We start from the raw sequence: 144,179 nt of genomic DNA, 5'->3' as shown, positions 1-144,179 counted from the left end.
AACACAACCTTAGAACTTTCTCGTCATCGTCCTGGTGTCAATGCGGGCATGAACCCACTATCGAGCATAAGTACTCCCTCTTGGAGTTACAAGCATCTACTTGGCCGGAGCATCTACTAGTAACGGAGAGCATGCAAGATCATAAACAACACATAGATATAACTTTGATAATCAACATAACAAGTATTCTCTATTCATCGGATCCCAACAAACGCAACATATAGAATTACATATAGATGATCTTGATCATGATAGGCAGCTCACAAGATCCGACAATGATAGCACAATGGGGAGAAGACAACCATCTAGCTACTGCTATGGACCCATAGTCCAGGGGTAGACTACTCACACATCACACCGGAGGCGACCATGGCGGCGTAGAGTCCTCCGGGAGATGATTCCCCTCTCCGGCAGGGTGCCGGAGGCGATCTCCTGGATCCCCCGAGATGGGATCGGCGGCGGCTGCGTCTCTGGAAGGTTTTCCGTATCGTGGTTCTCCGTACTGGGGGTTTCGTCACGGAGACTTTTTATAGGCGGAAGGGCAGGTCAAGAGGCGGCACGGGGGCCCCACACCACAGGGCCGCGTGGCCAAGGGGGGGGGGGGGCCGCGCCGCCCTATAGTGTGGCCCCTCCGTGGCCCCTCTTCGTCTCTCCTTCGGACTTCTGGAAGCTTCGTGGAAAAATAGGCCCCTGGGTTTTCGTTTCGTCCAATTCCGAGAATATTTCGTTACTAGGATTTCTGAAACCAAAAACAGCAGAAAACAGCAACTGGCACTTCGGCATCTTGTTAATAGGTTAGTTCCAGAAAATGCACGAATATGACATAAAGTGTGCATAAAACATGTAGATAACATCAATAATGTGGCATGGAACATAAGAAATTATCGATACGTCGGAGACGTATCACTGGACATCATCTCCATCACCATCATCATCATCTTCATCATCATCACCGCCGTCTCCACCGCTGCACCTCGTCACCGCTGTAACAATTTGGGTTTGATCTTGATTGTTTGATAGGGGAAACTCTCCCGGTGTTGATTCCTACTTGTTATTGATGCTATTGAGTGAAACCGTTGAACCAAGGTTTATGTTCAGATTGTTATTCATTATCATATCACCTCTGATCATGTTCCATATGATGTCTCGTGAGTAGTTCGTTTAGTTCTTGAGGACATGGGTGAAGTCTAAATGTTAGTAGTGAAGTATGGTTGAGTAATATTCAATGTTATGATATTTAAGTTGTGGTGTTATTCTTCTAGTGGTGTCTCGTGAACGTCGACTACACGACACTTCACCTTTATGGGCCTAGGGGAATGCATCTTGTACTCGTTTGCCAATTGCGGGGTTGCCGGAGTGACGAAACCCGAGCCCCCGTTGGTATATCGATGCGGGAGGGATAGCAGGATCTCGCAGTTTAAGGCTCGTGGTTAGATTTATCTTAATTACTTTCTTGTAGTTGCGGATTCTTGCAAGGGGTATAATCACAAGTATGTATTAGTCCTAGGAAGGGCGGTACATTAGCATAGGTTCACCCACACAACACTTATCAAAACAATGAAGATTAATTAGCCGTATGTAGCGAAAGCACTAGACTAAAATCCCGTGTGTCCTCGAGAACGTTTGGTCATTATAAGTAAACAAACCGGCTTGTCCTTTGTGCTAAAAAGGATTGGGCCACTCGCTGCAATTGTTACTCTCGCACTTTACTTACTCGTACTTTATTCATCCGTTACATCAAAAACCCCCGAATACTTGTCTCGTGAGCATTTACAGTGAATCCTTCATCGAAACCGCTTGTCAACACCTTCTCGCTCCTCGTTGGGATCGACATTCTTACTTATCGAAGATACTACGATACACCCCCTATACTTGTGGGTCATCAAGACTATTTTCTGGCGCCGTTGCCGGGGAGCTAAGCGCTATTGGTAAGTGGAATTGGTAAGGGAAATTTCTACTGTTTGTGCTGATTTTATTTCTGCCTGCTGCTATAACTCATTATGGAGAGATCTTCTCTTGAGTGTTTATTTGGGAAATCTACTACTACTGCAAAGGTAGTGGATGAGGCGCCAGGTAAGGAAGAAATACCATACAAAATACCTATGAAAATTATTGAACGTGTAGTGGGTAACCGTTATACAGGGAATGGAACTGTCCACCCTGGAGATCATGTACTGTTCTTACATGAATTATGCGGTTTATTCAAGTGTGCAGGTATTGCTATGGATGAAGTGAGGAAGAAACTATTCTCTGTATCGCTGTCTGGTAAAGCGGCGCATTGGTATAAATTACTGGATAATTGGGATTCTCTTGAATGGAATGATATTGTGCCCCGGTTTTATTCTAAGTTCTATCCTCCAAGTGAGATTCACAAAGATCGGAATCGCATATATAATTTTTGGCCTCATGAAGGAGAGAGTATTGCCCAAGCGTGGGGGAGATTGAAGTCTTTAATGATCAAATGCCCCATTCATGAGCTTCCTGGTAATATTATTATTGATAATTTCTATGCAAGACTTTCTTTTCAAGACAAGACCTTGCTGGATACTTCTTGTTCTGGATCCTTTACACGCAACAAGGAAGAGTTTAAAAGGGACCGTCTTAATCGGATCCAAGAAAATACTGAAGGATGGGAGAATGACAAGGATAGAGAATCAGGTATAAATTATGATTATAAATGCATTGAAGCTTTTATGGATACTGATAAATTTCGTAATATGAGTGCTACTTATGGTCTTGATTCTCAAGTTGCTGCAAATCTTTATAAAGCTTTTTCTTCTCATTATGAATTGCCTAAGAAGAACTTTGATAAGTATCATGAACCGTATAAAGATAAAATTGATTCATCTATAAATAAATGTGTTGTAGTTGAAACTGTTGATCATGTTATTCCTGAAGCTTATATTGAAAAAACTCCTTTCCTCGCTAAAATGAAGGGGTACTCGTTATAAATAGTGCGGTTCATAAAAGTGAAAAGAAACCTATAGAACCCGAAGAACAAATAAAAGTTGAACCTCGTTGTTGCAATTGTTAAAGATCTTGTGACTCGAAAATGTAGAAGATGGTCATATTATTTTCTCGTGAAGATGCCTCTAATATTGTTTCACATCCTAATAAGTCTAGGAAAGCTAGTGTTCCTATGCTATCTGTTAGAATTGGTGATCATTGTTATTATGGTTTATGTGATATTGGTGCAAGTATTAGTGCTATTCCTTATGAGCTTTACACGGAGATTATGAACGAAATTTGTTCTTGTGAACTTGAAGATATTGATGTGGTTATTCGGCTAGCTAATAGAGAAACTATCTCTCCAACTGGTATTGTTCGAGATGTGGAAGTTCTATGTGGTAAGATTAAATATCGTGCTGACTTTTTGGTACTTGGTTCTGCTGCTAGTAAATATTGTCCTATCATTTTTGGTAGACCTTTTCTAAATACTTGTGGAGCTATTATAGATTGCAAGAAAGAGAAAATTTTGACTAAATTTGCTGGTGAATCTTATGAGTTTAACTTCTCTAAATTTACCAAAACTCCTTATAAAATTGATTGGCCTAATAGTGATTTTAAAGTTGAACAAGTGTGCATCTATTGCTCTTGCTCCTAGTAATCCTTTGCAGCAACATTTGGAGAATAGTGAGAGTGAAGTTTTTAGGGAAGAAAGAGATGAGCTTGATGAAATTTTCCTTCGTCAACCTATTCTTAAGCATGATTTACCGGTGGAAGATTTGGGTACAACACCACCACCAAAGGAAGATCCTGTCTTTGATTTAAAACCATTCCCTGATAATCTTAAATATGCTCATATTGATGATAAGAAAATATATCCTGTTATTATTAGTTCTAAGCTTTCGAGTTTGAAGAAGAAAGGTTATTGGAAATACTGAAGAAACACCGAGGTGCTATTGGCTACACTCTTGATGACTTGAAGGGGATTTCTCCCTCTATTTGCCAACACGCCATTAATATGGAAGATGATGCGAAGCCTGTTGTTGAACCTCAGTGTCGTCTAATTCCTAAGATGAAGGATGTGGTAAGAAATGAGGTATTAAGACTCCTTGAAGCTGGTATTATATATCCTATTGCCGATAGTAGATGGGTTAGTCCTGTGCATTGTGTTCCTAAGAAAGGAGGAATGACTCGTTGTGCCTAATGATAATGATGAGCTCATCCCTCAAAGAGTAGTTGTAGGGTATAGAATGTGCATTGATTATCGAAAAGTTAATAAGGTTACTAAGAAAGATCATTACCCTTTACCATTTATTGATCAAATGTTAGAAAGGTTATCTAAAAATACTCATTTTTGCTTTCTTGATGGTTATTCGGGTTTTCACAAATTGCTCGTTAAAACTAAAGATCAAGAGAAAACCACTTTCACTTGTCCCTATGGAACTTATGCTTATAGACGTATGCCTTTTGGTTTATGTAATGCTCCTGCTACTTTTCAAAGATGCATGTCTGCTATTTTTCATGGCTTTTGTGAGAGTATTGTAGAGGTATTCATGGATGATTTTTCTGTTTATGGGAATTCTTTTGATAGTTGCATGCGAAACCTTGATAAAGTTTTGCAGAGATGTGAAGAAACTAACCTTGTTCTTAATTGGGAGAAATGCCACTTTATGGTTAATGAGTATTGGGACATAAAATTTCCGAGAGAGGTATTGAAGTTGATAGAGCTAAGGTTGAAGCCATTGAGAAGATGCCCTATGCTAGGGATGTTAAAGGTATTCGTAGTGTTCTTGGTCATGCTGGGTTTTATAGGAGGTTTATTAAAGATTTCTCCAAGATTTCAAAGCCTCTTACTAATCTTCTTCAAAAATATGTACCTTTTGTTTTTGATGATGATTGTAAGGAAGCTTTCGAAACTCTAAAAAGAGCCTTAACAACTGCCCCTATAGTTGAACCTCCTGATTGGAACTTACCATTTGAAATTATGTGTGATGCTAGTGATTTTGCTGTAGGCGCTGTTCTTGGACAGCGAGTAGATAAAAAACTGAATGTTATTCATTATGCTAGTAAAACTCTTGATGCTGCTGACGTGGGCATTACCCTTCGGGTAACCAATGTTGCTCTACCCTACGTGGTCCAACAGGAGGCCCATGAAGGAACCTGACGGCAAGATGGGCCACTAGGACGGCGCACCAGAAGGTTCCTTGACGAGCAAGGCAAGGAAGCGGTCGAACAAGGAAAGATCGGATCTAAAATTACTGTAAACCTAGTCGTACTCGGTGAGACCTCTTGAGACCTGGCCTCCTATATAAAGGCCAGGAGAGGGGCTGCCGAGGGACGAAATCAATCTTAGCAATCTTATCCAGAAGAAGCTTAGAGCTAGGTCACCTTAGCAATAGCCAACTCGACGAGATCTCAGCCGAACTATTCGGCACCCCATTGTAACCTGTTTTCATCATAATCAAAGAACAGACAGGCAGGACGTAAGGGTTTTACCTCATCGAGGGCCCCGAACCTGGGTAAATCGCTCTCCCCGCTTGTCTGTGAACCGATGTCTCGCGTAAGCTTGTAGGATTCCATCAACCCTAAGCCCCTATCGGAGGGCATTGCCGAGGAGCACCCTCGACAATTGGCGCCGTCTGTGGGAACCCTGCCGGCACAAGGCAGAGCATCGGCAGATCCGATCATGACACCGGCGGCTTCGCCGGCAGCTTCATCAGCAGCTTCATCGACACCATCGTCACCAACCCTGGGAAGCCCGATTCGATTCGGCTCCTACGAGTTTACTCCACACAGCGATTCCTCCCGCTCGAACTTTTCAGATCTACAAGGAAACATGGAGATGACCTTCGGCAGCGTCCACTACAACGTCAACGCAGAGGGAATCCTTCGATTGCTGGAATCCCCCACTTCCGGATCGGCGGGTTCAAGCGCGTCATTATCACTCGATCTGTCGGCAGGACTGACGGGATCGACGTGCTCACCTGTGCCCTCGACTCCCCGCTCGGTGTCCTCCATGTCGGTAGGGTCGGATGATTCCTCATCCTCGAAACTAACTTCGTACTACTGCCTGAACTGTGACACCAGGCACGGGCTGGGATCAAGCGAGACGCCGTTCATCTGCAACGCCCAGTATTCATCGGGAGAGGACAGTATCGACAGCAACATCCAGGGAACCACCCGAAGAACGCCACACCATCAGGTTTATGTCGCCAATAACACGGGAAACGCAAGGCGCAGAGGAGACGAGGACCATACCCCTCGTTCCAGTAGAAGGGCAAGTTTTGAAAACAGCACCAGCAACCGCCACAGCGATTACACCATCGCGGATGAGGAGTGGGCGGCAGCAAGGGCAGCAGTACTCAACAACACGCCGCTCCCCGCAGGAACTTCGGTTGGAACCCTCAATGCTTATCGCTCCATACTAGAGAAAAACCGGGAACACCTGTCGAAAGAGCAAGCCACCCTTGAGAGACGCCTATCTGCGGCGGATCGATCCAGCGAACGGCGAAGGGGCTCGCAATGGAGTGCCTCCCGAAACAATCACGGAACAGGCAAGAACCGGTCAAGGCTATCCAGGCTTTCAGAAGATGACGCCAGAGAAATAACGTCGAACCTGACCAAATCCTTTATGACTATGGATACCGCCGGCATGCCACGGCCGAAAACCGTTGCAGGAGCAACGGCCAACCTCGCCGCATACCTCATCAACCAGCGCCCCGAAGGATCCATGGCTCAAGCTCATCGAGGTGCCCTGGAGAGTCTCGCAATATTGGGGAGCAACCTAGCCCCGCCAAAAGAAATGACCATCGTCCAAGGCAGTGGGTCGAAACATCATGCGAGAGATGCTTGAGACGAAATCACCCAGAGCAGGATCGACAAAGCAAGGCGGCGACGCGCCGCTAGGAAGGACGACGACAGCGATTCTTCGGACGAAGACCAGGAGTACGACGGCGAGCTTAGGGGAGCCGACTGTCTAAGTTACAAGATCCGCGAAACGATGCCGCCCAAAAAGTTCAAGCCTACCCCTACTGATGCCGCCAAGTACGATGGGCAGCAAGAACCAAGGTCCTGGATAGACGACTACCTGCAGACCGTGATCCTGCACAAAGGAAACCAGATAGCAGCAATGCAATGCTTACAGCTTTACTTGAAGGATTCAGCACGGGCCTGGCTAAGGGGGCTGCCGAAAGGTTCTGTTAAATCATGGGATGACCTAGTAGATGCCTTCGTCGCCAACTTCCAAGCAACATACAAGAGGCCTGTCGGAATCGAAGAGCTGCGGAATTGCCGTCAGAAGCAGAGGGAGTCGATGCGTTCATACATCGGGAGATTCACAAAACTCCTGAACGCCGCCGAAGACGTATCTGTCGACAGAGCAATCGACGCTTTTAGTGATGGCGTTCAGCGGGAAAGCTACATAGAGGAACTTGGGCGCAAAAAGCGGAAAACCATAACCAAGTTAATGGAAATCGCCAACAGCTGGGCCGATGGCGAAGACAACGTTCGAAAGCCACGACAACGCAGCGACGACGAAGAAGATGACCAGCCGAAACATGACTCGGGTGGTCGAAGGGATCGCAACAAGAGAAGGAAGAACCGCAGTTACAATGACAACAACTTGGTGGCCGCAGGCTACTCTGATCGGCAGGGCGATCGGTATGAGGACAGGCGAGATGATCGACAGGACGGAAATCGGAGCAACTCTGGGAACCGTGGCAACTATAAACCACGACAACAGAGAGCACCCGAACTACCCTACGCTGAGCAGATCAACGCCCCATGCTACCTGCATTCATATACCGATTCCAAGGATGGTAAAATAAAGTCTAGCCACCTGCTCGTGGACCGTCGGCAGCTCATCGATATGCATAAACTTATCCAGCAGGCAGGCCAGCAGCAGCTACCGCCACCACCACCACCCCCACCGCAACATCAGGTCCAACAAGCTCAACCTCATCAACCCAACGAGGCATTTCCACCACCACGTGGGCAGATGAGCATGATCCATAGGACAGGTGTCTCGAAAAGAGAGATGAAGAAGCTCACCCGAGAGATCAACTTGGCAGAAAGCATCATGGCAAACATCCCTGAGTACGTCGAATGGTCCTCTCAGAACATTACGTTCAGTCGAGCAGATCACCCAATGACCATACCAAAACCAAGTCACGCTGCCTTGGTAGTCGAAGCACAAATTGGGGGGTTCAAGATGAGCAAAGTCTTCATGGATGGTGGAAGCGGGCTAAACCTGATATTTGTCGACACAATTAGAAGTATGGGGATCACCATGAACATGTTGGAAGAAACAGACACCTGCTTCCACGGGATCCTTCCAACCGCACCGGGCTACTCTCTTGGCAAAGTCTACCTGAATGTCATCTTCGGCAGGGCCGACAATTTCAGGAAGGAAAAGATCGAGTTTGAAGTGGTGAACTGGGAGTCACAGTATCACGCTATACTCGGGAGACCAGCGTATGCCAAGTTCATGGCTGTGCCGCATTATGCATACCTCAAGCTGAAAATGCCTCGGGAACAACGGGACAAACATCACGAGTCTATGGAAGTTTCTCACGCTCGGATAATTGTGATCGCGACTTTCGCAGGATTGCTGCAAAGTTCGGGTCACAGCAAGAAATCGTCGACCCTCCGCCCAAGCTGTCTATACGAGAAATTAAGGAAGAAAAAGATGGCAGGGACGCCAAGAAGAAGCCAGCCGCTCTCACCCTTAAAGCTTCGACAGCAGAAGCTTCGGCAGCAGAAGCTTCGGCAGCAGAAGCCCCGGCAGCAAAGGGTTCGGCAGCTGATGGCACAGAAGGCTTAGGAGATAGCAAGACGATGGCAATCACCGCCCAAACCCCTGACGAAACCAGCAACGCTGCAGCAATCACTAACGCGGTGAAGAAGCCGAAGAGGAGAAGAACCCCTTCCGTGCCTAAGCAGTCTACTAGCCTTTACTCTCTTTTCTCCTTTACTTTAAACAGGGCTTTCCCTTTTCCACCCTCTAGCATCGTGCTTACCTTATTAATAAGAACTTAAGCCTTATTTCCTTGTTAAGCATTGCAATAACGACAAACTTCTAAGCCCCATCACTATGCAAACATAGTACAAGGCAGAAGATCGCGCTCCAAAAAAGCCTCTACGAGTGCCAAAGGATGTTCACCTTTCCCTCCGCTATAGATGCCTCTATGAGTGCCGTAAATAGCAAGAGTTTGGAAATACATATAAACAACAACCCACATTCGATATTTTACTTATGGAAATTGATGAGGACTAAGTCCTTGGATGTGCCCGATCTTCACGGATTTGGGTGGAACTCGTGGGGGTAGGTGGATGAACGCGATGAACACGAGGAACGCGAGGGGGAATCGTGGGGATACAACACACACACGCACACAAACCGGTTTTCCCTCGTAGGCCCGATACACCTACTCGATAGAGGTTGCGAGAAAAGACCTTCCGGTAGAAGTCCCGCAAAGAGATCGACAAATCGAAGCTCGCAAGATCTAGAAGGGTGAAAAGACCGGAAGGTTGATGGAAGTGCAAGCAAAAGACCAAATAGGTAGAAGTGCAAGCAAAAGATCAAACAAACGGTAGAAGTCACCAAAGAGATCTTGACAAGTCGATAAGGAGCCCGGTGGGTACAAGATCATAGATCTAGGTAGGGTTCCCACAAGGGTGAGCTAAGCTCAGGTTTAATTTCACATCAAGTCTAATCTCAGATCCGAGCCAACTAGGCTATATATAGTAGGTGGGGCGAAGGGATAAGTTACAACTAAAAGTGCTCGTCGTGCTGAAGTTCGATGGGGCGGAAGTTCCGGTCATCATGGGCGGAAGTTCCGGCCGGGGCGGAAGTTCCGGTCCGGACGGGCGGAAGTTCCGGTCGGGGCGGAAGTTCCGGCCAAGTTCCGGTCTTGTTCCGGAAATGCGCCATTGTCCCGCAAGTAACGTCCAGTATGGTTTTCGCCGACTTTCGGAACTTGGGCGGAACTTGGGCGGAAGTTCCGGTGGGCGGAAGTTCCGGTCCTTCGGGGCGGAAGTTCCGGCTGGACCCTGTTTCCTGGGCGCTGGGAAGCATCTTGAGAGCATCTGGGAGGCCTCTGGCCGGAAGTTCCGGTCCTGGAGGGCGGAAGTTCCGGCTGGGGCGCTGTAGCTCCATCTTCTTCGTTTCCAGCTCTCTCTCCATTGGCTTGGTCTTCATGGCTCGCTTCTTGGTCGATGTACCTGATTGAACATAGGGTATTGGCATGAAGTAGCAAGCCATCCAAAGGAGTGTCAAAAGCATACATGGAGAGGAGCGAATTCACCTCTTGGCGTAGGGCTTGGGCTCGAGCTCGTGTCATTGGACCATGAGGAGGGCTTGTCGGTCTTGATGTAGTATCGACCTTGGGTAGGGCTACATCATCTCCCCCCCTTGGGAAAGAGTCGTCCTCGACTCTAACGTCTCTTCATCTTCATAGTATGGCGAGAGGTCGGACACATTGAATGTGTTGCTCACCAAGTACTTGGATGTTGGTATGTCGATGACGTAGGCGTTGTCGTTGATTCGCTTGAGGACCTTGAAGGGACCATCGCCTCGGGGCTTGAGCTTGGAGTTTCTTTCTTGAGGGAAACGGTCCTTGCGAAGATGTAACCACACTAGGTCTCCTTCATTGAAGATCCGTGCCTTTTTGTTCGTGTTGAGGCGTGTTGCTTGACGAAGAACTTGTTGCTCGATTGTTGCCCTTGTATCTTCGTGTAGCTTCTTCATGTATTGTGCTCGCTTGTCGATGTCCATGTTCACTTGCTCATGTAGCGGTAGAGGAAGGAGGTCAATTGCCGTAGGAGGCTCAAAGCCATAGACAACCATGAACGGGCTTCTCCTTGTCGTAGTGTGCTTGGCGCGGTTGTAGGCAAACTCCGCATGCGGGATGCAATCCTCCCATGACTTCAAGTTCTTCTTCACGAGGATGCGTAGGAGAGAGGAGAGGCTTCGATTGACCACTTCCATTTGGCCGTCCGTTTGCGGATGCGAGGATGATGAGAATAAGAGCTTCACTCCAAACTTTGCCATGAGCGACTTCCAAAGATAACTCATGAACTTGACATCTCGATCCGACACAATGCTTCTTGGTACACCGTGGAGTCTCACAATTTCCCTAAAAAACAAGGAAGCAATGTGTGAAGCATCATCCGTTCGGGAGCATGGTATGAAATGTGCCATTTTAGAGAAACGATCAACCACTACAAAAATGGAATCATGACCATATTTGGTTCGAGGCAATCCTAGTACAAAATCCATACTTATGTCGGACCAAGGACCATGAGGAATAGGTAACGGTGTATAAAGGCCATAGGGGTTGGAAGTGGACTTAGCTTGTAAGCATGTTGTACACCGTCGGCAAAGGCGCTCCACATCGCGCTTCATTCTTGGCCAATAATAGTGAGTGGAGAGCATGGCATATGTCTTGTCTCTTCCAAAGTGTCCCATAAGACCACCACCATGCGATTCTTGTAAGAGCAAAAGGCGAAGCGAAGACATAGGAATACAAAGTTTGTTTCCCTTGAACAAGAATCCTTGGTGCAAATAGAAATCATCGATGCCCTTCTCACTAGAACACTTTGCAAAGATTGGGCCAAAGAAAACATCGAAAGCATATAAATCTTTGATTTCATCAAGACCCAAAACACTAATATCCAAGCGAGTGAGTAAGAGGGTGAGTTTGCGGGAAAGAGCATCCGCCACAACATTGTCCTTGCCCTTCTTGTATTTGATTACATATGGAAAGGACTCAATGAACTCAACCCACTTTGCATGTCTTTTGTTCAAATTGTGTTGACTTTTCAAATATTTCAAGGACTCATGGTCGGAGTGGATAATAAACTCTTTTGGCCAAAGATAGTGTTGCCAAACTTCAAGAACACGAACCAAAGCGTAAAGTTCCTTGTCATATATAGGATAGTTGAGGCGTGCGCCATCTAACTTCTCGCTATAGTATGCCACGGGTTTTCCATCTTGCATAAGCACTCCACCAATACCGAGTCCACTTGCATCGCATTCAATCTCAAAAGTTTTGGAAAAGTTTGGAAGAACAAGGAGTGGTGCCTCGGTAAGGCGTTTCTTCAACTCATCAAAAGCATTTTGTTGGGCCTTGCCCCAAACAAACGGAACATTCTTCTTGGTAAGCTCATTCAAAGGGCAAGCAATGGTGCTAAAATCTTTCACAAAGCGGCGGTAGAAACCGGCAAGTCCATGGAAACTTCGGACTTGACCAACATTTGTAGGAGTAGGCCAATTATGGATGGCCTCCACCTTGGAAGAATCAACTTCAATCCCATTAGCGGAAACCACAAAGCCAAGGAAAACCAATTTGTTTTGAGCAAAGGTGCACTTGGGGAGGTTAGCATAAAGCTTTTCATGACGCAAGATGCACAAGACCTCTCTCACATGTTGCACATGGTCCTCGAGGTTTTTGCTATAAATGAGAATATCATCGAAGTAGACAACCACGCTCTTGCCAATGAGAGGTCGCAAGATGTGATTCATGAGTCGCATGAAAGTAGATGGAGCATTTGAAAGACCAAATGGCATGACAAGCCATTCATAGAGACCAAGTTTGGTCTTGAATGCCGTCTTCCATTCATCACCTACCGCCATGCGGATTTGATGGTAGCCACTACGCAAATCAATCTTAGAGAAAATCGTGGCACCACTAAGTTCATCAAGCATGTCATCTAAACGCGGAATGGGATGGCGGTAACGGACGGTAATGGCATTGATGGGGCGGCAATTCATACACATCCGTTGCGTCTCATCCGGTTTAGGCACAAGAATCACGGGAACCGCACAAGGGCTTAGGCTTTCACGAACATACCCTTTTCCAAGGAGGTCTTGTATTTGACGTTGGATCTCCTTTGTGTCTTCGGGGTTGGTGCGGTAGGCGGCGCGGTTTGGTAGAGGAGCGCCGGGTATGAGGTCGATGCGGTGCTCAATCCCTCGAAGCGGTGGTAGTCCATGAGGAAGCTCGTCGGGGAAGACATCTTGGAACTCCTTCAAAAGAGACAACAAAGACGAAGGAAGGGTTGTTAAGTTGTTAGTCTCCGAAGATGGCCCCTTGCAAATGAGCACGTAGTGCAATATGGTGGATGGGTTGTGGTGCAATTCTCTCATCTCACTCTTGGTAGCTATGAGGACACTCTTCATCTCACTCATATATGGCTTGTGGCGCTCACTTTCTTTTTGGTGGGTCACTCTCTCACCACTCATCTCACTAGTGATTGTAGCTTCCTTAGCCCTCACTAGAGCCTTTGCATTGTCCGCAATTACTTGGCTAGGAGTCATCGGGCGTAGGATGAATGTCTTGTCGCCAACCTTGAAGCTATAGGCATTTGTGTAGCCATCATGGCTTGCTCTTTTGTCATATTGCCAAGGGCGACCAAGTAGCATGTGGCACACCGTCATGGGCACTACATCGCAATCAACGGTATCTTCATAGGCGCCAATCTTGAAGGAGACGGAGACGATGTGTTGTATCTTGACATTTCCATTGTCACTTAGCCATTGCACATGGTAAGGGTGGGGGTGTTTCCGGAGTGTGAGGTTGAGCTTGGAGCATAGTTCGGTGCTTGCAAGATTGTGGCAACTCCCTCCATCGATGATAACCTTTATTGACTTGCCATTGATTCCGGCTCTTGTTTGGAAGATGTTGCACCTTTGATCTTCATTGGGGAGTGTATGGGTTGTCAACACTTTGGTCACCACAAGAGATGGGCTTGCATCATGCACACATAGGACTTGCTCTTGGTCTTCCAAGTCATCATCTTCAAGATTGGTTGCGGCTTGTACCAAGGCTTCATATTCACCTTCACTCAAGTACTCCACATCTCCATCATCTCGAGTTATCATAACTCTTGTGTTCTTGCATTCAAAGGATTTATGTCCTTGAGCACCACACTTGAAACAAGTGATGTTACTAGATCCCGTGGAAGCTTTGGAGGACATAGTTGATTGCTCCGGCTTGAAGCTTGTTGTCTTGAAGGCACTCTTCATTTGCTTTGGAGGATCCTTGGAGGCAATAGCACTTGTGTTTTTGATGCTTGAGGAGGTGTTTGTTGCATTTCTCGCGGCGAAGAAGGACTTTGTTTTTGCACTTGCTATGTCTTCTCGCACTTGGCGCTCGGCTCTTGTAGCTTGATGAAGCAACTCAACCATGTTGGTGTAAGGCAAGAACTCCACTATCCTCTTGACGGGAATGTTCAATCCATTCAAGAATCTTGCCATAGTTTGCTCTTCTCGCTCATCCACATTGGCACTCATCATGGTCATGTGCATCTCCTTGTAGTACTCCTCAACGGACTTGAAGCTTTGCTTGAGTTGAGTAAGCTTGTTGAAGAGATCACGCTTGTGATGGGTGGGCACAAAGCGTTTGTGCATGACTTCTTTCATCTCTTCCCATGTGTCAATGGGCTCTAAGTCTTCCTTGTCACGCTTCTTGTTCACTTCTTCCCACCAAACATTTGCATATCCCTCAAACTCAAGTGATGCCATAGCTACTTTCTTTGCTTCGGAGAAGTTGTGGATGCGGAATATCTTGTCAACCTTGAGGACCCAAGACAAGTATGCGTCGGGGTCTTCCTCTCCTTGGAACTTGGGCATGGTGAACTTGAGCTTCCCAAAGATTTCTTCTTCATTGCGGTCATTGCGTCTAGGCGGTGGTCTTTCTTCACCATGGTCTTGGCGTTGTTGAGGTTGAGGTTGAGGTTGTGGACCTTGAGCATCTCGATTGTTGTTGCTATGTTGTTGACGAGGAGGTGGTCTTCCATGACCTTCATCTTGATCATCATTGTTGTGGCGGTGTCGAGGCATCACACTTTCTTCACTTGATGCTTGGTGATGACTTGATTCTTCATGTCTTGCCCTTGGAGGTGGTCTTCTTGCATGAGGTCGATCATCATGATGGCGGCGATTATCTTGACCTTGAGGGCGTTGTGGTTGAACAACATTGATGATTTGGCGCTCTTGGTGCGCTTGTCTTCTAGCTTGAGCTTCTTGTACTTGTCGTTGCCGCTCTTGTTCTTCAAGTGCTTGTTGTTCATTGCGGAGACGCTCTTGTTCCCTTGCTCGAACTAGCTCTTGATCATGTCGAAGGCGTTCTTGCTCTTGTTGGAATTGAGCATGTAGATTCTCTTGTTGAAGGCGCTCTTCTTCAAGGCGTTGACGTTCTTGTAGAATTCGAAGTCGAGCTTGTTCCGCTTCTTGAGCTTGGTGATGAAGCACTTGAACATCCACATTATGGTGGCGTGGGTCTTCATTGGAATCATGGTGAGACGGTGTAGGAGCTCGTGACCTTGAGCTATGAGAGCGCGAAGACCTTGAGTGGTGTCTTCTATCTTCTTGACGGTTGAGTGTATGGAGGATATTGTCCAACGCCATCTTCATTTCCCTTGTCTCTTGACCTTGTATGGCAAGTGTTGCCTTCAACTCATTGCCTTGAGTTTCAATCTTCTCATTGAGGTCTTGAACTTGATTGTTGAGGTCATTCCTTTGCACTTGAGCTCTTTCTTCATAGCGGACATTGGTATCTTTGAGCATGGCTTCAAATTGATTGAGCTTGGCGTGGACGGCTTGAGTAGCTATCCAATGTTGATGCCGCGTCATCGGTAGTTGGTTCCCTTCTCCACTAGACATGGTTACAACTAAAACAAGAACTATGTGGTGGGTGGTTAGGAAAAACTACCAAAAGTGTCAAAACTTGCAAACCAAAATCGAAAAGGTGTTTCAAGACGGAGGGCAACCGATATGTATGCACACACACAAAACAAAAACTCTATATGGTGTTAGGTATGGATGTGGAAGCCAAATGGAAGAACCAAACGAAAAGTCTATTGTCAAGGGTGGGTAAGATCCAAAAGTCACAAGTCAAAGGCGGTGATCACAAAAGGCATACACAAGGTGGAACACACGCGTGGGACAAAATGGGGTTAGCGCGACTTGGAAAATGAGCACGAACAAAATTGGTCCTAGCGAAGACTACTAGCTCGGTGTCACGCCAACACAAGAGAGACCGTGGCTTGGTTGCAAAATTGAGAAGCAACTAGATTTGTGCAAGACGCCTCTCTTCTCTTTTCTCTCTTTTGCTTATAAGCTTTGGACTCTTTTGTGTATAGGTGTTACCACACTCTTTTTCTTTCTCTTTTTGTATTTTCTTTCTTTTTCTCACTATGCAAGGATGCTACTATCTATGTAAGTATGTCACACTTCTTTTGCTTATCTTTTCACACGAGCTTGCTTCGTAGCTTTGCTCAACACACGCACACCCTCACGGTCGGGACGCTTGCGCAATGCTTCGCAACACTAGAAAGCCACTCTCGATAGGAAAGGTACGCAAAAGAGGCTAAGGCTACAAGTTAGGAGCAAGTTATACCACTTGATGATGGTGGCCGACGACCTTGTACTTGCTATGGTGGAGGTGTCAAAAGAACCGCTTGGATCTTCGGGGTGCCGTCGTCGTTGTCGATGTTGCGGAAGCTTTGTGGTTGCTGAAATGGCACACAAACCGAAGTCCAAACACAAGTGGGTTAGTGCCAAAACGAAAAACGAAGGTTGCTGTCAAAATTTCGGCCAGGCGGAACTTCCGGTCCTGAGGGGCGGAACTTCCGGTCCCGGGCGGAACTTCCGGTCCTGCCGGGCGGAACTTCCGGTCGCAATCAGATCTGCGGGCTGTTCGTCGATTTGGGCGGAAATCCGGGCCGAAATCCTTCGAATTCGAGGAAAATTTGGCACTAGAAGCTGTGGGGAGGTGGGGGAATTGCAGATCAACACCAAAGACAAGTTTCTATTGGACCAAAACCACCAAAAACTCAACAAATCGCGAGTTCGATCCAAGGCCAATTTGGGGCTATTTTTTGGGAAAATTTTTTGAGAAAATTTTTGGGCAAAATTGGTGGAATTGGGGGCTGTGGCAACCTAAGAGCTGCTGATACCATATGATGAGGACTAAGTCCTTGGATGTGCCCGATCTTCACGGATTTGGGTGGAACTCGTGGGGGTAGGTGGATGAACGCGATGAACACGAGGAACGCGAGGGGGGATCGTGGGGATACAACACACACACGCACACAAACCGGTTTTCCCTCGTAGGCCCGATACACCTACTCGATAGAGGTTGCGAGAAAAGACCTTCCGGTAGAAGTCCCGCAAAGAGATCGACAAATCGAAGCTCGCAAGATCTAGAAGGGTGAAAAGACCGGAAGGTTGATGGAAGTGCAAGCAAAAGACCAAATAGGTAGAAGTGCAAGCAAAAGATCAAACAAACGGTAGAAGTCACCAAAGAGATCTTGACAAGTCGATAAGGAGCCCGGGTGGGTACAAGATCATAGATCTAGGTAGGGTTCCCACAAGGGTGAGCTAAGCTCAGGTTTAATTTCACATCAAATCTAATCTCAGATCTGAGCCAACTAGGCTATATATAGTAGGTGGGGCGAAGGGATAAGTTACAACTAAAAGTGCTGTCGTGCTGAAGTTCGATGGGGCGGAAGTTCCGGTCATCATGGGCGGAAGTTCCGGCCAGGGGCGGAAGTTCCGGTCTGGACGGGCGGAAGTTCCGGTCGGGGCGGAAGTTCCGGCCAAGTTCCGGTCTTGTTCCGGAAATGCGCCATTGTCCCGCAGTAACATCCAGTATGGTTTTCGCCGACTTTCGGAACTTGGGCGGAACTTGGGCGGAAGTTCCGGTGGGCGGAAGTTCCGGTCCTTCGGGGCGGAAGTTCCGGCTGGACCCTGTTTCCTGGGCGCTGGGAAGCATCTTGAGAGCATCTGGGAGGCCTCTGGCCGGAAGTTCCGGTCCTGGAGGGCGGAAGTTCCGGCTGGGGCGCTGTAGCTCCATCTTCTTCGTTTCCAGCTCTCTCTCCATTGGCTTGGTCTTCATGGATCGCTTCTTGGTCGATGTACCTGATTGAACATAGGGTATTGGCATGAAGTAGCAAGCCATCCAAAGGAGTGTCAAAAGCATACATGGAGAGGAGCGAATTCACCTCTTGGCGTAGGGCTTGGGCTCGAGCTCGTGTCATTGGACCACGAGGAGGGATTGTCGGTCTTGATGTAGTATCGACCTTGGGTAGGGCTACATCAGAAATATCAAAGGAACAATGGGCTCATCGGCAGAACCACTACACCCGAAATATTCGGGAGTGCCTGTCGAAATTTAAAACGGTTGAAAGCAAAGTTGCGCATACAACAGGTTTAGCAAGACCTGCAACACGAGCTGATCACTCACATGATTTGCTAACCAACCAATATACATACATCTAAACGAGCAACTAAGATTCGCTCAAGACAAAACTTGCTAACGACAATAACATGGTAAAAGTACATATGCATGTATCTACCGAATAAAAAGGCGTCATTACATAAATCCAAACACTTGGATAAAACAGCCAAATTGTCTATTGATACGTCTCCAACGTATCTATAATTTCTGATGTTCCATGCTTGTTTTATGACAATACCTACATGTTTTGTTCATACTTTATATCGTTTTTATGCGTTTTCTGGAACTAACCTATTGACGAGATGCCGAAAGGCCGATTGTCTGTTTTCTGCTGTTTTTGGTTTCAGAAATCCTAGTAAAGAAATATTTTCGGAATCGAGACGAAATCAAGACCGAAGGCCTTATAATTCCCGGAAGCTTCCGGAGCACCGGAGAAAAGTCGAGAGGGGTGCCGGGGGGCCCCACCCCACGGGCGGCGCGGCCCAAGGGGGCGCGCCCCCTATGGTGTCGTCACCCCGTGGCCCCTCCGACTCCGACTCTCGGCCTATATAATCGTCCCTGACCTAAAAACATCGACCAAGAGGACGGAAACAGAGAAAACCATCCAGAGCCGCCGCCATCGCGAAAGTCCAATTCGGGGGACAGAACTCTCTGTTCCGGCACCCTGCCGGGGCGGGGAATTGCCCCCGGAGCCATCTCCACCGCCGTCTCCACCGCCATCTTCACCGCCATCGCTGTCTCCATGATGAGGAGGGAGTAATCCACCCCGAGGTTGAGGGCTCCGCTGTAGCTATGTGGTTAATCTCTCTCCCATGTACTTCAATACAATGATCTCATGAGCTGCTTTACATGATTGAGATCCATATGATGAGCTTTGTATCGCTACTAGTTGTGTGCTACTCATGTGATGTTATTAAAGTAGTCTATTCCTCCTGCATGGTGTAAAGGTGACTAGTGTGTGCACCGTGTGGTTCTTGTCGTAGGCTATGATCATGATCTCTTGTAGATTGTGGAGTTAATTATCATTAGGATAGTATCGATGTGATCTATTCCTCCTTCATAGTGTAATGTGGACAGTGTGTGCACTATGTTAGTTCTTGGTTTATTTTGCAATGATCTATTATGCTCTAAGGTTATTTAAATATGAACATTGAATTGTGGAGCTTGTTAACTCCGGCATTGAGGGTTCGTGTAATCCTACGCAATGTGTTCATCATCCAACAAAAGAGTGTATGTAGCACATATGAGAAAGAGTTATTTATTATGCGATCAATGTTGAGAGTGTCCACTAGTGAAAGTAGGATCCCTGGGCCTTGCTTCCAAGCATCGAATCACCGTTTGTTTACTGTTTTGTTGAATGTTTACTCCCTGCCATATTTCATTCCGATTGCTATTACCACTCGCACTCATCCATATTACTTGTATCTCACTATCTCTTCGCCGAACTAGTGCACCTATACATCTGACAAGTGTATTTGGTGTGTTGGGGACACAAGAGACTTCTTGCTTTGAGGTTGCAGGGTTACTTGAGAGGGATATCTTTGACCTCTTCCTCCCTGAGATCGATAAACCTTGGGTGATCCACTTAAGGGAAACTTGCTGCTGTTCTACAAACCTCTGCTCTTGGAGGCCCAACACTCGTCTACAAGAATAGAAGCACCCGTAGACATCAAGCTATTTTCTGGCGCCGTTGCCGGGGAGGAAAGGTAAAAGGTACTCACACTCCGGATCTCGGCTACTAAGCTATTTTCGCCGTTGTAAATACTCGAAGCTATTTCCTTTAGATCCTGCAATTGCATCTTTTTGTTTCTTGTTTTTATTTTCACTAGTTAGGCATAATGGAAAACAACAAATTTTTTGGTGAGCTTTTTAATCTTTTTCCTAATTTAGAATTGTTTGATGCGAAAATTAAAAAACCTATGGAACCTTATTTGCATGATAGTAGCAATGTTATTAGTATGAATGCAATTACTGCTAATGCTATGGAGAAGTCTAAGCTTGGGGAAGCTAGTTTTTGTGATATTTTTAGCTTCCCATCTTTAGGGGAGAAAATTTGCTCAGATAATACTTTATCTCCCATATGCGATAACTCTAATGATGCTTGTGATATTTTAAATGCACCTACTGAAAGTATTCCATATAAAATACCTATGAAAATTATTGAACGTGTTATGGATAACCGCTATGAAGGGGATGGAACTGTCCATCCTGGAGATCATTTACTGATTTTGCATGAATTATGCGGGTTATTCAAGTGTGCAGGTATCTCTATGGATGAAGTGAAGAAGAAATTATTCTCTATGTCGTTGTCTGGTAAAGCGGCGCATTGGCATAAACTGCTGAAGGACGAGCATTCTCTTGATTGGAAGGATATTGTGCCTCTATTTTATTCTAAATTCTATCCTCCAAGTGAAATTCACAAAGACCGAAACCGAATATATAATTTCTGGCCTCATGATGGAGAGAGTATTGCCCAAGCATGGGAGAGATTGAAGTCTTTAATGCTCAAATGCCCCAATCATGAGCTTCTAGGTAATATCATCATTGATAATTTCTATGCAAGACTTTCTTTTCAAGATAAGACCTTGCTGGATACTACTTGTTCTGGATCATTCACGCGCAACAAAGAAGAGTTTAAAAGGGACCTTCTTGATCGGATTAAGGAGAACGCTGAAGATTGGGAGAACGACAAAGGTAAAGAGTCGGGTATAAATTATGATTATGAATGCATTGAAACTTTTATGGATACCGATAAATTTCGAAATATGAGTGCTACTTATGGTCTTGACTCTCAAGTTGCTGCAAATCTTTATAAAGCCTTTGCTTCTCATTTTGAATTGCCTAACAAGAATATTGATAAGTATCATGAACCTTTTAAAGAGGCTTGCATGAAGAATGAAATTGTTGTTAATTATTGTAATAAGCATGCTCAAACTCCTAAGAATGTTATTTCCTATAAGCATGTTAATTTTTGTGGAATACATAGACCTTGTGGAATTAATCAAATCAAAGATGAATATTGTATCCATCATGCTAATGAAAAAACTAGAAAGTGGTTTAGGGCTCTAGATGATCTTGGTAAAAAAGTTTGTGCCCTCTATCCTTTTATTTGTGAAGTTTGCCACGAAGTGGGTCATTTTAATTTTCAATGCTCCTCCAATGATAATTTGAACCCAATGAGTGCTGCAAATTTGTATTTTGATGATGAAATTACTCCTAATCAGCATGATGAACTTACTTTATTTTTGGGGTGTGAAGAACTGTCGAGAAAAATCTCTTTGTTACATATGAGTGATCTTGATATTGATGATGTCCTGCATGGGTGTTTTTCTTATTGCATTTATAATAGCCATACAAATACTTACATACAAAATATTTTAGAAGATGACACCTTGCCAAAATATGATAGGACCGCTGTGTGTTTTCAACTAATTAATGAAAAGGAGGGATCCTGTCAAGTTTCTTCTATTGTCTCTGAAAGTAAATCAGGTTATTCGGACAAGCCACCCTTCAAGCCTCTTCCTCCTAAAGAAGGGAACGAGGAGAAGGAGGAGAAGAAGAAGAAGAAGAAGAAGAAGGGAACGAAGAAGAAGAAGAAGAAGAAGGAGAATAAAGAGAAAGAGGTAACGGCGTATCCCCGCGTGAATGAGATAACGATAGGTAACCGTAAGTATGTTGCTCCTAATGATTATTGTGATAATGAATCTGAATACGATGATCTTCCTATGCCCTTTACATACATTAGCGATCATGATTTGAATGAGCACACTACTTTTGATATTACAAATCTCTGGGAAACTAATTCTGAAAATGATGATAATAATTGCCATAGTGTCGGTGCTATCCATGCTTCCTCCCATAATGATATAGAAGGCTCTAAGCTTGGGGAAGAGGTGTTTGAAAATCCTTTAGCTACTGGTCATTATGTTCTTGATACATCTCCTTCTAATAACAATGATGGTGTGGACACGGATAAACCGATCTGTGAAAGATAACTATTCTATTTCCTATGATGACACTCGTGCCCCCGATCTCTCGATGATTATTATAAAGAATGCTATGATATAGATTCTAACTATCCTTATGAAACTTGTCATAGTCATGATTGGATTACCAAAAACAATTCCCTTAATATGCAATTTGTTTACCATGTTCAAATTCTTGATAATAATCTTACTCCAATTACTATTAATGAGAATAACTCTTCTTATGCCGAATTTAATGATACTTCTATGCATATGAACCATGATAAGAATGTTTTAAGTGATGGGTATATTGTGGATTTCATCAATGATGCTACTGAAAGTTATTATGATAGAGGGAAATATGGTTATATGCATTTCAATAATATTAAGTTTCCCGTCTTTATGTTGAGAATCTTGAAGTTACTCGTGTTTTATCCTCTTATGCTTGTCACTTTGTTCTTCATGAATTCATTTGTGTATAAGATTCCTCTGCATAGGAAGCATGTTAGGCTTAAATGTGTTTTGAATTTGCCTCTTGAAGCTCTCTTTTGCTTCAAATACTATTTCTTGCGAGTGCATCATCAAAATTGCTGAGCCCATCTTAATGGCTATAAAGAAAGAACTTCTTGGGAGATAACCCATGTGTTATTTTGCTACAGTATTTTGTTTTATATTTGAGTCTTGGAAGTTGTTTAATACTGTAGCAACCTCTCCTTATCTTAGTTTTGTGTTTTGTTGTACCAAGTAAAGTCTTTGATAGTAAAGTAAATACTAGATTTGGATTACTGCGCAGAAACAGATTTCTTTGCTGTCACGAATCTGGGTCTAATTCTCTGTAGGTAACTCAGAAAATTAAGCCAATTTACGTGAGTGATCCTCAGATATGTACGCAACTTTCATTCAATTTGGGCATTTTCATTTGAGCAAGTCTGGTGCCTCAATAAAATCCATCTTTACGGACTGTTCTGTTTTGACAGATTCTGCCTTTTATTTCGCATTGCCTCTTTTGCTATGTTGGATGAATTTCTTTGATCCATTAATGTCCAGTAGCTTTATGCAATGTCCAGAAGTGTTAAGAATGATTGTGTCACCTCTGAACATGTTAATTTTTATTGTCCACTAACCCTCTAATGAGTTGTTTCGAGTTTGGTGTGGATGAAGTTTTCAAAGATCAAGAGAGAAGTATGATACAATGTGATCAAGAAGAGTGAAAAGTCTAAGTTGGGGATGCCCCGGTGGTTCATCCCTGCATATTTCAAGAAGACTCAAGCATCTAAGCTTGGGGATGCCCAAGGCATCCCCTTCTTCATCGACAAATCATCAGGTTCCTTCTCTTGAAACTATATTTTTATTCGGTCACATCTTATGTACTTTACTTGGAGCGTCTGTATGTTTCTTGTTTTTGTTTTTGTTTTTGTTTGAATAAATGCTTGTGTGGGAGAGAGACACGCTCCGCTGGTTCGTATGAACACATGTGTTCTTAGCTTTTAATTTACATGGCGAAGGATGAAACTGCTTCGTTAATTGTTATATGGTTGGAAACGGAAAATGCTACATGTAGTAATTCTAAAAGGTCTTGGATAATTTGATACTTCGCAATTGTTGTGCTCATGTTTAAGCTCTTGCATCATATACTTTGCACCCATTAATGAAGAAACACTTAGAGCTTGCTAATTTGGTTTGCATATTTGGTTTCTCTAGAGTCTAGATAATATCTAGTATTGATTTTTGAACAACAAGGAAGACGGTGTAGAGTCTTATAATGTTTACAATATGTCTTTTATGTGAGTTTTGCTGCACCGTTCATCCTTGTGTTTGTTTCAAATAACCTTGCTAGCCTAAACCTTGTATCGAGAGGGAATACTTCTCATGCATCCAAAATCCTTGAGCCAACCACTATGCCATTTGTGTCCACCATACCTACCTACTACATGGTATTTCTCCGCCATTCCAAAGTAAATTGCTTGAGTGCTACCTTTAAAATTCCATCATTCACCTTTGCAATATATAGCTCATGGGACAAATAGCTTAAAAACTATTGTGGTATTGAATATGTACTTATGCACTTTATCTCTTATTAAGTTGCTTGTTGTGCGATAACCATGTTTCGGGGACGCCATCAACTATTCTTTGTTGAATATCATGTGAGTTGCTATGCATGTCCGTCTTGTCCGAAGTAAGAGAGATCTACCACCTTAATGGTTGGAGCATACATATTGTTAGAGAAGAACATTGGGCCGCTAACTAAAGCCATGATTCATGGTGGAAGTTTCAGTTTTGGACATATATCCTCAATCTCATATGAGAATAATAATTGTTGCCACATGCTTATGCATTAAAGAGGAGTCCATTATCTCGTTGTCCATGTTGTCCCGGTATGGATGTCTAAGTTGAGAATAATCAAAAGCGAGAAATCCAAAATGCGAGCTTTCTCCTTAGACCTTTGTACAGGCGGCATGGAGGTACCCCTTTGTGACACTTGGTTAAAACATGTGTATTGCGATGATCCGGTAGTCCAAGCTAATTAGGAAAAGGTGCGGGCACTATTAGTATACTATGCATGAGGCTTGCAACTTGTAAGATATAATTTACATAACTCATATGCTTTATTACTACCGTTGACAAAATTGTTTCATGTTTTCAAAATAAAAGCTCTAGCACAAATATAGCAATCGATGCTTTCCTCTTTGAAGAACCATTCTTTTACTTTTTATGTTGAGTCAGTTCACCTATCTCTCTCCACCTCAAGAAGCAAACACTTGTGTTAACTGTGCATTGATTCTTACATACTTGCTTATTGCACTTGTTATATTGCTTTGCATTGACAACTATCCATGAGATATACATGTTACAAGTTGAAAGCAACTGCTGAAACTTAATCTTCCATTGTGTTGCTTCAATGTCTTTACTTTGAATTTATTGCTTTATGAGTTAACTCTTATGCAAGTCTTATTGATGCTTGACTTGAAAGTATTATTCATGAAAAGTCTTTGCTATATGATTCAATTGTTTACTCATTGAATTAACATTGTTTTGAATCGCTGCATTCATCTCATATGCTTTACAATAGTATGATTAAGATTATGTTGGTAGCATGTCACCTCAGAAATTATCTTTTATCGTTTACCTACTCGAGGACGAGTAGGAACTAAGCTTGGGGATGCTGATACGTCTCCAACGTATCTATAATTTCTGATGTTCCATGCTTGTTTTATGACAATACCTACATGTTTTGTTCACACTTTATATCGTTTTTATGCGTTTTCTGGAACTAACCTATTGACGAGATGCCGAAAGGCCAGTTGCTGTTTTCTGCTGTTTTTGGTTTCAGAAATCCTAGTAAAGAAATATTTTCGGAATCGGACGAAATCAAGACCGAAGGCCTTATAATTCCCGGAAGCTTCCGGAGCACCGGAGAAAAGTCGGAGGGGTGCCAGGGGGGCCCCACCCCACAGGGCGGCGCGGCCCAAGGGGGGGGCGCGCCCCCCTATGGTGTCTTCACCCCGTGGCCCCTCCGACTCCGACTCTCGGCCTATATAATCGTCCCTGACCTAAAAACATCGACCAAGAGGACGAAAACAGAGAAAACCATCCAGAGCCGCCGCCATCGCGAAAGTCCAATTCGGGGGATAGAACTCTCTGTTCCGGCACCCTGCCGGGGCGGGCAATTGCCCCCGGAGCCATCTCCACCGCCGTCTCCACCGCCATCTTCACCGCCATCGCTGTCTCCATGATGAGGAGGGAGTAATACACCCCCGAGGCTGAGGGCTCCGCTGTAGCTATGTGGTTAATCTCTCTCCCATGTACTTCAATACAATGATCTCATGAGCTGCTTTACATGATTGAGATCCATATGATGAGCTTTGTATCGCTACTAGTTGTGTGCTACTCATGTGATGTTATTAAAGTAGTCTATTCCTCCTGCATGGTGTAAAGGTGACTAGTGTGTGCACCGTGTGGTTCTTGTCGTAGGCTATGATCATGATCTCTTGTAGATTGTGGAGTTAATTATCATTAGGATAGTATCAATGTGATCTATTCCTCCTTCATAGTGTAATGTGGACAGTGTGTGCACTATGTTAGTTCTTGGTTTATTTTGCAATGATCTATTATGCTCTAAGGTTATTTAAATATGAACATTGAATTGTGGAGCTTGTTAACTCCGGCATTGAGGGTTCGTGTGATCCTACGCAATGTGTTCATCATCCAACAAAAGAGTGTATGTAGCACATATGAGAAAGAGTTATTTATTATGCGATCAATGTTGAGAGTGTCCACTAGTGAAAGTAGGATCCCTGGGCCTTGCTTCCAAGCATCGAATCACCGTTTGTTTACTGTTTTGTTGAATGTTTACTCGCTGCCATATTTCATTCCGATTGCTATTACCACTCGCACTCATCCATATTACTTGTATCTCACTATCTCTTCGCCGAACTAGTGCACCTATACATCTGACAAGTGTATTTGGTGTGTTGGGGACACAAGAGACTTCTTGCTTTGAGGTTGCAGGGTTGCTTGAGAGGGATATCTTTGACCTCTTCCTCCCTGAGATCGATAAACCTTGGGTGATCCACTTAAGGGAAACTTGCTGCTGTTCTACAAACCTCTGCTCTTGGAGGCCCAACACTGTCTACAAGAATAGAAGCACCCGTAGACATCATCTATTTACGAGACGGACATTTAAACCCTGAAATCACCCTTGCGGAGTTTCTCCTTCTTCAGGTACCCTGGAGCTCTCCTCGAGTCTATCGACAATTATGTTGGCAGGCAACAATACCTTCGGATACAGCGCCCCCAAATCTCCAGTCGCGTTGGCAATCGACAGCAAACCTGCCGAAGGATAACGGGCAAGCACAAGGGCAAGTGTAAACCTGGCCCCTGCAAAAACCTGCGCACGGACCAAGTCTCGAATCTTCTTGGCATTACCAAATTCAGACATCAAAGTAAGGAGCGTCGGAGGAACTGCATTCAAAGGGAACATTGTCTTCCAAACAACCCTCATAGCCTTATAGCACTTGTCAAAAAAGGTATGGACCTGCTGGACCCGATCCTGAAATTGCGCGACAGCCGAAGCCTTCGAGTGCTCCCGCCAGAAAATTTCTTTGGATGAGGATAGCTGGGTCAATGCATTCACTCGTTCGTGAATTCGTTTGTTCTCCTCTGCACGGTTCAGAGCTATAACTGGCACAGAAGTAAGCAAAGGATCAAATAAGATTCTATCAATCAAAGGGTGCAGAGATCAAAGGACTCACAGTTCAAACTCTCGGTAGCCTTATGTAGCTCAGTAAGAGCATACCGCTCTACGTCGGCGGCAATCTCGCTCTTCTTGTTGACAATTGCAGCCAAGGCGTAAGTGCTGCGCAGGTCCTTCTCCATCTGCGTGATCCGATCCTTCATTCGTTGGACCCGATCACCTTCGGGAAGAACGCCCGAAGAGTCATCAACAAACGAGGGCACCGGGAAAAACTGCAGGCAACAGAGTCAAAAGGATGATGGTTATGGGCAAATCAAGCATCCAATGTAACTCCCATCGGGAGAGGTACAAGAAATTCCTATCAGAAGAAGTACAAACGAAGACATTATGACAAAAGTATGTTGACAACACTGCCAGCTCAGTGTTCATTACAAACTTGGGTTCACGCAACAGAATAATGTTTCATACTAGCCCAAGGGTAAAATTGTTACAACAATCAAGGAGCCTGAGTGTGAGTCGACAGTGCGGGGGCAGCCGATGCCTTTCCCGACGAAACTAAATCAAGGAGCTGGCGAGCACAAGTACGGGCGGATGCTCGTAAAGGCGCTTAAGTTAACAAGTCGCCCATCTTTCTCTTTCGGCAGCTCCTTAGTCATTTCTTCAATGTCAGCCTTAAAGCCGTAACCCATCATAAGTTGGAAGGCAAGGAGGGCACCATAGGTACGTGAGGTGCGCTTGAATACCTCGATGACCTCCTTGGTGTCGACTGCGAAGGCATCAATCAGCTGCCCCAGAGTCTTCTCCTGCTTGGCCTTGGGGAATATCATTGAATGCATCCGCGCCAGAGCACCCTTTCCCTTGTCAAGCAGCTCCCGGGTAAGCTGGTGGGTGGCGAGAACCATTGACACACCATTTGCCGGGGAGTTGCTTGGAACTTTGTCCAAAGAAGTAGTGATACGTCTCCGACGTATCGATAATTTCTTATGTTCTATGCCATATTATTGATGATACCTACATGTTTTATGCACACTTTATGTCATATTCGTGCATTTTCTAGAACTAACCTATTAACAAGATGCCGAAGTGCCAGTTCCTGTTTTCTGCTGTTTTTGGTTTCAGATATCCTAGTAACGAAATATTCTCGGAATTGGACGAAACGAAGACCCAGCGGCCTATTTTTCCACGGAGCTTCCAGAAGACCGAAGAGCATACGAAGTGGGGCCACGAGGTGGCGACACCACAAGGCGGCGCGGCCAAGGAGGGGCCCGCGCCGCCCTATGGTGTGGGCCCCTTGTCAGGCCCCCGACTCTGCCCTTCCGCCTACTTAAAGCCTCCGTCGCGAAACCCCTGAGGCGAAAAACCACGATACGGAAAACCTTGCGAGACGCCGCCGCCGCCGATCCCATCTCGGGGGATTCGGAGATCTCCTCCGGCACCCTGCCGGAGAGGGGATTCATCTCCCGGAGGACTCTACACCGCCATGGTCGCCTCCGGAGTGATGAGTGAGTAGTTCACCCTCGGACTATGGGTCCATAGCAGTAGCTAGATGGTTGTCTTCTCCTCATTGTGCTTCATTGTTGGATCTTGTGAGCTGCCTAACATGATCAAGATCATCTATCCGTAATACTCTATGTTGTGTTTGTCGGGATCCGATGGATAGAGAATACCATGTCATGTTAATTATCAAGTTATTACATATGTGTTGTTTATGATCTTGCATGCTCTCCGTTACTAGTAGAGGCTCTGGCCAAGTTTTTGCTCTTAACTCCAAGAGGGAGTATTTATGCTCGATAGTGGGTTCATGCCTGCATTGACACCTGGGACAGCGACAGAAAGTTCTAAGGTTGTGTTGTGCTGTTGCCACTAGGGATAAAACATTGGCGCTATGTCCGAGGATGTAGTTGTTGATTACATTACGCACCATACTTAATGCAATTGTTTGTTGCTTTGCAACTTAATACTGGAGGGGGTCGGATGATAACTCGAAGGTGGACTTTTTAGGCATAGATGCGGTTAGATGGCGGTCTATGTACTTTGTCGTAATGCCCAATTAAATCTCACTATACTTATCATGTCATGTATGTGCATTGTTATGCCCTCTCTATTTGTCAATTGCCCGATCGTAATTTGTTCACCCAACATGCTTTTATCTTATGGGAGAGACACCTCTAGTGAACTGTGGACCCCGGTCCATTCTTTAATACTGAAATACAAATCTGCTGCAATACTTGTTTTTACTATTTTCTCTGCAAACAATCATCTTCCATACAATACGGTTAATCCTTTGTTACAGCAAGCCGGTGAGATTGACAACCTCACCTGTTTCGTTGGGGCAAAGTACTTTGGTTGTGTTGTGCGGGTTCCACGTTGGCGCCGGAATCTCCGGTGTTGCGCCGCACTACATCCCGCCGCCATCAACCTTCAACGTGCTTCTTGGCTCCTCCTGGTTCGATAAACCTTGGTTTCTTTCTGAGGGAAAACTTGCTGCTGTGCGCATCATACCTTCCTCTTGGGGTTGCCCAACGAACGTGTGAAATACACGCCATCAGTAGCAGGGATGCTGGCTGCTTCTGCAAAGAAGTTAAAGGGAATCGTTGGCGAAGAAACAGATTCATAAAAAGTGGTAATCTACAAAGAGATGTAGGGACTTACCAAGCAGGGCCAAGGCAGACTGACGGAGGAGTTCATCCTTTTCTGCCGACCGAGCTTCCTCCTCCTTCAGCCTCTCCTTCAGCTTGTTCAGTTCTTCTTTCAGGGAGTCGACCTCCTGGCGAGCTATGGCGGCCTTTTTAATGGCGCCATCCAGCTTTGAAGAGGAAGACTTAGCCTCCTCCTGCAGCCGGATTTTGTCCGCCTCCAGAGAGGTGAATTGAGAGGCGAAGGCCTCTAAAGAGGATATCACACCTCGTAGATCCTTGAACAAAGGGAATGTTTTACAAAGATCATTAGGCAAAGACACATTCCAGAAGATTCTTGTTAAAATTGACAAAGACTTACAGAAGGAGGAGCTGCGGCAGCAGCAGGAGCATCTTTCCCTCTGGAAAGGGAGGAGGCAATCGATGCTTGCGCCGCGGGAGCCGCCTTAGGAGCCGAAGCTTCGGAAGCTGCGGCGGCCGGTGAGACAGCATCAGATCTGACCCTTTAGGTGGAGGCTCAATAAGATCATCGTCACTACAAGGAAGGTTTGATCGACTAAGTTATGAGAAAAATATGAAAAGACCAAGAAGCTGAAAATAGTAAGAAGAAGAAAAACACTTACATATCAAGGAGATCATCTTCATCGGCAAAGCCGCCGATTGACCTCTTCGAAGGTGGAGCCCTGGTCTCCTCTGCAGCTGCATTAACAAAGGCATCGTGATCAGCGTCATCATCATGCACTGATCCCTCTGTGTCGCAAGTATCATCGGCTGATGGGGGGAGATTGGTGTGAGCAGTTTCAGAATCTATCAGGTCATCATGATCGCTTGTTGGGTTTTTATGCTCAACAGTACAAGAGTCAACGGGTTCCGAAGAACCTCTTCCTTCGGAAGTATCATTTGGCAAGTTATGAAAATCCCCGGAAGCTACGAGGGTCTGTAGAAGAAAAGACAAATGAGAATAACAGTAATCATGTTGATTAAGTAAATAGCATCATAAGAAGAATCTGAGGAGGGAAATTACCTCTGGTGGTGGATGATCGGCATCAAAAGGAGTATACGGGGACAACAATGGGATTGAGTCTTCTTGACTGAGGGAAGTGAGGCGACGGACTTCATCAAGCAGTTCTTTTTCCGATAGCTCGGCAGCGTTAATTCTGGTCTCATCCTTTGGACCCGAGTACAACCACATTGGACGGATTCTAGCCATAACTGGTTGGACTCGACGTTTCAAGAACACTGCCGCTACCTCAGTACCAACCATGGTTTGGCCATCAACTTCTTTAATCCGAAGAAATCTAGCAAATAGTTCGTCGGCAGCTACTTTTTCGTCGGGAGAGAGAACATTCTTCCAGGAATTCTTAGGCTTGGCTTCAAGGGCATCGACAAAACAGGGAAGCTGAGATTCGGTTGATAAAGAATCCTTGATATAGAACCATCTCAACCTCCACCCTTGCACGGACTCTCTCATTGGGAAATTGAAGTAATTGACATCCGAACGAGCTACAAATCCCACTCCTCCGGTGACAAAAGATCCGTTACTACTGCTGTATCTTTTCACATAGAAGATCTTTTTCCACAACCCAAAATGAGGCTCAACGCCCAGATATGCTTCGCAGAGGGTGATAAACACAGCAACGTGGAGGATTGAGTTGGGAGTGAGTTGCCATAACTGGATTTCGTAAGTTCGCAGGAGATGGAGGAGGAATTCGTGGACGGGAAGCGAAAGACCTCGGTATAAGAACAATAAGAACATCACGGTAAAACCGGCAGGGGGATTAGGTCGAGAAATCGCACCTGGAAAGATCACATTCCCCTCATCGGAGGAGATCAATCCCAGGCTTCGGGATCTTTTTTCGTCACGCTTGGTGACGGTAGAGGCTGTCCAATCTCCGAGCCTGGCTGCTAAACTTGGTGGCGCCATCGGCGCCGGAGCTGGGGGAGGAGCGCCAGGCGCGCCTTCCTTCGAAAGAATCGAGGAAGATTTGGCGGCGGCACCACCGTTCGTGGAACTGGCGGCGGCGCTAGGGTTCTTCTTCTTCACCATTGTGAGATCTAGGAGAAATCGGAAGACAGTGATGGCGGCGCGAGCGGTTGTGAACAGGAGAAGAAGAGGAACAGCGAAGGATTGAATGAAGGAGAATGCTAGGGAGTTCTATCTCTTGGGGAACTTAAGGAAGGCTTCGTATTATTAATGGGCCTTTTCTCCAGTTAATGGTTGCGGAAATCGAGGAGGTGCCTCGTTAACCGTGTAAAGAGAAGCAGGAATTGCTCGAAAACAGGGCTGGCAGGTTGCGTCTTATCAGTTAAAATCAAGGGGACAGAAAAACGACATCAATGACATCATGAGGAATGATTGCATAGGAAGAGATAAGAAAGTATCGGGTGAACAACTTATGCCTACGCACGGATTGCGAGCATCCGCACCTAGGCTCGGGGGATACTCCCATCGGGAGCGCTGGCGCGCACCTGATAGAATAAAGGTTCGAAGGAAAAACTTGACTTGAGTCTGTACCCAGATGTAAGCACCCGTACCCAGACTCGGGGGTTACTCCCATCGGGAGCACTGAACGCGCACCCGATAAAACTTTTTTGCACTCCAGGATCATGCCCGGGGACTTGATTCTGTGTAGGGTAACGTTGTTTTGCCATCGGCAGTTAACCCACAGAAGTTGGGCACGTTACTCGTTATCCCTTGCATAAAGAAAATGTATCGGATGGACTACGAAGACTTGCAGGAGAAAGCTTCGGCAGAAGAAAATGTTCGAGTGGTACAACTTGAGTCTATGCACGGATTGCGAGCATCCGTACCTAGACTCGGGGGCTACTCCCATCGGGAGCGCTGGCGCACACCCGATAGAAAATAGAAGATAAAAGAAGCGCAAGAATGATCGAGGAGAAGGACTTCGGAAGAAGACATGCTCTAGTCTCTACCCGAATTATGTTCGGCTAGACACTCGGGGGCTACTGACGTGGGCATTACCCTTCGGGTAACCAATGTTGCTCTACCCTACGTGGTCCAACAGGAGGCCCATGAAGGAACCCGACGGCAAGATGGGCCACTAGGACGGCGCACCAGAAGGTTCCTTGACGAGCAAGGCAAGGAAGCGATCGAACAAGGAAAGATCGGATCTAAAATTACTGTAAACCTAGTCGTACTCGGTGAGACCTCTTGAGACCTGGCCTCCTATATAAAGGCCAGGAGAGGGGCTGCCGAGGGACGAAATCAATCTTAGCAATCTTAGCCAGAAGAAGCTTAGAGCTAGGTCACCTTAGCAATAGCCAACTCGACGAGATCTCAGCCGAACTATTCGGCACCCCATTGTAACCTGTTTTCATCATAATCAAAGAACAGACAGGCAGGACGTAAGGGTTTTACCTCATCGAGGGCCCCGAACCTGGGTAAATCGCTCTCCCCGCTTGTCTGTGAACCGATGTCTCGCGTCAGCTTGTAGGATTCCATCAACCCTAAGCCCCTATCGGAGGGCATTGCCGAGGAGCACCCTCGACAGCTGCTCAAAGAAATTATGCTACTACTGAAAAAGAATTGTTAGCTGTAGTCTTTGCTTGTGATAAGTTTAGATCTTATATTGTTGATTCAAAAGTTACTATTCATACTGATCATGCTGCAATTAGATACCTTATGACGAAGAAAGATGCTAAGCCAAGGCTTATTAGATGGGTACTTCTTTTGCAAGAATTTGATTTACATATTGTAGATAGGAAAGGTGCTGATAATCCTGTTGCTGATAGTTTGTCTAGATTGGAAAATATTGCTTATGATCCTGTTCCTGTTAATGATAGTTTTCCAAATGAACAATTGGCTGTAATAAAGGTGAGCTCGCGAGACAGTCCTTGGTATGCTGATTATGCTAACTTTATTGTTTCCAAGTACTTGCCTCCAACCTTTTCAGCTCAACAAAGAAGGAAATTCTTTTATGACTTGAGGCATTATTTTTGGGATGACCCACACTTATATAAAGAAGGAGTGGATGGTATTCTGTGAAGATGTGTTCCCGAATATGAACAACAAGAGATATTGAGTAAATGTCATGGTAGTGCTTATGGAGGACATCACGCCGGAGATAGAACCGCGCAAAAGGTTCTACAATCAGGTTTTTACTGGCCAACTCTCTTCAAAGATTCAAGGAAGTTTATTTTATCTTGTGATGAATGTCAAAGGGTTGGTAATATCTCCAGACGAAATGAAATGGCTATGAATTATACTCTTGTTATTGAACCGTTTGATTGTTGGGGATTTGACTTCATGGGACCTTTTCCCTCTTCAGAAGGTAACACTCATATACTTGTTGCTGTTGATTATGTTACTAAATGGGTGGAAGCCATACCTACGAAAAGTGTTGATGGTGAGACCTCTTTAAGAATGCTTTTAGACATTATTTTTCCTAGATTTGGAGTTCCTAGATATATTATGACGGATGGAGGTTCTCATTTTATTCATGGTGGTTTTAGAAAAACTCTTGCTAAATATGGTATTAATCATAGAATTGCTTCCGCTTATCATCCTCAAACTAGTGGGCAAGTAGAACTATCAAATAGAGAAATTAAATCTATCTTGCAAAAGACTGTTAATAAAACTAGAAAGAATTGGGCTAGTAAATTGAAGGAAGCACTATGGGCTTATAGAACTGCTTATAAAAACCCCATGGGAATGTCACCTTATAAAATGGTTTATGGAAAAGCTTGTCATTTACCTTTAGAACTAGAGCACAAGGCTTATTGGGCTGTTAGAGAACTAAATAAAGATCCTAAACTAGCCGGTAATAAGAGGTTGCTGCAATTAAGTTCTCTAGATGAATGGAGAAGTGAAGCTTATGAAAATGCTAAACTCTTTAAAGAGAAAGTTAAGAAATGGCATGATAGAAGGATTATCAAAAGAGAGTTTAATATTGGGGATAAAGTCCTATTGTATCGGTCTCGTCTCAAATTCTTTGTAGGGAAATTACTCTCGAAATGGGAAGGACCATATGTTGTTGAGGAGGTGTATCGTTCAGGATCAATTAAAATTAGTTCTCTCCAAGGCAATGCCACGCAAGTGGTGAATGGACAAAGACTCAAGCATTATATGTCAGGTGATTCTTATAATGTAGATGTTGATGTTATTCGAGTGGAAACACCGGAGGCTTTCATCAAAGGTCAAATTGACAGTCCGCCAGAACTCGACTTTGAATAGGTAACAGTACAGGTAATAGAAAGTTCGTGATTTACTTTCCGGACAATGTTTTTGCTGTTTTTGGAAAACATGAAAAATTACGAGATCGAAACGGAGTGGAGGAGACGCACGAGGGCGTGCCCCCATAGGCCGGCGCGGGCCCTTCCCTGGCCGCGCCGCCCTATGAGCTGGCCGCCTCGTCGCCCCTTTCCGACTCCGGTTCGACCTGGTACTTTCCTTATGACATAAAAATTCCTGCTATATAATCCCCCGGACCCCTGGAGGTCCGTATATCGTTTTCTCGACGTGTTTTGTTTTGAGCTGTTTCTGCCAGGATTTGCTTCGGATCTAGAGGTATCATGTCTTCGTCAGAAACTCCGAAGGACAGCTCCTGCAAGGACGTTGACAACCTGTACATGAACGAGCTGAGGATGCATCCCAAGGAGTTGCTGCTCGTTGATGGGGAGCTGCAGATCAAAGATGTCCAGGGTCCTAAAGGAGAAGGAAGTTTGGAAGACAGGATGGAGAAGTTAGAACAAGAGGTCTTCAACTACAAGAAGATGGCTGAGCGTGAGGTGGATATCTTCCACAAGATTGTGTCTGAACTCATTGCTGAACACGAGAAGGAAACTGCGAAGCTATGGGGCGACATCCTCTCACTTCACGACACCACCAACAAACTCCAAGCTCAACTCTATGACGTTCATAATCAGAATTGTGAGTATGAAAACAGGTTTAAACACATAAGCCATGCTGCTAGTTTCAGGATTCCCGAGACCAAGATGTCGTTTGTTGATGGAGAGCCTCTTCCTTGGAAGTCTGAAGACGGGAATTCATCACCACCATCGCCAAAGGAGTAATTCATCATCGGTATTGGCATCCCCTTGGTTTGTTCCAAGCTTGGGGAGTGCCGCGGTATCACATCATCACTACCCTTTTACTTTTTACTATCAAGTAGTGTCATATCATGAGTAGGGAAGTTATCATATAAGATGGGTTGTGTTGTGGGTTTACTTTATGGGTATATCAACGGCATGGCCTGGATCCGGCAAGCCCGGGTGGCCCACAGTTGGTGATGAGGCATGTGGCCCATCGGGCGGCCCAGTTGCTGTAGATCCTGAAGGATGAAGTCCAGCCCAGGAACAGGAAGCCGGATCTCTACCGACCTACGAAGGAGGCCGGATCCGTGACGGCCCATGAAGTATCCGGATCCAGCACGTACTTGGAGGAAGGCGGATCCTTGACGTACACGGCAAGACATTGTACCGTAGTTAGGCAACTTGTATTCCGGCTAGGACTCTCCATGTAAACCCTAGATCCGTGCGCCTTTATAAGCCGGATCCCGGGAGCCCTAGAGGCACAACCACAACTCATTGTAACAACGCGAAAGAGCCCGGATAATTCCGGACAAGCAGCGAGTAGGCCCCGTCATCGTGCGGGTGTTCCGAAGCTGGGTAAATCGCGTACCACCGTCCCGTGTGCACTCCGCCCTATGGCCCCTACTTCTTCTCCCCCTCGTGAGGATCCCTCCTCCGAGGTACCGTCGATTAGGCAACGACAGTTGGCGCCCACCGTGGGGCCTGCGGCGTCTGGAGGCTGGAACCGGGAGGGTTCCGCCATGGGAAGCTACGACGACACCATCGTTGTGGAGCGTGTCCTTTACGCCGGAAATCTGCCGATCGTCCCTCCGGATGAGTGCTGGATTCCGGCTAAAACCGACCCCGTCAAGCTCTCCATCGTCCTAGTTGGCGGCATACACATCTTCATCGGGGAAACCGTCGATTCCGACGGAAACCCACTGGTAAGTAGCGCTGACGCGACCGCCGGCCGAGCAGGACGCGGTCGCGAAGATCCGATCCGAGACGCAGGAACTTCCTAGCGAAGATTCCGCCTTAGATCCGAAAAAATCAAAACCCACCCAATCCGCCCCTGAGCAGGAAATAAAGGTGGAAGACCAATGCAGATCCGCCTGGGTCTCCCAGGTGTTAGAGAAGCAAAGGTGTCACTTCGTGCACTTCTTGGCCCATACCGCCGGAGCCGCCCCTCAAGAAGTCGGAGCTGGTCCCGAGCAGGTCGAGGCCCCGGAAAACAACGCTGCTCCGGATCAGCAAGAGGCTGTCGGAGAAAGCGGAACTCCGGTTGAAGAGTCAATTTTGGGCAACCTAAGCCCAATTTCCGGAGATACCCAATCCATGGACACTGAAGAGTTCGATCGCAAGGTGAAGGAATATGGATACGGTGATCAGCCTGAAGTTGACTCCGCCCAGCCAAAGCAGGTACTTGCGACTGTAGCGGCGCTAGGAGAACATGGATCAGAAGAGGCAGGCACCCAATCCGACCCCCAGCTATCCCATCAGGGATCTCCAATGTCGCGGGAGCGACCCCGCAGGGATTCTTCCTCGGAGGACCTCCTGTCGCCTGAAGAGATGGTCGCACAAGCAGGCATGGATGCGGTTTATCGCTCGGATATTCTTAACAAACCCATCACTCCCGAAGACGTAGAAGCATTAGAAGCTAAGAGGCTGGAGCTGCTGGCCACAGCCAAAAAGTTTAAGGACACCGCAGCCGCCATGCTGGAGGAAAGGAAGCACGCCGCAGTTTTTGTGGAAGACTTCATCCAGCGCGAGCAGGAGGTGGACGAAGGACTGGAAAAGGTCAAGGAACTCCGAAAGCATTGGGAGGACAAGATCGTTGAAGCTCATCATGAGGTCGAAAGGACCCGGCGTGAGTTGATAGCTCCCCGCAGGATCACCTTCGCAACTCCAACGGAGCAGCAGCCGTTCGCAACCCCAAAGGACAATATGACGAAGGCTGCAGAGATCTTGAAGAAAAAGAACAAGGAGATCGACATCGACTACGTTCGCACGCTCGTCGCTTCAGCAGTGAAGCAGCAGAGCAAGGAAGACACTTCGCGCAAGCTGGAGTCTAACCCAGAGCATTGCGTCTCCACTGCGCAGAAGGACGCCCACGACAATCGCCATCAAGATGACGAATCGCGAACCGGATCTTCGGAACGCAGAAGGAAAGCCAGGGAACACCCAAATCCGATCCCCGTACCATCAAAGACGCCACCGTCAGATCCAAGAAAGGGAAAGGATGCAATGTACTCTGGACGGGACAAGTACCGCAACCCCTCTCCTCCGCCCAATGGTTACCCGCGTCCCTCTCGCCGCCGTAGTCCAGCCGGAAACACCAGGCCCCAGGGGCACGGTGGAATTGTTATCCGCGACAACGTGCTGCCTTCAAGAAACAGAAACAGGGAGCGCACGCCGGAACCTCACCGGAACCAGAACAACGATCGTGAGCCTAGGAGGAGTCGGGATGAGGAGCGCGATCCGGAACCTCGCCGGAGCCGGAACGACCAGGGCAGCCAGCGCCACGGCGAAGGCAGCCGCAGGAGCCGGAGCCAGCACCGGGAAGGCCGGGGAGAATCTGAAGGCGGAAGCAAGAAGTCGGATCGAACCCCTCGCAGGTCTCCCTCACCACCACCTAGCGGTGGCGGCGGAGGTGGAGGCGGAGGCGGCGGCCGGAGGTCTCGCTCTCGTTCACAGTCCCCTCGCCACGGCTCACGCGACGCGCGGGAACGCCTCAACGAATACAGAACCGACTACATCGGTCCGAAGTGCTTTGGCAGGATGATTCGAGAGGAACCAAAGCCACGGATGAACCTCAAGCTACCCGGAAACCTGAAGCATTATGATGGCACCGAAAGGCCGGGTACCTGGATTGAGGATTACTACAATGCAGTAACCTTTGCCGGAGGAACCCCTAATATCGCCTGCCGCATGCTCCAGTTGTACCTTGTAGGTCCAGCCCGGATCTGGCTCAGCGACCTCGAGAAGAACTCCATCTTTTGCTAGTTTGACCTGAAGACCGCTTTCGAGAAACACTTCAGAGGCACCTACAAAAGACCTGCCACGGCAAGCGACTTACAAGCTTGTATCCAGAAGAAGGGAGAATCCTCAAGAAACTTCCTCACACGATGGTTGGCATGCAGGACGAGTGCGAAAATGTCAACCACACCACTGCCATGTACGCCTTCATTGGTGGACTGCAGAGAGGAGGATTGCTGACGCATAAGCTCACTTGTTTGGCTAACGCAAATAAACTGACTTTGGATGAAATGATCTCCATTGCCAGTGATCATACTGCCGCCGATGATGACGCTGGCGGTGATGTCGCAGCTACAGCAATCCCCCTACATCAACAAAAGAAGAACCGTGATAACGGCAACAGCAGCAGCCATAAATGCAAGAACCCTGATGACCAGAAGAGTGGCGGATCCGAGATGGTCGCCATGGCGTTCCAACGCGGAGGTTCAGGAGGCGGAAGAGGACGTGGCCGTGGAGGCGGAGCCGGCAGGGGTCAGCAGCATGGCACTAAGGTCACAGCTGGCGGATCCCGCGCCCCGCAAACCTACGAGGAGTACAGAGACATGCCCTGCCTGGCCCACCTGGATCCGGTTACGGGGAAGTCCACTCACACTAACCGCAACTGCAAGTGGGTCAATGATTTGAAAAACGACCCGGAAGCAGGATACAAGCGAGCCCGGAAGCACCGCCCTCGTGGCAAAGGAGGCAAGGGCAAGAACAAAGACAAGGAGGAGGACAGGTTCCGAGGCGATGGACGAGGATGATAACTCGCCGGATCCCAAAGTCGGATCCGCAGGTAAATCCAACCCCTTCGAGAAAAAGAGCATGGGCGCGTACCACACCTTCCTCGGAACCCCAACAGTCCGCGCTACCAAGTCAGCTACCCGGATCCTGAACGCCACAGTTCCGGCTGTGCCACAGTATGTCAGGTGGTCGGAAGTCCCGTGCACGTTTGACAGGGAGGATCACCCCGCCATTGTGCCAAAAGAATGCTACGCCTTGGTTGTAAGTCCCCGCATAGACGGGTATGATTTATCCAAGTGCCTCATGGATGGCGGAGCCAGCTTGAACATCATGTACCTGGAGACTCTAGAGCGGATGAACCTCACCAAGGAACAGCTCAAACACGGCAACACCGAGTTTCATGGCGTGGTTCCGGGTAAGAAGGCGAATTCCCTCGGCGGCATCACACTTCCCGTGGCCTTCGGCGATGTTCACAATTTCCGCGAAGAGAAGATCACGTTTGAAGTTGTGCCCTTCAAGAGCTCCTACCACGTCATCTTCGGCAGGCCCACCTACCACAAGTTCCACGCAAGAGCGTGCTACATCTACAACAAGCTCAAGATTCCGGGTCCTAAGGGTATGATTACCGTATCCGGAGACTACAAAAAGGCTCATGAGTGCGAGTTAGGCGAAGCCGCCTTCGCAGAGTCTGTACTATTTGCAGAGGAGCTGCAAGGCTATAGAGCCACGGTGGATCCGACTGAAATGCAGACCACCAAGAAGCAGATCTCTGAACAGAAAAACTCCTTCAGGGCCGCGATAGAGACCAAGAAAGTCAACTTCAAGGAAGGAGACGATTCCAAGCAGGTCTCAGTCGGAGCCAACATGGACCCCAAATAGGAAGACGCGCTCGTCGAGTTCCTCCGCGCAAACATGGATATCTTCGCATGGCAGCCTTCTGACATGTCCGGAGTACCAAGGGAACTCGCCGAGCACTACCTCAACATAAATCCGGGGGCTAAACCCGTGAAGCAAGCTATGCGATGCTTTGGAGACAAGAAGCGCCGCGCCATAGGAATGGAATTAGCAAAGTTACTAGAGGCAGGTTTTGTAATAGAAGTAATCCACACTGATTGGGTCGCAAATCCCGTCCTTGTACCCAAAAAGAACACTAAAATACTAAGAATGTGCATCGATTACTCCGGCTTGAACAAGCATTGTCCGAAGGATCCGTTTCCCTTGCCGCGCATTGACCAAGTCATTGATTCGACGGCGGGGGCGGAACTTCTGTGTTTTCTTGATGCGTATTCCGGGTATCACCAGATCCGGATGAAGGAGTCTGAACAAAAGGCAACCTCATTCATCACCCCATTTGGCACTTACTGCTATGTTACTATGCCCTTTGGCCTGAAAAATGCAGGTGCCACCTACCAACGTACGATACAGCGGTGCTTGAAGGACCAGATTGGCCGGAACGTACACGCCTACATCGACGACATTGCGGTCATGACCCGGAAAGGATCCGACTTGATCAGCGACCTTACAGAAACCTTTGAAAATCTCCGACGGTACAAGATGATGTTAAATCCGCTGAAGTGCGTCTTTGGCGTCCCAGCCGGAAAACTCCTTGGCTTCATCGTCTCTAATAGGGGCATTGAAGTTAACCCGGAGAAAATCAAAGCCATCCTGTGCATTAAAAGGCCAACTTGTCTTAAAGATGTGCAGCGACTAACTGGTTGTGTTGCAGCAATCAGCAGGTTTGTCAGCCGTCTAGGCGAGAAGGCATTACCCCTGTACAAGCTATTGAAGAAAACAGACAAATTTGTTTGGGACGAGGCAGCGGATGCGGCGCTTCAAGGGTTGAACGAAATACTCACCTCCCCACCCATCCTAGCAGCACCAGGAGAGTCGAGCCTATGCTCCTTTACCCGGCAGCTACCAACACGATCATCGGCCTCGTCATCGTGGTGGAGCGACGGGAAGAAGGACACGAGTACGGAGTCCAAAGACCAGTCTACTACATCGGCGAAGTGCCGACGGAATCCAAACAAAGATACCCTCACTTTCGGAAGCTAGCCTATGGAGTATTCCCGGGCAGCGGGAAGCTGAGACACTACTTCCAGGAGCATCCAGTAACAGTCGTGAGCAAAGCTCCGCTGTCAACGATTCTCAATAACGCTGACGCAACAGGACGCACAACAAAATGGGGCATTGAATTATCCGCCTTCGACATCAACTACAAAGCCAGGTTCGCGGTCAAATCCCAGGTCTTGGCAGATTTCATCGCAGATTGGACAGAAGCTCCGGATGCAAGTCTGGAGCCGGAACCAGAAACATGGGTCATGCACTTCGATGGATCCAAGCAGCATCAAGGCTCAGGAGCCGGAGTCACCCTGAAGTCCCCTACCGGAGAAGAACTGCAGTATGTTCTGCAGATCCACTTCGAAGCCACAAACAATATGGCGGAATACGAGGCTCTACTACACGGACTGCGCATCGCTAAGGAAATAGGGATCAAGCACATTATCTGCTGCGGAGATTCCGACCTGGTGGCACAGACGAGTAGCCGAAACCCGGAACGCCGAAATTCCGTCATGGCGGCTTACGGAGACGAAGTTGACGAGATCGCCAAGTGCTTTCTAGGATACGAAGTCAAGTACGTCCGGAGAGACGACAACGCAGCGGCGAGATATGCTATCCAAGCTCGGATCCGGCAGGAAGCCAATTCCGCCTGGAATTTTCCTGGAGCATCTCCGGATACCCTCGTTGAAGGGCCCTAACCCGGAAAACCCAGAGGTGGCAGTGTCTCCGGCTAAAGAAGTGATGGCTATCATTCCGGCTTGGACGCAGCCTTTCCTGGACTACCTCATCGATCAGAAGTTGCCAAAGGACGAGGTCCTCGCGCGAAAGATCATCGGACGAGCAAGATCCTACACAATTGTTGATGGACAGCTCTACAAACGAAGCGCAACAGGGGTATTTCTCAAATGCGTCTCTAATCAAGATGGCATTGAAATCCTCAGAGAGATCCATGCAGGGGATTGTGGGCATCATGCCGCTCCCAGGTCACTCGTTGCAAAAGCTTTTCGGCTAGGATTTTACTGGCTCACAGCTAAAGAAGATGCTGACAAGATAGTCAAGACCTGCCGAGGTTGCCAGTACTACGCTACTCAACCAAACGCTCCAGCCCAAGAGCTAAAGACCATACCTATCACCTGGCCATTTGCGGTCTGGGGGCTCGATATGGTTGGTAAGTTAAAAAGATCATCTCCTGGCGGTTTTGAATACCTCTTGGTCGCTGTTGACAAGTTCAGCAAATGGATCGAGGCAAAGCCAGTGAGAAAAGCCGACGGTGCTACGGCACTAAAATTTGTCTGCAGCCTCGTGATGCGATTCGGCATCCCACACAGCATAATCACAGATAATGGCACAAACTTCACACAAGGAGAATTGAAGGATTATTGTGAGACAGTAGGGATTCGACTGGACCTCGCATCTGTGGCTCACCCACAATCCAATGGCCAAGTTGAAAGGGCTAACGGCCTAATATTATCAGGAATTAAGCCACGCCTTGAAGAACCGCTGCGACGCGCAGTTGGAGCTTGGGCAGAGGAGTTAGACTCCATCCTGTGGAGTTTACGAACTACCCCCAACAGGTCAACAGGATTCACTCCGTTCTTGCTGGTATACGGATCCGAAGCCGTGCTCCCCTCCGACATCATCCACGATTCACCGCGAGTTTCCGCCTATGATGAAGAAACTGCTGACGAGGCCAGAAAGCTATCTGTGGACCTGATCGAAGAAGCTCGGAACTTAGCAGATCAACGCTCCACCATTTACCAGCAGAAGCTCCGGCGTTATCATAGCCGTCGAATCCGGAATCGCTCGTTCATGGCCGGAGACTTGGTCCTCCGCCTTCGCCAGGTGAAAGATCATAAGTTGCAATCTCCATGGGAAGGACCCTTCGTCGTTAGCAAAGTGCTTCACAACGGATCGTACTACCTCGTCGATTTCCGAGAGCTAAAAGACAGACCTGCCAATTGGCATCGGAAACGCAAACGGGAGGATCCGGGTGACATCTACGATGAAACAGAACGTCCTTGGAACATTGCACAACTACGTCCTTTCCACACTTAGCATAGAATTACATACATTGTAACAATATTATACATGATCAATGAAATAAAGCTTTTGGTTCACTCTATGAGTCATTTACCTCCTTTACTTGTTCATTTTTAGATCGTGTATGTTTTTCGACTAAAACCGCAGAGCTGGATATTTCCGCCTAGGCGTGTATGAAAGTTGCGATTTTCAAAAATCGTCCCTTAGGACGTAAGCTTAAGTTTTCTGGTCGAAATGTTTTCTGTTGCGAATTCGTGGATTCCTAGTAGCGATTTCCGGCACCTTGGCTGGGGGCTTGTTTCCGCGGTTATTGACGGATTGCCATTGGGCTTCGTCGCCGCTGGCGAGCGTTTCCGGCTAAAGGTCTTCCGGCTCGCGGAAGGTCAAGTGAGTAAGCCGGAAAACATCAAAATCAGCACTTGCTTTCCAACAAAACGAAACATGCAAATACTATTAAAGGATAGCAGGATAAGTTGTTTCCGCCCATGCATAAATGTTTCGTCCCTAGCTACTTAAGAATTTAAAGTTATATTACAAACCCTCGCTGGGGCCAAAATGATGCATTGTTTTTCCGCAGGACTAAGTTTTTACTTCTCCTTAGCCGGAGAAGTTTCCACGTTGGCATCAGCTCCTCCTGCGTCAGTCGGAGCTTCCTTCTCTGCGTCTTTGGCAGGCGAAGAGACATCTTCATCTTCTTCCGCTTCAGCTGCAGTCGGAGAAGCAGCGCCACCTTGGTTCTTTGAGCTTGTCCACGTATACTGGCTTCCGGATTGGGCGGGCCTGGTTTCCGCTTCGCGATCCTTCAAAAGCTCAGCTTCGAGAGGCTCGTCAGCAGGAAGAACCACCTTCTCATAGAATTCGTCATGGCGGATCCTCCGAGCAATGCGTGTATCATAACCGCTAACCGCGTCAAGCAGCGCATTGACATCAGCATCCGGAGGAACGCCAGAAGTCACCCGGTCCAGGTTCAAACTCGGATTATGCGCTAAGCACATAGCCAAGGACATGGCAGCTGCACCCCGTGCTGAAGAAGATTGTAGGTCCACAACCAGCTCCGGAAGCAAATCCATCCTCTTGATGAGCTTGCGCACATCGCAGGTTCGGCTCTTCTTGATGTTGAGGTTGTGACAGATTTTCCTGGAGGCGGAGATGAGATCCTTGCAGTCTTCTCCGGCCAGCTGTAGCAGGTCATCGCGCGGGAACTGGCTCCGACGTTCCTCATCATATCCGAGTGGATCTGGAAGATGCAAGTTTTGTTAAATACAACAAGTTACACATATGCTGTCATATGAGTTTCGAGGACGTACCCATGACGTCGGAGTTGAGCAGGTCCCAGCAGCTCTCCGCTGTCTTCATATACTTGCGAAGACCTCCAAGTTCTTTTTGCTGCTTCTGGATGATGTCGCTGTCAGTCTGTCTTTTCAGCTCAAACTCACCAGTTTTCCGAGCAAGCTCCGAGTTCTTCTCAGAAATTTTCTGTTCTGCCTCTGCGAGTTTTGCCTCAAGATTCTTCTGTGAAGCACGTAGAGTTTCCAACTCGGAGGAAGCTGCAGCGAGAGAAGAGGAGGCACCTGCTCATTGTTACATAAAGCATCAAGTTCGGAAAATGCGGAACATAACCCACAATCGTCAGATAATCGGAAACCAACCTTGAGCTTCTGATAGTTGTTTCTTCAAATCCGCATTCTCCGCCTGGATGCGCTGGATTTTCTCCGCCTGGCTGATGGTCACACGACGCTGCAGCGCAATGTTTTTATGCAACTCGTAATGCAGGGCTTTTTGTTCCTGCAAACACAGTCAGAAATGGAGTGAGTTCCGCCATAATGGTTTAAGTCTTTCTAAAGCATTGTCGCTGGAAATTCTTTCCGCCATCATGCTTGGGGGCTACCACGACATTTAAAATTTCCTTTCAGGTTGAGTTCTCTAAAAGTATTCAGACGCTAACTAATATAGTTTCCGCCTAAATACTTGGGGGCTACTGGGGAGTTACCTTTTGCTTGCAAACAAGCTTGTCGAAGAATTGGCCAATGTTTTTCTTGATGTCCTGGATCTCCGACGTTTCAACGTCCGGTTTGCCCCAGGCATTGTTTAGCATAGCATTGAGCAAATCTTGCTCCATCTCCCACTTCTCTGCCTCCGTTAGTTTGTTAAAAAACTTCGTGGCATAGGCTTTCGGGGTGGAAGTAAGATCAGCCGGATCTCCAAAGTTTTTGGGAAAAACGACCATATCACCTGTGGTGGCCTCAGCTTTGCCGGAGGAATTAACTTCTGCTTCCCCCTGGCTTCGTCCTTCAGTTTCGTCGTTGATGGGACCCTTGCCGCCGGAACCATCTCCGCCCGCTCTGTCGCTGCTAACCGGAATTACTTCCGGTGGAGTGGGTGCGGCAGGAGCTGGAGACTGGTCCGCGGGAGGAGGAGAAGGCTGCAGGGGGGCTTGTGGAGCGCTCGGCGGAGCTGGCGTCAAAGGACCAACGGCGGGAGATTTCTTCTGCATATACTTAGTGATATGCTCCTGAACATTGGTCCGCGCGGTGGTAGGGTTCGGATTCCTGTGAGCAAGTAAAAGAAAAATATACATAACACAGCTTACCAAGATAAACAACGCACAATACTCGGAAACTTACGTTGCACCCGGAATGTTGGGACGTGAGGGCTTTCCTGCTGTCGAAAGCATCTTCAGGCGCTGGCGCTCCGCCTTCCTGGAGTCAAGCGGAGGTGGTTTGATCACCCTGGGTTTCTTGGCGGAAGCCTCGCCGCTGCCTCCGGCGTCGGAGCCGGAGACTTTGGCGCGGGAACGCTTTGAAGGTTGAGGAGCAGCCTTTCGGGGCATTCGTTCCTCTTCCTCCTCAGGGTCCTCCGGATCCTCTTCCACCGAGTCACCGCTAACGGGAACTCGGAGTATGGTGCGCAGGTTTTCCTCCGCCAAAGAGTCAAGCTGCGAAAAGAGTGAGCAGAACAAGTTAAACACTTAGAAAATTGTGAAAGGATAAAGGAATGCGAAGGAATAAGTGCTTACCGGAGGACATTTGTCGTGTGTGCCGATATCCTTAATCAGTTCCGGGACCTGTTGGCCCCTAGCAATTTTCACCAACGTCTTAAACCTCCTCTTGAGGGAGTCGGCCGGAAGATCGTGGCGAGTGACCCGGAGGAGATCGTTCGCCCCAGTGTAAGTGCACATCAGGCGTGCGTTGTAGCGCAAGGGTTGGATCCTCCGGGTAAACCAGCTGAGGGTGAGCTGGGCTCCGGTTAGTCCATCGTGAACTAACCAGGAAATCCTCCGCGCAGCCTTCTCCAGTATGGGCGTTTGGGCAAGCGTGGGGATGAAGCTCCAGCTCGCCCATTCTTCCGGAGGCGTGTTGCTGAAGGGCGGGAGTCCATCGTGGACGCTCGGAACTGGCGCATTCTTCACATAAAACCATCCGGCGTTCCAGTACCGGACGGATTCGTGGGAGTCGTGAGGAGGATACATCCGACCAGAGCGGAGCATGAACGTCATACTTCCGCAGTTTAGCATGGCCTTGTCCTTCGTCTCCTTCTTCACTCGGAAAAAGAATTGCCATAGTTTGACGTCGGGTCGGATTCCGAGATGCCCCTCGCAAAGAGTTGCGAAGTTCGAGAGCAGGAGGTAGGAGTTGGGGCAGATGTTGTGGGGCTGGAGCCCGTACGTGTCGAGGACGGAGAGGAAGAACTCCGAGCAAGGGAGCGATAATCCACGCTCGACCCACGCCTTTGTCATAACGCGTTCATCCGTGTCGGGCTTGGGGACGTCGGAGTCGCGCGTGAAACTCCAATGCTCGGAGATCATGCCTTCGTTTTGAAGCTCCCGGAGCTCCGCGTCAGTAGTCTCGCAGGGCCACCATTGACCCCGCACCCCTTCACGGCTCCGGGCCTTGGAAGCTTTCTTGTTTTCCACCTCTTGTACCTTGGCTGCCATTCTAGCTTGGCCTTGTAGCTCCTCTTCGAGCTCTTGGGCTGTTGGGATCCGGCCTAGTAAAGTACTAGAAGAGGCGGAGAACGGTTGAGCAAGCCTAACATCGGAAACATATGGTGGTAGGTACGCAATGGGATCCGGGCAAATTGGTTCCACGGCACTGGGATCCGGGCTACTCGGAGAACTACCAGTGCAGTGAGGAGAACCATGAGGCATGCTTCCGGCTGCACCCATGCGAGCTAAGTTGAGTAACCGGAAAATCTATACTACAGCTACTTCTTCTTCTACAAGACCGGTGCACGTACCGGCAATGGCGCGACGGTCCGGCGAAGTTCCGGCGAAGTAGAGGTTGACGAACTGGCGGTTTCGAGCCTCCGATGACCACGAATCGGCGGCGGAGTTGATTTCTTGATCAACCGTAGCGATCTTGGTTGGAGGAGAGGTTTGAGGCGGCGGCGCGTGAAGCTCCCGCACGGAAGGTTCGCCGGAGTTGAGATCCGTCGGGCGACGCGGCGTGAGGAAGAAGATGAAGTGGTAAGGTGCGGTGAAAGAATGAAGAATTACCGAGTCGCGGGGTATTTATAGGCCACGCGCGGAGATTCGGGATTCGGATCCAACGGTGGAAACGGAACGGTCGCACCGTTGGATGGATGACACGTGTCTTAGGTCAAGTGCGGTAAAACGACGTGGGGGTAACTTAACCATGCACTCCCGATATTTCAGGCTGAACATTTGCATCTGCGAAAATTTAGCGCGGGAAATAAGGAGGTTGTGCGCGGGAAAAGTGGAATCTCCGTTGCAATACCCAATCTGAAGACGAAGGATTTCCGAGTGAATGAACCCGGAATCAAGTGAAGGTTTTGAAGCTCTTCAAGATTCTCTTCGGATCCGAGCTGAATGAAGTTGGAGGAATGATGAATCTCGAAGAACTTCGGGGGCTACTATTGTGGGTATACTTTATGGGTATATCAACGGCATGGCCTGGATCCGGCAAGCCCGGGTGGCCCACAGTTGGTGATGAGGCATGTGGCCCATCGGGCGGCCCAGTTGCTGTAGATCCTGAAGGATGAAGTCCAGCCCAGGAACAGGAAGCCGGATCTCTACCGACCTACGAAGAAGGCCGGATCCGTGACGGCCCATGAAGTATCCGGATCCAACACGTACTTGGAGGAAGGCGGATCCTTGACGTACACGGCAAGACATTGTACCATAGTTAGGCAACTTGTATTCCGGCTAGGACTCTCCATGTAAACCCTAGATCCGTGCGCCTTTATAAGCCGGATCCCGGGAGCCCTAGAGGCACAACCACAACTCATTGTAACAACGCGAAAGCGCCCAGATAATTCCAGACAAGCAGCAGTAGGCCTGTCATCGTGCAGGTCTTCCGAAGCTGGGTAAATCGCGTACCACCGTCCCGTGTGCACTCCGCCCTATGTCCTCTACTTCTTCTCCCCCTCGTGAGGATCCCTCCTCCGAGGTACCGTCGATTAGGCAACGACAGGTTGCAGTGTGGAAGTATCTCTCCTTTAGTTTGTCTATGTATCCCTTGGTGTGAGTTATCATTATGAAATATTAATGAGAAGTTTTATCATTTACATATTGCACACCTTATTTTAGTTTGCAATTTCTATTATATGATTGATCTTGATTTTAGTATTGGTACCACTTTGGGGGCATTGAGTAAATCTATTTGGTTTTGGCAAACTTAGCATTGGTCAATAGCAACAACACCTTGAGGTTTAAGTAGAAAAGAGAAATATATATAGTTGTTTCATTGTCTTCCTTTCTTATTAGCTCATAGCTTATTATTCTGAAGTTAAAATTATTTGTGCTTACAAGAAAGATGCATGATTGTTTCTATCACATGTATATTCGTTCGTTTCCCTCAACTTTTGTGCTTGCTAATTAACCTTGCTAGCCAAAGACCTGTACTGAGAGGGAATGCTTCTCGTGCATCCAAACCTCAACCCAAACCTATGCCATTTGTGTCCACCATATCTACCTACTACATGGTATTTCCTGCCATTCCAAGTAAATACTTCATGTGCTACCTTTAAACAATTCAAAATTTATTACTTCTTATTTGTGTCAATGTTTTATAGCTCATGAGGAAGTATGTGGTGTTTTATCTTTCAGTCTTGTTAGGCAGCTTCCACTAATGGACTAGTGGCTTCATCCACTTATCCTATAAATTTGCAATAAGAGCTGGCAACGGGGTTCCCAGCCCCAATTAATCAACTTTCATTAATAATTCTCTTCACATGTTTTGCTCTGATTCATCGGTAAGCAACTTAATTTTGCAATAGACACTCCTCCATGGTATGAGATTGTTGGAAGGCACCCGAGGATTCGGTTAGCCATGGCTTGTGTAAGCAAAGGTTGGGGGGAGTGTCATCCTTAAATAAACTAAAGTACATGTGTAAACAAAAGAGAAGAGGGATGATCTACCTTGCTGGTAGAGATAACGTCCTTCATGGGAGCCGCTCTTTGGAGGTCTACTTGGCAAGGGGGACAGAGTACCCGCTACCAGTCGTTGACAACAACAAACACCTCTCAAAATATTACTTTTATTCTCTTTATATGATTTCAAAATTGAAAAAGCTCTAGCACATGATTTAATCCCTGCTTCCCTCTGCGAAGGGCCTGTCTTTTACTTTATGTTGAGTCAGTAAACCTATTTCCCTCCATCTCAAGCAAGCATTTGAGTTGTTGTGATCAAACCATTATATTGTGATTTATTTCATCATGTCTTTTATTCTTTCTTGTTTAGTACAAGTTTTATCTAAATGAATATAGCTTTGAAAGTTATCAATGATCTTTATGATTGAGTATGTAAGATGAGCCATATAAACTTTAACATGAGAGCGCTGCTCAATAGATAAGTATAATCTGTTAACTGTTCTCTGACCAAGAACAAAGTTTGCCATCACCAATTATGATTCCTTATGCACCTTTATTTGTGATTACCTTATACTTGTTTCAAGTTGAGTTATATGAGGAAGTTGTTTACTAGAATGTCTTGTGTGGATGAATATGATGCTTCTTGTCCGTATTTGATTTATCGACTCTTCACTCCATAAACATGTGGTCCTGTTTACTGAGTTCAGTTTCACTTGGGGACAAGCGAAGTCTAAGCTTGGGGGGAGTTGATACGTCCAATTTGCATCACTATTTTATATCATAATTTCTGTTATTCATTGATATATTTCATATTTGGAGATGATACTTATGTTATTTCATCTATTTTGCATGTTTCATGATTATTGGAGGATCGCGCACCGGAGCCATGATTCTGCTGGAAAAAGCACCGCCAGAACGCAATATTTCGGAAGATCAACAATTGACGGGAATTATACCGAAAATCCTATTTTTCCAGATGACCAAGGGAGCCAGAAGGGGGAGCCGAGGAGGGCCTCCATGGGCCCCCCTCATAGGCCGGCGCGGGCCCTGCCCTGGCCGCGCCGCCCTGTGAGGAGGGGGCCCACAGCCCCCTCTCTCCTCCTTTTCTTCGCGTACTCCTTCATCCCGAAAACCCTAAGCTCCAGGGGTACGTCGCGAAGAGCCACAGCCGCCTCTGCGGGGCGGAGAACACCAGAGAGAAAAGAGCTCTCCGGCAGGCTGAGATCTGCCGGGGAAATTCCCTCCCGGAGGGGGAAATCGACGCCATCGTCACCGTCATCGAGCTGGACATCATCTCCATCACCATCATCATCATCTTCATCATCATCACCGCCGTCTCCACCGCTGCACCTCGTCACCACTGTAACAATTTGGGTTTGATCTTGATTGTTTGATAGGGGAAACTCTCCCGGTGTTGATTCCTACTTGTTATTGATGCTATTGAGTGAAACCGTTGAACCAAGGTTTATGTTCAGATTGTTATTCATTATCATATCACCTCTGATCATGTTCCATATGATGTCTCGTGAGTAGTTCGTTTATTTCTTGAGGACATGGGTGAAGTCTAAATGTTAGTAGTGAAGTATGGTTGAGTAATATTCAATGTTATGATATTTAAGTTGTGGTGTTATTCTTCTAGTGGTGTCGTGTGAACGTCGACTACACGACACTTCACCTTTATGGGCCTAGGGGAATGCATCTTGTACTCGTTTGCCAATTGCGGGGTTGCCGGAGTGACGAAACCCGAGCCCCCGTTGGTATATCGATGCGGGAGGGATAGCGGGATCTCGAGTTTAAGGCTGTGGTTAGATTTATCTTAATTACTTTCTTGTAGTTGCGGATGCTTGCAAGGGGTATAATCACAAGTATGTATTAGTCCTAGGAAGGGTGGTACATTAGCATAGGTTCACCCACACAACACTTATCAAAACAATGAAGATTAATTAGCCGTATGTAGCGAAAGCACTAGACTAAAATCCCATGTGTCCTCGAGAACGTTTGGTCATTATAAGTAAACAAACCGGCTTGTCCTTTGTGCTAAAAAGGATTGGGCCACTCGCTGCAATTGTTACTCTCGCACTTTACTTACTCGTACTTTATTCATCTGTTACATCAAAACCCCCGAATACTTGTCCGTGAGCATTTACAGTGAATCCTTCATCGAAACTGTTTGTCAACACCTTCTGCTCCTCGTTGGGATCGACATTCTTACTTATCGAAGATACTACGATACACCCCCTATACTTGTGGGTCATCACTCCCCTCACTCCCACGCACATGATGGTACACCCCATCAACGAAGGAGACGCACGCACTGGCCACACCGTACGCGCCCAGACACGCCCATGTCATGTGATGCGTGTAGTTGACACGTCCGTTGGGAACCCCAAGAGGAAGGTGTGATGCGCACAGCGGCAAGTTTCCCTCAGTAAGAAACCAAGGTTTAATCGAACCAGTAGGAGTCAAGAAGCACGTTGAAGGTTGATGGCGGCGGGATGTAGTGCGGCGCAACACCAGAGATTCCGGCGCCAACGTGGAACCTGCACAACACAACCAAAGTACTTTGCCCCAACGAAACAGTGAGGTTGTCAATCTCACCGTCTTGCTGTAACAAAGGGTTAACCGTATTGTGTGGAAGATGATTGTTTGCAAGAAAACAGTAAAACAAGTATTGCAGCAGATTTGTATTTCAGTATATAAAGAATGGACCGGGGTCCACAGTTCACTAGAGGTGTCTCTCCCATAAGATAAAAGCATGTTGGGTGAACAAATTACAGTCGGGCAATTGACAAATAGAGAGGGCATAACAATGCACATACATGTCATGATAAATATAGTGAGATTTAATTGGGCATTACGACAAAGTACATAGACCGCCATCCAGCATGCATCTATGCCTAAAAAGTCCACCTTCAGGTTATCATCCGAACCCCTTCCAGTATTAAGTTGCAAAGCAACAGACAATTGCATTAAGTATGGTGCGTAATGTAATCAACAACTACATCCTTAGACATAGCATCAATGTTTTATCCCTAGTGGCAACAGCACATCCACAACCTTAGAACTTTATGTCACTCGTCCCGAGATATCAATGGAGGCATGAACCCACTATCGAGCATAAATACTCCCTCTTGGAGTTAAGAGCAAAAACTTGGCCAGAGCCTCTACTAATAACGGAGAGCATGCAAGATCATAAACAACACATGGTAATAACTTGATAATTAACATAACATAGTATTCTCTATCCATCGGATCCCGACAAACACAACATATAGCATTACAGATAGATGATCTTGATCATGTTAGGCAGCTCACAAGATCCAACAATGAAGCACAATGAGGAGAAGACAACCATCTAGCTACTGCTATGGACCCATAGTCCAGGGGTGAACTACTCACTCATCACTCCGGAGGCGACCATGGCGGTGAAGAGTCCTCCGGGAGATGAATCCCCTCTCCGGCAGGGTGCCGGAAAAGATCTCCAGAATCCCCCGAGATGGGATTGGCGGCGGCGGCGTCTCTGGAAGGTTTTCTGTATCGTGGCTCTCGGTACTGGGGGTTTCGCGACGGAGGCTTTAAGTAGGCGGAAGGGCAACGCGGGGGGCCACACGAGGGCCCCACACCATAGGTCGGCGCGGCCGGGGCCTGGGCCGCGCCGCCCTAGTGTGGCGGCGCCTCGTGGCCCCATTTCGACTCCTCTTCGGTCTTCCGGAAGCTTCGTGGCAAAATAGGACCACGGGCGTTGATTTCGTCCAATTCCGAGAATATTTCGTTACTAGGATTTCTGAAACCAAAAACGGCGGAAAACAACAAGCGGCTCTTCGGCATCTTGTTAATAGGTTAGTTCCGGAAAATGCACGAATATGACATAAAGTGTGCATAAAACATGTAGATATCATCAATAATGTGGCATGGAACATAAGAAATTATCGATACGTAGAGACGTATCAGCATCCCCAAGCTTAGTTCTACTCGTCCCGAGCAGGTAAAACGATAACAAAGATAATTTCTGAAGTGACATGCCATCATAACCTTGATCATACTATTTGTAAACATATGTAATGAATGCAGCGATCAAAACAATGGTAATGACATGAGTAAACAAGTGAATCATAAAGCAAAGACTTTTCATGAATAGTACTTCAAGACAAGCATCAATAAGTCTTGCATAAGAGTTAACTCATAAAGCAATAAATCAAAGTAAAGGTATTGAAGCAACACAAAGGAAGATTAAGTTTTAGCGGTTGCTTTCAACTTGTAACATGTATATCTCATGGATAATTGTCAACATAGAGTAATATAACAAGTGCAATATGCAAGTATGTAGGAATCAATGCACAGTTCACACAAGTGTTTGCTTCTTGAGGTGGAGAGAGATAGGTGAACTGACTCAACATAAAAGTAAAAAGAATGGTCCTTCAAAGAGGAAAGCATCGATTGCTATATTTGTGCTAGAGCTTTTATTTTGAAAACATGAAACAATTTTGTCAACGGTAGTAATAAAGCATATGAGTTATGTAAATTATATCTTACAAGTTGCAAGCCTCATGCATAGTATACTAATAGTGCCCACACCTTGTCCTAATTAGCTTGGACTACCGGATCATCGCAATACACATGTTTTAACCAAGTTTCACAATGGGGTACCTCCATGCCGCCTGTACAAAGGTCTAAGGAGAAAGCTCGCATTTTGGATTTCTCGCTTTTGATTATTCTCAACTTAGACATCCATACCGGGACAACATGGACAACAGATAATGGACTCCTCTTTAATGCATAAGCATGTGGCAACAATTATTATTCTCATATGAGATTGAGGATATATGTCCAAAACTGAAACTTCCACCATGATTCATGGCTTTAGTTAGCGGCCCAATGTTCTTCTCTAACAATATGCATGCTCCAACCATTAAGGTGGTAGATCTCTCTTACTTCGGACAAGACGGACATGCATAGCAACTCACATGATATTCAACAAAGGGTAGTTGATGGCGTCCCCGAAACATGGTTATCGCACAACAAGCAACTTAATAAGAGATAAAGTGCATAAGTACATATTCAATACCACAATAGTTTTTAAGCTATTTGTCCCATGAGCTATATATTGCAAAGGTGAATGATGGAATTTTAAAGGTAGCACTCAAGCAATTTACTTTGGAATGGCGGAGAAATACCATGTAGTAGGTAGGTATGGTGGACACAAATGGCATAGTGGTTGGCTCAAGGATTTTGGATGCATGAGAAGTATTCCCTCTCGATACAAGGTTTAGGCTAGCAAGGTTATTTGAAACAAACACAAGGATGAACGGTGCAGCAAAACTCACATAAAATACATATTGTAAACATTATAAGACTCTACACCGTCTTCCTTGTTGTTCAAAACTCAATACTAGATATTATCTAGACTCTAGAGAAACCAAATATGCAAACCAAATTAGCAAGCTCTAAGTGTTTCTTCATTAATGGGTGCAAAGTATATGATGCAAGAGCTTAAACATGAGCACAACAATTGCGAAGTATCAAATTATCCAAGACATTTTACAATTACTACATGTAGCATTTTCCAATTCCAACCATATAACAATTTAACGAAGAAGAAACTTCGCCATGAATACTATGAGTAAAGCCTAAGGACATACTTGTCCATATGCTACAGCGGAGCGTGTCTCTCTCCCATACGGTGAATGCTAGGATCCATTTTATTCAAACAAAACAAAAAACAAAAACAAACCGACGCTCCAAGCAAAGTACATAAGATGTGGCCGAATAAAAATATAGTTTCGGGGGAGGAACCTCGATAATGTTGTCGATGAAGAAGGGGATGCCTTGGGCATCCCCAAGCTTAGACGCTTGAGTCTTCTTAGAATATGCAGGGGTGAACCACCGGGGAATCCCCAAGCTTAGAGCTTTCACTCTCCTTGATCATATTGCATCATACTCCTCTCTTGATCCTTGAAAACTTCCTCCACACCAAACTCGAAACAACTCATTAGAGGGTTAGTGGACAATAAAAATTAACATGTTCAGAGGTGACACAATCATTCTTAACACTTCTGGACATTTCATAAAGCTACTTGGACATTAATGGATCAAAGAAATTCATCCAACATAGCAAAAGAGGCAATGCGAAATAAAAGGCAGAATCTGTCAAAACAGAACAGTCCGTAAAGATGGATTTTATTGGGGCACCAGACTTGCTCAAATGAAAATTCCCAAATTGAATGAAAGTTGCGTACATATCTGAGGATCACTCACGTAAATTGGATTAATTTTCTGAGTTACCTACAGAGAATTAGACCCAGATTCGTGACAGCAAAGAAATCTGTTTCTGCGCAGTAATCCAAATCTAGTATTCACTTTACTATCAAAGACTTTACTTGGCACAACAAAACTCAAAACTAAGATAAGGAGAGGTTGCTACAGTAGTAAACAACTTCCAAGGCTCAAATATAAAACAAAAATACTGTAGTAAAAACATGGTTTGTCTCCCATAAGCGCTTTTCTTTAACGCCTTTCAGCTAGGCGCAGAAAGTGTATATCAAGTATTATCAAAGGGTGGTGCATCTACAGCGGGGTTTGGAGTTTTCTCAACCAAGCATAGTATATTGGATACATAAGTTTCAGCGTCTCCCTTTTCATTAGTCTTGGGCTTGCTACTCTCATCGAACAAATTTCCAGGAACAAGCCAAGCATAGTTATTTTCTAGTGCATCATTCATAGCTAGGAGTTTACATGGTATTGGTGCTTTGATCTCCCCACCATCATTAATATTATTAGTGTACCTTATTCTATCCATGTCCATTTTTTCAAGGAGACCAACAAAATTAGTATGAGAACCAAGCATATTAAATTTAGCAAAGACCTTTCTAGCCTCTCTTGCTAGACCACCAAATTCTCTAAGAAGGGTTTCTAAAACAAAATCTTTCTTTTCCCCCTCTTCCATATCACCGAGTGTAAGAAACATGTGTTGGATTATAGGATTGAGATTAACAAATTATGTTTCCAACATGCGAACTAGAGCAGTAGCAGCAATTTCATAAGTAGGAGCAAGTTCTGCCAAGTGTCTATCTTCAAAATCTTCAACGGTACTAACATGATTGAAAAATTCTTCTATATTGTTTCTCCCAACTATAGACCCACGTCCTACCGGTATGTCTTTTGTGGTAAAATTAAAAGGAAACATGATGCAAGTAACTAATTTTTTTGTGTTTTTGATATAGAGTGCAAGACAGTAAATAAAGTAAAGCTAGCAACTAATTTTTTTGTGTTTTGATATAATGCAGCAAACAAAGTAGTAATTAAAATAAAGCAAGACAAAAACAAAGTAAAGAGATTGGGAAGTGGAGACTCCCCTGCAGCGTGTCTTGATCTCCCCGGCAACGGCGCCAGAAATTTGCTTGATGCGTGTAGTTGACACGTCCGTTGGGAACCCCAAGAGGAAGGTATGATGCGCACAGCGGCAAGTTTCCCTCAGTAAGAAACTAAGGTTTAATCGAACCAGTAGGAGTCAAGAAGCACGTTGAAGGTTGATGGTCCGTTGGGAACCCCAAGAGGAAGGTATGATGCGCACAGCGGCAAGTTTCCCTCAGTAAGAAACTAAGGTTTAATCGAACCAGTAGGAGTCAAGAAGCACGTTGAAGGTTGATGGCGGCGGGATGTAGTGCGGCGCAACACCAGAGATTCCGGCGCCAACGTGGAACCTGCACAACACAACCAAAGTACTTTGCCCCAACGAAACAGTGAGGTTGTCAATCTCACCGGCTTGTTGTAACAAAGGGTTAACCGTATTGTGTGGAAGATGATTGTTTGCAAGAAAACAGTAAAACAAGTATTGCAGCAGATTTGTATTTCAGTATATAAAGAATGGACCGGGGTCCATAGTTCACTAGAGGTGTCTCTCCCATAAGATAAAAGCATGTTGGGTGAACAAATTACAGTCGGGCAATTGACAAATAGAGAGGGCATAACAATGCACATACATGTCATGATAAATATAGTGAGATTTAATTGGGCATTACGACAAAGTACATAGACCGCCATCCAGCATGCATCTATGCCTAAAAAGTCCACCTTCAGGTTATCATCCGAACCCCTTCCGGTATTAAGTTGCAAAGCAACGGACAATTGCATTAAGTATGGTGCGTAATGTAATCAACAACTACATCCTTAGACATAGCATCAATGTTTTATCCCTAGTGGCAACAGACACATCCACAACCTTAGAACTTTCCGTCACTCGTCCCGAGATATCAATGGAGGCATGAACCCACTATCGAGCATAAATACTCCCTCTTGGAGTTAAGAGCAAAAACTTGGCCGAGCCTCTACTAATAACGGAGAGCATGCAAGATCATAAACAACACATAGGTAATAACTTGATAATTAACATAACATAGTATTCTCTATCCATCGGATCCCGACAAACACAACATATAGCATTACAGATAGATGATCTTGATCATGTTAGGCAGCTCACAAGATCCAACAATGAAGCACAATGAGGAGAAGACAGCCATCTAGCTACTGCTATGGACCCATAGTCCAGGGGTGAACTACTCACTCATCACTCCGGAGGCGACCATGGCGGTGAAGAGTCCTCCGGGAGATGAATCCCCTCTCCGGCAGGGTGCCGGAGGAGATCTCCAGAATCCCCCGAGATGGGATTGGCGGCGGCGGCGTCTCCGGAAGGTTTTCCGTATCGTGGCTCTCGGTACTGGGGGTTTCGCGACGGAGGCTTTAAGTAGGCGGAAGGGCAACGCGGGGGGCCACACGAGGGCCCCACACCATAGGTCGGCGCGGCCAGGGCCTGGGCCGCGCCGCCCTAGTGTGGTGGCGCCTCGTGGCCCCATTTCGACTCCTCTTCGGTCTTCTGGAAGCTTCGTGGCAAAATAGGACCCTGGGCGTTGATTTCGTCCAATTCCGAGAATATTTCGTTACTAGGATTTCGAAACCAAAAACAGCGAAAACAACGAATCGGCTCTTCGGCATCTTGTTAATAGGTTAGTTCCAGAAAATGCACGAATATGACATAAAGTGTGCATAAAACATGTAGATATCATCAATAATGTGGCATGGAACATAAGAAATTATCGATACGTCGGAGACGTATCATCATGCCAGGACGCGCCCAGACGCGACACTGGACGCGCCAGAGCGCACACTCGCCTCGCCGCGTCAGCGCCCGCCTCGACCTCTCCTCTCTCCTACGCCATCACCAGGTCACCAGCTACCTCCAGGACATCCTCACTGGCTCGCTCGAGCGCTGTAGCCAACGCCACCATCGCCGTCCTTCGCCACGGGTACGCCAGACATGACGATCGCCTGCATTCCTCCGTCCCTCCCCTGCTACGCCCTGACGCTCGTCGTGACCGCCTCGACACCGCCTACACGACGCGCCCACTCCCATGGCCCCGCATGACCTCCATTGCCATCGTCATCGCTCACCTGCCCGCACCCCCACGGCCTCGCCTCGCCGCTATAAAAAGGGAGCACCCCCGCCTCCAATCTCCACACCGCCAGCTTCCCCTACTCTCACTCGACCTCCTCGACCACACTCCGCTCCACATTAGCCACCGTCGCCTCCCAATTTCATCATCGGAGCCCGTAGCACCGCCGCAGAAGCCGCCGGAGATTGACGCCACCTCCACCGACGCCACCGGTACCAGACAACTCGCTGTCCTCGAAAACGACGTTGCGCACATCGCCGAAGCTCCGGTGAGCACTCCGATCCCCTGCCCGTGCCGCCAGCACGCTCGCCTCTCGCTGTCGACGATGATGGCCGTGAGCCGTTGGATAACGGTCTGATCGTGCGTCCCTCGTTAGTCCATACCGCTTCGCACGTTATAAGTCACTGACGCGTGGGACCTAGCGTCAGACAGCCTGCTGCGTGCGAGACGCGCTAGCTGGGCCGGCCCAGTTCTTTTTCTCCCTTTCTGGCCCATTCTCTTTCCCGCGCTAGCCCAATAATTCAAATTCGAATAGTTTGATTTAATTCAAATTGCTTACTGGTGCCAATTTCAAAATTTAATAACTTCAAACCTACTAAGCCAAACTTGAGGAATTTTATATCTTTGGAAAGCTTATGAAATTATCTAAACAACTACACTGGCCTCAACCCTAGATTCTTTGTAGAATTAATGTAGTAAAAATAACAAGGCAGGGCCTTTTCAAACTTCAAACATTTATTAAAAATCAACCATAAATGCTTTTGAGTTGATTCCAACTCTCAAAAATCACAATTCATATTGTCTATCTCAATATGTAAAAACATGACATAATTGCTTCATAGGATCATGGTCTAGATTAAATAGTGGCTATATGGCTATTTCTAGTCCATTTAAATTGTCAAAACTATTTATTAAATCATATGAGAGGTATTTATCCCATTTAAATCATTGTCTCAAGTAATCCAACATGAGGTAGGGACCTTGGTCTATATTATCTCATGTGATATTATTTGGTGATATTAAATTGTTAATGAGATAGTATTAAATTGCATGAGGTATATTACCTCATTTAAATCATTTTCCCAAATGATAATTATGAATTGTTGACCTGGGTCAACATGGGTTCATACATTATTATTTGAGGAGATTGAATCTTAACAAGATTCAATGAGAGGAAAATATTTCTCCAAAGAACTAAATAGAAACCCTAATCAATATTTGTAATGAGAGGAAATTATTTTTCTTAAAAAGAAAACAAAGTCAACCAACATGTTAATATTATGGTGATGTTAGAATAGCTTGTATGAACCAATTGTGTGCTTAGTCTAGCTCTTAAGCTTTGATTGGTGATTGTTACCTCGTATCCGTTTATAGACGCTAGTACCGAGAAATACCCGGAGGAGGAGGTCTACTTCCAGGAAGAAGAAGACCACTTTGATCAATACACCACTGAAGGCAAGCTAATATTCTTGCAAGTTGCCCTAGTGCAAAGCTCTACAAGAGCAAGGCACCATTACCTTCTAGTTTATGCTTAATGATCCTATCCCAAGTTTTTACCTTACAAGTTTTTGACTTTGGTTTATCAAAGTTTACTTTTTGATTCATGATTCACTTGGTCTAGCCATGGAGTAGTACAAGAGCATCACACTCAGCCTAGAAAGCTATAAGCTAGTTAGCACCCCTCATGACTAGTTGCTAGTGCTAACAAACAAAAATGACTACTCTAGATGGGAACATGTGAAATAAAATGACTTTGAAAACATTGGAATGATGAGTCATTCTATTGAAAGATTTTGAAGGTGAATGTGACTTATGAATGACATGGTGAACTTTACAAAAACTGATGGTTGGGTTCGGATGCGATACCATTCCAATTTTTGAGTACCCCCACAATACCTGATTATGGGTAGGGCTTAACTGGAAGTTTATGTGTCTTAGTATGGGTTCCCTCTAAACAAGCGTCATAGGGGTTATGCTGAAGCTGCCTCCGTTGAAAGTGAAATGATGTGAAATGACGTGAAATGAGGTGAATGTCCGGCCCAAGCCTCGTGCGGTTCCCGGCCGACGGTTTGTCTTCACTCGGGAGGCCAAGCTCATGGGGAGAGGTGCCTATACTAGGATATGTAAGTGAAAGGTTATGGTTGATGATCCGCATACTGAGTATGATTATTCAGGGCTATCCCTGACGGATGAAATCAAATGTTGTGGCACAAGTGTACAACCTCTGCAGAGTGTAAACCTATTCGAATAGCCGTGTCCACGGTTATGGACGGTTGGAAAGGCCATACTGTTCCGTCATCAGAACTTTTCAAAAATGTTACATGTGACAGGTGACTTGTGACTTGAACTTGAAAGGAGAATTTGAATTGATCACAACAGAGTTGTGGGAATGACACTAATGTTCCCACTTGAGTAGGTTAGGCAAATGAAGAGTCTTTTATTACTAAAGTGCTTATGAAATAAAACTGGCTTTATGCAAATGAACCTAGAGCTTAGCACCCCCTTACCATAGTTTATAGTGCTTACACTAGTATTAGTTTGCGAGTACTTTAAAGTACTCATGGCTGTGTCCCTGGCTATTCAAATGGCCAGACTATGAAGAGGAGAACCAGTACCAGGATGATGGACAGCAAGACGTCTACGATAACTAGGACTACTCCTGACGTCAACAGTTGCATGTGGAATAGATGGACCGCTACCGCTACTTCGCTTCCGCTATGTGTGTTGTAATTGGATCTCTAGATCCAATATGTTGTAAGACTGGATCATGTGATCCTCTATTTGTAAGACGATTATGGTATGTAATGAATGATGTGTTGTGATATCAATCTATTATGTCTCGCAAAAACAATATTCCTGGGATTGCGATGTACGGCATAATAGGCATCTGGACTTAAAAATCCGGGTGTTGACACTCATGCGGACCTACGCATCGATCATAAGGGGCAGACTCCATCAGATATTCACTGCATCATGAATCATCTTCATGGTCACGCATGCAGTGGAAGTTTTCTAAGACATGACAGTGCTACAAGTAACTGCTTGGATTCATCCGGCAGAAAAATAATCAGGTGCTATAATTCTAATTATGTAAAATTTATTTCGCCAAATATTCCTTGGTTCGTACTATTATTTGCGCGCAGGTTTTTGCGCCGTAACATAACTGCAGATTGAAGCAAAACTTCGATTATTCTGTTCGGTCGACCGCGCCAGCTGTCGCACACTTGCCATACTCGAGGGCTTGCGTGTCATAGACCCGACATTACGGACTAAAATATATTCGGGTGCTCACCTGTCGCGGGTCCGCTACATCGACTGCGTCCTCTTCATCGACCATGTTTGCCTGGCGCCGGCATGGACTTTCTTTGATGGCGCAATTATTTCGACTGCGCTCGCCGGCATGGACTTTCTTTGATGGTGCAATTATTTCGACTGCGCCCGCCGCATGGACTTTCTTTGATGGCGCAATTATTTCGACTGTGCCCGCCGCATGGACTTTCTTTGATGGCGCAATTATTTTGACTGCACCCGCCGGCATGAACTTTCTTTGGTGGCGCAATTATTTCGACTACGCCCGCCGCATGGACTTTCATTGATGGCGCAACTATTTCGACTGCCTCGCTACAGCAGAATTAAGTGTTCCTCTTCTTTTCGCCACACCCGATGATTGGGGAGGCGCCATTACATCGTTACCTCCAGTACTCTCGATTACTCGGTGGATTTATTTTCCCCGAATCAGTGGATTTATTTTGTTCATCACCTATGGTTATTAATGAATATCATCCTATATAAATGATCCGATGAACTCCCGGGTCAAAGGCTTCATCATCTATGATTACTCGATGGACTTATCTTCTTCAACTCTGGATATATCTTCTCCCGATGCACTCTCAGGTCGGTGGATTCATCATCTAGAATATTCAATGGATATCATATTATATAATATTGACCCGATGCGCTCCTGTCGGGAGCGCTGGAATTACTCGGGGGCTCTTGGAGTATTTTCAAACTATTGCGTTTACTCCCATCGGGAGCATTGGAATTCAAGAAGACATGAAGATCTCCGACTATTTTTACTACTCCCGACGGGAGCGCTGGTTCGCTGGAATTCAAGCAAGATTTGAAGACTCTTTATACCTGAAATTGCCATCTAAAAGCCTCTAAAAATACAAGTGTTGCAATGGATGGTAATCAACGGGACTTATAACCATTGCCATCTAAAAGCCTCTGAAAATACGAGCGCTGCAATGGATGGTAATCAACGGGACTTGTAACAATTGCCATCTAAAAGCCTCTGAAAATACGAGTGCTGCAATGGATGGTAATCAACGGAACTTACAAAAATATACAGTTGTCCTTTGCCAAAGCCTCAAGACTGCGAGAGTGCTGCAAATGGCAAGGATACGCATACTTACAAAAATACCCATGTTGTACTTTAAACTACAGAAGTACTAAAGAAGCGACGGAGTCGACAGCAGGCATAGTTCCTTCGATTCGTTCGGAGGCTGTCGCCAAAACATACAAAGCGACTCTGCAAAAATTATGATTACTACGGGCTCGTCGAATGAGCTAACTGACTTGATCCCTCGGTTGCCTTCGACGAACAAAAGATTCGACTGGGCTCACGGTCCCTTGAAGATTCGACTGTGCTCACGGTCCCTTGAAGATTCGACTGTGCTCACGGTCCCTTGAAGAGTCGATTGTGCTCACGGTCCCTTGAAGATTCGACTATGCTCACGGTCCCTTTGAAGATTCGATTGTGCTCACGGTCCCTTGAAAACTTGACTGGGCTCACAGTCGCTTAACTCCTCCGGAATATCATCTGAATTATCGAGTCCTCCGGAATATAATCTGAATTATCGAGTCCTCCGGAATATAATCTGAATTATCGACTTCTCCGAAATATCATCCGAATTGTCGACTCCTCCGGAATATCATCTGAATTATCGGCTCCTCTGGGATATCACCCCAATTATCGGCTCCTCCGGGATATCACCCAAATTACCGGCTCCTCTGAGATATCACCCAAATTATCAGCTCCTCTGAGATATCACCCCAATTATTGGCTCCTCTGGGATATCACCCCAATTATCGACTCCTCCGGGATATCATCCAAATCTTTGACTCCTCCGGGATATCATCTAAATCATCGACTCCTCCCGGACATCATCTAAATCATCGAGTCCTCCGAGACATCTACGGTATTCGACTTAGTATTTTTCACACCCTATACATAACTATTTCATATTCATCTACAATCTCGGGGGCTACTCCCATCGGGAGCGCTGGTCGCGCACCCGATAAAAAGATGGCAGCTCATCAACAAAGAAGAATAAATCCAAAGACGTCGGCATCAACATCAAGATCTTCGAGTAGTACAAGTCGAGTCTATGCGTGGCTGCAAGCACCCGTCCATAGACTCGGGGCTACTCCCATCAGGAGCGCTTCGCGCACCCGACAGAAAGCAACTTTGACTCTACATCAAGCACAAGATTCAACAGATGATCAAGACATTCGGCGAAGACAACTTTAGTCCCTGCCCGAAGCTTCACTTCGGCCAGACACTCGGGGGCTACTGATTGGGGCATAACCCTTCGGGTACTCGACATTGCCATACCCGGTGCAAACTATGAAGCTGGACCAGCACAAGGACTCGACAAGCTGGACCTACACGTGCCTCAACTTGGACTACAAGGAAAGAAGACTCCAATACGAATCCTACTAGGACTCTTGTAAACCCTAGCTTGGCTGATATATAAAGCCAGGCAGGGGCACCCCTTAGGGACAGGCATATTCAGAAACAGAAATTACATAGGCGACACGCCTAGACATCGCAACCCACAGATTTGTTGACTGCCAAAACCCACCGGCGGGCCTGTCAACACGGTAGAGCCGGGAAGAGCCTAGAGCTGCGGCTGGCTGAGACCCCTCCGAGCGACGGCCCGCAATGCTCTTCTGGTCACACGTCCGATGCGAAGTGCAAGGGCGTGCCACCTGACCTATACCTGGTCAGGAAGGTGATGGAGATGCCTCGCTTAGTTTCCTGCATGGCATACACGTAAACATTAAATACGAGCCTCGATCGGCTCTCGGGTTATCCCGTGAATCGGCTCAAAGAGCCGATCCACCCATGATTCGTACGGGGTGCACGAATATATGGTGGTCCTGCTTGATCAAGATAAAGCTAATTAGATCTACGACGATTTAGGGTTTTCACCGCATAATCAGATCATCCTACTCCAGGTTGGGCCTCGCGGCCACGCACGGTGCTCGTAAGCCGATCCTAAACAAGGCCTAAAAACCAACACGAAGTTGATCCTCGGAACATCCTGTTTAGGACTTGCGAACGCCACCCTACGTGCCGCTGGATCCTCCCCCCCTTTGTAAGGCCTAACTATTGCAGATATTAAACTAATCCTTGTAGAACAAGGAGCAACCGTAACGGATCAGATCTACTAAATAATGATCAAGCGGGTGCCGCCCCCACACCTGAGATAGGTGTGAGGGCGGCTAGATATGCAAGGGTTGCACTACGTAAGCATGCTTAAACGAAGAACAATGCTAACCCTAACACATCTATAATAACTACGTTGCTCGCCATCAAAAGCGCTTCAGTACGAGCAACGCATGAACAACGTGGGGCTTGTGCTGCCTAGATCGCAAGATGCGATCTAGGCAGCATGTCGCTTACCGGATAGAAACCCTCGAGACGAAGGAGTTGGCGATGCGCCGAGATTGGTTTGTTTGGGTTGAACGTGAGTTGTTGTTTATTCCATAAACCCTAGATACATATTTATAGTCCAGGGGACTTTCTAACTTTAGACGTGCACCTAACCGTGCACGGGCAAAACTCTAACTACTCGACACGTATCCTAATATATTACAGATACAAGGGCAAACTAGCCCAAACTCAGCATAACAGGCCGATTCACATAATTCTCCATGTATATTTCTTTAAGTCCATCTTGATCGCGGCCCACCTCTGACTCGGTCAAATTCTGGTGATAACACATGCCCCCCTGGTTTTGGTAATGATAATTTCAAAACCACTCTCTCTTTTTTTCTGAGGGGTCATGTCATGGCAGAGCAGAACCGTCGCAGCATGCTTCATCATGACGACTTGCCTTCCCAACTTCTCTGCACGACTTGACAATTTTGTTACCATGTCCTCGAGAACTGCTCGGAAATTAAATCCCCATCTCCTTTTATTTGACCGCATCGAACAGTTCTCCTTTTCACCCCTTCCGCATTAGCACTCCAAAAAACCCTCCTCTGCAACCATGTCTTCTTCCTCTTCCTCTTCTTCTTCATCGGATCTTTCCTACGTGTCCTCTCCCATCCGAGAGTCGACGCCCTCGTGGGGCACGCAGGCGGCGTACGATATCCTCGCCCCAACGGCGTGGGACAAAGAAGACAATGACTCCTCCGTCTGGTCCGAGGATGACAAATCCTTGACCGACGGGGAGAGCGACCTCCGCTTCCTTGCTGACGGGGAATCGGAGGAGGAGAGCGATGACGATCGTTTCTCCTGGGCAGACTTCACCACCTCCGAGGAGGTGAAGGAGGAGGAAGAGGCGGAGGATGACGACGACAGCCTCCCCGACGAGCCGCCGGCCAAGCGCCATTGCCCCTGGCCGGGGAATCTGAGTGACTTCGACAGCGACGACAATGACGATGACGAGGAGGATGAGGACAACGAAGGTCCTGCCGGCGGCCGCTGGAGCAGCGACGACGAGCCGGCCGGGAGCAGCGCCGACAGCGGCGGTGAAGGCGATGACGAGGGCTGCAACAGCCCGTAGATAGGACCCCTAGCTAGGATCAGTAGCAGTAGACGGGGCAATGTATCCCCTTAGTACTCCCTTTTGAGAGTAATCAGCTCTTCCATGTAAGAAATCGTGCTTATGAAGAAATTCCCCAATTCGATTTTGCCGATTTCCCTTATGCGAATTTAGCCGATTTTCCTTCCTACTGATCCCGTCGATCTACACTTAGCCAACGCTTAATGAGCCGATGACAATGCATCAGTCCCTCATGATCCATCTTTCACCTCTTCGACTGACGAATCGAAGCCCTGGTGGACAATGAGGCAGACCAACGCCTTCCACAGAGTCCTAAAACCGCTGCTGAAATAACTTGCTGTTGAAACCGAGACCCCTGTAGTACAGATATCCTCTGCTCTGTTCCCTTGCAGCAACCAGATAGCCCAGAACCAATTCTCCATCGGTGATGATGGATCTCTCTTTTGCAAGAATCCATCGCCTTTGAGAGTAATCGCGTTGCCTTACCAGCCGGTGACTCTTCAATCGGCTTCTAAAAATAGAGTATCCACGAGGCCAGCTGCCCCCCGAGCCTCAGCCGGGGTGAGAATAGCAGTGAGCCGACCACGTCGGTCATCCTCGGTTTCCAACTCGTAATGCAGCATCAGCCGATTCCAACAAAAATCGGCTCTTCAGAGCGAAGAAATTTCAGGGCGAGCTGCCCCCCGAGCCTCAGCCAAGGCGAGGATAAAAAATGGTCCAGCCTAATGGACCATCACCAGCTTCCAGACTGTTGTGCCGCATCAGCCGACTCCACCAAATCGGTTTCCCAGATCATCGACATTTCAGGGCAGGCCCGATCACGTCCCAGAGAGCTATCCTGCAGGACCACCAGCCGATCACCCTTCTTTCATTGGCAGTCGATACGGTGGATGATTACCCACAGCTCCATTGACAAGGCTGACTTGCATGCCAACGTTCCTCTGATAATACCGCTGAACTGGCAACCTGGCAACTTTGCGCACTTGTACTAAGGTCGATGACTGTGCATCGGCTCTGTATCACGAAACACCTCAAAAGGGATCAATAATCCTGATTATGAATCTAACCAGCCCATCTACCAGGCTGGCAATCCGGCTTCGGGCAGGTGTCGACGACAGGGCCCTGGGCTTGTCGCTGAATCGACTAGCATGCTGAAAAACTGATAATTTTGCAATATCAGCCCCATTCTTCAGACAAGTTGTGATGCAGCGCCAGCCGATTCCAACAAAATTGGCTTCCTGTAGCAAAGGACCCTTCAGTGTGAGCTGCCCCCCGAGCTCCTTTAGACCAGATTGGCTCATCATCCTTGCATTTCTGATGCCCTCCAAACTCTGGACATAACCCCCTGGAAATGGTAGTTACCAAGTCACCACCTCGGCCAAAACGTTACAGCCGATTGCTTCGTCATCGACGGTTCTCCTGGTTTTAGAAGAGATATACTCGCCAATGGGAGTTAGGGGTCCTTGAAGAGAAGATCCCCATTGATCCTTAAGTCGATGCCTGCACATCGGCTGTGCTTAAAAGTTTTTGAATTTTCGGCCGATTTATGTGTCGGCCCCCATACTCCAATACCCATCGTCAAAGGATGAGACAGCCTATCCTTGAGTTTTATCCTTCTATGTGCCCCCCGAGCCGATTCTGTCAAGAGAATTGATGGTATCGGCTCTGTTGGATCATGTGTTGAACCCAGGCAGAATGGATGGTGAGGATAATCTTCGGCCGATTGCTGGAATCGGCCTCCACGTTGTTTGCTGGGTGAAGGTTTTGTAATGTCCCTCCATAGACTTTTGGGGCCGATCACAAGAATCAGCCTCGCCAAGTTGCACATCACTTCGCTTCAACTATATGGTCAGGCCAGTGGACAAAACCAACTTAACCCTTCCCTTTGTCACGTCGATGCGCTCGCAGTCATCCAAATTGATACCTGAGAGGGGTTCTTGGCCTGCTGCTTCCCATGCGTTCATGCCAGCCGTTGAAATTTCGGCTGAGTCATCGGCCTGGACGACCTCTACCTCATCTCCATCCCACTGTATTATGCATTGGTGCATCGTGGAGGGAATGCAGCAGTTGGCGTGGATCCAATCTCTTCCCAGCAGAACGGCATAAGTGCTCGTGCTATCGACAATGAAGAACGTTGTAGGGATAGTTTTCCTTCCTACGGTCAGATCCACGTTCAGGACACCCTGTGCCTCAGATGCTTGGCCGTTGAAATCGCTCAATGTCACGTTGGTCTTGATTAGGTCTGAGCTAGAGCGTCCCAGCCGACGTAGCATAGAGTACGGCATGATGTTAACTGCCGCTCCGGTGTCCACCAGCATCTTATTTACAGGCCTCCCATCGATATAACCTCGCAAGTACAGGGCCTTCAGATGTCTGTAGCTCTTTCCTCGTGGCTTTTCAAAGATAACCGGCCGTGGGCCGCAGTCAAGTTGTGCCACGGGTACCTCGTCAGATCCTGGAGTACTGAACTCCGAAGGGAGGATGAACACCATATTTGTGCCAGCCGATGTATCATCATCGGCTTTCCTCTGCTTGGGACGCCACTCTTTTCTTTGTGGCCGACCTTCTTCGTCCAGGGTTCGCCGAATTTTGGCGGCCAGATCAGGCCGTGCCTTCCTTAGCGTGCGCAGGTACAATCTTTCAGCTTCTTCCAACCCACGCAGACGCTGAACCCTTCGCTTCTGGGAACGGCTGAGCCCATCAGGGCACCACCTGGGCCGATGATATTTGTATTCTTCATCATCGTCCTCTAGTTCCTCGAGATCTTCCACCCGAGCGGACTCAGCATGCTTGTTCCGAGGCGGGAGAGGCCCTAGACGGCTGAACACGGACACGTTAGCGGCATCCTTCTTCCTTTGTTTGCATTCTGGGCAGTTCTCGATTGTTGGCAATCGGCTCATTCCTGAGTCCCAGCAATGTTTGAAGAATGGACAGTCCCAGTGCCTATCCATGTCATCCTGCCCCCTTGACCTTCCTTCGGCGCGACGATCGTACCCGTCGTTGCTTCTATCATGTTGACGGTACCTCCTGACCTCTGCATCAGACCGAAAATTCCTTTCATCATCTACGTCGTAGCGCCGACGTTGGTCGTGGTGCTGCTCATATTTGTTGAGGAGGTACTCGGAGAGTGGGCGTTGATACCGCACGCTTCTTATTCCCTCCCTTGTCAGGTACCGCCTGTCCTCATCTTGGGGCCGGTCGCGTGGATCGGCCTCCTCTTCATCCTTGCCACGGGAGTGGCTGCTTTCTGCTTCATCTTTGTCATGGCGGCTTGCGAGCCCTGCCATGTTGACACCAAAGGAGAACTTTGGCTGACCTATGGAGTGGCTGAGATCCACCATGTTGACGCCAGGCCCCGGACGTGGGTCTCTACCGAGCTTGATATCGTGCGGCCGGGTCTTCTCAGAGGAGCCGATGAGTTCGGCTTCGAGGATGACTTTGACCTCGTCATACCTCTTCTTGAGCTCGTCGGGCAGCTCCTCGTAGGTGACTGGCGTGCCGTCCGCCATCTCAGATGTAGATGGCGATGTGGTTGATGCAGACGATGGTCCCACCGGGCGTGCCAGAATGTGTTGACTGCCAAAACCCACCGGCGGGCAGCGACTGTCAACACGGTAGAGCCGGGAAGAGCCTAGAGCTGCGGCTGGCTGAGACCCCTCCGAGCGACGGCCCGCAATGCTCTTCCGGTCACACGTCCGATGCGAAGTGCAAGGGCGTGCCACCTGACCTATACCTGGTCGGGAAGGTGATGGAGATGCCTCGCTTAGTTTCCTGCATGGCATACACGTAAACATTAAATACGAGCCTCGATCGGCTCTCAGGTTATCCTGTGAATCGGCTCAAAGAGCCGATCCACCCATGATTCGTACGGGGTGCACGAATATATGGTGGTCCTGCTTGATCAAGATATAGCTAATTAGATCTACGACGATTTAGGGTTTTCACCGCATAATCAGATCATCCTACTCCAGGTTGGGCCTCGCGGCCACGCACGGTGCTCGTAAGCCGATCCTAAACAAGGCCTAAAAACCAACACGAAGTTGATCCTCGGAACATCCTGTTTAGGACTTGCGAACGCCACCCTACGTGCCGCTGGATCCTCCCCCCCTTTGTAAGGCCTAACTATTGCAGATATTAAACTAATCCTTGTAGAACAAGGAACAACCGTAACGGATCAGATCTACTAAATAATGATCAAGCGGGGTGCCGCCCCCACACCTGAGATAGGTGTGAGGGCGGCTAGATATGCAAGGGTTGCACTACGTAAGTATGCTTAAACGAAGAACAATGCTAACCCTAACACATCTATGATAACTACGTTGCTCGCCATCAAAAGCGCTTCGATACGAGCAACGCATGAACAACGTGGAGCTTGTGCTTGCCTAGATCGCAAGATGCGATCTAGGCAGCACGTCGCTACTGATAGAAACCCTCGAGACGAAGGAGTTGGCGATGCGCCGAGATTGGTTTGTTTGGGTTGAACGTGAGTTGTTGTTTATTCCATAAACCCTAGATACATATTTATAGTCCAGGGGACTTTCTAACTTTAGACGTGCACCTAACCGTGCACGGGCAAAACTCTAACTAATCGACACGTATCCTAATATATTACAGATACAAGGGCAAACTAGCCCAAACTCAGCATAACAGGCCGATTCACATAATTCTCCATGTATATTTATTTAAGTCCATCTTGATCGCGGCCCACCTCTGACTCGGTCAAATTCTGGTGATAACAAGATTAGAACTAGACTAGATATTACAACTCCGCCTATGGCGGCCCCTGTACACTTATATTCATATAGTGGATTGCTAGCAGGACGTAGCGATCCTCCACCGCGGGGACGTGAACCTGGGTACGTCGTGTACCGTCTCGCTCCCGAAACCTCCGTCGTCGCCTTTCTCTAAAACTCAAGCCCCTCATGGTGGGCATTGTCGAGGAACCGCCTCGTCATGTGTGTAGCAAAGAGGAATACTGGAGATGAGTTTTCTCATGAACCTGCTCTTTCTGGATGTAGTTTACATGTTATGAGTCCTACTTCCGGTCTTGTGTTGGATCAAAAGAGGGAGGTAGGTGTTGATTATGGTAATAGAGAATTAGATTCTTCTTTAGAGAAAACTGAAGAAAAATGGATATAAGTGATTAGGAAATCGCGGGGCAAGCACCCCACGAAAAAAGGGTCATGTTAGTGTCCTTCTTTAATATTAGTGGTATTACTGCTCCTGGAAGGAAAAAAATGATTAGCGGATACAACTATCCCTTTAAATGTGGACTATACAGGTTTCCAAAAAACTAAAAAGGAGAAATTCACCAACTCCTTTTTCAAAAATGTTTTAGGAAATAGGAACTTTAGTTGGAATTACCTGCCTGCTAATGGGACTGCTAGTGGTATCCTGGTATGGGTTGATAGTGATGTTTTTTAGGTTATTTCCCGGGATAATAAGAGTTTCTCTTGTAGTATTGTAGTTAAAATAAATATTTATGGTATTCTCATCAGATTAACTAGACGACGCCTCGCGCATTGCTATGGGTCCTTATAGAAAAAATATTGTTTGAGAATATGAATGTTGAAAAATCAGGATTTAGCGTAAACTCAAAGGTTATTAAGGCCTTATCAAGAAGTGATATGGGGTGGCCCGATCTTCTCAGTAAGCAACAGTGGTGATGATGATCACGGGGTGATGGCAGCGGAGAATCACGATGATGAAGTGGATGATAACTTGTATGACGCAACGATATCTCTCGATTGGTCCCTGTCGCCAATGCAACAGCTCTCAACCCTGCAAGATATTCGCAACTCCACACACTTGCGCACGTAGCCGCCGACCACGAAGCGGTAAGTTGCAACCGTCTAATTCCCAATGGAACTTTTTAACATATCAAGCAATATGGTGTAGGGATTCAATAGTTTTGCTAGAGCAAACAACTAAGAACTAGGGTTTATCTTAAACGTGGTCTAAATCAGCTAGAGGGGCGTCCTGGGCACTTATATAGGTGTCCGGGACGAGTTCTGGTCGAAAAGATACAAGAATAACTGACCCAGAATAGATCTGGTCGAGACAGACTCGGACGAATCCGGTCTGGAATCCGGTCAATCGGGCCAGGGACCGGGTCGGCCGGTCTGGCGTCCGGTCAACCGGGCGGCAACCGGAAACCTCGCAACTGTCCGGTTTTTGCCCGGTACGATGCGTCCCTTCCGGTTGGCGACCGGTTGGCGACCGGTCAACCGGACCAGGGACCGGACTGGCCGGTCTGGAGGCCGGTCTGACCGGGTGCTGGACCGGCCTGGACGTCGTCTTCTCCTCTCGCGCATGCCTCCCGCTCCTCCCTCGCGCGACCAGGAGATATCTTCATGTCCAGCTCCATGTCCAGCTGCACATCCATCTTGACGTCCGTCTTCATATCCATCTGCTCCTCTACTCCTCGTGCGACGCTCGTCTCCTCTCGATACCTGATGATACATAAGTAATAGGACTTAGGCAGTATAAAGTTCTCATCAATCAAAGTACCGTTTAGAAACAAGTTCACCTGTTGTTTAAGTAGCTTCGCACGAGCCCTTCTAGTTGGTCCAATCCTAACTTCATTGGACTTGAGCTTCACAGCAGGTTCATCTTCGTTAATCAATGACGGAGGTAATGGTGTAGTAGGGATGTCCTCATCATCTCCCCCCCCCCTTCAAAAGGCGTCGACCTCGACGCTCCAAGGTCTTCTCCGTCATATGGTGTCAAATCAGCAACATTGAAAGAATTACTGACACCAAACTCATCAACTGGAAGATCTATCGAGTATGCATTATCATTGATCTTGGCAAGCACTTTGTAAGGACCAGCACCACGAGGCTTCAACTTAGACTTCCGCGGCTTCGGGAACCTATCCTTGCGAAAATGTACCCAGACCATATCACCAGGCTTGAACAACATCTCTTTGCGCTTCTTGTTCATCCTTGCAGCATTGCTCTTGCCTTTCTTCTCTATCAACTCTTTAGTCTTCACATGGATCTTACGCACAAAATCTGCCCTCTTGGATACCTCCATATTAACTCTCTCATGTATGGGCAAAGGTAATAAGTCAAGTGGAGTAATGGGTTTGAAACCATACACCACTTCAAAAGGACATAACTCCGTGGTAGAATGTACCGCCCTGTTGTAAGCAAACTCTACATGCGGCAAACACTCTTCCCACTCCTTCAGGTTCTTCTTGATCATGGATCTCAGCAGTTGTGACAAGCTTCGATTCACCACCTCAGTTTGACCATCAGTTTGGGGATGACAAGTAGTACTAAACAGTAGCTTCGTCCCCAGCTTTCCCCAAAGTGTCTTCCAGAAGTAGCTCATGAACTTCACATCACGATCAGAAACAATAGTCTTCGGGACTCCATGTAGTCGAACAATCTCCCTGAAAAACAGGTTAGCAATATGCGACGCATCGTCGCTTTGGTGGCAGGCAATAAAGTGTGACATTTTAGAAAATATGTCCACTACCACAAATATAGAATCATGGCATCTTTTAGTACGCGGCAAACCCAACACAAAATCCATACTAATATCTTCCCAAGGTGTAGTAGGTGCCGGTAACGGAGTATACAAACCGTGAGGCTTCAGCTTGGACTTGGACTTGTTGCAAGTAATGCACCTCTTCACATACCTGTCCACATCCCGCCTCATCTTTGGCCAATAAAAGTGATCAGCGAGCATGAGTAGCGTCTTCGCACGCCCAAAGTGACCCATCAAACCTCTAGCATGCGATTCCTGTAATAAGAGCAAACGCACAGACGATTCTGGAACACATAGTTTGTTAGCTCGAAACAAGAACCCATCATGTATGTGATATTTATCCCATGCTTTACGAAGAGCACATAAGCGATATGGTTCAGCAAAATCATGATCCGTAGCATACAAATCACATAGCACCTCTAATCCAGGAATTTTAACATCAAGTTGAGTTAATAGCATATTCTTCCTAGATAGAGAATCAGCAACAATATTATCTTTTCCCTTCTTATGCTTAATAATGTACGGAAAAGACTCAATGAACTCAACCCACTTAGCAAGACGCCTATGCAAAGTAGATTGGGCTTTCAGATATTTCAAAGCTTCATGATCAGAATGTATGATAAATTCTTTTGGCCACAAATAATGTTGCCAAACCTCAAGAACTCTAATTAAAGCATACAGTTCTTTATCATATATTGGATAGTTCAACTTAGCACCAGAAAGTTTCTCGAGAAAAATATGCAATTGGACGACCCTCTTGCATCAACACACCACCAATTCCAATACCACTAGCATCACATTCAATCTCAAATTGCTTATTGAAATCGGGAAGTGCAAGCAACGGTGCGAGAAGTTAACAATCGTTTCAGTTCATCAAAAGCATGATCTTGGGCAACGCCCCACTCAAATGCAACACCCTTTTTAGTCAATTCATTCAAAGGTGCAGCAATAGTAGAAAAATTGGGCACAAAACGGCGATAAAACCCAGCTAGACCATGAAAACTTCTTACTTGACTCACATCCATGGGAGTAGGCCAATTTTGAATAGCTTCAATTTTAGACACATCTACTTCTACTCCATGCTTAGAGACAACATAACCCAGAAATATGACCTTATCTTTGCAAAATGTGCACTTCTCAAGATTACCATAGAGTTTACTATCACACAACACTTGCAAAACATGTCGAATATGTATAATATGATCAGATTCATTGCGGTTGTAGATTAATATGTCATCAAAATACACAACCACAAACTTGCCAATAAAATCACGCAAAACATGGTTCATCAGTCTCATGAAAGTGCTAGGTGCATTAGTTAAACCAAAAGGCATTACTAACCACTCATATAAACCAAATCTTGTTTTAAAGGCGGTTTTCCACTCATCCCCTTCTTTCATCATAATTTTATGATAACCACTAGGCAAATCAATTTTAGTGAAAACAGCTGCACCACTCAATTCATCTAGCATATCCTCTAAACGAGGAATAGGGTGATGATATCGAATAGTAATGTTGTTTATCGCTCTACAATCTACGCACATACGCCATGTACCATCTTTCTTAGGAACAAGAATAACAGGAACAACACAAGGACTAAGGCTTATGCGGATATAACCTTTTTCGAGTAGCGCTTGTACTTGCTTCTGTATCTCTTTCGTCTCTTCGGGATTCGTTCTATATGGTGCCCGATTGGGTAGCGAAGCTCCGGGAATCAAGTCGATTTGATGCTCAATACCTCGCAATGGTGGAAGTCCTGCGGGTACTGTGGTGACCCTGCATACCACTGCATGTTGTAGTATGCCAGTCGTTGATATAACATTCACGAAGTACCATTCCGTAAATATTACATCCCTCAGAGTAGTACAACAGAACATAGCAGGGTCCATAACTCATTCACTTATTATTACAAGCATCAAACATGTATCATCTTGGAGCTCCTCTTGGGTCCTAAGAGGGATACTCCTGGGTTCGAGGCGAACCCAACTTAGTTTACAATATAAAAGTCTCATTAAGTCATACATTTATTTCCTCGAGCAGCTAAATACTAAGAGTTCGGGCTGCTCGGTTACTACTACTATTGGATATTTCTAGGCTTGATCTCCACCGGAAGCCTCCCCGGTTCCGTAGACTATGAGATAGTCTATGCCTTCAACACCTCCTGAGAGGTCTGGTTCCTCGTAGCCGATGATCTCGGCTCCTTCATTGTTGTTGTAGTCCTCCTCCAGATGATTCAGACAATCTAAGCATGGGATTTAAGAGTGGTATGAGTACGAGCGTACTCAACAAGTTCATTATAGATCAGAGGTGTTTAATGCACTAGCTACGATATTAGACCAGAAAGTCTAATACCAATGCAAGTTTTGATAAACATTTCTTCAAGAGATTACTTTTATTTCAAAGAGCTATGTCCGTCAGCCTTCACCGGTTTACTAGAACTTCATGGAGCTCCTTTCCGGCCGCGTTCGCAGTTCCTTATCCCGGAACAGGGAGTGACGAGTCACGGTTCTTTACACTCTGGCAGAGGTGTGTTGCTTTACCCATAAGAGATCTTAACCTTGGTGCCAACCGGGCAGCTTTCCCATCCACACTTCCTTCGGTGTGAGGCCCGGTATAAGGTCTAGCCAATCATGTTCCTCCGCTACCTCGCACACCCACCCTTTGTTGCATACCCCGACCACGGGTCCTCGTCGGTCCTCTTATACCAATTAAGGATGGACCCCGACCACGACAACAGTTTGGGACTCGTTAACCAAACTCCTTCGCCGGTAGCTGCAACCCATCATAGACCACTTACCGTGGGGAATTAGAATGGGATCCCCACCCCACCGCTTGCCCAACCTGGGTCAAGTGTCTATGGTAAGCGCATCCGTTGATGTACGAGAGGTGGAAACACTTTTGACTACTCCGTCCCACTCCGGATCTTATGGTTAACACGGGTATTACGGCACAAGAATCACTGGCGACATTTGTTGTTTAATCCTAGATGGATATTAACCCTTGCAATGGAACCTCCACCATATCAACACAATCCATGGTTCCATTGCCCACCACATAGTCATATTCATAGTTATGAAAGTAGTGGTTTTGTTTTTTTTATGCAATAGTGATAACCATAATACTTTGCAAGTAATTTGATAGAAATACTCAAATGACATGAGCAAGTGATGAACTTGCCTGAACACTGCAAAGTTTTGCAGTTGGAATGTGTGGACCGACCCTTGTCCTCTGGTTCTGAAAAATAGCATCATTGTCCGATAAGGGCAATGGTTAAAGAAGCAATTATGCATGGTTCCAGTTTTAGAGTTTGTTTCCCCCCTTCCGATGTCGTTATTATTTCATGTAAGAGGTTATTACTAAGAATAATTTGGAGATACTATATTTAGTGTAAATACAACCTTGAAATGTTGTCAAGGTGTTTTTGAAGTCCAAATTCATCAATGGACTTATTTTTATTATTGAAAATTTTATGTGTGATTTAAATGATTATTTAAATCATCAAATGAAGACTTATTCTTAATTGTCTTCAAAAATTCTCTTTTGTATTTTATTATGATAGAGAATTTTATGCTGATCTATTTTCATATTTTTAATTATTTTTTTAATGCTATCAATCATTTTTTATAAAATTCCAAAATTTTTGTATTTAATGTAATTATGAAAAGACATATTTGCCCCTGGGCCCACCTGTCAGGGTGGCCCAGCGGGTTAACCCTAACCAGAGCCACTCGTGGCTCGGTCGGTCGCACCGACCCCTTCACCCCCACTCGCGCATGAACCCTAGCCCTCACGGGCTCTGGCGATCCCCGCGTCGCCGCCGTCTTCTCCGAATTGTTCCGGCCATCACCGGCCGTCGCCGCCGGCGAGATATGGCGCATCTGAACCGCCGTGCAACGGCGCTCCAGATCCACCGCGGCGATTTGTGAAGCGCCGCCTGCTCGTCTTGCCCCCCTTCGTCTCTGGTCGCCTGGCGTGGAGTGCCGTGGCGATCTCGTCGCCACCGACGCTCCAGATGCTGTGGCGCCGCCGTGCCTGACCGTGGTGGTGCTGGTGCCGTGACGCCGCCATGGATTGGCCTGGCCTGGCGCTACTGCGCCCTCGGTGTGTGCCGTCGTGGCCGCCATGGACGTGCCCTGCGCTTCGCTTCACCGGTGAGTATCCATTGCCTTCTACTCTCCCTCTCTACTCTGCTCACTTCTCTCCTCATCCTCTTCGTCTTGCTCAGCTACTGGCCTGCATCTCCATGTTGAGATGCTTGCCGTGACTAAGCGCTGCTGCTGTGCTCTGCTAGCCGATTCATGTGCTGCTGTGCTTGTGTTGCTATGCTACTGTGCCTATGTGGCTGTGCTACTGCTGTTCTTTCTCCATTACTGGCTGTTGCAACTCATGAGCTCTTGCTCATGATCATGCTGTGGTGCTCTGTGTAATTTAGTGGCTCCTGCTGTTGCTCGGTGTACTATGCCTCTCCTGTATATGCCATTGCTTGCCCCTGACTTGATCATGCTGTGATGATCCTTGCCTTTGGCAAGTGCCAGTGCTCCTGATGAGATTTTATCTGTGCTTTAATTCATGGACATGCTCATTTGAGCCTAGTTGTTAATTTAACTGCCCCTTTCTTTGATGAAGTGCTTCTGGATACAATTGTGCTGCCTGATGCCCTTATCTGTGATGCAATTGTTCAGTTATATGATTAATTTAATTATCTGTCCATGTGTTAATTGCTTAGAATGAGTTCTAGCATGCAGTAACATGCTCTAGCAAGCTTCTGGTGTTCATATGATCACTAGGTGCTTGTAAAAGCTGCTCTTTGGTGTCAGTGCCTCACTATTGCTCACTCTATGCTGTGTGTGTATCACACAGGCTTGGCCTGGTGTGATTGTACTTGCTCAAGCACCTGTTGATACTTGCAGTGATCCATTGGATCACCAGCAAGATTCTATTGCATCATTTGCTTGTGTAATTCATTTATCTGTGTTGGTTTGCTTTGTTGAATGGATAAATGATGTGAACTGTGAATCAGTGATGATCATTTCAATGAATTTGTTAGGGCTAGCTGGATGCCAACCACTGGTTGGGTACCCTAGCCCACTCTCGAACCCTCTTGGGTGATGATGTGGTGGCTTAAAGTGTTGGTTATGGGTTGAGGTAGCCACGGCATGACTGTGATGCTGCCCAGGGTAGCTCCCCTTTCTATGGCTTGTTGTGCATGGACAAATGCTTTACGGCTGATCATGTTTGACTGCCGGAAGCCTTTTGATGTTGACAATACTGGTAGAAAGCTGGTATTTCTACCATTCGATGGTGTAGCTAGACTGTTAGGTGCTTGGTGACTTGGAATGGCTAATTAGGATCAAATCCATGATGGATTTCTCTGGTTGTGTCACTTGTGTTGACACAACCGGTGTTCCCTTGGTTGTTTTCCTTCTAGCCTTTGCTTTATTTGTCTGGCACCAAATGGTTTTGCAACCAAGTGATGATACATCCAAGTTTTCCTACCCTTCGTGCTCTCGTGATGCAAAGAATGCTTATGTATGAGCAAGGTATGTTCTTGCTCAGGCTATTGTGTGGTATACCTCACTCCAGCTCCTAGAATGAGTTGTTGGTGTAGAGGATTTCTTCTGGTGATTTTGGTTTGCTTGCCCTGCTCCTCCTTGCAATCTTCTGGTGCTTGATTTGATTCTGGTGATTATGGGATAGGTAAAACAGCTCTAGCTGTTCACCTGTTCTTGCTGTTCTTGGTGTGCTTACCCTTGTGGAGTTGCTGCCGATGAACAGCTAGGGTTTGGCTCAAAAAAGGTTATATATGCTTCTCCCTTGCTCTCTCTGGTCGACAGCTGAGCCTGGCACCATTTTGGTGACTCCCCAGGCTTGTGTGTGCTGTTGTGCATGCACAAAGCCTTGTGTGCTGCTGGGTGTGTGTGTGTGCAAGTGTTGTGCACTTGGTCTTGAGAAGGATCAGCTCGACTGATCCCTGTGCATATCCTCCCTTTTCCATTTCTTTGCTAATCTGCCAAGTGGCTATGCCACTTGGCATAACACTTGTTTTATTTCCTTTGTGTTTGTGTGCAGAGATCAAGAATTGATCAAGATGATCCAGAAGATCATCAAGTCCAAGATCAAGTGAAGATGTTCTTGTAGTATTTAGGATATTTAGATGACTTGTAATTTTCCTTTTCCTTTTTCTATTTCTTTAATTCTTCTAATGTGTTGTAATTCAATAATTCAATTCTGAATATTGTAAAGACAATGTATTATGTGTGTGATTATCAATAAAGCTCAAGTTTTCCTTAATGAGCTTAATGTAATTGTTGTATTATTTATTTTCTTGCTTAATGATAATTGTTTGATTAATTATCTCAATTTTGAATTATTTGATAATCATTTGATGTTTGAATTTGAAATTCAAATTCAAATTTGGTTTGAATTCATTCAAACACTTAACTTGTAATTCAATCATGCAACTTAAGATTTCAATGCAATATCACTTCTCTCTTCTCAAAACCCTAACTTAGATAAGTAAGAACAAGTTCATCGCACTCTCGAAACCCTAACCCTGTAAGGTGTCGAGAGAGAAACTTGTCCCCCTTTGATGCAGTTTTTGTTTAAAAGCACGAAATTTCCCCGTAAATTACAATGCAATGCACATCCCTTTCTAAAATCTACCCCTCGATCGTCTCTAAACCTGGGACATTACAGCCTTTCCCCCTTAAAGAAAACTTCGTCCCGAAGTTGTGGTTGTAATACCTGAACAGTTCGGGGTATGTTTTCCTCAAGTCTTCTTCCTTTTCCCAGGTGGCTTCCCTCTCGGGATGATGCTTCCATTGTATCTTGCAGTATCTGAGTTGTTTCCAGCTTTCCTCGAGAATCTTGGCTGGTTTCTCGATGTAAGTCAAATCTGGTTGTAACTCGAGCTCAGCATGTGATATTGGCTCATCTGGGGTCCTTAAGCATTTCCTGAGTTGTGACACATGGAATACATTGTGAACTTGTGCTAGCCTTCCCGGTAGATCCAATTCAAAGGCTAATCCTCGGTTCTGACTCAGTATCTTGAAAGGTCCGATGTATCTAGGGCTGAGTTTTCCTTTTACTCCAAACCTCTGGAGTCCTTTCATCGGGCTCACCTTAAGATATACCATGTCTCCAAATCTTGGCTCCCATGTTCTTCTCTTTTGGTCTGCATAGCTCTTTTGTCGACTTTGGGCTATCTTCAGTCTATCTCTTATAATGTCAATGATGTGCTGCTTTTCCTTGACATAATCAGGATTGAACTCCTTGCTTGCTCCGAGTTTCATACCAACATATCGGTGATCTACACTTTCTTCCATAGAGAGCTTCAAACGGTGCCATCTTAATGCTGCTTTGATAGCTGTTATTGTATGAAAACTCTGCTAGTGGTAAGTGCTCTTCCCATGATCCTCCGAAGTCTAGGGCACAAGCCCTAAGCATATCTTCTAAAATCTGGTTAGTTCTCTCCGTTTGTCCACCTGTCTGAGGATGATAGGCGGTACTATAATCCAACTTGGATCCTAAAGCTTCATGTAATTACTTCCAAAATGCTGACGTGAATACGGATCCTCGATCCGACACGATCTTCTTGGGCACTCCATGTTTACTCACGATCTCTTTGATGTAAAGATCGATGAGTTTCTCTTCTTTATCTTGCTGGTTTACCGCTAAGAAGTGTGCACTTTTCATTAACCGGTCCACAATTACCCATATCATGTCCTTCTTTTTATTGGTCATGGGTAGTCCGGTGATAAAATCCATTCCTATCTCCTCCCATTTCCATTCTGGAATAGGTAAAGGTTGTAATTTCCCTGCCGGACTCTGATGTTCAGCCTTCACTCTTTGGCAGGTATGGCATTCCGCCACATATTGTGCTATTTCTCTCTTCATATTGTTCCACCAGAATAGCTCCTTTAAATCCATGTACATCTTCGTACTTCCCGGATGAATGGAGTATGGTGTTTGATGGGCTTCCCGGAGTATTACTTCCTTGATTTCAGCAATATCCGGAACACAAATTCTCTTCTGGAACCATAACGATCCCGATTCTCCTCGATTAAATTCTGATGGTCTTCCTTCATCTATCCTTCTCATCTCCTCCACGATGAATGGATCGTCCAACTGACCCATCATTATCTCATTCTTCAGGTTGACATTTAGCTTATCGGCTACTTGTAAAGCTGATAGTACTTCATGAGCTTCTTTCTCCCAAAGTTGTATTTGGGCTTGACTTATTTCCTTTTTCAATTCTGGTGATAACTCTTGTTCCACTCCTCAAGTGCTCTTTCTACTCAAAGCATCCGCTACAACATTAGCCTTTCCTGGAGTATAATTGATGGTCAAATCATAATCCTTGATTAATTCTAACCATCTTTTCTGCCTCATGTTGAGTTCCTTTTGAGTGAATAAATATTTGAGACTCTTATGATCTGTATAGAGCTCACACTTGGCTCCATAAAGGAAATGTCTCCATGTTTTGAGTGCAAAAACAACTGCTGCTAATTCTAAATCATGTGTTGGATAATTCACTTCATGAGGTCTGAGTTGCCTCGATCCATAAGATATTACCTTCCGATCTTGCATGAGTACACAACCTAATCCATGTTTGGATGCGTCGCAGTACACGGTGTAATCCTTGCCAACTTCAGGAACTGCCAACACCGGTGCTGTGGTGAGTTTCTCTTTTAGAGTTTGAAAACTCTTCTCACACTCATCAGACCACACGAATGGTGTATTCTTCCTTAACAGCTTCGTCATTGGTCCTGCTATTTTGGAGAATCCTTCAATAAACCTCCGATAGTATCATGCCATTCCTAGGAATCCTCGGATCTCCTTGACAGTCTTGGGTGCTTCCCACTCTAGAACTGCTGCTACCTTGCTTGGGTTAACAGCTATTCCATCTTTACTAATGACATGACCAAGAAATTCACACTTGCTAAACTTGGCATAGAGTTGATGTTCTCTTAGTGTTTGCAACACTATCTTCAGATGTTCAGCATGTTCCGCTTTATCCTTGGAATAGATCAAGATATCATCGATAAATACGATGACGAACTTGTCTAGACATGGCATGAAAATCTTATTCATGAGATTCATGAAAATTGCTGGGGCATTGGTGTGGGGACCCCGGACTAACTGTCCGAAATACCCTGTTATGTATAGAGTTCACGATCCCATGATCAGTGCGCCGTGAACACATAACCGAACTGATATCAAATTACATCATCCTTTACAAAACGTAATAAGAAGATTACAATGAGGTCACATGACCAATCTTTACATAATAGCCTCGAAAGGGCCTAATCTAATCATCAGAGTCGCGGAATCACTTCAGCAGCGTAGAGCCCAAGTCATCTGCCAAAACCCTACAGGCAACTGACTGGGAAGACGTTCCTAGCTCGCATAGACGTCGCCAGCTCCTTCTTCATCTGTCGAGTTCCTCCAAGTCTGGCCAAGTAAATAGCCAGGGACAAAGCCGTGAGTACATTTGAATTGTACTCGCAAACCATCAAGAAGGTGATAACAATTCTAACTAAAGAAGGCAAGAGAGGAAGAATAGTTTCTATTGTGGATATAGCATGTAGAAGAGAAGAGATGTTTTTGGTGGAGATATCATCCCAACTTCTCGATTGAAGGGAACACTTCAAGAATTTATCTAAGACATCTCTATATCTCTATTGAAGAAGATACTTCAAAAGAGTTCTACAACATAAAACACTAGGGAGGGGGTAACCCAATTTTGATTCCTTTCCGACCATCTCCATATGGTCAACCAAACCATTCCCGTACCCTTCCGGTACTCTGATAACAAGTTCCTTTCTTTCATTTTCCAAACAATTTTTGTAAACCAAAAACTCATCAGGCTAAGCAACAGCCATTCCAACCGTCCATGACCGCGGACACGGCTATTCGAATAGATTTGACTCTGCAGAGTTTGCACACTTTCCCCACAAGATCCGCGAGTTCATCATGTGGGCATCATCCCCGCATATCAACTATGCCATGACAAAAACTCGGACATAGCCTTTCGCATATTCGTCTTAGCACGGGATCCTACCCTATGGAGTATGTACCTCCCCGGCACCGTGGCAGCTCACCTCCCTTTGAGCGTGGCTCCACCGCCAAGCCAGGAGACCCATAGTGTCTTCCGGACGGGTCAGCCCCGAAGGCCTCCCGTTATACTATTGTCTCCACCAACGACAATCCGGATTCAGGGGTAACCTTACCCTTATATAGTTGTGCGGTGTCCCATGTTAAGAAGAACAAACTACGAGCTAAGCCCCGTCCCACTCCAGGGTAATGTGGTTGCGCGGGTTAATTGTCACGGGTGAATACTTAGGCGCCAAAGTTTTCAAAAACAAGATTTTCTTTCCAACCATCTTTGCCAAGATCCTTTTCTTTCATAAACACACACTTAGGTAAGTCCAACTCACCCAAGGTTTTTCAAAAGTTCTTTTCAACAAGGTATTTTTCCAAGGGGTTCCCAACCTATAGTTTCATGTAAGAACTAAGAGACAACAATGGCATGATGCTAACCATCATACCACTAAGGAGATGATAATTGAGGTGTCAAGGAGATCATACATACTTAGGATAAGCATGCATAGGGACATCATAAATAGGATGTTTCAACCAGGGTCATGATGTTAATCATCATACCACTAAGAAGATGATAATATAGGTGGTCAAGGGGGCATACATGCTTAGAGTAAGCATGCATAAGATCAACAAGGGGTTCAACATACTCGAGAGTAAGTATGTATAATAGCAACAAGGGGTTCACATACTTGGGAGTAAGTATGCATGGCATCAACAAGGGGTTTAAGATACGACAAGGGCATGATGCTAACCACCATACCACTATGGGGTGCAAAAAGGGTGTCAAGAGGTCGACACACACAAGACAAGTGGGCATAGCCCTCTCACTTAGAGGGTACACCAAGATCATGATAATGACCACCATTTCCCTAAAGGGGGTGGTAGGTGAGGTGTCAAAGAGAATTCAACATGCTCACGGTGAGCTTGCTCCATCAACATAAGTAGATACCACACAAAATAGATCGAGAGACAAGAATAACAACAAAGTAACCACAATATGTGATTCAACATTCAGAGATCAAGAGATGGCTTGCCTTGGTTGGCTATTTGTCCCTGGACTTCTTCAACTCCATCCAATAAGTATTCCAACAATATAAGTAAAATCCTTGTCCGAACCACTTCTTCTTCTTTCCCGGAATTGTTCGCATCTATCGCCGGAAAATATAAAATGAACACAATCAACACATTGCACCAACAAAACAACATTCAACAATCTACAATCAACCATCAATAGCTAAACACTCTACTAAGAGCTAACATACTAAGGATCACAATTCAACTTTAAATTTGATTATAAGAACACCCAATTTATTCCTCCTAAATAAAGGCATGATAGCTTTACAAAAGAGCAACTGTCTCCACGTTTATCACCAAGGTATGAATTAAACATCCCCTAATAGATAACACTATCAAGAAGACTAGCGCAATGATTTGGCCTCTAAACATTCATCCTTTATTTTCAAACATTTTTGAAGAGGTAGAAATCATTTCTCTCTTTTATTTTTAAAACACTACACTAAAAATAGAAAGTAAACCATATACCCCAACATTTGAAAACTTAAGAAAAACAAATAAAACTTGGTTTAAGTCTCAGAGGGTTTTGTTTTGCAAGAATGAAACATAGGTCGACCATTTTTAAATAGAAGAGGTGGTTAAGGATTTTAAATAAGCAAAAGTTTTGGTACAACATTTCATGTGACACACACTTAGCACAAATAGTAACCAAAAATTATGAAAAGGGTCTACCAATAATTATTCTAGATGGTAAGTACTAAAACAAGGCTAACAAAATTGGTTTCACTCAAAAAGGTTAATTTTTCAAATTTAGAAATTAGAGATACTAAACAATAACCAGTGATCATGTTTAATACATTAAAAATCGTACAAAAATCCTAAAAATATGAGGTCAGTGGCATTGGAATGGTAATGAAATTTCTGATCTAACGCAGTTGGTTTCACTCGATTTGGGTTTGTAGATCTGGAGTTATTCACCGAGGAGTGCCACTGGTTTTTATCACAACAAACAGCAATTTCCAAAGTTTAAACGGCTCACACGGGCGGGAAAAACCTGGGCCACGCAGGGTTGCAAAGTGGGGCGGCCCAGGAGATTATCCAGGTGGAGATAGGAAAAAAAAAGAAAAAGAAAGGGGAGAGAGGGCCCCGGGTGGGCCAGCCTGCATGGCCAGCGTGGCCAAGCGGCCCATGCATGCACGCTCGGGTCCTCGTCTCCCTCGCGGCGCACGCAGGCACGCGCGGAGGACGGGAAGAAACGGAGGCGGCCGGGATTCTTACCGGCGAGACGCAGCGGTCGACGGCGGCTCCGGCGGGGTAGCGGAGAGTCAGGGCCATCCAGCGGCGCGTCCAGACGCTCTTCCTCCTGCAGCAGCCTCGCCCCGGCGGGTCTTCCTCCGCGAGACGTCCCCGGACGGACGGCGACGGCGGCGCTCACTGGTGGCCCTGGACAGCGAGATGATGCACGTGAGGAAGAGCAGACGAGGGTGAGCATAAAGGGGCAGAGAAGGAGGGAGAAGGGCGTCGGGGCCGAGCTCCACGTGCTTGCCATCCTCACGGTGATCATGGCGGGGCGGCTCCCTCCGGCGAGCAGCGACCAGGAAACACCTCGGCGCTCTCAGAGGGAGTTCTGGGGAGGTGGGAGAGGTGGTGTGGGGGAGAGTGGTGTGCTGGGGCGGGGGTTTTATAGGCGGGGCGAGCTCAGCCGCGGACGGGCGCGCGGTGACCCGGCCAATGGCATGGCGCGGTGATCCCATCCAATGGCAGGCATGGCGTGGCCTCTGCAGGGCAGGGCGGGCATCGGGAGCAAGAACATCGGGGAGAGGGGTGCCAGGGCATCATCATGGCGCAGCCTAGGGACTCAGCGTGGCCTGTACCTCTCCGTCCCAAGGTTGAAATGGCCATGGGCGTCGGGCATGGCTATGGCGGTTTGGGGTGTGGCTAGGGCTAGTTTAGTGCAGCAGGGTCGAGATGTAGGTCTTTTAAGATAGTGCTTTAATGCTGGCTGTCCACAGGCTTGACCAGATGGGAGAGGGAGGGATACTACGAGCTGAGGGGACCTATGCCCTATGTATGGCTCGGTCTCCTCATGCTCACCGTTTAGATCATGTTCCCAGGGTTGGCTGCGTGGTGGAGCAGAGGGGTGCAGTTTTGTGGCTTCCCAAGGTAGAGTGGGATAGGAGAGAGAGGGGGAGAGATTTTCTTCTCATATGTTATGCATGGCATGACTTGTACCTAATCATAACATGCAAAAAGTGAGAAGGGGCATGGGAGCAATGCAAGATGACTCAGATCAAGTTCACGATGGAAAGGTCAAAGAAGTGATGAAAAGATGATCCAAGGTGTAGATAGGGAGATGGAGGCGGTAATGTATACTATTGCCATGTTGATCATGGTGATGGCATCTGATTATGCTCCATACTTGGCTAGGTGAGGAGGTTGAGAGGTAGATAACAGAGGTGAAGATGAAGTGGTGAAGATAATATTAAGTAGAGATGAAGATTTACACGGCAATGCCAATGCATGGCATGGCCGGCCATTTTCTTGAGCAAACCAAGATGGTCAAGCCCAAGTGGCTTTGTAGACCAGCAAAGAGTTGGTTAAGGTGATGGTTAGCTCAAGAATTAAATAGGAGAGTGATTAGAGGAAGTTGGGATGGAGGTTAAACTATTGGGGGGATCAAGTAAGCAAAAAGTCGAATTAGGGTTTTGTTTTTGAAAAGTTGAACTTGACCTAGTAGGTCTTTAGTTTGGAATGGCCCCAAATACCATTTCACATATTGGATAATTTTTCTCAAAATTTTAAAAGAGCAACAACATGCAAGAGTTTGCATAAGTACCATAAATATGCATTTAAAAGAAGGAATAAAATAAACTTCTTTTATTGAAAGTATTTTCTTGGGTTGAAAGAAATGAGGTGGTACTAAAATACCATCCACAATGCCTACTATTATTTGAATAAACAATTTGAAAAAGTTTTAATAAAACTAGAAGTGGTTTTTTTTTTTTGGTTAAAACTGGGGAAGGAAATAAATAGGGTTGGGGAATTTGTAAGAGAAAGGAAAGTTTTAATTTTGGGAAAAGTGATCCCAAGGGTGGATGACCACCACATAATGTAGCTATAATTTTCACTCTTGGTTTTGTGAAGATTACACTTGGATTGAAATGAAAATAAGAGGCAAAGAGGAAGAGGTGATATGGTGCTGAAACATTGGATAGGATACCAGATCAAGTTGATTATATGAGTTGCAAGGATAGACTGAGACATGCAAGACGTGGAGGTTGAAGAGGGTGTTCCATAGATGAAATCCATGCATTGAGGTCACCAATAACAGTTGAGGGTGCTTAGAGATCAACTGCCAAGGTTTGATGTAATAAAAAGGAAAACAATTTTTCTAAGTCGCACATGTGTTTTATTAGGTGAGTTGCTTGTTTTACCACTAGAGGTGTTGTTCTTTGGGGTACCTCAAGAAAGAAAAAAAAACTCAACAAGCAAATCAAGGCAATTCATCTACCAAGCAGATCAAAGCAATTCATTATAACAAACAGATCAAGTCAATTCATCTAATTAGTTTATAGAAAATGTTTTTGTTCCCCCTAATTTTTGCACTAAGGACAATTAAACAAGGTTGCAAAAGCTGGGGTGTTACAGATCTTCCACCCTTAAAATAATCTCGTCCCGAGATTACTGAGCGTAGAACCAGAGGGTTGTAGAGTTTAGCTAAAGTTAGACTCCATTCTTCTGTAGATGTGTCGTTGTTGAGAGGGTTGCAACTTCAGCTTCTTGAGAGGCATGGTAGCTTCTGGCCGAGGGCAAGCTTCGTGAAGAGGTTGACTTCTCCATGTAGGTGTTAGATCTGTAGCTTCTAAGCGATCCTAGCGGGGGTTCAAGATTCTGGGAGAGTTAGTGCACTCCAACAGTGCTGTAGCAAGGTTGAAAACTTTTTAGAGTTAACTTTAAATTTTAGTGGAAGATGAAGTCTTCCACCCTTAAAATTGTTCATGGGGGGGGTGTATAAAAACTCTAAGCTTCGGCCACGGGTCTTGTCGGTGCTTTTGAAGAAGTGATCTTTCTCTCGTCTTGAATTGAAGCATCTTCAGGGAACGAGGTGCAGTCCACAGCTTCAAGGGGAGTTAGTGCATCCCAAGTTCCCAACGGTGTTTTAGAAAGGTTTAAAATTGTAGGGTCAGCTCCAATTTTTAGTGGAAGACCACCCTTAAGATTTTTCGTCGGGCTTTTGGAAAAACTCAGATCTTTTGCCTTGCAGTCCTGTCTTGGGCTTCTGAAGAAGTCGTCAATCTTCCGTAACCAGTTGAAGGATCTTTGGGGGGAGACGTGTAGACCATAACTTCAAGTGGCACTCACGGTGTTTTCTAGACCATATGGGACACGCGGTGAGTTAATAAGTCGATGGAACTCCTGGTTGGTATCCATCTGAAACAGCAACAAGGGTTGTTGAAGACAATCTTCAGCTTGATGGTCGGTGCTGACTTATACCAGTTAAGAAGTGAGCGGGTAAATTACTCCTAATCTTGAGTCTTGAGGTATCTTCATGAGCTTCACTTGATGAGGACCAGATGAACCATGTGATGTAACATGACTTTGACGCTATTGTTCTCTCAGCTTGTTAGACGATGTGCTAGAGGGTAGTTTCATGAAGATACCCTCAAGGTTAGCGTGATTTTGCTCTAAGGTAAGACTAAGTTAGTATGTCCTCTCGCAGAAGTGCAGTCACTCCTGAAGGTACGGGCTTCTTCTTTCTTGGCGTAGTAGAGATGCTTCAGCTGATCTTGGAAGTAGTCAGCGTTGATAGGGGTCTGGGTTAGTTTTTCTGACGGTTGAAAAACAACTGCTAACGGGGTTAGAGTTAGAGCCTTTCGTTAACCTATCCAACTACCTAGATGTTAGCAATCCATCAGCGGGATAGATGAGGGTGGAAACATGTTTGGGAGGCTTTCTAAGTTGGTTTATCACACTAAGAGGGTTTTTTTTTCACACCGAAAGACCAAGACAAACATACACAACAAACAGATAAAATCACTCAAGCAGCACATGAGGAAACTACAAGCAATCATCAAACCAAACAAGGCACTCAAAGTATCTAGGGATACCTAATACGTGGGGGTAGCTCAATCAAAGCGATTGAGTTTGTCCTATCCATCCTATATGTTTGGGGGTGGTCACATATGTTGATGTCTTTAACCGGCTGACATCGTCTTCAACAAGGCTTCTCGAAGCAGTTGGTGGTGAAGCAGCCTGGTGTTGAGTCGTCGATGTTGAAGTGGAGGTGAAAACTGCGTAGAACTTCTGGTCTCATCATCCCAGGGACGTGAGGTCTTCAGAGGAGTAGCTGTCGAGATACTCCCAAAGTTGACAACTTCTCGTAGCTGTCCTAAAAATTACTAGCCAAGAACTGAGGACTTGATCCCAGACGACTGCAAAAAGGCGCAAGTCCACGGAGGAACAAGGTCAGCTCCTTGACAGACTTTGGCGTCAACCAAAGACATGGTCTTTTTATCCCTTTATGCACACGGCTAAGTCGGCATCCAATCTTCAATAACTGATGTTGGAGCTACATGAGTCTCCCTGAGAGATTGATCCATCTTTGAGTTCGAGTCTCCGGTCTAAGTTTGGGACATCGTCCAATATGTAGGTTTGAAGTGGATGAGACAATAGAGTAATAATTTTCAAATATTTTAATAAAGCAGGGAGATAAGAATTTAGAAATAAGAGGAGTAGAAGCTATGCTTTCGACTAAAGGAAGAATTTGTTTCGTAAATAGTTTTTCTCAAGTACTTGTTTCCTAAATAACGTCCATGCTAACTAAGGTCTCCTACAGTCAGGATAGCTCTGATACCAGCTCTGTGGGGACCCCGGACTAACTGTCCGAAATACCCTCTTATGTATACAGTTCACGATCCCATGATCAGTGCGCCGTGAACACATAACCGAACTGATATCAAATTACATCATCCTTTACAAAACGTAATAAGAAGATTACAATGAGGTCACATGACCAATCTTTACATAATAGCCTCGAAAGGGCCTAATCTAATCATCAGAGTCGCGGAATCACTTCAGCAGCGTAGAGCCCAAGTCATCTGCCAAAACCCTACAGGCAACTGACTGGGAAGACGTTCCTAGCTCGCATAGACATCGCCAGCTCCTTCTTCATCTGTCGAGTTCCTCCAAGTCTGGCCAAGTAAATAGCCAGGGACAAAGCCGTGAGTACATTTGAATTGTACTCGCAAACCATCAAGAAGGTGATAACAATTCTAACTAAAGAAGGCAAGAGAGGAAGAATAGTTTCTATTGTGGATATAGCATGTAGAAGAGAAGAGATGTTTTTGGTGGAGATATCATCCCAACTTCTCGATTGAAGGGAACACTTCAAGAATTTATCTAAGACATCTCTATATCTCTATTGAAGAAGATACTTCAAAAGAGTTCTACAACATAAAACACTAGGGAGGGGTAACCCAATTTTGATTCCTTTCCGACCATCTCCATATGGTCAACCAAACCATTCCCGTACCCTTCCGGTACTCCGATAACAAGTTCCTTTCTTTCATTTTCCAAACAATTTTTGTAAACCAAAAACTCATCAGGCTAAGCAACAGCCATTCCAACCGTCCATGACCGCGGACACGGCTATTCGAATAGATTTGACTCTGCAGAGTTTGCACACTTTCCCCACAAGATCTGCGAGTTCATCATGTGGGCATCATCCCCGCATATCAACTATGCCATGACAAAAACTCGGACATAGCCTTTCGCCTATTCGTCTTAGCACGGGATCCTACCCTATGGAGTATGTACCTCCCCGGCACCGTGGCAGCTCACCTCCCTTTGAGCGTGGCTCCACCGCCAAGCCAGGAGACCCATAGTGTCTTCCGGACGGGTCAGCCCCGAAGGCCTCCCGTTATACTATTGTCTCCACCAACGACAATCCGGATTCAGGGGTAACCTTACCCTTATATAGTTGTGCGGTGTCCCATGTTAAGAAGAACAAACTACGAGCTAAGCCCCGTCCCACTCCAGGGTAATGTGGTTGCGCGGGTTAATTGTCACGGGTGAATACTTAGGCGCCAAAGTTTTCAAAAACAAGATTTTCTTTCCAACCATCTTTGCCAAGATCCTTTTCTTTCATAAACACACACTTAGGTAAGTCCAACTCACCCAAGGTTTTTCAAAAGTTCTTTTCAACAAGGTATTTTTCCAAGGGGTTCCCAACCTATAGTTTCATGTAAGAACTAAGAGACAACAATGGCATGATGCTAACCATCATACCACTAAGGAGATGATAATTGAGGTGTCAAGGAGATCATACATACTTAGGATAAGCATGCATAGGGACATCATAAATAGGATGTTTCAACCAGGGTCATGATGTTAATCATCATACCACTAAGAAGATGATAATATAGGTGGTCAAGGGGGCATACATGCTTAGAGTAAGCATGCATAAGATCAACAAGGGGTTCAACATACTCGAGAGTAAGTATGTATAATAGCAACAAGGGGTTCACATACTTGGGAGTAAGTATGCATGGCATCAACAAGGGGTTTAAGATACGACAAGGGCATGATGCTAACCACCATACCACTATGGGGTGCAAAAAGGGTGTCAAGAGGTCGACACACACAAGACAAGTGGGCATAGCCCTCTCACTTAGAGGGTACACCAAGATCATGATAATGACCACCATTTCCCTAAAGGGGGTGGTAGGTGAGGTGTCAAAGAGAATTCAACATGCTCACGGTGAGCTTGCTCCATCAACATAAGTAGATACCACACAAAATAGATCGAGAGACAAGAATAACAACAAAGTAACCACAATATGTGATTCAACATTCAGAGATCAAGAGATGGCTTGCCTTGGTTGGCTATTTGTCCCTGGACTTCTTCAACTCCATCCAATAAGTATTCCAACAATATAAGTAAAATCCTTGTCCGAACCACTTCTTCTTCTTTCCCGAATTGTTCGCATCTATCGCCGGAAAATATAAAATGAACACAATCAACACATTGCACCAACAAAACAACATTCAACAATCTACAATCAACCATCAATAGCTAAACACTCTACTAAGAGCTAACATACTAAGGATCACAATTCAACTTTAAATTTGATTATAAGAACACCCAATTTATTCCTCCTAAATAAAGGCATGATAGCTTTACAAAAGAGCAACAGTCTCCATGTTTATCACCAAGGTATGAATTAAACATCCCCTAATAGATAACACTATCAAGAAGACTAGCGCAATGATTTGGCCTCTAAACATTCATCCTTTATTTTCAAACATTTTTGAAGAGGTAGAAATCATTTCTCTCTTTTATTTTTAAAACACTACACTAAAAATAGAAAGTAAACCATATACCCCAACATTTGAAAACTTAAGAAAAACAAATAAAACTTGGTTTAAGTCTCAGAGGGTTTTGTTTTGCAAGAATGAAACATAGGTCGACCATTTTTAAATAGAAGAGGTGGTTAAGGATTTTATAAGCAAAAGTTTTGGTACAACATTTCATGTGACACACACTTAGCACAAATAGTAACCAAAAATTATGAAAAGGGTCTATCAATAATTATTCTAGATGGTAAGTACTAAAACAAGGCTAACAAAATTGGTTTCACTCAAAAAGGTTAATTTTTCAAATTTAGAAATTAGAGATACTAAACAATAACCAGTGATCATGTTTAATACATTAAAAATCGTACAAAAATCCTAAAAATATGAGGTCAGTGGCATTGGAATGGTAATGAAATTTCTGATCTAACGCAGTTGGTTTCACTCGATTTGGGTTTGTAGATCTGGAGTTATTCACCGAGGAGTGCCACTGGTTTTTATCACAACAAACAGCAATTTCCAAAGTTTAAACGGCTCACACGGGCGGGAAAAACCTGGGCCACGCAGGGTTGCAAAGTGGGCCGGCCCAGGAGATTATCCAGGTAGAGATAGGAAAAAAAGAAAAAGAAAGGGGAGAGAGGGCCCCGGGTGGGCCAGCCTGCATGGCCAGCGTGGCCAAGCGGCCCATGCATGCACGCTCGGGTCCTCGTCTCCCTCGCGGCGCACGCAGGCACGCGCGGAGGACGGGAAGAAACGGAGGCGGCCGGGATTCTTACCGGCGAGACGCGGCGGTCGACGGCGGCTCCGGCGGGGTAGCGGAGAGTCAGGGCCATCCAGCGGCGCGTCCAGACGCTCTTCCTCCTGCAGCAGCCTCGCCCCGGCGGGTCTTCCTCCGCAGACGTCCCCGGACGGACGGCGACGGCGGCGCTCACTGGTGGCCCTGGACAGCGAGATGATGCACGTGAGGAAGAGCAGACGAGGGTGAGCATAAAGGGGCAGAGAAGGAGGGAGAAGGGCGTCGGGGCCGAGCTCCACGTGCTTGCCATCCTCACGGTGATCATGGCGGGGCGGCTCCCTCCGGCGAGCAGCGACCAGGAAACACCTCGGCGCTCTCAGAGGGAGTTCTGGGGAGGTGGGAGAGGTGGTGTGGGGGAGAGTGGTGTGCTGGGGCGGGGGTTTTATAGGCGGGGCGAGCTCAGCCGCGGACGGGCGCGCGGTGACCATGGCCAATGGCATGGCGCGGTGATCCCATCCAATGGCAGGCATGGCGTGGCCTCTGCAGGGCAGGGCGGGCATCGGGAGCAAGAACATCGGGGAGAGGGGTGCCAGGGCATCATCATGGCGCAGCCTAGGGACTCAGCGTGGCCTGTACCTCTCCGTCCCAAGGTTGAAATGGCCATGGGCGTCGGGCATGGCTATGGCGGTTTGGGGTGTGGCTAGGGCTAGTTTAGTGCAGCAGGGTCGAGATGTAGGTCTTTTAAGATAGTGCTTTAATGCTGGCTGTCCACAGGCTTGACCAGATGGGAGAGGGAGGGATACTACGAGCTGAGGGGACCTATGCCCTATGTATGGCTCGGTCTCCTCATGCTCACCGTTTAGATCATGTTCCCAGGGTTGGCTGCGTGGTGGAGCGAGAGGGTGCAGTTTTGTGGCTTCCCAAGGTAGAGTGGGATAGGAGAGAGAGGGGGAGAGATTTTCTTCTCATATGTTATGCATGGCATGACTTGTACCTAATCATAACATGCAAAAAGTGAGAAGGGGCATGGGAGCAATGCAAGATGACTCAGATCAAGTTCACGATGGAAAGGTCAAAGAAGTGATGAAAAGATGATCCAAGGTGTAGATAGGGAGATGGAGGCGGTAATGTATACTATTGCCATGTTGATCATGGTGATGGCATCTGATTATGCTCCATACTTGGCTAGGTGAGGAGGTTGAGAGGTAGATAACAGAGGTGAAGATGAAGTGGTGAAGATAATATTAAGTAGAGATGAAGATTTACACGGCAATGCCAATGCATGGCATGGCCGGCCATTTTCTTGAGCAAACCAAGATGGTCAAGCCCAAGTGGCTTTGTAGACCAGCAAAGAGTTGGTTAAGGTGATGGTTAGCTCAAGAATTAAATAGGAGAGTGATTAGAGGAAGTTGGGATGGAGGTTAAACTATTGGGGGGATCAAGTAAGCAAAAAGTCGAATTAGGGTTTTGTTTTTGAAAAGTTGAACTTGACCTAGTAGGTCTTTAGTTTGGAATGGCCCCAAATACCATTTCACATATTGGATAATTTTTCTCAAAATTTTAAAAGAGCAACAACATGCAAGAGTTTGCATAAGTACCATAAATATGCATTTAAAAGAAGGAATAAAATAAACTTCTTTTATTGAAAGTATTTTCTTGGGTTGAAAGAAATGAGGTGGTACTAAAATACCATCCACAATGCCTACTATTATTTGAATAAACAATTTGAAAAAGTTTTAATAAAACTAGAAGTGGTTTTTTTTTTTTGGTTAAAACTGGGAAGGAAATAAATAGGGTTGGGGAATTTGTAAGAGAAAGGAAAGTTTTAATTTTGGGAAAAGTGATCCCAAGGGTGGATGACCACCACATAATGTAGCTATAATTTTCACTCTTGGTTTTGTGAAGATTACACTTGGATTGAAATGAAAATAAGAGGCAAAGAGGAAGAGGTGATATGGTGCTTGAAACATTGGATAGGATACCAGATCAAGTTGATTATATGAGTTGCAAGGATAGACCGAGACATGCAAGACGTGGAGGTTGAAGAGGGTGTTCCATAGATGAAATCCATGCATTGAGGTCACCAATAACAGCTTGAGGGTGCTTAGAGATCAACTGCCAAGGTTTGATGTAATAAAAAGGAAAACAATTTTTCTAAGTCGCACATGTGTTTTATTAGGTGAGTTGCTTGTTTTACCACTAGAGGTGTTGTTCTTTGGGGTACCTCAAGAAAGAAAAAAAAAACTCAACAAGCAAATCAAGGCAATTCATCTACCAGCAGATCAAAGCAATTCATTATAACAAACAGATCAAGTCAATTCATCTAATTAGTTTATAGAAAATGTTTTTGTTCCCCCTAATTTTTGCACTAAGGACAATTAAACAAGGTTGCAAAAGCTGGGGTGTTACAATTGGTTAATCCAAATGGCACTACAAGATATTCATGATGTCCATATCTTGAAACAAAGGCAGTTTTTGGAACGTCTTCCTTCTTGATCTTTATCTGGTGACAACCGGATCTTAGATCAATCTTGGAAAAGACTCCCGCTCCTCTAACTTGATCAAATAGATCTTGTATTCTTGGTAGTGGATACTTGTTCTTGATTGTGACGTTGTTCAGATTCCTGTAGTCTCCGCACATCCTTCTACCTCCATCTCTTTTATCCACGAAGATCACAGGTGATCCCCATGGTGAAACACTTTCTTGTATGAATCCTTTTTGCTCCAAGTCATCCAGTTGCTCCTTAAGTTCTTTCAACTCTTTAGGCCCCATCTTATAGGGTGCTTTAGCAATTGGAGCTGTTCCTGGAATTAGGTCGATAGTGAATTCTATCTCCCTATCTGGTGGCATACCAGGTAATTCCGCAGGAAACACATCCTGGAATTCATTCACTACAGGTATATCCTCTAACTTCACCTCCTTCATGCTGTTCAGCTGTAGCTCAACTTCGATCTGGGTATGTTTGTCTCCTTGGTAAATCATTCTACTTCCATCGGGGCTTTTCAACGATACCGTCTTGTTCACACAGTCGATCAATGCTCCATTAGCTTCCAACCAGTTCATGCCAAGAATGACATCAATGTCCTTCATCGGTAAGATGAACAGGTCCGCGTCAAACGCGCACTTATTGATCATGATGACTTGTTTTTGTTTGGTATGGGTTACTACTATCGTTCCCCCCGCAGAAAGTATGGTTATGGGTGTATCTAACTTAGTGCAACTAATCCCATATTTGATGATGAATTGTTGAGAAATGAATGATGTGGTTGCACCAGTATCAAAAAGTACTTTGCCAGGATGAGTGAGTATCTGGAGCATACCTATCACCGCCTGATCGGAGTTCACCACCTCCTCCAAGCTGGTGCAGTTTAGCTTGCCGAAGGGCTTCTTATTCTTCCAGTTCCCTCCGGTGTTTCCTCCTCGGCTTCCTCCTCCTCCAGATTGACCTCCTCCAGTGTTTCTCTTGGGGCAGTCCTTCAGCATGTGCCCCTCCTGGCGACAACCAAAGCATATAATCTTTGGCTTCTTACAATCTTTCGCGACATGTCCTTTGAATCCACAGGAATGGCATATAATATGGTTTGCAGACTGATATCCTTGGTTCCTCCTCTGGTTGTTGTTGTTGTTGTTGTTATTGTTGTTGTACCTTGGCTTGAAACTCAAGCTGGTATTGGGCTTGTTACTAACAAACCTCTTAGGCTCAAACTTGGCCTTCTTCCTCTTCTCTTCTTGCAGTTGTTTGAAGTCATCTTCAAGAGTGATGGCTGCATCCACCAACTCTTGGAACTCAGTTGCTCTCATCATTCGGAGCTGTACCTTGAACTGGGGACTTAACCCCTTCAGAAACCTCTTCTTTTTCTTGTCCTCGGTGTTGACTTCTTCAACAGCGTATCGGGACAGCTTTGAGAACTCCCTGACATAGGTCAGGATTGCCTTGTCCTTCTGCTCGAGATTTTCAAATTCTCGACGCTTCAGCTCCACAATACTTTCAGGGACATTGGATTCCCTGAACTTCCTTGCGAACTCCTCCCAGGTAAATACCTTTCCCGCCGGGTAAACGGCTACAATGTTATCCCACCATGATGCGGCGGGTCCACTCAACAGATGTGTAGCATAACGAACCTTCTCTTGGTCGTTACATCCAACGGTATTGAGCTTTCGCTCAGTATCCATAAGCCAATCTTCCGCGTCCATTGGCTCGGGCGCGTATGCAAAAGATATAGGCTTGGTATTCTGGAAGTCTGCTAAGGTGACTCCCTGATTCTCTGGTCTCTCAACTCTGTTTTGCTGCAGCAATTCCTGAAAGAATTTATTCTGCTGCTCCAACGTAATACGTTGTCTTTCTTCCACCATCTGCATGTACTGGACGAAATTCTGTTGCGTCATGGGTGGTGGTGGTGGTGGAAACTGATTCCTCGGCTGCTTCGTCGGCCTCTTCCTTTTGTTTGGCTTCGCGCTCCATGCGCTGCGCTTCGGTCTCCTCTCCTAACGCTCCCGACATAACCCCCTAGTTCTGCAACACAAGATGATACTCATAATTACTCCATGCGCAAGTTTTCTGAGCTCAACATTGTGCACGTAACTAGTCACGCAATGGAAATCAAGAAGCAAATCCAAATCATACAAAACATATACCATAAATTTACATACTTAAGTGGTCTTATTATAATACTCAAGTCGATGTGAGTATGCAAACTCACTTATTAAAGTATATATACAAATTTCTACAAAATATTACACTCTACAATACACGTGGTACTGGTGTATTGTAGCTTTGCTTCCCTTGGTAGTCTCTAGACGATCTTCACTCCCGATACATTCCAGGCTTCCATCCGGTCGAACGTGTCGTTCTCCTGACAAAACCTAGAACATAAGGTCTCCCCGTTGGCTGGTAGTCGGAATCCGATGATGATCCTAGGGAGAAATCAGTGTTCACAAACTGATCATTCAGTGCATCGTAGTCCACCCATCGGGTGTACTCCCCTGTACCTACACCATAGGTATTTCCTACATTCGTATCCGACTCAACCTCGTGTCGGATACCCTCCAACTTCCTCCTCATTCCACGGATAACTCTGGTGCTGGGTCGTGGCATCTTCATTCATCTCCCCATCATAATACGCTGTGGTACTATGAGTTCCCGTATCAGACCCCCAACGCCAACCCGTGGAGTTTTCTATCGGAGTCACGGAACGCCGATTGTTCCCGGATTCCTCTCCACCCTCATATCCCCCATAGGAACTTCCCGTATAGTTCCCGAGTGTAGTTTCACGCTCAAAAGGATCAATACTAATGTAATCACCAGCTGAGTAGACTGGTGTGTGCACCTCATTCTCCATAGGTTCCTTCCCCTTAGTCTCCTCCTTGGGTTCAGTAAACTCCTCTAGCATTGTATCAATTGCTCCCGTCAAATGACGGTTCAACTGAAAGAGTAATGATATGAAGTTGCGGCTATTGTCCATGTATTTTGCTGCTTCTGCTGGTTTGCTTTTGGCATATTTGAAATGGTTTAGCATGGGATCATCGTCCTCCTCCATATGAGGAATGTGTGTGAATTCGGAACCCATAAGCTCTTTCGTCTTATGCTCCCGAATATCAGTTATGGCTCTCATAACGGCTATATGGTAGGCTGTATTCATAGTTCGGGCTTCCCCTGCTGGCATTACTACACTCATTCCCAAAGATTCGGGAAGTCGTAGCCCTACCCTACATTTAGCCAATACAGTACCATCATAGTACATGTATTTCTTTACTTGAATCTGGGGATCACACCCAAATTCAAGTAACATGGCTCGTAGAATATCCGCAAGTCCTCCTTCGTATTCACTCAGTATGGAATCCATCACCTTCACGTTTCGTCCGGGACGTGAACTTGCCATGTTGGCTGTAGAAATAGAAAGATTATGAGATTAGTAATAATGCATCATAATAGAGATAATAAAGAATTATCGCACTAAAAGATATGATTGTTGTATTCTCAAGTGAATATACACCATACTTTTTAGAGAATTCTTTACTAATCCTATTTGACTCCTAACGTTCGGTCCCATTTACTAGGTTCCAACCTAAGGTCAAAGCTTTTGCTCGATACCAACCGTGGTGACCCCGCATACCACCGCATGTTGTAGTATGCCGATCGTTGATATAACATTCACGAAGTACCATTCCGTAAATATTACATCCCTCGAGTAGTACAACAGAACATAGCGGGGTCCATAACTCATTCACTTATTATTACAAGCATCAAACATGTATCATCTTGGAGCTCCTCTTGGGTCCTAAGAGGGATACTCCTGGGTTCGAGGCGAACCCAACTTAGTTTACAATATAAAAGTCTCATTAAGTCATACATTTATTTCCTCGAGCAGCTAAATACTAAGAGTTCGGGCTGCTCGGTTACTACTACTATTGGATATTTCTAGGCTTGATCTCCACCGGAAGCCTCCCCGGTTCCGTATACTATGAGATAGTCTATGCCTTCAACACCTCCTGAGAGGTCTGGTTCCTCGTAGCCGATGATCTCGGCTCCTTCATTGTTGTTGTAGTCCTCCTCCAGATGATTCAGACAATCTAAGCATGGGATTTAAGAGTGGTATGAGTACGAGCGTACTCAACAAGTTCATTATAGATCAGAGGTGTTTAACGCACTAGCTACGATATTAGACCAGAAAGTCTAATACCAATGCAAGTTTTGATAAACATTTCTTCAAGAGATTACTTTTATTTCAAAGAGCTATGTCCGCCAGCCTTCACCGGTTTACTAGAACTTCATGGAGCTCCTTTCCGGCCGCGTTCGCAGTTCCTTATCCCGGAACAGGGAGTGACAGGTCACAGTTCTTTACACTCAGCAGAGGTGTGTTGCTTTACCCATAAGAGATCTTAACCTCGGTGCCAACCGGGCAGCTTTCCCGTCCACACTTCCTTCGTCGTGAGGCCCGGTATAAGGTCTAGCCAATCATGTTCCTCCGCTACCTCGCACACCCACCCTTTGTTGCATACCCCGACCCTGGGTCCTCGTCGGTCCTCTTATACCAATTAAGGATGGACCCCGACCATGACAACAGTTTGGGACTCGTTAACCAAACTCCTTCGCCGGTAGCTGCAACCCATCATAGACCACTTACCGTGGGGAATTAGAATGGGATCCCCACCCAACCGCTTGCCCAACCTGGGTCAAGTGTCTACGGTAAGCGCATCCGTTGATGTACGAGAGGTGGAAACACTTTTGACTACTCCGTCCCACTCCGGATCTTATGGTTAACACGGGTATTACGGCACAAGAATCACTCGGCGACATTTGTTGTTTAATCCTAGATGGATATTAACCCTTGCAATGGAACCTCCACCATATCAACACAATCCATGGTTCCATTGCCCACCACATAGTCATATTCATAGTTATGAAAGTAGTGGTTTTGTTTTTTTTATGCAATAGTGATAACCATAAAACTTTGCAAGTAATTTGATAGAAATACTCAAATGACATGAGCAAGTGATGAACTTGCCTGAACACTGCAAAGTTTTGCAGTTGGAATGTGTGGACTGACCCTTGTCCTCTGGTTCTGAAAAATAGCATCATTGTCCGATAAGGGCAATGGTTAAAGAAGCAATTATGCATGGTTCCAGTTTTAGAGTTTGTTTCCCCCCTTCCGATGTCGTTATTATTTCATGTAAGAGGTTATTACTAAGAATAATTTGGAGATACTATATTTAGTGTAAATACAACCTTGAAATGTTGTCAAGGTGTTTTTGAAGTCCAAATTCATCAATGGACTTATTTTTATTATTGAAAATTTTATGTGTGATTTAAATGATTATTTAAATCATCAAATGAAGACTTATTCTTAATTGTCTTCAAAAATTCTCTTTTGTATTTTATTATGATAGAGAATTTTATGCTGATCTATTTTCATATTTTTAATTATTTTTTAAAAGCTATCAATCATTTTTTTATAAAATTCCAAAATTTCTGTATTTAATGGATAAATGATGTGAACTGTGAATCAGTGATGATCATTTCAATGAATTTGTTAGGGCTAGATGGATGCCAACCACTGGTTGGGTACCCTAGCCCACTACTGAACCCTACTGGGTGATGATGTGGTGGCTTAAAGTGTTGGTTATGGGTTGAGGTAGCCCTGGCAGCACTGTGATGCTGCCCAGGGTAGCTCCCCCTTTCTATGGCTTGCTGTGCATGGACAAATGCTTTCTGGCTGATCATGTTTGACTGCCAGAAGCCTTTTGATGTTGACAATACTGGTAGAAACTGGTATTTCTACCATTCTGATGGTGTAGCTAGACTGTTAGGTGCTTGGTGACTTGGAATGGCTAATTAGGATCAAATCCATGATGGATTTCTCTGGTTGTGTCACTGTGTTGACACAACCAGTGTTCCCTTGGTTGTTTTCCTTCTAGCCTTTGCTTTATTTGCTGGCACCAAATGGTTTTGCAACCAAGTGATGATACATCCAAGTTTTCCTACCCTTCTGTGCTCCTGTGATGCAAAGCATGCTTATGTATGAGCAAGGTATGTTCTTGCTCAGGCTATTGTGTGGTATACCTCACTCCAGCTCCTAGAATGAGTTGTTGGTGTAGAGGATTTCTTCTGGTGATTTTTGTTTGCTTGCCCTGCTCCTCCTTGCAATCTTCTGGTGCTTGATTTGATTCTGGTGATTATGGGATAGGTGAAACAACTCTAGCTGTTCACCTGTTCTTGATGTTCTTGGTGTGCTTACCCTTGTGGAGTTGCTGCCGATGAACAGCTAGGGTTTGGCTCAAAAAAGGTTATATATGCTTCTCCCTTGCTCTCTCTGGTCGACAGCTGAGCCTGGCACCATTTTGGTGACTCCCAGTGCTTGTGTGTGCTTGTTGTGCATGCACAAAGCCTTGTGTGCTGCTTGGGTGTGTGTGTGTGCAAGTGTTGTGCACTTGGTCTTGAGAAGGATCAGCTCGACTGATCCCTGTGCATATCCTCCCTTTTCCATTTCTTTGCTAATCTGCCAAGTGGCTATGCCACTTGGCATAACACTTGTTTTATTTCCTTTGTGTTTGTGTGCAGAGATCAAGAATTGATCAAGATGATCCAGAAGATCATCAAGTCCAAGATCAAGTGAAGATGTTCTTGTAGTATTTAGGATATTTAGATGACTTGTAATTTTCCTTTTCCTTTTTCTATTTCTTTAATTCTTGTAATGTGTTGTAATTCAATAATTCAATTCTGAATATTGTAAAGACAATGTATTATGTGTGTGATTATCAATAAAGCTCAAGTTTTCCTTAATGAGCTTAATGTAATTGTTGTATTATTTATTTTCTTGCTTAATGATAATTGTTTGATTAATTATCTCAATTTTGAATTATTTGATAATCATTTGATGTTTGAATTTGAAATTCAAATTCAAATTTGGTTTGAATTCATTCAAACACTTAACTTGTAATTCAATCATGCAACTTAAGATTTCAATGCAATATCACTTCTCTCTTCTCAAAACCCTAACTTAGATAAGTAAGAACAAGTTCATCGCACTCTCGAAACCCTAACCCTGTAAGGTGTCGAGAGAGAAACTTGTCCCCCTTTGATGCAGTTTTTGTTTAAAAGCGCGAAATTTCCCCGTAAATTACAATGCAATGCACATCCCTTTCTAAAATCTACCCCTCGATCGTCTCTAAACCTGGGACATTACAAGTACCTCGTCCGGAAACACGTCGCCAAATTCCTGCAAAACATTAGAAACACCAAGAGGAAGAGGGGTCATGTCGTTAGAAACCAAAACCGTACCCCTGTACAAGAGCACAAGAGGCATGGCTGTAGGATCCTCACTAAATTCTCTCATGTCTTCTTTGGTGGCTAATGAGACTAAGGAATTCACTCTCTCATTTTTCGTTATATCACTCACAACATTACAATTCTCTCGCCTATCTAAAGAAGCATCCTCCAAGTTGACTTCAACTTTCTGACGAGACTCATTGACAATTTGCTGTGGTGTCATAGGTTGTAAATTGATTTTCTTGCCCTTGAACTCCAAATGATATGTATTAGCACGGTCATTGTGTTGCACAGAACGGTCATAGAGCCAAGGCCGTCCCAATAATAGGTGACACACCGTCATAGGAACGACATCAAAATCAATGCAATCCTTATACGGTCCAATAGCAAACTCAACACGCACCATGTGGTTTACCTTCATCTCACCATTGTCGCTCAACCACCGAATATAGTATGGATGCGGGTGCGGTAGATACTTCAACTTCAGCTTGGTACATAACTCCTTGCTTGCTAAATTGCGGCAACTCCCGCCATCAATAATGACCTTGCAAGCCTTGTCGGGACCAACTAAAGCCTTTGTTTGGAACAAATTGCAGCGCTGAGTAGATGCACTAGGCAACACATTAAGAGCACGCTGCGACACAACAATGGTGCGAGCATCAGACGGATATGCATCTTCACCATCAGTGTCATAGTCATCATCTTCTGGAGCAGTAGGATCAACATCATCTCCAGTCTCATATTCATTGTCCTCATTGATAATCATGACTTTGCGGTTAGGACAATCTCTCTTGAAGTGACCCTTGCCACCACATGTATGACAAATCATATCACGGTTACGCGCAGTAGACACATTAGAGCCACTCGTACTTGCAGCAGATTCGGACTTCTTTGTGTTAGACACAGTAGAGACCTACTTACTAGGCGGAGTAGAAAAAGGTGCGGAGCGCGTCGAAGGCGCCGGCGCCGAAGATGGTGCCGCACGGGGTGTGAAACGCCCAGCTCCTGTAGTTCGACCTTTGATCTTTGCTTCGTCAGCCAACTGTGATTCAACTTCTCTTGCATGATGTAACAATTGATTCATATTGGTATAGCTGTAGTGACGAACAATGCCTTTGATATCATACTTCAAACCGTTGAGAAAACGCTGGATTGTCATCTCGAGAGACTCACGGACACGGCCACGCTGCATAAGCATCTCCATCTCCATGTAGTATTCATCCACAGTCTTCACACCTTGTCTCAATAGAGTCAGCTTATCATATATATTCCGCAAGTAATTTGTAGGCACAAAGCGAGAAGTCATCGCGTCCTTCATGGCACGCCATGTGCGTATAGGTTGCTCACCATCCTCGTCTCGGTTTCGAACAAAAGCATCCCACCAACGCAAAGTGTAACCATCAAATTCGGAAGAAGCAAGTTTAATCTTCCGATCTTCAGTATAATGTGGATGTAAGCTCCACAACTTCTCAATCTTAAGCTCCCAAGTGAGGTATTCTTCAACATCAGCTCCTCCTTCAAACTTGGGTATAGAAAACTTGGGCTTACCCAACCCATCTTCCTCATCTTGTCCACGACCATTGCGGCCCAGTGGAGCCCAACCGCGAGGACGATTACCACGTGGCGCACCACGAGCATTGTGTGCGTCATCTTGAAGCTCAGGATCTTCGTCATCTTCTTGTTGTTGTTGCGCGGTCAAATTCTCAACAGCCAAACGCAAATTAGCAAGACTGCGTTGGACATCTGTCATTTGATCTTCATTGTAGTGACGGTCACATGAGTAGCATCCAGCTTTTGGGAGATCTCTTCAACCTTCCCATTAAGCACATCGTCCTGAGCGCGGAATTCACGTCGCATCTCATTACGAAGAGCCTCATACTCCCTCCATGTGATGATATCGGTAGCACTCTTGTTTTCCTGGTTAACAAGTTTATGATCACTAGCAGACATCGTTAGTAGATTAGTGCACTAAATCAAAAATATATGGTGGTACTCTCACAACTCACTCAAAACTGATAAGAAAAGGAAATCTTACTGTTCCAAAGTAACTTAGTGTTGCTTACCACTTGTAGTAACAACTAGTGCACGGATGTAGCGAAGCGAATATCAAGGGTATAAGAACAAATCACACGACAAAGCAAGGCATATGTGGGGCTATAGGAGGCTACCTATTTGCACCAATAACAAGCTCTAGCGCTGACCATAGAAAACCAATGATACTCACACAAGGCGATATAATGGGGCAATGCAACTATATGTGGGACAGGTTGCAATGCACAAGAGAGACGCTAGCAACGCTCAAGGAGACAGGCACAAGATTGCTCAACTACGGGTGCAGTAAAGTAAACTTAGGCCTTCACTTGATTCAACTAGCACAACACTATTCTTTTTGGTTTTTTTTTCTTTGTATATAACACACGCAGCTATGTAGCTCTTTTTGCTTCTTTTCAATATTTTTTTTTGATATATGACACACCTCCTTGATAACACGGCCAACAGAAAAATGCAAAGCACCGATAACCTAACGAGCAGCCTGTCGAGCGGTAAAACTAGTCTCTTCTGGGGAAGTTCCTAGTCACTTTATATCGATAGGCTGTGTCTATGGTTGGGAACAAGCACACTCGTACGCTATGTGGACTCGGAGTAACAAAAACTGACACACTATGATAAACTAGATGATAGAGAAAACACAAACCCTAACAATTGTACTAGATGAAAGATAAAGATACGCAAAAACAACTACGAAAAGCAACTAAAACTCAAAATTAGTGCAACCTAAGGCTATGGCAAACCCTAACCCTAACTTTTTATGGCTTTTTCTGGATAGGAAACACTCACAACTCAACTATGGGGTGGATTGTGGATGGCTTACCGAGGAAAACTGGAAATCTTATACCAAGATGATATGGATGGCTTACCGAGGAAAACTGGAAATCTGATACCAAGATGATATGGATGGGTTACCGAGGAAAACTGGAAATCTGATACCAAGATGATATGGGGTGGCCCGATCTTCTCAGTAAGCAACAGTGGTGATGATGATCACGGGGTGATGGCAGCGGAGAATCACGATGATGAAGTGGATGATAACTTGTATGACGCAAAGAGATCTCTCGATTGGTCCCTGTCGCCAATGCAACAGCTCTCAACCCTGCAAGATATTCACAACTCCACACACTTGCGCACGTAGCCGCCGACCACGAAGCGGTAAGTTGCAACCGTCTAATTTCCAATGGAACAGATCACACAAGACTTTTTCAGGATCTACACAATATCAAGCAATATGGTGTAGGGATTCAATAGTTTTGCTAGAGCAAACAACTAAGAACTAGGGTTTATCTTAAACGTGGTCTAATGCATCTAGAGGGGCGTCATGGGCACTTATATAGGTGTCTGGGACGAGTTCTGGTCGAAAAGATACAAGAATAACCGACCCAGAATAGATCTGGTCGAGACAGACTCGGACGAATCCGGTCTGGAATCCGGTCAACCGGGCCAGGGACCGGGTCGGCCGGTCTGGCGTCCGGTCAACCGGGCGGCAACCGGAAACCTCGCAACTTTCCGGTTTTTGCCCGGTACGATGCGTCCCTTCCGGTTGGCGACCGGTCAACCGGACCAGGGACCGGACTGGCCGGTCTGGAGGCCGGTCTGACCGGGTGCTGGACCGGCCTGGACGTCGTCTTCTCCTCTCGCGCATGCCTCCCGCTCCTCCCTCGCGCGACCATGAGATATCTTCATGTCCAGCTCCATGTCCAGCTGCACGTCCATCTTGACGTCCGTCTTCATATCCAGCTGCTCCTCTACTCCTCGTGCGACGCTCGTCTCCTCTTGATACCTGATGATACATAAGTAATAGGACTTAGGCAGTATAAAGTTCTCATCAATCAAAGTACCGTTTAGAAACAAGTTCACCTGTTGTTTAAGTAGCTTCGCACGAGCCCTTGTAATTGGTCCAATCCTAACTTCATTGGACTTGAGCTTCACAGCAGGTTCATCTTCGTTAATCAATGATGGAGGTAATGGTGTAGTAGGGATGTCCTCATCAAGAAGCTAGCGTAAACTGAAAGGTTATTGAAATGGTGTAATAATCTCGATATAGTGTGGTTGAAATCAGGATTTAGCAAGTTATATAAAATAAAGAATTGGAATAAATCAATACACCTGGCATTGATTTAGAGCAATGTATTTGATTTATATCAATTTCATACATTCAGTTGGAAGCAATATAAGAAGAGGTATGAGTGTGAAGGACATGTATCCAATGAATAATTGTGAGTTACTGTTCTTTTGTATGCAAAAAGTCTTTTATTCTTATTTTAGCGCATCACCTCCTGGTTCCTTTTGTAGATACAATCTTATGTCCGCCATAAGATATGCTGAAAGTGAACAATAATAAACATGAGTATTGAGTTATTTAAGAAAAAATACATAAGTGACCAGGCAAGTATATAGTTCCAGCTTGTCCAAGATGGAGAATTTGTCAGCAGACAAACAAACCTATTGGCAGCTGATAGAACTTGTATGCACCTGAATATGAGCAGCGTTGTGACTATTAGGATCAGAGCATAGAGCACAATCAACTAATGTGAGTCCTACATATACTGGTTCGGGTTTTTGACCTAGGAGACAGGCGATCGCCTGGCGACTAGGGTTTCCGCCTTCTTCGTCGGAATTCTGCTGGCGGGAAGTCTCCTCTCCCTCCATCGATCTGGGCACGGTCCCCTGGGGGTTCTCTCGGACCTTGGTGGAGGAGCATGGCGTCCCCTCAAGCGAGTTCTACGGACTCGACCAGCGGGTCGGGGTCGAAGAAGCAGCGTAATAACCTGGATGACATGCTGATGCGGCTCGGGATAGACGAGGACGAGATTGCTGATCTCGTGTTCGAGGGTGAGGAAGATGTTCCGAAACAAGGTATGAAGTGGACGGCTTTAGCCAGGGTTCACACGGCAAATAGCTTTAGCCCCCAAACCTTTGAACAGCACATGCGTGTGGCTTGGAGCCCGGCCCAGGAGATCATATTCACTCCATTAGAAGCCAAACTATTTTCTGTGCAATGCTCTTGTTTAGGTGATTGGATAAAGGTAGAACAAGGGGGTCCATGGCTGTTTCGTCATAATGCTGTGTCAATTGAGGCGTATGATGGTTTGGCTTCAACGCAATCAGTTGATCTGAATGTTATTAATGTATGGATTCAAATTCACAGACTCCCAATAGGTTACAGGAGGGAATCTCTTATCAAGAACTTGGTGGAGAAGAAGGTTGGCAAGTGCGTCTCTGTTGAACTCAATGTGCAAGGGCTTGGAAATTTTGTCTGAGTTAGGGTTCATCTGGATGTTCGCCTACATCTGGCTTGGGTGGTAAAAAATTCTTGTGAGAAGCAGCGGGAATTTTATGCAGTGAAATACGAGAAGATACCCAAGTTCTGTGGTTTCTGTGGCCTCCTTGGTCACATCCATACCGAGTGTGGTACTGGGGAACATGATGAGTCGACGCTCAAGTGGGGGGATGTCGTTGCCTATTCGACGGTGCCTCGGAGGAGGGATCCTCACGAGGGGGAGAAGAAGTAGGGGTCATAGGGCGGAGAGTCCTCGGGACGGTGGTACGCGATTTACCCAGCTTCGAAACACCTGCTCGAGGACAGGGTCTACTGCTGCTTGTCTGGAATTATCTGGGCGCTTTCGCGTTGTTACAATGAGTTGTGGTTGTCCCTCTAGGGCTCCCGGGATCCGGCTTATAAAGACGCCAGGATCTAGGGTTTATAAGGAGAGTCCTAGCCAGAATACAAGTCACCTAACTACGGTATGCTATCTTGCCGTGTACGTCAAGGATCCGCCTTCCCTTATACGTCGTGCCAGATCCGGCTACCCCCGATGTGCCAGGTCGGATCCGACTTCCAGAGTCGGTCGGTGGATCCGGCTCCTTGTTCCTGGTCTGTACTTCATCCATATCGATCTACAGCAAATGGGCCGCCCGATGGGCCATACGCCACCATCACCGTCTATGGTCCACCCAGGCTTGCCAGATCTAGGCACTGTCGATGGTACACCCATGACGTATACCCACAACAGTAGCCCCCCAGAGTTCTCTGAGATTCACCTCTTTGTTTTCCGCCTTGCTTGAATCATCTCTTGCTTCCGACAATCCTTTCAATAACATGGGGAAACTTGAAGAACTCCAACTTCATGACTTTCTCTTCCAGATTTCATGTCAGAAAAATCCTTCGTCCCGCGGGACTTCATCCATTGACATTATTTTACAACGTGTCTCCGGGTTACTTCCCAACTGATATAACGGTGTATCTTCTTTAAAATCTTACCGGGAACCTTGAGAGGTTCAAACGGTTCCGCCAATATTGGCGCCATTTTGGGCGATTTGAGCGGCAACTTATCCTTAGCCATTTTTACCGCTAGGGTTTTCAACACGTGTCAACCATCCAATGGCGCGACGCTTACGTTCCGACCACAGGATGCGGAGCACGAATCTCATCCCGCGCCTATAAATATCTCACCGCTCACCCTAATCAGTCATTCTCCCCCATTTCATCTCTTCGTCCAGCGCCGCCAGCGAGCTCCCGTCTTCCGCCGTGCCGGAGTCTGCCGGAAGTTCGCCAGAGTCAGCGCCGCCGCGACAAGTTCTTCGTGTTCTTAAGTTCGGCAAGCCACCGCAGCAGATTCCTCACCGCCGGCGACTCCAACCACCGTAGAATCCATTCCGGTAAGCCCTTAGCTTCAAGCTCTTTCATCGGTGTTGGTAGGGATGACTAAGGTGTAGTAATAGTTCCGGCTAAGTTTAGTATACTCGCTTGTTGTAGATGTCTTCGTCGACTCCGCCTCCATCACAGTCGGAACCAATATCGGCGACACCTATCTCTTCCGCCCCTCCACCATTCCAACCTGTTGAGCTGGACCCTTCCAAGGGTTCCGGAAAAAACATAAAAGGAACATCGGCCAACCCGGAGGAGTTAGCCGGATCCAAAGAGATGGAGAAGAAGGTGGATGAGGCCGCCGCCAAAAAATCAAAGGCCCGGTCTCGCGAAGGCGAAGCGAAGGGAGGGTGGTGGCCATGCACCACTACGGATAACGAGCTCCGCAGCCTCGAGGCGGAGGGCTTCTTACAACCCGGATCCTGGAGGACGGTTCCGGCTGCCCTGTTCCCGACGCCCGAAGCCAGAGAATGGGTTCTGACCAGGGTGCTAGTGGAGCGCGGATTCTCATTGCCTCCGAGTGATTTCTTCTCCGAAATCCTCAAGGTGTACAACTTGTTGATGACCCACAAGTATAGGGGGTGTATCGTAGTACTTCCGATAAATAAGAGTGTCGAACCCAACGAGGAGCAGAAGGTGTTGACAAGCAGTTTCGATGAAGGATCCACTGTAAATGCTCACAGACAAGTATTCAGGGGTTTTGATGTAACAGATGAATAAAGTACAAGTAAGTAAAATGCGAGAGAAATAATTGCAGCGAGTGGCCCAATCCTTTTTAGCACAAAGGACAAGCCGGTTTGTTTACTTATAATGACCAAACGTTCTCGAGGACACACGGGATTTTAGTCTAGTGCTTTCGCTACATACAACTGATTAATCTTCATTGTTTTGATAAGTGTTGTGTGGGTGAACCTATGCTAATGTACCGCCCTTCCTAGGACTAATACATACTTGTGATTATACCCCTTGCAAGCATCCGCAACTACAAGAAAGTAATTAAGATAAATCTAACCACGACCTTAAACTCGAGATCCTGCGATCCCTCCCCGCATCGATATACCAACGGGGGTTTAGGTTTCGTCACTCCGGCAACCCCGCAATTGGCAAACGAGTACAAGATGCATTCCCCTAGGCCCATAAATGGTGAAGTGTCGTGTAGTCGACGTTCACACGACACCACTAGAAGAATAACACCACAACTTAAATATCATAACATTGAATATTACTCAACCATAATTCACTACTAACATTTAGACTTCACCCATGTCCTCAAGAACTAAACGAACTACTCACGAGACATCATATGGAACATGATCAGAGGTGATATGATGATGAATAACAATCTGAACATAAACCTCGGTTCAATGGTTTCACTCAATAGCATCAATAACAAGTAGAAATCAATACCGGGAGAGTTTCCCCTATCAAACAATCAAGATCAAACCCAAATTGCTACAGCGGTGACGATGTCCAGCGGTGGAGATGGCGGTGATGATGGTGGAGATGATGATGATGGTGATGGAGATGATGTCCAGCTCGATGGCGGTGACGATTGCGTCGATTTCCCCCTCCGGGAGGGAATTTCCCCGGCGGATTCCTGCCCGCCGGAGAGCTCTTTTCTCTCTGGTGTTCTCCGCCCCGCAGAGGCGGCTGTAACCCTTCGTGAGGATTCCTCTGTGGCTTAGGTCTTCGGGACGAAGGGTTTCGCGAAGAAAAGGAGGCGAAAGGGGCTGCGGGGGCCCCACACCACATGGTGGCGCGGCCAGGCCATGGGCCGCGCCGCCCTATGGTGTGGCCCACCTTGGGTCCAACTGGCTCCCCCTTCTGGCTTCCTTCGTCATCTGGAAAAATAGGATTTTTGGTAAAATTTCCTTCCACAGTTGATCTTCCGAAATATTGCATCCTGATGGTGCTTTTTCCAGCAGAATCCTGGCTCCGGTGCGCGATCTCCAAATAATCATGAAACATGCAAAATAGATGAAATAACATAAGTATTGTGTCCCAATACGAAATATATCAATGAATAACAGCAAATTATGATATAAAATAGTGATGCAAATTGGACGTATCAACTCCCCCCAAGCTTAGACTTCGCTTGTCCCCAAGCGAAACTGAACTCGGTGAACAGGACCACATGTTTATGGAGTGAAGAGTCGATAAATAAAATACGGACAAGAAGCATCATACTCATTCACACAAGACATTATAGTAAACAACTTCCTCATATAACTCAACTTGAAACAAGTATAAGGTAATCACAAATAAAGGTGCATAAGGAATCATAATTGGTGATGGCAAACTTTGTTCTCGGTCAGAGAACAGTTAACAGATTATACTTATCTATTGAGCAGCGCTCTCATATTAAAACTTATGGTAAACTTGCGTACTCAATCATATTAATCATTGATGACTTTCAAAGCTATATTCATTCAGGTAAAACTTGTACTAAACAAGAAAGAGTAAAGCCATGATGAAGCAAATCACAATATAATAGTTTGATCACAACAACTCAAATGCTTGCTTAAGATGGAGGGAAATAGGTTTACTGACTCAACATAAAGTAAAAGACAGGCCCTTCGCGAGAGGAAGCGAGGGATTAAATCATGTGCTAGAGCTTTTTCAGTTTTGAAATCATATAAAGAGAATAAAAGTAAAGTTTTGAGAGGTGTTTGTCGTTGTCAACGACCGGTAGCGGGTACTCTAACCCCCTTGCCAAACGAGACCTCCAAAGAGCGGCTCCCATGAAGGACGTTATCTCTACCAGCAAGGTAGATCATCCCTCTTCTCTTTTGTTTACACATGTACTTTAGTTTATTTAAGGATGACACTCCCCCCAACCTTTGCTTACACAAGCCATGGCTAACCGAATCCTCGGGTGCCTTCCAACAATCTCATACCATGGAGGAGTGTCTATTGCAAAATTAAGTTGCTTACCGATGAATCAGGGCAAAACATGTGAAGAGAATTATTAATGAAAGTTGATTAATTGGGGCTGGGAACCCCGTTGCCGGCTCTTATTGCAAAATTATAGGATAAGTGGATGAAGCCACTAGTCCATTAATGGAGGCTGCCTAACAAGACCGAAAGATAAAACACCACATACTTCCTCATGAGCTATAAAACATTGACACAAATAAGAAGTAATAAGTTTTGAATTGTTTAAAGGTAGCACATGAAGTATTTACTTGGAATGGCAGAAAATACCATGCAGTAGGTAGATAAGGTGGACACAAATGGCATAAGTTTGGGTTCAGGTTTGGATGCACGAGAAGTATTCCTTCTCAGTACAGGTCTTTGGCTAGCAAGGTTAAATAGCAAGCATAGGAGTTGAGGGAAAACAAACAAATATACATGTGATAGAAACAATCATGCATCTTACTTGTAAGCACAAACAGTTTTAACTTCAAAATACCAAGCTAAGAACTGATAAGAAAGATAATAACATCTTCTACATGTATTTCCTCTATTCTTCTTAAACTCAAAGTGTTGTTGCTATTGACCATTGCTAAGTTTGCCAAAACCAAATAGATTTACTCAATGCTCCCAAAGTGGTACCAATACTAAAATCAAGATCAATCATATAGTAGAAATTGCAAACTAAAATAAGGTGTGCAAAATGTAAATGATAAGACTTCTCATTAATATTCCATAACGATAACTCACACCAAGGGATACATAGACAAACTAAAGGAGAGATACTTCCACACTACAACACATCTTATACGATAACTTCCCTACTCATGATATGACACTACTTGATAGTAAAAAGTAAAAGGTAGTGATAATGTGATACCGCGGCACTCCCCCAAGCTTGGAACAAACCAAGGGGATGCCAATACCGATGATGGATTACTCCTTTGGCGATGGTGGTGATGAATTCCTCACAAGCTTCTCCACAAGTTCCTGAAGCTCGTCAATCTTGTACATGAGGTTGCGGATCATCTCCGAATTGTGCTCGACGCGATTAAGAAGTATGTCCAACGGCGAGTCCCAATTCTTGGAGTTATTTCCCCAACCTTCAGCTTCAGGCTCCGTCCTTCCTGAAGAAGATGTCCTTGGAGCTAGGTAGTGACGTGGAAATCCTCCTCCGGTCCTAATCCGTGCGCTCTTCTTGGCGTTGAACGGGTTTGACACCACTCCGATGCTTGCAATGGTGGTACGCGGGCGTACTTGCGGAACTTCTTCCACCTCTTCTTCATCCTCTTCCTTGACGCTCTTGTCCTCCTCTTTCCACTCACGATCTTGATCATCTTCATCCGGAAGCTCCTTGCCCTTGTTCTTGGAGACCATGGTGCTTCTAAACTGAAAACAGATCCTGGCAGAAACAGCTCGAAACAAAACACGTCGAGAAAACGATATACGGACCTCCAGGGGTCCGGGGGATTTTATAATAAAAAATTTCAGAACAAACGGAAAGTACCAGGTCGAACTAGAGTCGGAAAGGGGCGACGAGGCGGTGCCACCATAGGGCGGCGCGGGCCCAGGCCAGGCCGCGCCGGCCTGTGGTGGCACGCCCTGGTGCGCCTTTTCCACTCCGTTTCGATCTCGTAATTTTTCATATTTTCCAAAAACAGCAAAAATATGGTTGGGAAAGTAAATTGCGAACTTTTCATTACCAGTACTGTTACCTATTCAAAGTCGAGTTCTGGCGGACTGTCAATTTGTCCTTTGATGAAAGCCTCCGGTGTTTCCACTTGAATAATATCAACATCAACATTATAAGAATCACCCGAGATATAATGCTTGAGTCTTTGTCCATTTACCACTTGCGTAGCATTGCCTTGGAGAGAGCTAATTTTAATTGCTCCTGAACGATACACCTCCTCAACAACATATGGTCCTTCCCATTTCGAGAGTAATTTCCCCGCAAAGAATCCGAGACGAGACCGATACAATAGGACTTTATCCCCAATATTAAACTCTTTTTTGATGATCCTTCTATCATGCCATTTCTTAACTTTCTCTTTAAAGAGTTTAGCATTTTCATAAGCTTCACTTCTCCATTCATCTAGAGAACTTAATTGTAGCAACCTCTTATTACCGGCAAGTTTAGGATCTTTATTTAATTCTCTAACATCCCAATAAGCTTTGTGTTCTAGTTCTAAAGGTAAATGACAAGCTTTTCCGTAAACCATTTTATAAGGTGACATTCCCATGGGGTTTTTATAAGCAGTTCTATAAGCCCATAGTGCTTCTTTCAATTTACTAGCCCAATTCTTTCTAGATTTATTAACGGTCTTCCCCAAAATAGATTTAATCTCTCTATTTGATAATTCTACTTGACCACTAGTTTGAGGGTGATAAGCGGAAGCAATTCTATGATTAATACCATACCTAGCAAGAGTTTTTCTAAAACCTCCATGAATAAAATGAGAACCTCCATCATTCATAATATATCTAGGTACTCCAAATCTAGGAAAGATAATATCTAAAAGCATTTTTAAAGAGGTCTCACCGTCAGCACTTTTTGTAGGTACGGCTTCCACCCATTTAGTAACATAATCAACAGCAACAAGTATATGAGTGTTACCTTCTGAAGAGGGAAAAGGTCCCATGAAGTCAAATCCCCAACAATCAAATGGTTCAATAACAAGAGTATAATTCATAGGCATTTCATTGCGTCCGGAGATATTACCAACCCTTTGACATTCATCACAAGATAAAATAAACTTCCTTGCATCTTTGAAGAGAGTTGGCCAATAAAAACCTGATTGTAGAACCTTTTGCGCGGTTCTATCTCCGGCGTGATGTCCTCCATAAGCACTACCGTGACATTTACTCAATATCTCTTGTTGTTCATATTCGGGAACACACCTTCGCAGAATACCATCCACTCCTTCTTTATATAAGTGTGGGTCATCCCGTAAATAATGCCTCAAGTCATAAAAGAATTTCCTCCTCTCGCTGAGCTGAAAAGGTTGGAGGCAAGTACTTGGAAACAATAAAGTTAGCATAATCAAGCATACGAAGGACCTGTCTCGCGAGCTCACCTTTATTACAGCTAATTGTTCATTTGGAAAACTATCATTAACGAGAACAGGATCATAAGCAATATTTTCCAATCTAGACAAATTATCGGCAACAGGATTATCAGCACCTTTCCTATCTACAATATGTAAATCAAATTCTTGCAAAAGAAGTACCCATCTAATAAGCCTCGGCTTAGCATCTTTCTTTGTCATAAGGTATCTAATTGCAGCATGATCAGTATGAATTGTGACTTTTGAATCAACAATATAGGATCTAAATTTGTCACAAGCAAAGACTACAGCTAACAATTCTTTTTCAGTTGTAGCATAATTTCTTTGAGCAGCATCAAGAGTTTTACTAGCATAATGAATAACATTTAATTTTTTATCTACTCGCTGTCCAAGAACAGCGCCTACAAGCAAAATCACTAGCATCACACATAATTTCAAATGGTAAATTCCAATCAGGAGGTTCAACTATAGGAGCGAGTTGTTAAGGCTTTCTTTAGAGTTTCAAAAGCTTCCTTACAATCATCATCAAAAACAAAAGGTACATCTTTTTGAAGAAGATTAGTAAGAGGCTTTGAAATCTTGGAGAAATCTTTAATAAATCTCCTGTAAAACCCAGCATGACCAAGAACACTACGAATACCTTTAACATCCCTCGGATAGGGCATCTTCTCAATGGCTTCAACTTTAGCTCTATCAACGTCAATACCTCTCTCAGAAATTTTATGTCCCAATACAATTCCTTCATTAACCATAAAGTGGCATTTCTCCCAATTAAGAACAAGGTTAGTTTCTTCACATCTCTGCAAAACTTTATCAAGATTTCGCAAGCAACTATCAAAAGAATTCCCATAGACGGAAAAATCATCCATGAATACTTCCACAATACTCTCACAAAAACCATGAAAAATAGCAGACATGCATCTTTGAAAAGTAGCAGGAGCATTACATAAACCAAAAGGCATACGCCTATAAGCATAAGTTCCATAGGGACAAGTAAAAGTGGTTTTCTCTTGATCTTTAGTTTTAACGAGCAATTTGTGAAAACCCGAATAACCATCAAGAAAGCAAAAATGAGTATTTTTAGATAACCTTTCTAACATTTGATCAATAAAAGGCAAAGGGTAATGATCTTTTTTAGTAACTTTATTAACTTTTCGATAATCAATGCACATTCTATACCCTACAACTACTCTTTGAGGTATGAGCTCATCATTATCATTAGGCACAACAGCTTATTCCTCCTTTCTTAGGAACGCAATGCACAGGACTAACCCATCTACTATCAGCAATAGGATATATAATACCAGCTTCAAGAAGTCGTAATACCTCATTTCTTACCACATCCTTCATCTTAGGAATTAGACGACGTTGAGGTTCAACAACAGGCTTCGCATCATCTTCCATATTAATGGCGTGTTGGCAAATAGAGGGAGAAATCCCCTTCAACTCATCAAGAGTATAGCCAATAGCACCTCGGTGTTTCTTCAATATTTGCAATAATCTTTCTTCTTCAAACTCGTAAGCTTAGAACTAATAATAACAGGATATATTTTCTTATCATCAATATGAGCGTATTTAAGATTATCAGGCAAAGGCTTTAAATCAAAAACAGGATCTTCCTTTGGTGGCGGTGTTGTACCCAAATCTTCCACCGGTAAATCATGCTTGAGAATAGGTTGGCGAAGAAAAATCTCCTCAAGCTCATCTCTTTCTTTCCTAAAAACTTCACTCTCGCTATCCTCCAAATGTTGCTGCAAAGGATTGTTAGGAACAAGAACAATAGATGCACACCTGCTCCATTTTAAAATCATTACTAGGCAAATCAGCTTTATAAGGAGTTTTGGTAAATTTAGAGAAGTTAAACTCATAAGATTCACCAGCAAATTTAGTCAAAATTTTCTCTTTCTTGCAATCTATAATAGCTCCACAAGTATTTAGAAAAGGTCTACCAAAAATGATAGGACAATAATCACTAGCAGCAGAACCAAGTACCAAAAAGTCAGCAGGATATTTAATCTTACCACATAGACCTTCCACATCTCGAACAATACCAATTGGAGAAATAGTTTCTCTATTAGCCAGCTGAATAACCACATCAATATCTTCAAGTTCACAAGAATCAATTTCGTGCATAATCTCCGTGTAAAGCTCATAAGGTATAGCACTAACACTTGCACCAATATCACATAAACCATAATAGCAATGATCACCAATTCTAACGGATAGCATAGGAACACTAGCTTGTTTGGGTTTATTAGGTTGTGAAACAATATTAGAAGCATCTTCACGTAAAATAATATGACCATCCTCCACATTTTCAGTCACAAGATCTTTAACTATTGCAACAAGCAGGTTCAACTTTTATTTGTTCTTCAGTGTTCTATAGGTTTCTTTTCACTTTTATGAACCGCACTATTTATAACAGAGTACTCCTTCATTTTAGCGGGGAAAGGAGTTTTTTCAATATAAGCTTCAGGAATAACATGATCAGCAGCTTCAACTACAACACACTTATTAATAGATGAATCAATTTTATCTTTATACGGTTCATGATACTTATCAAAATTCTTCTTAGGCAATTCATAATGAGAGGCAAAAGCTTTGTAAAGATTTGCAGCAACTTGAGAATCAAGACCATATGTAGCACTCATATTACGAAATTTATCAGTATCCATAAAAGCTTCAATGCATTTATAATCATAAATTATACCCGATTCTCTATCCTTGTCGTTCTCCCAACCTTCAGTATTTTCTTGGATCCGATCAAGAAGGTCCCTTTTAAACTCTTCTTTGTTGCGTGTAAATGATCCGGAACAAGAAGTATCCAAGCAAAGTCTTGTCTTGAAAAGAAAGTCTTGCATAGAAATTATCAATAATAACATTACCAGGAAGCTCATGAATGGGGCATTTGAGCATTAAAGACTTCAATCTCCCCCAAGCTTGGGCAATACTCTCTCCATCATGAGGCCAGAAATTATATATGCGGTTCCGATCTTTGTGAATTTCACTTGGAGGATAAAATTTGGAATAAAATAAAGGCACAATGTCCTCCCAATCAAGAGAATCACCATTCTTCAAGCAATTTATACCAATGCGCCGCTTTACCGGACAGCGATATAGAGAATAGTTTCTTTCTAACTTCATTCATAGCAATACCTGCACATTTGAATAACCCGCATAATTCATGCAAAAACAAGTAAATGATCACCAGGATGGACAGTTCCATCCCCTTCATAGCGGTTATCCATAACACGTTCAATAATTTTCGTAGGTATTTTATATGGTATTACTTCCTCACCTGGCGCCTCATCCACTACCGTTGCAGTAGTAGTAGATTTCCCAAATAGAAATTGAAGAGGAGATCTCTCCATAATGACTTATAGCAGCGAGCAGTAAATAAAATCAGCACAAACAAGTAAAGGTTTTCCTTACCAATTCCACTTACCAATAGCGCTTCACTCCCCGGCAACGGCGCCAGAAAATAGTCTTGATGACCCACAAGTATAGGGGGTGTATCGTAGTACTTTCGATAAATAAGAGTGTCGAACCCAACGAGGAGCAGAAGGTGTTGACAAGCAGTTTCGATGAAGGATCCACTGTAAATGCTCACAGACAAGTATTCAGGGGGTTTTGATGTAACAGATGAATAAAGTAAAAGTAAGTAAAATGCGAGAGAAATAATTGCAGCGAGTGGCCCAATCCTTTTTAGCACAAAGGACAAGCCGGTTTGTTTACTTATAATGACCAAATGTTCTCGAGGACACATGGGATTTTAGTCTAGTGCTTTCGCTACATACGACTGATTAATCTTCATTGTTTTGATAAGTGTTGTGTGGGTGAACCTATGCTAATGTACCGCCCTTCCTAGGACTAATACATACTTGTGATTATACCCCTTGCAAGCATCCGCAACTACAAGAAAGTAATTAAGATAAATCTAACCACAACCTTAAACTCGAGATCCTCGCGATCCCTCCCGCATCGATATACCAACGGGGGTTTAGGTTTCGTCACTCCGGCAACCCCGCAATTGGCAAACGAGTACAAGATGCATTCCCCTAGGCCCATAAATGGTGAAGTGTCGTGTAGTCGACGTTCACACGACACCACTAGAAGAATAACACCACAACTTAAATATCATAACATTGAATATTACTCAACCATAATTCACTACTAACATTTAGACTTCACCCATGTCCTCAAGAACTAAACGAACTACTCACGAGACATCATATGGAACATGATCAGAGGTGATATGATGATGAATAACAATCTGAACATAAACCTCGGTTCAATGGTTTCACTCAATAGCATCATTAACAAGTAGAAATCAATACCGGGAGAGTTTCCCTTATCAAACAATCAAGATCAAACCCAAATTGCTACAGCGGTGACGATGTCCAGCGGTGGAGATGGCGGTGATGATGGTGGAGATGATGATGATGGTGATGGAGATGATGTCCAACTCGATGGCGGTGATGATGGCGTCGATTTCCCCCTCCGGAGGGGAATTTCCCCGGCGGATTCCTGCCCGCCGGAGAGCTCTTTTCTCTCTGGTGTTCTCCGCCCCGCAGAGGCGGCTGTAACCCTTCGTGAGGATTCCTCTGTGGCTTAGGTCTTCGGGACGAAGGGTTTCGCGAAGAAAAGGAGGCGAAAGGGGCTCTGGGGGCCCCACACCACATGGTGGCGCAGCCAGGCCATGGGCCGCGCCGCCCTATGGTGTGGGCCCACCTTGGGTCCAACTGGCTCCCCCTTCTGGCTTCCTTCGTCATCTGGAAAAATAGGATTTTTAGTAAAATTTCCTTCCACAGTTGATCCTTCCGAAATATTGCATCCTGATGGTGCTTTTTCCAGCAGAATCCTGGCTCCGGTGCGCGATCTCCAAATAATCATGAAACATGCAAAATAGATGAAATAACATAAGTATTGTGTCCCAATACGAAATATATCAATGAATAACAGCAAATTATGATATAAAATAGTGATGCAAATTGGACGTATCACTTGTAACCGCACAACATCTCCCCAAATAGCATCCTCGCCATCGCCAACCACGTCACCCTATGCGAGGGCCATCTCCGGGTAACTTCGGATCTGCCCTTGTTTCAGTATTTCTTTTCCGTTAAAAAGGAGATGGGCCGGTAGACGTCGGCGCTTGCCACCTGCGGGAGCGTTACCTTCAACATCCGCCCCGGCCGCGTCTATCCCCACACGGATCGGCACGAGTCCGTCAGGTACAGGTCCGGAGGATTCTTCTACGTGAAGGATGTCTCCGATCCGGCCAGCACGAGGATGTTGCCGGAGTTCAAGGACGGACCCCCGGCTGGACCAACTGTCCTCACCTCTCTGAGTCGCCCCAGCTGACAAGGCGATTAGGTGGATCTGCAAGCTGACGGAGGACAGCTTGTCGGGGAAGGACCTGACTATGTCCTGGTTCACCAAGCGGATTCAACCACTGCAACATCGAGACCGCTTGATGTTCCAGTACACGGGGCGCGACGACAACATGTGCGCCTCCAAGGATAACCTTCCCGATGATGCCCTGGACAGGCGGATCCGGGTAATGATCAAAATTCCGCGTGAGGTTCGCACTCACGTGTGTAATATTGATATACACACGGATGGCGCCGGCACAGCGGTAAGTCTTCTGACTTGACTCATCTTTCCCTTTTGGTTCCAGTGATTCTGTCTAAGGACTTGTATTCATTTGCTCAGCTCGAAGCCCTGAGGGAGAAAAAACTTGGGAATTTAACCCGGGTCCCTCACTCCGGCAACACCAACCCGGAAGCCGCGTCGAACGCGGAAGCGCCTGGGCCTCCGGTCCTGCTAAGCGGAAGAGAGCCACTGCCTCCGGCCCGGCGTCCAAGCGAGCACGCGAGGATCCAAGCATCAAGGCCACCAAGAAGGCAGAGAGGGAGAAACTCCGCCTTAGCTAGATTGATACCAGCAGAAGCTCGCAACCCAACATTGAGCAGTTTTTTGGAAAACCCAGGTAAGCGCTTAATCTTCCGACTTACTTTTACTTTTGCAACCTAGCTGAAAATCTGCTAAGTGTTATACTATCTTTTGTCATGCAACAAAGTTACCGGAAGCAAGCCCCCCAAGAAGAAGTCCAAACACTCTCCCGCATCGATGCCTGAGACTCCAGAGGTGGAGGTTCCGCCTAAGGCCTCTTCCTCCACAACCCATATCCCCAAGGATGTCATCAACCTTGATGACCTCCCAGAAGGACCGGCCACCGATTCCGTCAAAGGCGCCTCCTCCTCTAAACCTCCGCCCGAAGAACCAGAGAACACATCGTCTGAAGCTACGGCTAATGATGCTGGAAAGAAATTACTGCTGAGTGGTGCAACCAGTACGCCCAAAACGCACCTACAGTTCTTTCCGGTTCTTTAGAAAGTTTCCCTCGCACAACGTCATGCAAAAATGACGAACTTAATGAATTAAGTGTAAGGGAAGCCGGAAACGGAGCAGCAGGATCTTGCGACCCTCGAGGACAATCTCCGGGTCATTTTTGCCAAGCACAAGGCCGTGCGCCAGGTAACACTAGCCCCCAAGCATCGGTTTAAATAGTTTCCAGGTAAAATGTGTGAGCCAATGCTTCAACTATAAAAATCTTGAACTGATCCTCTGCAGAAACTTGAAATTTCCAAACACAAGAACCGTTTTTAACTTTCGCGGCCATCCCCCATATTTTAAATTTCCGACTAACCAATCCTATATGCCGCACAGAACACCTGTCAACTACATGATGATCTGAAGACGTTGGTGCTGGAGCAAAAGGCGGAGATCGAGAGGCTGACGAAAAGGGGAGGGGAGGACTAGCAGGCTATTGAACTCCTCGAAACCCGCTTGAAGAAAAACGAAGGTACGGGTTCCACCTTGCTGAAAATTCCTCAACGCACTCACCTGCATATTTATGACAAACTTGCTTTCCGCCTAACCGAAAAACTTGCCAGCCTCCCTTCCACTGATGACATCTCCGCCGAGCTCGAAGTGCTCAAATCCGAGCACGCCTCCCTCCAGCAATCCCTGAATGAGTCTCATGAAACAGAGACAAAAACCAAAAAGGAGCTGGAGGAAAAGCATGCTCAAGCCATGGCGGAGATGGCCAAGAAGCTCAAAGCCAGCCAGCAAAGAGTCAAGACTCTGGTGGCCAAGGGGAATACTTATGAGGCGGAATCGAAAGGGATTGACGAAATGATTTTCCATAAGAATTTGACGTTTTCCGGCATGTTCATTGTGTCTTTATCATCCGTGATGTAATATCTGACCGTGGAACTTTTGCATGTACCAGCGTGTCTCGGATACGAGTTTAACGACCAATCCAAGTGCACTAGGACGGAGGATTATGTGGAGGCCAAGAATTCCGTTGAAGACCTTATCGAAGCCTGCCGCGCCATTGCCAGAAAACTTTCATTGAAAGGGTACCTCACCACAGTCATTGACAAAATGACAAAGTTGATGTTGCTGGTGCCGGAAATAATGGAGGATTGGCAAGAGTCTTCAGCACGCGGAGCTGCTGCTACTGTCTTGGCTATGTGCAAGGCTCACTTCCCCGCCATGGACTTCGCAACGATTACACGCGGAGTTCCCAAGGGCACCAACGTCAAGAAGGCATTGGCGGAAACTGAAGGCTTCACGCTCTTCGCCGTGTAGATCACGAGGCGTGGTATGAGAAGCACGATGCTCCTGCCGAGTTTGCCGAAGAAGATGGTGAGATGGAGGGCTCCGGGTCCAGCGCACATCAATCGGATTCCGGCTCAGGCGATGCTTCCGGCCAAGACAAGTCTTACCAAGCTTCTGAGGACCAGGCGGAATCTTCTGGGTGATTCCTGTAAAACAATGAAATGCATCATTTTGGCCCCGTCGAGGGTTTGTAATATAATTTAAATATTCTTAAGTAGCTAGGACGAAACATGTGCATCTGGGCGGAAAATACTTATCTTGCGTTCCGTTTAATGTATGAATGCATGTTTCGTTTATTTGGAAAGCAAGTGTTGGTTTCTAAGTTTTCCGGCTTATTTATTTGACCTTCCGCGAGCCGGAAGACCTTTAGCCGGAAACGCTCGCCAGCGGTGACGAAGCCTAATGGCAATCCGTCCATAACCGCGGAAACAAGCCCCCAGCCAAGGTGCCGGAAGTCGCTACTAGGAATCCACAAGTTCGCAACAAAAAACTCATTCACCAGAAAACTTAAGGTCACATCCTAAAGGACGATTTTGAAAATCACAACTTTTATACACGCCAAGGCGGAAATATCCAGCTCTGCGGTTTTAGTCGGAAAACATACACGATCAAAAAATGAACAACTAAAGGAGGTAAAAGACTCAAAGAGTGAACCATATGCTTTATTTCATTGATCATGTATCATAGATATTACAAAGTATGTAATGCGGAAATTGCTAAGTGTGGAAAGGACGTAGCTGTGCTATGTTCCATGGACGTCTGTTTCATCGTAAATGTCACCCGGATCCTCCCTCTTGCGTTTTCGGTGCCAATTTGCAGGTCTATCTTTTAGCTCACGGAAATCGACGAGGTAGTAAGATCCTTTGTGAAGCACCTTGCTGGTGACAAAAGGTCCTTCCCATGGGGATTGCAACTTATGCTCTTTCACCTGTCGATGGCGGAGGACCAGGTCACCTTCTTTAAACGAGCGGTTCCGAACTCGACGACTATGATAGCGTCGGAGTTTCTGCTGGTAGATGGTGGAACGTTGGTCAGCTAAGTTCTGAGCCTCTTCGATCAGGTCCACAGATAGTTGTCGGACCTCGTCAGCAGTTTCTTCATTGTAGGCAGAAACTCGCGGGGATTCATGGATGATATCGGAGGGGAGCACAACTTCAGATCCGTATACTAGGAAGAAAGGTGTAAACCTAGTTGACCTATTAGGGGTAGTTCGTAAACTCCACATAACAGAGTCTAACTCCTCATCCCAGGCTCCGGCTGCGCGTCACAGTGGTTCTTCAAGGCGAGGTTTAATTCCTGCTAGTATAAGGTCATTGGCTCGTTCAACCTGATTGTTGAATTGTGGATGAGCCACAGATTTAAGGTCAAGCCGGATCCCTACGTCATTGCAATAATCCTTCAGTTCTCCCTGTGCAAAGCTCGTGCCATTGTATGTGATTATGCTGTGTGGGATACCGAATCTCGTCACGAGGCTGCAAACAAATTTTAGTGTCGTAGCACCATCGGCTTTTCTCACTGGCTTTGCCTCGATCCACATACTTAACTTGTCAGTCGCGACCAAGAGGTACTCAAAACCGCCAGGAGATGATTTCTTTAATTTTCCGACCATATCGAGCCCCCAGACCGCGAATGGCCAAGTTATAGGGATGGTCCTCAGCTCCTGAGCCGGAGCGTTTGGTTGAGTAGCATAATACTGACAACCTCGACAAGTTTTCACTATTTTCTCAGCATCTTCTTTAGTTGTTAACCAGAAAAAACCTTGCCGGAAAGCTTTTGCAACGAGGGACCTGGGAGCGGCATGATGCCCGCAGTCCCTGCGTGGATCTCTCGGAGAATTTCAATGCCATCTTGATTTGCGCACTTCAGAAATATACCATTTGCACTTCGTTTGTAGAGCTGCCCATCAACAATGGTGTAGGATCTTGCTCGTCTGATGACCTGCCGTGCGAGGACTGATAACCCACAAGTATAGGGGATCGCAACAGTCTTCGAGGGAAGTAAAACCCAAATTTATTGATTCGACACAAGGGGAAGCAAAGAATACTTATAAGCCTTAACAACTGAGTTGTCAATTCAGCTGCACTTGGAAAAGCACTAGTAACAGGGGTGATGTAAAAGTAGCAATAATATGAGAGCAATAGTAACAGTAACACAGCAGCAGATGAATAAGAATACGTAGGCAATGGCACCAGAAAATAGTTGATACTACTTCTAATGACATATAGGACCGAGTGAGTATTTGATGATGGAAGATGGACCGGGGTTCCCAGCTATCTACACTAGTGGTAACTCTCCAATAACAAGTGACAAGTGTTGGGTGAACAAATTACAGTTGGGCAATTGATAGGATTGAAATAGCATTAAGACAGAACATCAAGTCTATTAATCATGTAGGCATGTTTTCCATATATAGTCATACGTGCTCGCAATGAGAAACTTGCATAACATCTTTTGTCCTACCAGCCGGTGGCAGCCGGGCCTCAAGGGAATCTACTGGTAATTAAGGTACTCCTTTTAATAGAGCACCGGAGCAAAACATTAACACTTAGTGAAAACATGTGATCCTCATATCTAAGCCTTCCCCTCCAGTTATCCCAGTTGCTCTCACTCTGGGGCCTCGGGTTCCGGACATAGACATGTGCAAACAAGTTGTAGATACAATCTAAGCAATAATTATAGAGCTCAAATCTAAGATCATGCCACTCGTGCACTAGTGACAAGCATTAAACACAACAAGATTGCAGCAACAATAACTTCACAAACTTATATAGATAGACTGATCATAATGTAACAATTCATCGGATCCCAACAAACACAACACCGATTACATCGATGGATCTCAATCATGTAAGGCAGCTCATGAGATCATTGTATTGAAGTACATGGGAGAGAGAGTACCAACTAGCTACAGCTAGAACCCGTAGTCCATGGGGGAACTACTCACGGAGCATGATGGAGGCGGTGGCGTCGATGGAGAAGGCTTCCGGGGGCACTTCCCCGTCCCGGCGGCGTGCCGGAACAGAGATTTTGTCCCCCGAAACGGAGTTTCGCGATGGCGGCGGCGCCCCTGGAGTCTTTCTGGAGTATGATCGATTGTTCTAGGGTTTTCGCGTCGCGAGGGATTATATAGGCGAAGAGGCGGCGTCGGAGGGGTCCCGAGGGGCCCACCCCATACCTGGGCGCACCCCCCTCCTAGGCCGCGCCGCCAGGTGGTGTGGGGCCCCGCTGGCCCCTCTCCGTCTCTCCTTTGGTGTTCTGGGTCCGTCTTGGTAAAATACGAGGTTCGGCTTTTGTTTCGTCCAATTCCGAGAATATTGCCCGAACAGCTTTACTGGAACCAAAAACAGGAACTGGCACTTCGGCATCTTGTTAATAGGTTAGTCCGGGAAAATGCGTAAAAACATTATAAAGTGTGAGCAAAACATGTCGGTATTGTCATAAAACTAGCATGGAACATCAGAAATTATAGATACGTTGGAGACGTATCAAGCATCCCCAAGCTTAGTTCCTACTCGCCCTCGACTAGGTAAACGATAAAAAGAATAATTTCTGAAGTGACATGCTACCAACATAATCTTAATCATACTATTGTAAAGCATATGATATGAATGAAGTGACTCAAGGCAATGATCTATAGTTTGCTAACAAATAGATAACATATAGCAAAAACTTTTCATGAATAGTACTTTCAAGACAAGCATCAAAAAGTCTTGCATAAGAGTTAACTCATAAAGCAATACATTCTTAATAAGAGGTTTGAAGCAACACAAAGGAAGATTTAAGTTTCAGCAATTGCTTTCAACTTTCAACATGCATATCTCATGGATATTTGTCAACACAAAGTAATATAATGAATGCAAATAAGCAAGTATGTAAGAATCAATGCACAGTTGACACAAGTGTTTGCTTCTAAGATGGAAAGAAGTAGGTAAACTGACTCAACATAAAGTAAAAGAAAGGCCCTTCGCAGAGGGAAGCAGGGATTAAATCATGTGCTAGAGCTTTTCAAGTTTTGAAATCATATAGAGAGCATAAAAGTAAAGTTTTGAGAGGTGTTTGTTGTTGTCAACGAATGGTAATGGGTACTCTAACTACCTTATCAACCAGACTTTCAAGAGCGGCTCCCATGAAGGACGTTATCTCTACCAGCAAGGTAGATCATCCCTCTTCTCTTTTGTTTACACATGTATTTTAGTTTCATTATTGATGACACTCCTCCCAACCTTTTGCTTACACAAGCCATGGCTAACCGAATCCTTGGGTGCCTTCCAACATTCACATACCATGGAGGAGTGTCTATTTGCAAAATTAAGTTGCTTACTGATAGATCAAGGCAAAACACGTGAAGAGAATTATTAGTGAAAGTTGTAATTAATTGGGGCTGGGAACCCCATTGCCATCTCTTTTTGCAAAATTATTGGATAAGCGGATGTATATGCCACTAGTCCATTGGCGAAAGTCTGTCCGAAGTAAATGACAAGATCGAAAGATAAAACACCACATACTTCCTCATGAGCTATAAAACATTGACACAAATAAGGGATAATAGCTTTTGAATTGTTTAAAGGTAGCACATGAAGTATTTACTTGGAATGGCAGAAAATACCACATAATAGGTAGATATGGTGGACACAAATGGCATAGGTTTTGGCTCAAGGTTTTGGATGCACGAGAAGCATTCCCTCTCAGTACAAGGCTTTGGCTAGCAAGGTTGTTTGAAGCAAACACAAGTATGAACCGGTACAGCAAAACTCACATAAGAACATATTGCAAGCATTATAAGACTCTACACTGTCTTCCTTGTTGCTCAAACACTTTTACCAGAAAATATCTAGACCTTAGAAAGACCAATCACGCAAACCAAATTTCAACAAGCTCTACGGTAGTTCTCCACTAATAGGTTTAAAATACATGATGCAAGAGCTTAAACATGATCTACTTGAGAGCTCAAAACAATTGCCAAGTATCAAATTATTCAAGATAATATGAAGCATTTTCTGTTTCCAACCAAATATCAATAAGTGCAGCGGCTTTCAGCTTCCGCCATGAACATGAAAAATAAAACGAAGAACACCAGTGTTCATATGAAAAAGCGGAGCGTGTCTCTCTCCCATACAAGGATTGCTAGGATCCGAATTTATTCAAACATAAACCAAAATAAAAACAAACAGACGCTCCAAGTAAAGCACATATGATATCGAAGAATAAAAATATAGTTTCACTAGAGATGACCTGATAAGTTGATGAAGAAGGGGATGCATTGGGCATCCCCAAGCATAGACGCTTGAGTCTTCTTGAAATATGCTTGGGTGACCCACGGGGGCATCCCCAAGCTTAGGCTCTTCACTCTTCTTGATCACATTATATCACCCTTCTCTCTTGACCCTTGAAAACTTCTACCACACCAAACTTCTCATAAACTTCATTAAGGGGTTAGTACTCAAAAAACTTTAATCCACTTTAGTCCTGTAGTGACACATTGCAAGAACTCAATAAAACAATAGCTACAGCTCTCCACGTCTAGAAAGCCTTACTTAAAGTCCACAAGAGACAATGCAAAAAAACAGAGATAGAATCTGTCAAAACAGAACAGCCAGTAAACACGAATTTTTTCGACGTACTTCCGTTGCTCAAATCAGAAAACTCAAAACTAATGAAAGTTGCGTACATATCGGAGGAACACGCATGAATTTTTGCAGAATTTTTAGGTTCTCCTACAGAGATATCTACTCAAATTCGTGACAGCTAAAAATCTGTTTCTGCGTAGAAATCCAAATCTAGTATCAACTTCCTATTAGAGACTTTACTTGGCACAACAATGCAATAAAATAAAGATAAGGAGAGGTTGCTATAGTAAACAACTTCCAAGACGCAACAAAACAGTAGCAAAATAAAACATGGGTTATCTCCCAAGAAGTGCTTTCTTTATAGCCATTAAGATGGGCTCAGTGATTTTAATGATGCTCACATAAGGATGAGAGTTGAAGCAAAGAGAGCATCAAAAAGCAAGTATGAAACAAATTTAAGTCTAACCCGCTTCCTATGCATAGGAATCTTGTACACAAATAAATTCATGAAGAACAAAGTGACAAACATAAGAAGATAAAACACGAGTAACTTCAAAATTTTCAGCATGTAGAGAGGTGTTTTAGTACCATAAAAATTTCTACAACCATATTTTCCTCTCTCATAATAATTTCCAGTAGCATCATGAACAAACTCAACAATATAACTATCACATACAGCATGCTTTTCATGATCTACAATCACATAATTTTTATCAAGCTCAAAAATAATGGGATTAAAACTTTCAAACCTACTTTTTAATAATCTATAACAAGATGATTGATCAATCTCAAGAGATATGGGACTCCTAGATAAAGTCAAGACCTCTCCAATCCCATTTTCATTAGTAGTATAATTAATATAATCAAGTAACATAGGACCATCATCTAGAGCTTTATCATAAACATTTGCTAAGCAAAACTCTTTAGTACCATGCATTTCGATATCAGGCACAAACAAAGCATTATCATAAGATTTATCAAAATAGCATGGATTATCATAGATAACAGTAGCATAATTATTCTCACAAGTTTTACTCATAGGGAATATTTCAAGTGAATCCATAGGAACATAACATTCATCCTCCTTTGGTAAGCATGGAGGACAATCAAATAGTGTATGAGATAAAGATTTACTCTCATTAGAAGGTTGGCATGGGTAGCTAATCCATTCTTCCTCCTTTTGTTCATCACTCTCCTCCTCTTTTTCATCCAATGAGCTTTCTGGTTCAGCAATTTCTTCTTCCACAGGTTCCTGCATATTGTGAGTGCATTCTTGTGCATGAATGAGTCTCTCTTTATAATCAATGATATAAGGATTATCGCTGTAATGTTCTATGCAATAATCAAGGATGGAAGAGACATAATCTTTAAGGTCCTTACAAGCAACACAAGTTTCATAATTTTTAGACATGAAGGATTCTATTTCAGAAGCTCCCATAAATAAAACAAACTGTTCTACTTCTTCAAATCCAAGATGAATATAGTTATTCCAATGATAGTTCACAATTAAAACTTCTTCACTAAAGCCACATTGGAATTTAAGATGTTTAGTATCCTGTTTAGAGCAACAGTTTATATCATGGCGTTTAAGCAAGATTTTAGCAATTGTATTCAATTTTTCTAACACGGCACTCATGACTTTACCCTTTCTTGATTCTCTATAATTCATATATAATTCTATAAGCTCCATACAGGTTGTGGGTTCTTCCATAACAACAGTTTTTTATTTTTCGGTTTTTCAAATTTTTATGGATTTTCGGGTATATAAGAAAAATAAAACAAGACAAAAACAAACTAGATAAAAGTAAACTAAGCAAAATAATACTAGACAGAAATAAACTAAGCACAAATAAACTAGACAAAAGTAAACTAAGCAAAACAAAATAAAATAAAAACATAGAGAGAGAGGTAGAGTGTACTCCCCAGGTGAACTTATGAGTAGAGCTATGCCTCCCCAGCAACGGCGCAAGAAAATAATCTTGATAACCCACAAGTATAGGGGATCACAACAGTCTTCGAGGGAAGTAAAACCCAAATTTTCTTGATTCGACACAAGGGGAAGCAAAGAATACTTATAAGTCTTAACAACTGAGTTGTCAATTCAGCTGCACCTGGAAAAGCACTAGTAACAGGGGTGATGTGAAAGTAGCAGTAATATGAGAGCAATAGTAACAGTAACACAGCAGTAGTAACAGTAACACAGAGGAAATGGCACCAGAAAATAGTTGATACTACTTCTAATGACATATAGGACCGAGTGAGTATTTGATGATGGAAGATGCACCGGGGTTCCCAGCTATCTACACTAGTGGTAACTCTCCAATAACAAGTGACAAGTGTTGGGTGAACAAATTACAGTTGGGCAATTGATAGGATTGAAATAGCATTAAGACAGAACATCAAGTCTATTAATCATGTAGGCATGTTTTCCATATATAGTCATACGTGCTCGCAATGAGAAACTTGCATAACATCTTTTGTCCTACCAGCACGGTGGCAGCCGGGCCTCAAGGGAATCTACTGGTAATTAAGGTACTACTTTTAATAGAGCACCGGAGCAAAGCATTAACACTTGGTGAAAACATGTGATCCTCATATCTAAGCCTTCCCCTCCAGTTATCCCAGTTGTTGTCACTCTGGGGCCTCGGGTTCCGGACATAGACATGTGCAAACAACTTGTAGATACAATCTAAGTAATAATTATAGAGCTCAAATCTAAGATCATGCCACTCGTGCACTAGTGACAAGCATTAAACACAACAAGATTGCAGCAACAATAACTTCACAAACTTATATAGATAGACTGGTCATAATGTAACAATTCATCGGATCCCAACAAACACAACACCGATTACATCAGATGGATCTCAATCATGTAAGGCAGCTCATGAGATCATTGTATTGAAGTACATGGGAGAGAGAGTACAACCTAGCTACAGATAGAACCCGTAGTCCATGGGGGAACTACTCATGGAGCATGATGGAGGCGGTGGCGTCGATGGAGAAGGCTTCCGGGGGCACTTCCCCGTCCCGGCGGCGTGCCAGAATAGAGATTTTGTCCCCCGAAATGGAGTTTCGCGATGGCGGCGGCGCCCCTGGAGTCTTTCTGGAGTATGATTGATTGTTCTAGGGTTTTCGCGTCGCGAGGGATTATATAGGCGAAGAGGCGGCGTCGGAGGGGTCCCGAGGGGCCCACCCCATACCTGGGCGCGCCCCCCTCCTAGGCCGCGCCGCCAGGTGGTGTGGGGCCCCTGGCCCCTCTCCGTCTCTCCTTCGGTGTTCTGGATCCGTCTTGTTAAAATACGAGGTTCGGCTTTTGTTTCGTCCAATTCCGAGAATATTGCCCGAACAGCTTTACTGGAACCAAAAACAGGAACTGGCACTTCGGCATCTTGTTAATAGGTTAGTCCGGGAAAATGCATAAAAACATTATAAAGTGTGAGCAAAACATGTCGGTATTGTCATAAAACTAGCATGGAACATCAGAAATTATAGATACGTTGGAGACGTACCAATGACCTCGTCCTCCGGCAACTTTCGGTCGATGAGGTAGTCCAGGAAAGGTTGGGTCCAAGCCGGAATCATGACCATCACCTCCTTAGCCGGAGACACCGCCACATCTGGATTTTCCGGGTTAGCGCCTGATGACCCACAAGTATAGGGGGTGTATCGTAGTACTTTCGATAAATAAAAGTGTCGAACCCAACGAGGAGCAGAAGGTGTTGATGAGCAGTTTCAGTGAAGGATTCTCTGTAAACACTAGCAAACGGGTTTTCAGGGGTATTTGATATTGCAAATAAATAAAATGCGAGTAAATAAAAGGCGGCAATAATAATTGCAGCAAGTGGCCCAATCCTTTTTAGCACAAAGGACAAGCTGGTTGTTCTACTTATCTCGACCAAACGTTCCTGAGGACACACGGGAGGTTTTATATCAAGTGCTTTCGCGTCGCATCCGTGAATAATCTCTATTGGTATGGTAAGTGTTGTGTGGGTGAACCTATGCTAATGCACTACCCTTACTAGGATAATACATACTTGTTATTAAACCCCTTGCAAGCATCGGCAACTACAAGAAGGTAATTAATATAAAATCTAACCACAGCCTTAAAATCTGAGATCCTATGCTCCCTCATGCAATGGTTTCCTAACGGGGGTTCAGGTTTCAGTCGCTCCGGCAACCCCGCAATTAGTAGCCAAATACTTGATGCATTCCCCTAGGTCCATAAAGGCGAAGTATCATGTAGTCGACGTTCACATGATACCACTAGAAGAATAACACCACAACTTAAATATCATATAAATACATATTACTCACATAGCTCCACTACTAACACAAGACTTCTCCCATGTCTTCAAGAACTAAACAACCTACTCACGGGACAACATATGGAACATGATCAGTGGGTATATAATGATGAATAACAATCTGGACATAAACCTTAATCCGATGGTTTCATTCAATAGCATCAAATACAACAACTAATCAATACGGGAGAGTTTCCCCTTCGAAATATTCGAGGTACAACCCAAATAGTTACAGCGGGATGAGGTGGAGACGGCGGTGATGATGGTGTTGATGGTGGAGATGATGAGGATGATGATCACGATGAAGTCCAGCTCGATGGCGGTGGCGATGGCGACGATTTCCCCCTCCGGGAGGGAATTTCCCCCGGCAGATTCCTATCTGCCAGAGAGCTTTTCTCTCTATGGTGTTTTCGCCTCGTAGCGGCGGCGGAATATTTCTGCGAGCTGCCCCCTGATCTTAGGTTTTCGTGGGATGATATAAGCTAAAGGGCGGCGTCAGATGTGGGCCAGGGCGGCCATACATGCCCCAGGCGCGGCCAGGGTAGGGCCCGCACCTGGGCGCTCTATTGCCCAATGGTGGTGTGACGCCCCGGAACCGGTACCATGAGGATCCCAGCGAACCCACCGAAATCCGCACGATATCGATTCCGACACGCCCTCCGACACGACGTGCGCGAAGAATCACACACGTGATGCCAGAGGAATTAACACGAGCGGTAACATTACAACAGGATTACAATAGAGCCCACAAGAAACATATATTACAACAACGACTCCAACGAGTCAAGATACAGATATACAATACAAAGATCCGAATCGTACAGAAGATCGAATACGTCCGAGTACGGACAAGACACAAATTGGACTAAGAGTCCTGAAGATAACCAGTGGCGTCCATAACCCTGCCCAGGCCAAGCCGGAAGGGTAACCTTGCTAACGTCGTCATCTTGTACCTATCGAAGTCGGGCCATCGGTTGCCGACAAGAGGCAGGAAGCAAAAGAGAAAGGGAAAAGGCGAGAGTAAGTACCAAGGAACGAACTCCGGCACGTACTTAGCGAGACTAGAAATGGCTATGCTCGCCGAGCGAGTATAAATATATATCGCTCGGGGCTATATGGTAGGTTTAGCGGCAGCAAAACTATAACCAATAGAGACACACTACAACATCCGTCTACTCAGATAAGATAAGAGAGCGCATAAGGTAACAGGTAAAATACTACACAAACATAACCCAGCCAAATACACATATCCCCTTCAACAATTGCGAAGAGGCAATGTAAAAGGCACTCAGCGGTGGACAATTTTATTGGGTATCGGTTGTAGTAATGCTATATTACTACGCAAGTTATTAGCAGATTATTAACAACAAGTATAAGGTGTAAGTTGTTCTATGATCAAGCTATAAAATTCCAAGTCGTCCATAACCGCGGACACGGCTTATCGATAAGATGTACACCCTGCAGGGGTTGCCCAAATGTAACCATACGCATGCTCGACCCACTTACGACAGGTGGATGTCTCACAACAAGACCGTTCCCGAGTTCAACAAGAAAGTCTAGGGGGCCACCCAACTAAGCTACCCGTGACGAAGTCCGGCCGTACTCCGAAGCGGACTCGGAGGTTTGCGTCGGCGGCTAGGCGTGCAAACCACACGCTTCGCTAAACGTCCCGCAAGGTACGATACAGAATATAAACACCCGAAGGCAACGAGAAGTAAACACCCGAAGGCAACGATAAGTAAAGCATGGCATACATGGCATAGGCAAATAAAACCAAGGTTGTGGCCCCCTTTTCAACTGACTTGAGAAAAGGTAATGGGTGAGGGGGGTCCCAATAATCGTCCCCACGCATGGGTAGAGCGCTCAATCTCGGAACGGATAACAAGAACTCGGGTCCTAGGGGACATTAGCGAGTCAAAGTTCCGATGCTTTCGCAAAGGGGCTCACGGATGCCTCTGCTTACAATTTTAGTTGTTAACAATAAAGTAAAGCATGTGTATCTCCAACAACTGATATAGCATGTGATAACCTCCCAACAACCCAACATATCCCGATAACAGATCGAGATAAACAACAGAGTCTAGACACGCCTACGACTCGCAAGGCTCAAACATCAAGCAACGGCTATGGATAAGGAATGGTACATATAGGATTATTATGATAAACAAGTGGATAGGACACGTGACTCGATAAAGAATCGCAACATAAGGATAGCAGTGCGAGGGAGAGAGTAAATAGGTGAAGAGAGAGGGCTCGCTCGTGAAAAACTGCAGAAGAACTTGTCGTATCTCACAACACCACTTCGCGATCCTATCCGGGAAGAAGCAAATGCTGGAACAACAACGCATGCAAGTCTTACAACTACGGAATAAGAACCGGCATGATCAAGATGATATGCATGACATTGGCAGATATGGTGCAATGCAATTTATCCAAATTAATCGGAGTCGGAATCCCGGACAAACAATTAAGGTTGGAGTTGCATTTCTACCGACAAGTTTAAGTGTTGATTAGCATGGCAATCATGGCAAGGGTGCGCTACTTCAATATTAAACGGAGCGGGGAAAACCTAGTCGATGTTCCGAAATACTCCGCATATATGTTAGGTGAACATGCACTACTATCAACGCGTGACATGATGCAAGATGCAAACAGATGAATGGATGGCATATTAATGTTCAGTGCATTTTTCTGATCAATTTTCATATAGAAAACATTTTCAAATGAGTTACCAATTAAAAGTTATTAGCAGTTTAGTTTTTATTATTTAAAATAGATAAACAGGTTTTATTTTAATTAGAAAAGGACCCAGAAAACATATACAGAACGGGGGAAGGACCCTGGGTTCATTACAGATTTTCCAGGGGGTTTTGTTTAAAAGGGACAGCGGCAAGTACCGCGGGTTAAGGTTTTGAGAAAACCAGGGGCCTCTTTGGAAAAGCGCAGATCTGGAGGGAGGGGCGGGGACTTTCTCACCGAAGCGGGTCCTAGCCCGAGGCGCTGAGAGGCGGGACCGGGGGGCCAGCGCGGCGCTGACGTGGAAAACCTTCCATGGATGCACGGAGGCTGCTCGACGCGGGTTGACGCCGCGCGCGTCGCAGGAGCGGCGGCCACCGCGGGCAGGCGTCGCACGGGCGGGCGTTGCAGGCGGCCTCAGGAAGCGAGCGTGGATGCAGGGGGTGCGCCTCGCCAGCGCGGACAAGATAGGGGCAGCGGTGTCGCCGGGAACTCGTCGGAGCATCGCCATCGTTGAGGATCTGCGGAGGAGACGCCGGCCTCCACGGTGAGAAGCGGAAAAAGAAGCAACGAAAGGGAGGGGAAGGGGTCCAGGAGGGTCGCATGGTTACCAGGGAGGCGTAGGTGTGCTCGGTGTTGCCGGAGGAGGCCGAGGTTGGCCGGAATCGGTGAAAAACCGCGCCGGAGACGGAGAAGGGAACGGCGAACTACGCTCGATTGAAGGGGCCTCGAGACGATTCCTTGCAGGAGGTGGTAGAGGACGACGGTGCGCATCGAACGGCGGTCTTGGATGGGCTCGGGGTGGCCTCCTGCGACGGCGCCATGGCAAGGAGCTCACGGTGGTTGTCTCCGTTGTTCACAGAGAAGGAAAGGGAGAGGGGAAAGAAGAGTGGCGGCGCGAGGGGAGGAAGAGATGGGCGCTAGGGTTGGTGGCTAGGGTTGGGCGCCGAAGATAAGGAGAGGGAGGGTGGTTGAGCGCGGGGTGGTGCGGTGTGACGTCGACGGGAGGAAAAGCAGCACGCCCTCTGCGTGACAGAAGACGACGAGGAAGGGAGTGTTTCTCCAGCGCTGAAACGGTACGGGCCAAAGTGGGCTGGGCCAGGTCGCTGCTGGCGCTGGGCCAAGGAGGAAGGAAGAAGGCAGGGAGGTGGCCGGATCGGGCTGGAAGAGAGTGGAAGAGAGTTGGGCCAAAGAGAGAGATGGCCCAGGTTAGAAGGGTAGAGTTTTATTTTGCAATTCTTTTCCTTTTGAAACCTGTTTTGCAATTTGAATTCAAACCAGAATTCAAACCTGTTTTTGAAAGAAAAGCATTTACAATATTTTATTTGTTTGGATACATTTTATTTTAGGGTTTGTTTGAAAAGAAAAGATAAAGGGGAAAGGTTTATTATAAAACCATATGAGAGGGAAAAAGCGATACTAGGGTTTATAAAATAATTTTATTTGATAAAAACATGGATGATATGATGCATGATGCCATGATGATGCACAAAAGAAAAAGAACAAACAAATATATTAGGGGTACTACCTGGGCCGTTACAATCGACACCACTAACAAGGAACCTCGCCCCGAGGTTCCACGCCATGGTACGGGGGAGAGAGGTGAACTATCGGGTCTTCAGGCGACGTGTCGATCTCCTCGACACCACTAACAAGAGTTGTTGCTCCATGTTGATCGGGCGACACCACTAACAAGAATTCGTTGTTCTGATGACAATGATGACTCCGGAGAAACAAAGGAAGGGGTAACAGTCACACGGATCCACCAATTCATCGTAACAAGAGCGAATAATAAGAGTAGTCGGTATGGTCATGACTCCATCCCGCACTCAAAGTATTACTCTGCACATGAATAGGAGAGTCGTGTAACAGCTCCCAGAATTCTGATTGACGATATCGACAAGCATTGTCAGCGAAGATTCGACGGAGCCAAAGAACAAAGAATTGTAGAAAGATTAGAGAGGCATAGATGACATCAATGGAGGAGACGAAGGTTATCGTCGGTGATGTTCTTCTGTCAGAAAGGTCTTCAGAGATCGGTCCTAATAGGTGAAGGCATAGATCGTCCAACCCACGTCGGAACCTAAGACTCAGAGAAGCAGATAAGATAGAAGACTCAAAACTCGCAAAGATAAGAGGAGAAAGAATATAGATACGGAGAAAAACAGAGCTAATCAGATCTATCCAACGAGTTTTCAGGAAATAGGTTTGGACTCTCTAACTCAACGACCGTTGGCAAGGCTATCCTACAGGCTGGACTAGTGGGGTACCGTCAACCTGAGGCTCTGATACCAACTTGTGACGCCCCGGAACCGGTACCATGAGGATCCCAGCGAACCCACCGAAATCCGCACGATATCGATTCCGACACGCCCTCCGACACGACGTGCGTGAAGAATCACACACGTGATGCCAGATGAATTAACACGAGCGGTAACATTACAACAGGATTACAATAGAGCCCACAAGAAACATATATTACAACAACGACTCCAACGAGTCAAGATACAGATATACAATACAAAGATCTGAATCGTACAGAAGATCGAATACGTCCGAGTACGGACAAGACACAAATTGGACTAAGAGTCCTGAAGATAACCAGTGGCGTCCATAACCCTGCCCAGGCCAAGCCGGAAGGGTAACCTTGCTAACGTCGTCATCTTGTACCTGTCGAAGTCGGGCCATCGGTTGCCGACAAGAGGCAGGAAGCAAAAGAGAAAGGGAAAAGGCGAGAGTAAGTACCAAGGAACGAACTCCGGCACGTACTTAGCGAGACTAGAAATGGCTATGCTCGCCGAGCGAGTATAAATATATATCGCCTGGGGCTATATGGTAGGTTTAGCGGCAGCAAAACTATAACCAATAGAGACACACTACAACATCCGTCTACTCAGATAAGATAAGAGAGTGCATAAGGTAACAGGTAAAATACTACACAAACATAACCCAGCCAAATACACATATCCCCTTCAACAATTGCGAAGAGGCAATGTAAAAGGCACTCAGCGGTGGACAATTTTATTGGGTATCGGTTGTAGTAATGCTATATTACTACGCAAGTTATTAGCAGATTATTAACAACAAGTATAAGGTGTAAGTTGTTCTATGATCAAGCTATACAATTCCAAGTCGTCCATAACCGCGGACACGGCTTATCGATAAGATGTACACCCTGCAGGGGTTGCCCAAATGTAACCATACGCATGCTCGACCCACTTACGACAGGTGGATGTCTCTTAACAAGACCGTTCCCAGTTCAACAAGAAAGTCTAGGGGGGCCACCCAACTAAGCTACCCGTGACGAAGTCCGGCCGTACTCCGAAGCGGACTCAGAGGTTTGCGCCGGCGGCTAGGCGTGCAAACCACACGCTTCGCTAAACGTCCCGCAAGGTACAGTACAGAATATAAACACCCGAAGGCAACATGAAGTAAACACCCGAAGGCAACAAGTAAGTAAAGCATGGCATACATGGCATAGGCAAATAAAACCAAGGTTGTGGCCCCCTTTTCAACCGACTTGAGAAAAGGTAATGGGTGAGGGGGTCCCAATAATCGTCCCCACGCATGGGTAGAGCGCTCAATCTCGGAACGGATAACAAGAACTCGGGTCCTAGGGGACATTAGCGAGTCAAAGTTCCGATGCTTTCGCAAAGGGGCTCACAGATGCCTCTGCTTACAATTTTAGTTGTTAACAATAAAGTAAAGCATGTGTATCTCCAACAACTGATACAGCATGTGATAACCTCCCAACAACCCAACATATCCCGATAACAGATCGAGATAAACAACAGAGTCTAGACGCGCCTACGACTCGCAAGGCTCAAACATCAAGCAACGGCTATGGATAAGGAATGGTACATATAGGATTATTATGATAAACAAGTGGATAGGACACGTGACTCGATAAAGAATCGCAACATAAGGATAGCAGTGCGAGGGAGAGAGTAAATAGGTGAAGAGAGAGGGCTCGCCTGTGAAAAACTGCAGAAGAACTTGTCGTATCTCACAACACCACTTCGCGATCCTATCCGGGAAGAAGCAAATGCTGGAACAACAACGCATGCAAGTCTTACAACTACGGAATAAGAACCGGCATGATCAAGATGATATGCATGACATTGGCAGATATGGTGCAATGCAATTTATCCAAATTAATCGGAGTCGGAATCCCGGACAAACAATTAAGGTTGGAGTTGCATTTCTACCGACAAGTTTAAGTGTTGATTAGCATGGCAATCATGGCAAGGGTGCGCTACTTCAATATTAAACGGAGCGGGGAAAACCTAGTCGCTGTTCCGAAATACTCCGCATATATGTTAGGTGAACATGCACTACTATCAACGCGTGACATGATGCAAGATGCAAACAGATGAATGGATGGCATATTAATGTTCAGTGCATTTTTCTGATCAATTTTCATATAGAAAACATTTTCAAATGAGTTACCAATTAAAAGTTATTAGCAGTTTAGTTTTTATTATTTAAAATAGATAAACAGGTTTTATTTTAATTAGAAAAGGACCCAGAAAACATATACAGAACGGGGGAAGGACCCCGGGTTCGTTACAGATATTCCAGGGGGTTTTGTTTAAAAGGGACAGCGGCAAGTACCGCGGGTTAAGGTTTTGAGAAAACCAGGGGCCTCTTTGGAAAAGCGCAGATCTGGAGGGAGGGGCGGGGACTTTCTCACCGAAGCGGGTCCTAGCCCGAGGCGCTGACAGGCGGGACCGGGGGGCCAGCGCGGCGCTGACGTGGAAAACCTTCCACGGATGCACGGAGGCTGCTCGACGCGGGTTGACGCCGCGCGCGTCGCAGGAGCGGCGGCCACCGCGGGCAGGCGTCGCACGGGCGGGCGTTGCAGGCGGCCTCAGGAAGCGAGCGTGGATGCAGGGGGTGCGCCTCGCCAGCGCGGACAAGATAGGGGCAGCGGTGTCACCGGGAACTCGTCGGAGCATCGCCATCGTTGAGGATCTGCGGAGGAGACGCCGGCCTCCACGGTGAGAAGCGGAAAAAGAAGCAACGAAAGGGAGGGGAAGGGGTCCAGGAGGGTCGCATGGTTACCAGGGAGGCGTAGGTGTGCTCGGTGTTGCCGGAGGAGGCCGAGGTTGGCCGAAATCGGTGAAAAACCGCGCCGGAGACGGAGAAGGGAACGGCGAACTACGCTCGATTGAAGGGGCCTCGAGACGATTCCTTGCAGGAGGTGGTAGAGGACGACGGTGCGCATCGAACGACGGTCTTGGATGGGCTCGGGGTGGCCTCCTGCGACGGCGCCATGGCAAGGAGCTCACGGTGGTTGTCTCCGTTGTTCACAGAGAAGGAAAGGGAGAGGGGAAAGAAGAGTGGCGGCGCGAGGGGAGGAAGAGATGGGCGCTAGGGTTGGTGGCTAGGGTTGGGCGCCGAAGATAAGGAGAGGGAGGGTGGTTGAGCGCGCGGTGGTGCGGTGTGACGTCGACGGGAGGAAAGCAAGCACGCCCTCCGCGTGACGAGAAGACGACGAGGAAGGGAGTGTTTCTCCAGCGCTGAAACGGTACGGGCCAAAGTGGGCTGGGCCAGGTCGCTGCTGGCGCTGGGCCAAGGAGGAAGGAAGAAGGCAGGGAGGTGGACGGATCGGGCTGGAAGAGAGTGGAAGAGAGTTGGGCCAGAGAGAGAGAGGGCCCAGGTTAGAAGGGTAGAGTTTTATTTTGCAATTCTTTTCCTTTTGAAACCTGTTTTGCAATTTGAATTCAAACCAGAATTCAAACCTGTTTTTGAAAGAAAAGCATTTACAATATTTTATTTGTTTGGATACATTTTATTTTAGGGTTTGTTTGAAAAGAAAAGATAAAGGGGAAAGGTTTATTATAAAACCATATGAGAGGGAAAAAGCGATACTAGGGTTTATAAAATAATTTTATTTGATAAAAACATGGATGATATGATGCATGATGCCATGATGATGCACAAAAGAAAAAGAACAAACAAATCTATTAGGGGTACTACCTGGGCCGTTACAGGTGGCCCCCTCATGTCCTCCTTCTGGCTATCTCCGTCATCCGGGAAAATAAGATCTTCGTGAAAGTTTCTGGAATTTTCTGATCTTCCGAAGTATGGTACCCTGATGACCACTTTTCCAGCAGAATTCCAGCTCCGGCAAGCAAATCCCGTGAAAATCATCAAACATGCAAAAATAGATAAAATAACATAAGTATCATGTCTAAATATGAAATATATCAATAAATAACAGTAGATTATAATACAAAATAGTGATGCAAATTGGACGTATCAACTCCCCCAAGCT

This window comes from Lolium rigidum, chromosome 3 (genome assembly GCF_022539505.1).
Source record: "Lolium rigidum isolate FL_2022 chromosome 3, APGP_CSIRO_Lrig_0.1, whole genome shotgun sequence".
NCBI classification, from domain to species: domain Eukaryota; kingdom Viridiplantae; phylum Streptophyta; class Magnoliopsida; order Poales; family Poaceae; genus Lolium; species Lolium rigidum.
This window is presented reverse-complemented; position numbering follows the sequence as displayed.